Here is a 144,179-nt window from a genome sequence, read left to right as displayed (position 1 = left end):
CGGGCCCAGGGCCTGTCCCCCTGTCCATGCTGCTGATTCTGCACGTATGTGTTGGACCAATTCCCAGCTCCACTCTCTGAATCCCTCCCTCTGTGCGGCCACTACCCCCTGCAATCCTATCCATCTTGAATCAGCTCCATTTCATTGCTCTCAATGCAACTTCACTCTCCCGCCCTTCCTTTCCCATTCGCTTCCTGAGCCCACGCCGCAGCTCCCAACGTCTAATCATCGGACGCTGAAAGCAGGCTTACTCAACTGCCGGTCCCTCCCCCGCCATGCCAATGACATCTGGCTGTTGATTTCCTCCGAGGAGTGGGATATTTTATTCCTCACTGAGTCTTGGATGACTGACTCATCCTCCCCGGACATTTATTTAGCCATTCCATCTGGCTATGACATAAAATGTGTCAATCGTGCAGGGGGAAAATCGGGAGGCGGATTAGCTATTATCTTTAAATCCTATTTCCAGCTGACTATTACCAAACTCACCAACATTGGTATCATTGAAGCCCTCTACTTTTCAGTATCCGATTCCGCGGCTGTCATTCTAGCCGGCTCTCTAATCTATAACCCCCCCACGGCGGCTTCCCTTTCTCTTACCGCTCTCACCCACCAGTTAGCTGATCTAGCCTTGAAACATCATTACTTTTTGGCTCTAGGTGATTTTAACCTTCATGTCGATAATTCCCTATGCGCAAAAGCGAATAATTTACTGGAAATCATGGATAGCCTTAATCTTACTCAACTTGTTACCGGCCCTACTCATGTGGCGGGTCATACCCTGGACCTTATTTTTGCTAATTTCCCCACTATTACTGTTTCTCCCTCCCTTCCTCTTACATGGTCGGACCATTATCTTATCCCTTTTTCTCTGACCTTAGACCGCAAATCTATCCTTCCTGTGCCCAGGAAAGAGCTGGGTAGGAAGTGGCACAAAGTCACTTGCGCTTCCCTTGACCCGATATTCCATTTCCAGACGGACCATCTATCCCCGGATATCGATTCTAATATCGCCAGGCTCAACTCCGCCCTTATTAACGCTATTGACCACATTGCCCCCCAGAAACTCATTACTTCCTCTAGATCCCGTCCTTCCGCTCCCTGGTTCTCCACCTCCCTCCGCGAGGAAAAAAGTAGCTGTAAAGCACTCGAACGGAAGTGGAGGTCAAATTACGATCTTGAAGCTAAGCTTGCCTACAAGGCGGCCTTGAAAAAATTTCTCAAACATAAAAAAACAGCCATGAAAGACCACTTCTCGCTCCAAATTGCCAAGGCCAAAAATTCTTCCAAAACCCTCTTCTCCATTGTTAAAAATTTTATTACCCCTCCGGCTAGGACCACTCAGGTCTCAGCTAGCCAGAAACTCTGTGAAGGACTCTCGGACTTTTTCCTCGAAAAGATCGATAAACTCTGCGTCTCCTTCCCTAAAGAGCCAATGCCTCGGACTCCGTCTACCGATCCCCCTAACTCTCCGTCCCTTCATGCTTTCAATAAACTTGCCCAGGAGGATGCTCTCAGACTACTCATTCACTGCAAGTCAGGCGCACCCACCGACCCCGTTCCGGCCAAAACTATGGGTGAATTGGCCCCCCTGCTAGCCGACCCGTTCCTCTCCATCTGGAATGCCTCTCTGCACCATGGCTTTTTCCCTACCACCTGGAAGGAAGCCTTGGTGATCCCAATTCTAAAAAAGGCAGACGCCGATCCCACTGTATTCTCCAACTACCGCCCTATATCCCTCCTCCCCAAACCTGCTAAGGTTCTGGAAAAAGCCGTGCAGCTGCAGCTCACAGAATACCTGGAGAACAACTTACTACTGCACGACTCGCAATCTGGATTTCGGGCAGGATACAGTACGGAGACGGCTCTGCTGGAGGTCTCGGAGACCATTCGAGAGTGCGTGGACAGAGGCGAGGAGGCCATGCTGGTCCTCCTCGACCTGTCCGCGGCATTCGATACGGTATCCCACTCCATCCTCCTTGACCGACTACGGCAGATGGGCATTGGCGGCACTGCCATCAGTTGGATCGAGTCCTTCCTCTCTGGAAGAAGTCAAAGGGTGCTGTTGCGGCCCTTCAGATCGGAGAAAAAACCCTTATCTTGCGGTGTGCCACAGGGCTCGGCCCTCAGCCCTCTGTTTTTTAACATATATCTTGCCCCTCTGGCCGGCGTGGTGGAGTCCTATGGAGTCAGGGTGGTCTCTTATGCTGATGACACTCAGCTAGTGTTCTCCTTTAGGGGCCACTCTGACTCCGCGTTCTCCAACTTCCGCCGGTGTCTTAACAACATCAGTGATTGGATGTCTGAAAACCATCTACGACTCAACGCTGACAAAACAGAGGTGTTGTTTTTTAACCAGAAAAATTCTATCCCCTCCTCCTGGTGGTGGCCCACGGCGTTGGATCCCGCTCCTTCTCCGGTCCATTCGGCCCGCAACCTGGGCTTCCATTTCAATGACTCTCTATCTTGCAAGACCCAGATTCAAAAAGTGACCTCGGCTTGCTTCCTAAAGCTACGCATGATCCGGAAAATCCTTCCCTATCTCCCTTTGGATTCCCGCCGGACAGTCACCCACGCTCTCATCACGTCCCACCTGGACTATGCTAATAGTCTTTATGCCGGAGCTCCCCAATACCTGACTGACCGGCTTCAGATTGTCCAGAATGCGGCAGCGAGGCTGATTGGTAACATTTCTTATCGTCAGTCAGTTGCCGCATATCGTAGGGAACTGCACTGGCTTCCTGTGGCTAGCCGAATTCAGTTTAAGATCCTCACTCTGACTCATCGAGCCATTAATGATCGCGGACCAAACTACCTAAAAAAACGAGTTTTAATATCCCGGTCCATCAGATCTTTAAGATCCAATGACCTTTGCCTCCTGATCTCTCCCCGCTTTAGACTTTCCAGAATGGGTGGCAGAGGATTCAGCGTCATTGCTGCAAAACTTTGGAACTCCCTGCCAGTCGATCTCAGATTCTGCTCCTCTGAATCTGTCTTCCGGGCCAGACTCAAAACCTGGCTCTTTTCTAGACTCTGATCTATCATGTCATTTCCCCTGTCTGTTCCCCTTTTTCCCCTCTGAGACTCAGGTTCCAGCGCCGGGACACCCCTCCGGGGGTAGCTGTGCGCTTTACAAGCTACATAAAATAAATAAAAAAAAAATGCTAACAAACTGTCGTGGCCAAGTTGTCTGACAGTGACTTTAATGAGGGTATGTTTCCTGGTTAAAGAGTAGGGTACAAGGTAGCAGAACGCACAAGGTACGAGTCGGCGCAGATCTTGGTGATCTGGCCTCAACTATGCAGTGGGACGCGACAGCACTACGCTAAGTGCTTCCATTCGAAAACTCTGATTTCAATGTTCAGCAGGTAATGCGAGTAGTACGACGCTAAGCGCTCTCATTTGACGGTGCGATGACAATGTTTCTGATGTAATAAACTGGTACTATGATTAGCGCTCTCAAAAAATCTGATTTCAGTGTTCTTCAGGTAATACAACAGGATATGCTAGGCGCTCTTAATTGTCTGATGGCAGTGTTGCTCAGTATTGAGTTGCCCTGGTGGCATAGGGGACTAAAGTGTACACTACAGGGCCCGTGTTTGACCTCATGGTCCCTGGGTCAAATCTCGGTGGGGCGCATTCAGCTTTTATCCTTCTGAGATTGATAAATGTGTACCATTGAGTTGGGTAACAATAAACATTCTGTGACTCAGCGCCAAGATGCCCTCTGGTGTACAAGAGCTCTGCAAATGCATGTTTCTGCTGCTGAATTGGGAGTCCCTGGTTTAATCCCTGCTAACTTTGGCCCTACCTGCCTCTGCTGACCTGTAGTCCTCCCGCCGCCGCTCTTCCAACAAAGCGGCCGCCGAGAGGAGGACTACCTTTCCCAGGGAGCTGAGCGCCGCAAGCCGGCTACGTCATTCCACGCACCCGGAGGCGCCTTAAATCGCGCTCCTCATCGGGGGAGCGGTTGTTTCTGCTGCTGAATTGGGAGTCCCTGGCTTTGTCCCTGCTAACTTTGGCCCTACCTGCCTCTGCTGACCCTTAGTCCTCCCGCCGCCGCTCTTCCAACAGAGCGGCCGCCGAGAGGAGGACTACCTTTCCCAGGGGGCTGAGCACTGCAAGCCGGCTGCATCATTCCACGCGCCCGGAGGCGCCTTAAATCGCGCTCCTCATCGGGGAGCGGGTGTTCCGCTGCTGAATTGGGAGTCCCTGGCGTCGTCCCTGCTAACTTTGGCCCTACTTGCCTCTGCTGACCTGTAGTCCTCCCGCTGCCGCTCTTCCAACAAAGAGGTCGCCGAGAGGAGGACTACCTTTCCCAGGGGGCTGAGCACGGCAAGCCGGCTATGTCATTCCACGCACCCGGAGGCGCCTTAAATCACGCTCCTCATTGGGGGAGCAGGTGTTTCTGCTGCTGAATTGGGAGTCCCTGGCTTTGTCCCTGCTAACTTTGGCCCTACCTGCCTCTGCTGACCTGTAGTCCTCTCGCCGCCGCTCTTCCAACAAAGCGGCCGCCGAGAGGAGGACTACCTTTCCCATCGGGGCTGAGCACTGCAAGCCGGCTACATCATTCCACGCGCCCGGAGGCGTCTTAAATCTCGCTCCTCATCGGGGAAGCGGGTGTTCCGCTGCTGAATTGGGAGTCCCTGGCTTCGTCCCTGCTAACTTTGGCCCTACCTGTCTCTGCTGACCTGTAGTCCTCCCGCCGCCGCTCTTCCAACAAAGCGGACGCCGAGAGGAGGACTACCTTTCCCAGGGGGCTGAGCACCGCAAGCCGGCTACGTCATTCCACGCACCCGGAGGCGCCTTAAATCGCGCTCCTTACCCGCATCGGGGGAACGCACGCAGGACGTGCCGGGCTAAGCCCGGGCAAAGGGCAGGCCCTCTACAGCCCTCAGAGGCCAAAGGAGGCTGGGCTGGGCCCCCCCTCTTACATATGAGAAGTAAGGTATAGATCTTTTATATTTCGTGGACAACTGATTGGACTATTGTGCCTATCGTACATATCTTTACTATCGTTATTATGGCTAAATCCATTACTAAAGTGTGAGCTGGGGGTGGGGGTGTGGGGACGCTGGACGCTTTCCTGAAGCGAGCAGGAACTGTGGTGTCTAAAGAAATAGAACTGGTGGAAAGAAGTATATCTCAAGATCCCTCCTGTCAAAGACTTTGTCTGTTAATAACCACAGAGGCGTCTATAAACACTGTTGCTCCTTCAGCGCCTCGGAGCATACTTGGGGCCCCGAATGGGTCTGTACTGGAAGCAAGCCTATCTATTTCCTCTGATTCACCTAATATAACTAATGTTTCGCCTACCCCCTTAGTTACATGTACCAGGCAGTTACGGTCCACCTCTGTAATCAACAGTAATGTATTAACAGGGAAAAGAAAGGAAGTCGTCAACAAGCAAAACAGCCCAGGAATTACAAAAATATAAAATCTAACTTTGGCAAAGGCAGACCGGATGAAAATAGTACAAAACAAGTGGGGGGGGGAGGCCTAAGGGAGCCATATAATCTGATGACCAAAATATAGAAAACATCCTGGAGGCTAAAATGTGTGAATTTATGAGAGCCATGGAAGATCGTTTGAGGGTATTTATCACTCCAGTCATGGATAAATTGGAACAAATTGATGGTAGACTAAACACCATTGAGAAATATATCACAACCCGAGAAATACCAAAAACTGGGGTGATTCAATCGGATGGCCATTCCCTAAGTGCACTCTCAACTAGAGTTTCTGACCTGGTAGATTCAATGATGATCCCAGTACCCCAAGCCATAGCACCGGCAACCATCCATACAGGGGTAGGAGTGGGAACTAACCAAGGTCCAAAACCGGGACCAATGGGTCCAACGGGGAGACTTGGGGGCAGATGTATCAAGATACCATTTTTGCACTTCTCAAACAGCGATTGTTAAGGAATCGCTATTTGAGAAGTGCAAAATGGTATGTATGTAGAATTTCGCTATTTATTAGCGATTTCTTAAAATTCCTTAATTGCGATTAGCAAATAGCTAATCGCAATTAAGGAATAATTTCCCATTCATTTCTATGGGCCAGGAGGCCCATAGGAATGAATGTGAAATTATTCTCAATTTGCGATTAGCAATTTGCTAATCGCAAATTGAGAATAATTTCAAGGGTGCAAGGGTGTCTTAAGGACACCCTGCTACACCCCTGAATTGGACATGTGTATGCATATGGCGCACGTACATGCCCTAAGGGCATGTATGAGCGTCATGTGGCACCTTTAGAATTTAAAAAAAGTGCTTCTAGAAAAGAATTCGCCAATTACCACCAACTACAAGTTGATGGTAATTTGCGAATTCTTAGTCAAAAATCGCAACACTGAAATGCTTAATACATTTCAAATAAGTTATCGCAATTTGCCATTTCTTAAAAGCCTCGCAATATTAAGGAATCGCAAAATTTGCAATTCCTTAATATTGCGAGGCTTTTTGCTTGATACATTCCAAATCCCGTTTTTTTGTCGCAAACGCTGCTATTTTCCGAATCGCAGCATTTGCGACAAAAAATACAGATGATACATCTGCCCCAAAGTCCCCTAGTGCGGGCCTGTGCACAAGAACCATTGTTGCACCTTCCACCTGAAGCTTGCCCATATTCGATAATTTTGGCAAATGTCCTGAAACCCCAGGATGGCAGAGAGGAACACTGGACCACCCTTAAGAACAAAGCCCTCCACTTTTTGAGTGTTAAAACAGTTCTAGGTGACCACTTGTACAATATCTTTAAAATGATTAGACGGGTATCATGGGTGGGAAAAACTAGGAAGACGCTTAAGTGCAACTGTGTCGTCATAAGCTTTGGTTGCCCGTGATTAGTTGAGCACGTACCTCACCGCCACCTACTCGTAGTGGTGAAGTCTCAATGAATGCCGTCATCAGAATAGGTAGCCGCTGGGGACAACACAATACATGAGTCGTTACAGGACCTAGCAAAGTATTGATATCCTTTGGTACTGCTGATGGTAGTGTAAGACAGACGTCCAACACGCATTCTTCTCCACATAGCAGACATCGAAGCACAGGTAAGATGCAATCCTGCCAGATTGGTCTGAATGAAAGAAACCAGGTTGTACTTAGATCTCTTAGTCGGGCCAATCCGAGGACCTTAGTGATACGGTCTCGGTATCGTATTGCTAGGATCGTTTCTCCCATCGTTGCTAGAGTCTTGTCTGTGGATTGGCTTGCCATATCGGAGCAGAAGGAAAAAAAAAAAATTTCTGCCAAGAGTCCAAAGATTAAGGGTAGGCCGCCAAAAACAGAATGGACAAAATTCGGGAAGATGCCCAGAACTGTTTCAAAGGGTGCTAACAGTCCCGAAAAAACTGTCTTAAATACATGTGCAATGCCACTGGTATCAGACATATTTAAGATTTGGCTTAACATTTTTACGAAATGCAAGGGGCAATTTGTCGATAAAAGAGAATGTATCCCTGCCGATGTCCTTGCCACTTGCAGATCATACGTTTCTTTGGATGATGTTAAAGGCACAGTTGTCTGTAAAAGAATAGACTTCATTCTGCTTAAAGTATCAATTCGAATAGAAGAGATATTCAACGAAGGCCATAACGCAGCCCCCATATCTGGATTGCTGTGTGGATACAATACTTGCATACAGCAAACGACCCTGGAAGTTACGGTCACGAGATAAGTTTTCCCTGGCACCATCCCACAACAGCTGTGGTCACTTATTAAAACGTAACTCATGTTACTAAGCTGTCTAAAAAATGGCTCTATCTGTTTTGCAGGCGTGCCATGCAGGTGACATGAAAGGTTATTTGAAGACCCTTCGCAGGCTCCATGCAAGTTAATACCTTGACACAGAAGTGTACCGCTTAGTGATTTTTTACATTTGTTACCACTAAGGAATACATCCTTTTTCCCTTCACTATAACATCTGTGTGTATAGGGTAAACCCCATGTTGATTTGATGTATTTTTACCCAACCTTTCATACTGGCCTGCAGGTATATACTCTTGGCAGTATTTAAAGTGGAAAGTTGTTATCGGAATTGAAATTGTTCCGTGTATTATCCATTCAATGACAGGTCTCTCTGACTTTGTCAATGGTAATCTCTCAAGTTTTTCAATGCTCAGAATCGTATAATCTGCTCCTTTTTGTGCCAAACTGATTTGTTTATCAGTAAGGTTAAAGATACCGAATAATGATGTTGATTTTGATTAAATGCCAGAACTGTTTCAAAGGGTGCTAACAGTCCCGAAAAAACTGTCTTACATACATGTGCGATGCCACTGGTATCAGACATGTTTAAGATTTGGCTTAACATTTCTACGAAATGCACGGGGCAATTTGTCGATAAAAGAGAATGTATCTCTGCCGATGTCCTTCCCACTTGCAGATCATACGTTTCTTTGGATGACGTTAGAGGCACAGTTGTCTGTAAAAGAATAGATTTCATTCTGCTTAAAGTATCAATTTGAATAGAAGAGATATTCAACGAAGGCCATAACACAGCCCCCATATCTGGATTACTGTGTGGATACAATACTTGCATACAGCAAACGACCCTGGAAGTTACGGTCACGAGATAAGTTTTCCCTGGCACCATCCCACAACAGCTGTGGTCACTTATTAAAACGTAACTCCCGTTACTAAGCTGTCTAAAAAATGGCTCTATCTGTTTTGCAGGCGTCCCATGCAGGTGACATCAAAGGTTATTTGAAGACCCTTCGCAGGCTCCATGCTAGTTAATACCTTGACACAGAAGTGTACCGCTTAGTGATTTTTTACTTTTGTTACCACTAAGGAATACATCCTTTTTCCCTTCACTATAACATCTGTGTGTATAGGGTAAACCCCATGTTGATTTGATGTATTCTTTACCCAACCTTTCATACTGGCCTGCAGCTATATACTCTTGGCAGTATTTAAACTGGAAAGTTGTTATCGGAATTGAAATTGTTCCGTGTATTATCCATTCAATGACAGGTCTCTCTGACATTGTCAATGGTAATCTCTCAAGTTTTTCAATGCTCAGAATCGTATAATCTGCTCCTTTTTGTGCCAAACTGATTTGTTTATCAGTTAAGGCTACAGATACTGAATAATGACGTTGTGTTGATTAAATGCCATGGTACATAGCCTGAACGCAGATTTTGCAATGTCCAACCAAGCTGTACAATAGAACGTAATTGAGACTGACCATGTTGTAACATTAGTAAGTCATGCTCTATTATATTAATAGCAGATGATACAATGCTGTCCAATTAATATATTCTGGAGGACAGAGTCGTTAACCCATTGTCCACCACAGAAAGTGATTTTTTCAAATTAATACGATCAATTCCTCGTATTTTTTCTGCTGTTTCAATTTGCATTACTTTCCAAGCTTTGTTGTACGCAGCGTATATACCGGCCGCTATGAAAAGTTTTTGACGCTGTTTGCGTGGTCCCAATATGAAATCACGCAAGTCAGCACCATCTTTAAGTAAAGTCAAGTGTTGCTTAATTTCAGCCAGTGTGGATTTCTGTAGCCACTCAAGGCATAGTTTCCCTACACTGTATGTTGTAACTATCCCTGGATGTCGTCTCTGGGAGTATCTTGGGTCTGGCCTGGTCATTTTGAACCCCTGTGTTTTGTTCAGGAATCTATCTTGACAGTTATTTGTGTCTGTTGGCCAAATCAACCACTTTTTCCAATCAGGATGTGTTCTGTTTTGGTGAAAAATATGGGATATGTCTATCTCCACATCTGTAGTGCAATCACTATCAGTTATGGGTTTCGGAATAGACGGTGTATTTAAGTCTTTTATCTTAGCTAAGCCAAGACAAGTAGTTTGTTGAATTGTGTCATTCAAAAATATAATTTGTTCTGGGATCATGCAGGCCCTAAATAATGCTTCTAGGCCTTGTACTTGCCATTCTTTGGTACCCCAGGTCGTTTTTGTTTCAATGTTGTTTTTCCAAAATTCGAAACCAAATGTAGACATTTTGTCATAAAATTTTTCAGAATAAATCAATTTAGTATTTGTCAACATTGTTTTCATTCCTGTCCTAGTTAACATTTTAAAATAAAACGTTTTTGGATCACTTTTGTTAAACCCTGAGAAGTACTGGAATTTCTCATAAAATGTTTTCGAGCTACCTTTTGGAGGTGTTGGACAGTGTTCCCATTGGTTATAAGATAAAACATTTCTAGGCTGTGCAATTTTATGCAAATAGTGATCACCAAAGTGGTTATAACAGTATAACTCTTCATAATTCGATGAACCCTGTAAGTAATCATGTTCAGTAAATTTTGATGACATTACTAAATCTGACATCATATTATTAAAGTTTTCAAAGTCCCAATCATCAGATAAAGTACTTGGTGTCACAAAGTCACTTAATGAAACCTTAAACTGATGTGGATATTTCAAGAGTTCAACTGGGCCAAAAATGTCATAATCAGTTCTGTCCCATGGTACCCCACCGGGTATTGGATTGGCTGAGATGTTTACTGATGACAGTTCTCTTTTCTCAATGTGGGAGGATGTGTGAGGCTTTAGGACCAAGCTGATGTTCTGACTTGCTGTGTCCATTGTACTATATTTTCCATCAAAATTTTTTCCCAAACATGGAACCATGATGAGCCCAAGTAGGAGAGTAAGTACACCTAACACATTCCAAAATTCAATGCATGGTGAAATCAGATATGTTTCTTTTAGTTGGAGAGAAAGTTCAATTATTTTGTCTTTGAAAGTTTTTGTTGCCGGCGTTTCTTCATGCTCACTTAGGATCTTCTGAAAAGTTGTCGAAGTTGATGAAGCAGCCAGATGCAGTTCTGTCAATTGTTGGAATCATTTCCGGATTTTCATTTGCTTTTGCATTTTTCTTTATTTCATTAGAATAGTCAGAGGCTACATCATTGTAGATTGGTGTTTCTTGACGAACTGTTGCAATTTGGCTTTCAAGAGGCACACGTTCCATTGCATTATTGCAAAGTCCTTTTTTATTCGCTGTAGGTTTATCAAATGTGATTAGTCTCTCAGTATGAGCCTCTTGGATTGTAGCACATTTCGGTATTCTGCTATTTCTTGGGAGTCCCCTGGGCCTACTACTTATTATTGGCCACATGATTGTAGTTTTACCAGGTCGATGGATACAACTCGGTTCTCCTTTTTACCAGCAAGGGGCGGTAGTACTACTGATCTCGTTCTGCTGATAGCTCAGACAGGTACAGCTTTTCTGTAAGAAGGCCCAAATTCCTTCTTCACCGCGATCTTCTCTCTGACCAGATCCCCAATCTTTGGAATCCAGATAGGTCTTGCTGGGACAGGTGGTTTTTCTTCAGTGGTTGTCGGCTGTTGTTTCGACTTTATGTTACTCAGGCTTTTTCTTGTTTCATTTAAATCCGGTAAAACAGCCAAACAGTCAAGATCCTGAATGTGCATTCTATTACCGAACAATAGTTCGTATGGAGTGAGACCTTTTAGAGAATTTCTTGGCAGATTATTAAGACTACGTTGGACACTTGTTAAATGTTTGACCCACCCATCACCCGATCCTAATACCCTCGCCGTTATAGATTGCTTTATGTCCCGGTTTTTTCTTTCCACTACCGCATTTCCCTCAGGATGGAAGGGAGAAGAGTACAGCAATGCAATGCCCATGCTGTTCATGGCCTCTTTGTAAGCTCGATCGCTAAACGCAGGACCCTGATCAGAATGTAGCATGCCAATTGCGTATATGCCGATAAAGACTCGCAAATCTTTTTTTAACAGTTCTGGCGTCAGCCGAGCGCTGCTGGTCTATATTTTCTAGTTAATTTGTCTTAATAATTATTGGGACGCATTTCTCTGGTTGGATTTCTGTATAATAGATAGCCTGAAGCTTTCTAACAAGGATGTCCGGGCAATAGTCTGGTCCGGTACACAGCTGCGATCTCTGTTGCAGTCTGGACAATCCATTGCAAATTTGTAAATTTGCACGCTCATTCCTGACCACCAGTACTCTGATTGTAATTCTATTAAAGATTTCAAGATCTGTTGGTGCCTCGGGCCCAGTCCCATGTGCGCGCTTTCAATCAAGAAAACTCTCTGGTTCGTGTTTGGAATTACTCTATCCCCCACTAAAGGGATTTGAGCAAAAGAACCGGAGTTTGCATCAATTATGTATGTATTAATGAGTGGATATTTGAGAGGTAATGCTGCATAAATCACTTTTGATGAGTTTTTTACTGCCAGCATGGTTTCCCCATATATGTGTTTTTCTGAACGCTTTTCAGTGGCTACCGAAGCCGGTTGAACCGCTTCCACTGTGGCTGTGTTAGCCAATGAATTCCCTGCAACGTGAACGCCATCATGTTGACGACTCAGTGCGTGTATCACATGAGTCTTCTGTAGTTCTTTCTTTAAAAGAACTACATGTTCCCAAAGCGTTTTATGCTTTATTGTGACACCTGTGTCATCTTTGTAACCGTTTTTACTCCATGTCTGCATGTCACTGTTGTAAGACTTGACGCAGAAATGCGAATCGCACACTATTAGTGTCGGGAATTCACGATCGGCATTTTCAAGCGCCATCTTTAAAGATCTTATTTCAGCTCGCTGATCTGAACAGTTTCGGAGTGATTCCGTTCTGGTAATCATCGGTTTGAATTTACCAGAGCGCCAGCGACCTTTAACAATCGCGCACGCTGCATTGTAGGATTTTTCCTCTACATCGTAGTGTTGTGCAAATCTGTCCATGTAGATTACGCATGTGTTCGAGAGGCAGAATTTCGATTGGCAGAGGATATTCTTGTTCGTATTCTAGATCATCTAGTTTTTTCAGTTTCGGGTCAAAATAGTATTTCACGTCTTCTGTAGCAAGATAATTTTCCCATTGTACCCATTTTGGATCTAATGCCACTGTATTCAGATTGCGTGGACTTGTTAATGCCTCAAGGGCTGATTCTGCTGTATAAACAGTTATTCTCTTGCCCTGGGCCAGGGCTCTTTCTTTTGCTACAGCAGTTTGAACCGCTGTCAGAATTTTTTCTGTAGAGCTGAATTTCATTTCAGCTTGAGTGTACAAATGTGATTTGTAAGCTATAGGTACTGTTTCTCCCTCATTAGAGGTCAGGTATGTGAATCCGCATCTTCCTGGGATGACTCGGATTACAAGATTGCGTGTGTTTTCGCGTGTTTGCAATTTTGTTTTGGTTAACATGTCTGTTTGTAGTGATCTTAAAATTTCTGTGTGTTTCTGAGTCCAATTTATTGGTTTGAAATCAGGTCTTATTAATTCATAGAGAGGTTTAACTCTATCTGCATAATTTAGTATGTAGGTTCTTCCGAAATTCAGGAAATCTAGTATGGATTGTAAATTCTTCAGCGTTTTTGGTGCTTGGAGTACAGCACATTTCTCTAAGAAATTATCAGCTAGGCTCTTGCCTTCACTTGATAATTCATATCCTAAAAACAGGACAGTTAGATGGGCAATTCATGACTTTTTAAAGTTGAATTTGTAACCCTCTGAAGCGAACTCAAGTATTATGGTGTTCACTCTTTTTAAGTGAGTCTCCAGGTCGTCATCTGTCAGATAGATGTCATCGACATAGGATAATGCCTCACCCTTACCCTTGCTGAGAATAATCCTGGGCTATTCTTGAATCCCTGTGGAAGTCGACAGAAGTGTTATGTGACCCCATTATTGAGAAAACGATCAAATACCTGCTTTCAGGTGCAATGTTTTGACAAAAGAATCCATTAGAGATATCTAATGTCGTTTTATATTTTTTGCGCACAATGTTATTCATTAGTGCTGCACTGTGTGAGTTTTGTACTGCAAATGTTTTACAAAAGGAGTTAAGGTGTCTGTAGTCCAAAACTAGACGATATGAATCATCTGGCTTGGAGACAGGAAACAAAGGATTGTTCATTTGTGAGGTGCATGTTTCAATCACCCCTTGGTATTCAAGTTTATCTAAAATCTCCTTGACTTGCTTTTTAGCTTCTTGTTTAACTGGGTTCTGTCTTTGTGCAGTGGGTTGATTTTTTAACTGGATTTTGTGATGAGGCGAATCCTCATCCCATCCTATATGATTTTTATATAATGCAGGAGCTTGGACTACTGCCCATTTTCTTGCAAGTGTATATTTTTTATGAATTGGTATATGATTAGAGAAGGCAGGCATAATTATTTCTTCGCCATGAGGGCACTCCCCGACAAACTCTGGTGGCCAGTCTTTTCCAGCTAACAGGATGTCATAGCCTTTCGAAAGGTTGTCGAAAGAGAGACCCCTTACTTTCCTTGTCTTGTCCCCCTCTATATTTTATGGGGTTTGCTAATCCTGGGATCTGCAGTTTCCACCTGAAAGTATTCATTTGTGTCCACTGTCTCCAGATGATTCATCAGGATCTTGCGAGCTATGGTCACTTCTGCTGCGCTGTCTAGCATTGTCTGTGCCCACTCTCCGTTTTTCAGTTGTGTCCTCAGAATCCTCGGCATGTTTAATCTTAATACTTGCTACCTTCTTTCTGAGATATTGTGATTTATTACTTTGATGAGCAGGTTCTTTCTCTTTGGACTTGACGTGCTCTTCTCTCTGTTCTGATCGTCCTCTCCTTTCCAATCTCTGTGAGGAAAATCAAGAAAGATTGAGTGAGAGGGATCGAGAGAACCGTGTATCAATATCTTGATATCTAGCAGGTTTTCTCAATTAATCCCTATCTCTAAGGTTGTATCTTTTTTCAGAGGGCTCCCTTTGGGGAGACTTGTTTCCTCGGTCTGGAGATTTTTCTCTCCGTTGAGGAGACCTTCCTCTGGACTGGAATCGTTTTTCCCTGGGAGTGGACTTTTTATTACCCTCCCAGATCCTTTTTGGAGTATTCAGATTATTTTTAATAAAGGTTTTTTCAGGATTTTCAGTTAGTTGGGGTTTTTCTGGTTTCCCACCCAAACTATCTCTTCCTAGTTCTTTATAGGATTTTTCTATGATTCTGGCAAGTTCAAATGGTTGGTCTGCTATATCTGTCTCCTTCAATTTCTGGCGGATCTTTATATCGTCCCTTGCCAATTAAACTTATTCTCTATATGCTTTTTTAAATTCTTTTAGTTTAACTAGGAGTTCTTCGCTTGACATTGTTTCAATGTCTGGGTGTGTTGCGTAGCTGGCTAGAACCGTCTCCGTTGCTCCCGGTCTACCTAGTCGACCGTGCCTGGTGATGTGATTATTATGTTTTAGGGCGCCATTAAACCAGAGCAGGTGCTCTTGGTAATTTAGTGGGATTTCAACGTCCTCGAAAGGAGTGTATATATCCGGAGGTTCCTCTATTTTGTAATAGTGGAATTCTTTTGTTATAGCATTTGCTGCTGGAAAGTGTATCCATGAATAGAATACCTCTGTCTGCCGATATTCATGGGCCTCTACCACGAATATGACTGTACCACCACATGATGTCAGTCAATTTTTTATAAGTTTAAGAGTTGTAGTTCTCCTTACGTTGACCGGAATGAGTATAACACTCGGGTTGTTTTCTTGGATGGTTGTGTCATCCTCTATGAGTTGAGCTGCTATTCTAGCTCTCTCTGCTTCATCGTCACTTTCCACCATTTTTACTGACAGAAAGCTTTTGTTGCAGATCAAGTTTTAAGGAAACAAAGATTAGGTGCACAATATTTTGGAACACTGTATCCTTCAAAGTTGACTAAACCAAAAACTAATACATAGGACCGGCAGCCTACGCTTCCATCAGCTGTCTCCTCTTCCCAGACCACGCCCACGCCTGCAGCCTCATTACCGCTCGCGGCCCCCGCTTCGCAGGAGCCACTCGCAGCGGTTGGACTTTGGGGAAGGCTTTTGTTGCTCTGGCCATTTGGGAACGGTAGGGACTGCATGGACCGGCAGCCTACGCTTCCATCAGCTGTCTCCTCTTCCCGGACCACGCCCACAGCCTCATTACCGCTCGCGGCCCCCGCTTCGCGGGAGCCGCTCGCAGCGGTTGGACTTTGGTGAAGGCTTTTGTTGCTCTGGCCATTTGGGAACGGTAGGGACTGCGAGGACCGGCAGCCTACGCTTCTATCAGCTGTCTCCTCTTCCCGGACCACGCCCATGCCTGTTCAGGTATATAGGGGGTTTCCATACCCGCGTCGCGGGACGCGCACAGGCGCGTGCCGGGCGAAGCCCGGGCCAGGGGCGGGCCCGTTGTAGCCCGTTCGAGCCCCGGCGAGACCGGACCGGGCACCCTCCCTTGGCTCGTCACAAGCACGCCCTAGTCAGACACTGGCCGGAAGGGAAAGGACCATGTCTTCCAGAGAAACTAGGAGCAAAAGTGCTCTGGCCAGTGGAGCTCCAACGGGCACTCTGGATAATTATTTTGTTAAAGCAGGCGCCCTCCTGATCGATGAAATTACAGTATTAGAATGGCGGATATCCCAGGAAATCGAGTGGGTAAGAAGATCCTCTATGGGAACTATAGCACATGCAAGGACTCCCGAGAAAGAACCTGATTGTATCCCTCTTGCTTCAGGGGATACTGGGAAAAATGGGACAATGGCATTGTCTGATGTAGATATTTCAATCTCTTTTAATGATCTTCCTCACCCACTAACTCCACCACAGATCCTTACACAATCTGGTACCCCTCCCCCCCCCCTGCTGTCAATATTGCTAGTCCTAACCCCAGAGATAGCCGTTTAAAGCAGGGAGTTAGAGAAGGAGCAATACCGAAAAGGAAAAGAGCCACCCAAAACCTAGGCGGTCGCAAGGCAATAACCGCCAAGCTCAATCCCATATTGGAAGCCGACTCCGTGGAATCTGGTAAATCTGCACCCAAACTGTCTGAGAAAACCACACTTACATCCCGAGTAATCTCACATCTTCGGGCAAAGAGCAGGCGATTTCCAACTCTAGCCTGACGGAAGGATGCGTCATTACCATTGCTAATTTGACTGCTCTCCTGAAGTCTCTCCTTAGCCCTCTAGAAGCCCGGCTAATTAAACTTGAGGCCAGGCTTACGACCATAGAAAAATCAATGGTTCGTTTAACACATGCCCTTAAAGCTGATAACAAGGTCAATAGGGGTGGTGTTAGACCTAAGAATAAGAGGGTCACACTAGTTCCATCAGTGAAGGAGGTTAAACAGCCCATATTAACTACACAACCTGACCAGTCCACAACCCACTCCCCAATTCCCAAGCCAACTGAAGGGGCCCCCAAACTGACCCACTCAGGGCCCAACATCAAAGCTACTCAGAGAGACCCGGTCAGGACATATGTAGTTATCCTAGCTGGTATACCAGAGCTGAAATCAGAGACCATAGAATCGGCCACCTCTCTAAAGAACAAGGTGGCCAGCTGGCTTTCCATAAATCAACCTCTCCCACGAGGAAGAGTCCCCTGGGTTGGCAACTCGAGGAAATGAATCAAAGGGGACTGTGCCGTGATTAACTTCAGGGATCACAAGACTGTCACTCATATTTGTTGCTGGCCCTATCGTGATCTGGGCACTTCTATCAATCCCTACCTCTTTCCTTTTTCTACCCACTCTCGAAGTATGTACTTGATGAGGAGGGATGGGAAATAGTTTCTAGGCGAGGAGATGGCCGGGGAGCCCGGGAGGGAGGAGACTCGCTCCCGCACCTAAACAGACAGCCTGACCTCTTTAACACATATAATAGGTTTAGCTGCATGGACATGATTGACTGACATCCCCAGAAGTGGGGGCGGGTGGGCAAACAGCGAATTGGTGGGGCTGGGGGAGGAAACAATAGTCGATCTAACAGTCATGCACAGTGTATTATAGGGACAATGCCCCGTGCCGAACAGCAGTATGACCAGGAAGGCCAACCCCCCCAATTGGGGTTGTTGCCCATTCATGGGGAACCGGTAGGAAATCCAGGGGACACGGTCGAAGTCGCAATACCACCTGTGAGTAAACTTGACACGAGGATTGCCCCAAGTTCCGCTACCAACCCCAGACCGCCTCCGTTAAAGATACTCTCATGGAACTTGGCTGGTCTGGGAAATAAGCTTGATTGCCCAGAGTGGAGCACCTTTGTGGATAGTAAAGACATCTGTCTATTCCAAGAAACCTGGGCACGGGAGGGACACTACCGCTCAGGCTTTGCGGTATTCTCCACCCTTGCGAGGTGGGGGGGAAAGGGGCGGCCTTCTGGCGGCCTTGCGATTTGGGTGGCTTCACACCTAAGTTGCAATGCCACACCTCCTACCATAGTGTTGGATGACATCCAATGTGTCATCCTGGAATGGTCAAACTCCAGCAAACTGGCATTGGTAAACGTTTACTCAAGACCGGTGAACGTAACTAGGGAATCGAGTACCATCGACGAACTTTCCGCCTTCCTTAGTGATCTCCCACAGGGAATTTTATTCCTGGTAGGAGGACACTTGAACTCACACTTCGAGCCTCTCGCAGGATTATCTGATGAGATTTCACTCGAGGAAGATGTGGTGTGTCTAGTTCCCCCAACGGCGGCCCCTCCACCTAGAGCCTGGACACCGCTAGCAGTACAGACCACTAGGCGGGAAGGGAGTCAAGACTGGACTACATTTTTGTGCCACTGTCCTCCTGGTCGCACATTGAGGACTTCCAGGTGATACCCAGGGAGGATAGCGATCATAACGCGCTAGAATTAGAATATTCCCTCCCTGGTACTGGTATTTCAAACGGGGGTGGGGCAGATCCCACTGATTTGGGACTGTCCCTGGCCAGTAATAGACGAAGAGTGAGGTGGGAAAAGTTAGCTGCCAACTCAGAGAAGGTCTCACGGCTGTATGCCCGTGTCATCCCTATTTTCGAAAGGGTGAGCGCATTAATGGAGCAACCCAACACTGCTGATGCGCACACAGAACTATGGATGGTTCACGAGGACCTTATTAAGTCCATGGCAGAAGTCCTTTTCACCATGGGAGAGTCAGGGGGAGGAAGGCCACATTGTCCTACTTGGTACAATGTGGCTTGCCAAAAAGCTAAATCTGACCTATTGACTGCCCTCAAGGGAGGTTAAAACAGATCTCTTATACAGGAAAGGAGAAAGGCTTACAAGCAGCTGACTACCCACGCAAAGGCAGAATGGGATTACGAAAAATGGGAGAACCTGACTATTGCATTAGCTGTTAGGGATTCCCGTAAGTTTTGGCGAATAGTGAATGCAGGGTCTGAGGAACTATCTCCTGCAATTGAGCCTAACATCTCAGCCGAGGTTTGGCAAAATCACTTCCAGACCTTGTACACGGATGGTGATGGTGCCTCAACTGATGCACTGCCGCCTATTGACTCACTGCTAGAGGGGGACTACTTCACAGAGGCAGAGGTACGGGTGGCCATTGCAGGGCTGGCCTCAGGAAAGGCGCCTGGCCGGATGGCCTCCCGGGTGATATCTTTAAACAAGAACCGTATATCTGGGCTCCCTATCTTCAGACAATTTTTAACGCAGTTCTGAGGGGCATGGAGATGGAGGTGCCCTGTACTTGGCTGGGAGCAGAGATTGTCCCTATATTTAAGAAGGGATCGCCTCTGCTTCCAGCCAACTACAGGCCCATAAGCCTTATTGACGTGCCCCAAAAACTATTCGGCAGGCTGGTACTTGACCGCCTCCAAAATTGGATCGAGGAGTTTTCCATTCTTAGCCCCTATCAGGCAGGTTTCCGAAAGAAGATATCTACAACGGATCAGATCTTCAGACTAAATCTTCTGTTCTGGAAAACTGCAACAATCGAAGGAGGCAGCCTTTATACGGTCTTTGTAGACCTGCGCATCGCCTTCGATCTGGTTCCTAGAGCTAGACTGTGGACCGTGTTGGCGGAGATGGGCATCCCTACTGACATCCTTAACATCCTGATAAGACTGTACCATGACAACTTTGCACGGGTCAGGTGCGGTAGAAATGGGATGCTATCAGGAAGATTCCCAGTTGACAGGGGGTGAGGCAGGGTTGTGTGCTTGCACCAATCCTGTTCTGCCTCTTTGTCAATGGGGTAATCGACCACCTGAGGGGGATAGCTGACATTGATGCTCCAAAGCTCAACGGCAACAGGGTGCCCACTATTATGTTTGCGGGCGACACCCTGCTGTTGTCAAAATCCCCGATGGGAATACAACGGGTCTTAGATGGGTTTGAAACCTTTTGTGCTGAGCGAGGCCTTGAGATCAATGCCCTGAAAACTAAATACATGATTCTCAGCCCCCCTCCTTCAACACGCCCCAATCCCACCATAGGCACACTGAGACTAGAGAGGCTTCATACATTTGAGTATCTGGGGGTGACCATCAATCAAAACATGACCTGGGATACACACCGGACAAAGGCTAATATTAAATTGGCCCAGCTAACGGGTGGTATCTCCAGGATGGCAAACAGATCAACCTATAAACCACTCGGCCCAGTGCTCCAAATTTACAAAATGCAGGCCCGGGGGGAAGTTACATATGGGGGGGAGTTATGGGGGCATGCACCTGCACAAAACCTGACAATCACTGAGAACAAATTCATCAGACTGTTGGTGGCCTTACCAGCAAGCACCCCACTCTTCCCGCTCAGACTAGATCTGGGCCTAAGATCAATCGAGGAAGAGTTGGGATTAAAACCACTAACTTTCTGGCGACAAATTTGGAGTACCCCAGAGCTCTCGAGCTACCGGATGGAGCTACAGGAGATTTTATCTCTTCCAAACATAATGAATATTCCCTGGTTAAAATATATAAAAAAGATATGTGAGAGCCTAGGTAGGCCAGAACTATGGTTGGACCCTGTAAATGCTTGTAGCAAGATTTCGCGTAAATCTTTGTCAAAGGTCTTCTATGATTTTAAAATAACATCCCTACTACAGAATCCCCGAATGAGGTTTTTAACTCAACTATTCATCAAATCCAAAGACTCTTATCATCAGGAACTTGTTCTCGATGCAATCAGTCCTCCCTTGACAAGAAAATTATTTTTACAGTGGAGGTATGGCACACTCCCTTTTACAGCATTCAGCAGCACTTGGTCCCACCCCCCTACCCCAGAGCATTGTCCAGCTTGTACGTACCACCAGGAAAATGATTTGCATTTTTTATTTTTCTGCAAAGGTTATCAGAAACCTAGAAAGTACTGGCTGGTCCCCCTTCTTAAAAATCTGGGGTTCAGGCATTACTTGCCGGCTTACAAAATACTAAAGATGGACGTTTCACCTCCAATTGTGTTTGCGGTAGCCAAATTTGTAACTGCAATGTGGCATATACGTACTCGTTGTCTGCAACTTGACATTGATTCGGTATGATTTTTAAAACTATTCCTTGTCTGCTGACTTTTAATTGAAATACAGTGCATTCAATTTATGATATTTTAAATCAATTTTGTGATCCATGATATGTAAAATATGGAACTGTCTGACTTTGATTAAGTGGATGAAAGCTGTATTGTCATTTTATCTAACCATTGTAGAATGAACTTGTATCAACCAAGTGTACTTTTTTTACTTTGGATGTACTCTTTTATGATCTATTTGATCGAAATAAAGAATGAAATGAAAATACATAGGAATCTCTTCCTACTAAGTTCCCGCGGATATTAACCTTTCTCCCACTCCAGACGTCTTTTGGAGTTTTTACGGAAAAAGGGTTCTGTGTGAAAAAGCACGACTGAGTTACTCTAGTGTCTTGCGTTAGATTATCGCCTTACCAAACGTTGGGCGCCATGTAGTGTAGTTCCTATATTCCCAATGGGCTCTGCGCATTGGAATAATATAAACAGCAGTGTAGACGTAGGACTGAGGTCGACTAGGTCTCTACTGACTATATTAGACTTAATTAGTTTTGCCAGCTAGCTCAGAGGTCACTAGAAACGTTCTCGAATGTTCAGGAAAGAGTTAACTCTCCGGATAAGACAAGAAGGGATTAGCTTCTGACAACCATACAAAATGACAACTTTGCTTCCTCAGAATAGTCAGAGTCAGAGTCAAAAACACTTTATTCGATTGTTTTAAAATCATAAAAGTATGCTACAGAACCACTTTCAGTCATACAGACCTCAGAATAGAGTGTATCTCTAGAGTCGTGTGAAAACAATAGGCAGCTATTTCACTCAGTCAATCGTGCATACTTAGTTTCACCAGAGTGCAGAGAAATAGAGAGACGAGCGTTTTTCAATAAAAGGTGTTATTTTATTGAGCAGTCTTCTTTCTCATGCAAGAGAAATGAATTGCCACAATTGCAATACTTATTATGAAGTAAAGTGCGTACGGTAAAAGTAGTATTATGAAACAATACTGTAAAAGCATAGATATGGTTTCTTAGCCATATGATACTTTAAAATAGATAAAATATATATACATACATAAAACCATTGACTAACGTACTCAACTGGTGCTTCTACCTACGCCTACCCCGATGTACCTGACCTAAGCCTCATACTTGGGAGGGAGTAAGTAAGTAGCTGTTTAAGTAAAGTTGGTTAAGATTGTTTTTTGCCAAGTATCTGAATCAAGAATTCTCTTTAAGGGTTTAGTCAGCTCCGTACCTTGGTAATAGAATGTGGGAGGTCTGGTATCTCTTTCTTCAGGACTCGATCTCCCAGCAACCCGCAAGGGTGACTTGGGAACACCGGAGCTGGATTTGCTCGGCGTGAGAAAAAGTAGCTTCTCCAGCGCGTGAAAGGGGAGGGGCGGCTTCCGTGGGCTCTCGCATCCTGGGCTCTCGGGCAAGTAGATAGCCGCTCTGCTCCAAACTACTGTGTGTTTGCTTAAGGCAACTGTTGGTATTTTACACCTCAAAGGTGCCGGGTTTGACGTAAGGTTGGACATAAGACGTCACTAAGAACTAACAGTTCTTTCTGGACTCCAGGAGTTCTTGTTCAAATCAAAACAAAAACAGGGGGGAATTTCCCGGGCTGCTAGAGGCTTGGTTTGTTTAAAGAATGCATTGTGCTTTCTAGGAGCCGATGGGAGTAGCCGTGCTGTGCTTTGGACTGCATGGGCTATTACTGAATATGGATTTGATTCTTATGCCTTTATAAGGATATTATTGATTATAACCGCACGAGGGCATGAATCGGGAATATCGAATTAGGGTCCTAGATAGAAATACAACAATGTTAGTGACACTGACTTCAATTATGAATGATACTTTACGATGGTAATGGCAGGGTATAGGAAGCAAAGGGAACTGAGATCACTATCACACAATGTCTTGGCAGTGTTACTTCAGGAACAACAGAAACATGTTATGCTATACAATGACGAAATGCTCCTACATTACTTTACTGAACCCCTTTCAGTCTCACTGGGAGTGGAAATGGATCTGGGGGAGGGGGGATTGGCTGCAAGGCAAGCACTGCATCCCAATTTGCTGACGGACAGTATGGCGATGTAGGTTCACTGACAGAATATCGCAGTAAAAAATATTGGTAAATAATATAGAATGCAAATATATATATATATATATATATATATATATATATATATATATATATTACCTACTGGCGGTCGCCAGTAGGTATATATAGTTAGGATTTTTTCTCTATGGGACTTTTGAAAATTCTATGTCTAATAACTTTGGCGTTTGAGGACGGAATCGGCTGAAATTTCCAGGAAAATGGCACATTTTGTTTCTGAGCAGCCCCTGAAAATTTGGTGGGGTTTCGTCAAGGGGGGGCTGAGAAAAAAGGGGGGTCCCAAAACGCGTTTTTTGCATTGAGTTTTCCATAGGGCGGTTGGACTCACTTTTAGCTCGAACGGCTGAATGGATTTGCACGAAACTTGGCAAAATTGTAGGGACTGTTAGCCCGATGTGCCTTTGCTAGGTCTCAATATATGTGCTCCAGTAGTTTTTGAGAAATTAACGTTCAAACCAAGATATATATCTGTAACAGCGCTCTGGGCAGCGATCCGGTCCGCTTACTTTTCGCTTATCGGAACTTTGCGCGCAGAAAGCTGATTGGCTCTCCGGTGTCTGTCAACATTCTAAACAGTCCGGAGCGGCCGCCATCTTGTCTCTCGGTAGGATCGAGAGAGAAGAAGAGGTGGAAAACGAAAGGGGAATTTAATGAAAGGGGGCAAGGTATCCCCCTCTTGACCCCCTAGGAATGTTGTTGGGGTTATTAAAGGGTCCCGTGGGGAAAATAAAAAAAAAATGATTTTTCACGGTAGAAGCGCGGCCGCGAACTGGTAGCGAAATGGGAATTCGCCATTTTGTGCTTCGTTAATTAAATTACTAGTTATAAGTGGGTGCGGGAGACGTATCCTAATCCGCTATGTTTCCTGAGGGTGGCTGAGGAGGCTGATATATGTTGATACATCTCTTCCAGCGGCTGTGCGTGAGCTTTTTTTTTTTTTTTGCTGCGTGACAGTCCGGAGCGGCCGCCATCTTGTCTCTCGGTAGGATCGAGAGAGAAGAAAAGGTGAAAAACTAAGGGGGAATTTAATGAAAGGGGGCAAGGTATCCCCCTCTTGACCCCCTAGGAATGTTGTTGGGGTTATTAAAGCGTCCCGTGGGGAAAATAAAAAAAAAATGATTTTTCACGGTAGAAGCGCTTCACGGGCCGCGAACTGGGCCGCAAACTGGTAGCGAAACGGGAATTCGCCATTTTGTGCTTCGTTAATTAAAGTACTAGGTATAAGGGGGTGCGGGAGACGTATCCTAATCCCCTATGTTTCCTGAGGGTGGCTGAGGAGGCTGATATATGTTGATACATCTCTTCCAGCGGCTGCGCCATCTTGCCTTTTTTCGAATGCCACAATTTTGTCGTGCACGGCAGCCATTTTAGATGCCAGGCTGGTCCCAGGCTATCACCTAACCCTGCGGATGTAGTTTATGGCCCCAGCTGTAGAGAATTCAGACATGCCAATCCTCCTGATTCAGGCGTGTGAGTACTGATTTCAGTGCTAGTCTCCCGCCTCCCGATTTCTGCAAGCAAAAACCCGGGGGCATATTACGAACAACTAGCGATAATTTTTGTCTCTAACTTCTTTAGAGACAAAAATTATCGCCGCACATCGGCGATTTTTATCGCAGATAAACCTTGCTATTATCGCTGAAAAGTCAGCGATATTCATGTATTATCGACCTAATGCTCTTAGCCATGTTATCCACCTCCCATTGGATAACATGGCTAAGAACTGCTCAGGGCAGGTGTTAGATTTTGGAGATATTCGCGCTTAGCGCGAATATCTCCAAAAGTTGGTAATAGAAGGTAGCGATGTTTCCAGTCGCTAACATCTTGGCACGCCACTTTGCATGTCATTAGTGATAAGTATCACTGACATGCAAAGCGGGGCCCAAGATGGTCGCTATCTCCTTTTAGCTGTCACTAACTAATTTTATCTCCGCTTTCATGGCTTTTAAAGCCAAAAAAGCGGAGATAAACCCCCTTGATAATATGCCCCACGATTCCTTGGGGTTTCAGCTGACAGGGCTTGGTATTGTGTTACATGGTAATTTTTCCATGAAACGTCAGAGGGTCGATGCAGGGGTTCTAGAAGAGGTGATAAACCATTTAAGCCTCATGAACAAGCGCATGGTCTTTTAAAGATTTGTGAAGTACTCGGGGCGGCGGTGTGTGTGTGCCCTCTTTCAGGAGCGGGCGGGGGGGCACTGCCAGCAACTTGCCAGGTCAGGTAGTGTTCAACACGTGCATCACCCTTTCTCTGCCTGCTATTGCGCTCCATGCTTCGGAAAGGTAAGAAAAAGAACGTGCATTTGAGTTTGAAATGTCCGATCCTGCAGCAGCACACTTCCAAAGCCCACACATGACAATAACCCGATTCAAGGCCCCATTCACCCGTTTTTAAAAAAATAGATAACACTCCAACAAAGTAAGGTTATAAAACTTTATTAACTACTAACTTTAACAAACGGAACAAAAACTAAAAACATTTAAACATTTCTCAACACAAAAAGCAACAATGGTTAGAAGCTGTCTTTTGTGCGAATAGTCCCAAGGCAGCACAACGTGCAGAGTTCTGGACGGCACCCAGGTGATGTCGCCTGGGTGCTGCACTGGTTTAGGGATCCTACAATGCTGCTCCGAAAATTGGCGTGGGGCGTCCCGGGTGGGGCGGGGGGAGGCCTCGTCAGTAGCGGTCTGTTGTGCGAATAGTCCCAAGGCAGCACAACGTGCAGAGTTCTGGACGGCACCCAGGTGATGTCGCCTGGGTGCCGCACTGGTTTAGGGATCCTACAATGCAGCACAGAAAAACAGCGTGGGGCGTCCCGGGTGGTGCGGGGGGAGGCCTCGTCAGTAGCGGTCTGTGTCCAGTGTCACATGGCTGACACAACATGTACGACAGGCACCCAGGTGATGTCCAGTAAACTGCCGCACTGGTTTTGGTATCCTACAATGCTGCTCCGAAAATTGGCGTGCGGCGGCCCGGGGGGGGGCGTGGGGGAGCCGGCGTGAACGGGCCTCCCCAGGTGGCGGCCATCTAGCTGAGTTGCGCTCGCTCTTGCGGCCACAGCGTCTCGCTCACCATGTTGTTGAGTTGCTCCCACTCTTGCAGTGCAGCGATAGGCGGCTGCCACATGGCTCTTAAAATGGCGGACAGCTCCTCGGTTTTAGGCCTGGTCCACTGAAATGGCCCTGGGACACTTTGGAACTCGGACGCTTGCCTGCTAGGGCTTGGGCTCCATTCTCGAAAAGCGTCCCCTCAGCCGTGAAGATTGTATAAAAATCTTGGGGGCCCCCGACTCCCGCAGGCTTCCGGTGGGGAGCGGCTGCCATGATTGCTCGCGGAATGACCACGACGGAGCCACGAGATGGTGGTGCTCTCATGCTGACGCCAGCTTCAGTCTGAATGATCCAGAAACAAGGTGGGGCTTTCATCGTTTGGGAAAAAAAAATGTTCTAAACCAATGAAAAGTGTTATTTTTAGGTCATATGACCAAGCCTTCCATCTTTAGGAAACCAAAAGTAAAATGAACCAATGAAAAGTTTTATAAACAAGTCACATGACCTGTTATGCGGCATAGGGCTACAAAAAGCGTAGAAAATCCGTTGGCACGTGAGGCGGCGTCAGTAGCGGACCGATGTGCGAATAGGCCGAAGGCAGCACAACGGGCCGAGATCCGGATGGTACCGAGGTGGTGTCCAGCAAATTGCCGCACTGGTGTGGCCATCCTACAATGCTGCGCCGAAAGACGGCGTGTCCAGCTGAATTGCGGTCACTGTTGCGGTACAGTGACTCGAACGCGCCGAGATCCGGATGGCACCGAGGTGGTGTCCAGCAAATTGCCGCACTGGTGTGGCCATCCTACAATGCTGCGCCGAAAGACGGCGTGTCCAGCTGAATTGCGGTCACTGTTGCGGTACAGTGACTCGAACGCGCCGAGATCCGGATGGCGCCGAGGTGGTGTCCAGCAAATTGCCGTACTGGTGTGGCCATCCTACAATGCTGCGCCGAAAGACGGCGTGTTCAGCTGAGTTCCGGTCACTCTTCCGGCACAGTGACTCGAACGCGCTGAGATCCGGATGGCACCGAGGTGGTGTCCAGCAAGTGGCTGCACTGGTGTGGCCATCCTACAATACTGCGCCGAAAGTCGGCGTGGGGTGCCCCGTTGGCTTATGAGGTGATGTCAGTAGTGGACTGATGTGTGAATAGGTCGGAACCAGCACAAGGCGCCAAGATCCGAATGGCAAGTCCTGGATGTTGAGTGCCTCAGTTGAGATTTCTGAGCAGTGCTTGTAGGACTGTCTGAAGCTTATTTGCACCTGCTGCAGCTTCACTATTGCCCTGGTGTGGCCAAAGGTGGCACATGACATAGGCGGCCGGCTCCCGAGGTCCGGCGGAACTTTTTTCCTTTTCCTTTCTGCTTCTTTTCCTACAATGCGTTTCATCTGAAGACACGACCAGGTCCCTGAATGTGTGCAGGGGGACGCTATTGATTGAATGAAAATGGCTGCTTGACACAAAGCTGACTCAAGCGTTACTGTTGGTGCTATACAGACAAAAATTGGTTTTCAGTTTGTACATTCTTCAGGTTTTTTTTTTCCATCCAAGTCTGATTGAGAGTTTGTAGAAAAATGGCTTCAGATTTTCCACATACTACTCTTCAACATTCTTCCTAAATGTAACAATGTGAAACTCACTAGGAGAACGGCTGTTTCTGTTTCCTTTCAAAATGCTGCCACCAATATTTTCTGAATGGAAGACACCATCTTGTAGCATAAAGGGCTGAAAGGGGTTCTGGTCTGGCCGATGGTTGGTGGAGACATTTTGACTATATCTTGGACCTGCCCGGCCTCGCCCAAAATGGCGCCGGTATAAATGGGTCTCGTAACTCTTTGCCCGCAAATGTATATCTAGAAAATGTTATTGTAAGTGGCCCTGTCGTATTTTAATTACAAAATGTACGTCCACCGATTCCGCAACTGTTAGACACCTTTGTTCTTGTCACCTAATGGCCCGCTCGTTACGTTCTTCTACAGTGTAAATGTCTCCTCATCATATACGATTTCAGTTTGCTCCGTGGCCGGCCCACGTGGTTATAGGCCCGTATTTGTATACTGACATTTTCACAATAAAGGTTTTTAAAACAAAACACGGTAGTAGTATTTTCATTTGTAAAGTTTTTACTTTTAGTGACTGTTTTCGAATCAGTAAAAGGCAAGTGAAATAAAGCAGTCCAATTACATGACGGATAAAAGGTATAATATGTAGGAACGCAGTAAAGATAAATGGTCAAGGGCAGTTGTGTTTTTCATGTCTGCAACATAAAGTGATCGATAAGAATCTGATAATCAGGCGTATCGGCGACTAAGACAGCAGGCCGAATCTCTTTTACTCAACGGCTCCGTCATGGAAGGAAGAAACGCCCTTTTTCTCGAAAAAGGAATATATTTTACTTGCAAGACAGTTGTAAATTTTCCGGGAAAGTACATTAGCCTGGAATATTATAACATATGTTTGAAAAAAAAATATTGTTCGAAAATAATAAAAAGCGTAATTTTTAGGTCATATGACCAAGCTTTTCATCATTAAATTAACAAAAGTAAAATGAACCAATGAAAAGTTTTATTAACAAGTCACATGACCTGTTATGCTTACGTTACGCGCTGCGCGCCGCGCCTCGGATCACTTCCGGGTGCGCTAACGCGGCGTGTCATAAAACGCATTACGCGACAACGTAGGTCAAGAATATAGTCTAAATGTCTCCACCAACCAGCGTTCAGAACACAACCCCTTTCAGCAGTCCAAAAAGTTCTGTTAAATGACAACAGAGGGGACAGGCAACAAGAACCATCAGTCAAAGAGGGGAGGGCAAGTTCTTCTCTTCCGGGTCATGTTGGGGCGCTACCGGAACTGATCGAATTGGTAGTCTACAGTGTTTCTGGATGTTTCAGACTAAAGCTGGCGTCAGCATGAGACCACTACCATCTCGTAGCTCCGTTCTGGCCATTCCACGAGCAATCATGGCAGCCGCTCCCCACCAGAAGCCTGCGGGAGTCGGAGGCCCCCAAGACTTTTGTAGAATCTTCACGGCTGAGGGGACGCTTTTCGAGAATGGGACCCAAGCCCTAGCAGACAAGCGTCCGAGTTCCAAGGTGTCCCAGGGCCATTTTAGTGGACCAGGCCCAAAACCGAAGAGCCGGCCGCCATTTTGAGAGTCCTGTGGCAGCCGCCTATCGGTGCACCGCAAGAGCGGGCGCATCTCAACTACATGGTGAGCGAGACGCTGTAGTCGCAAGAGCGGGCGGTAAACAGCTGAATGGCGGAAGAGGCACAGTGTAGCAAAAGCGGGCGGAATGGCAACTAAAACGATAAAGGGGCGCCCCACTACAGCTTGTCTTCAGGTCAAACGGATTGTGGGACAAGGTCCAGAATTGAAGAGTCATCAAAAGGCAAAAAGTTCCGCCGGACCCCGGGAGCCGGCCGCCTATGTCGGGGGCGATCTCAGGCTACACCAGTGCTATAAGACTTGGGGAGGGTGTCGGAGCCAAGCGTCTTTTCCGAGTCCATGGCCATCACACCGCTCCTCAGGGGCCTCCGTCAAGCTGTTTAGGAAGGTAACATATCACATTGTTTTCTAATGCAGTCAGGTCCACAAACGACACTCACTTACTTTGAGAATAGTGAAGCTGCAGTAGGTGGAAATAAGCTTCAGACAGTGTTACAAGCACTGCTCAGAACTCTTAACTATGGCACCCAACATCCAGAACTTATGCTATTTGAGAATGGTAGTGACATCGAAGCATCTCAGGGACCAAAACCATTAACGTACTTTCACGTATGAAAATCTTACTTGGGGAGGGGGCAGGAGCGAAGCGCCCCCTCCCAGTCAGCGCCACCACACCGTATGTTGAAAATCTGAAGCCATCGTTCTACAAAGTCAACCAAACTTGGATTGAAAAATCTAGAAAAATGTACAAACTGAAAACCAGTTTTGGTCTGCATAGCATCAGTAACAACGCTTGAGTCAGCTTTGTGTCAAGCCGCCATTTTGATTCAACAAAGCACAGGCATTGAAAAAGGCTGAAATTCAGAACTCTAAACTATGGCACCCAACATCCAGGAGCTTGCTATCCGGATCTTGGAGCTTTGTGCTGTTTTCGATCTATTCACACATCGGTCCACTACTGACATCATCTTATAAACCAACGTTATGTAAATAGTTTTTTAATAAAATGTTTTACTTCTATCATTCATGACATGGTCAGTGACATCACTGATGACATCACTGATGACATCTCAAATGACATCACTGATGACAACTCAAATGACATCACTGATGACATCTCAAATGACATCACTGATGACATCACTGATGACAACTCAAATGACATCACTGATGACATCTCATTTGTCATCACTGATCACATCACTCATGTGATAATACAATGAACCTCTTCAGACTCTAATATAACCTTACATACACTCAGTATAAACAGACACTCACAGACTGTCACTCATCCATGGAGTTACTCACACACCTAGTCAGTCATGCAAAGAATCAATCACACCTCCATTTCCTCAACTATACAGTTATACACATCTTACTTATTCAAACATATAATAACACATATTTACTCTCTTATATAATCCCTGATACAAGCTCACAGTGATCGATACAGCCACTCACACATTCACTGGCTCTTATGTTCAGTTATTTATATATCTCAACTCTCACATGTATTGTGTTTTACATACGTACTTACTTGCACATGTAGCAATGAGAAATCCATTCACTCACCAACACACCCATGCACAGTCAACCGCCCATATAGCTGTTTCCACATGCACTCTTGAACTCATACTCCTAGTGAATCAACTGCTTACACATCTATGCAAAGAGTCACGCACCTCCCAGCCACCCACACACACACTCAGCCTCCCATTCAAATACTTGGGCAACCAATCAATAACCCATATGGCCACTCTTATAGCTACTGATCAACACATGCAGCAGCTTACACAACAACAAACATACTGATGCACAAATTAAGACAGTTTAGTCACTAACCCATGCACTCAGTGAGACACATTTAATCACTCACTCATACAGTCAGTCATGCACCTACTAAATTCTTCATCCAGACACTTATACATCCACTCATTCTTCAATATGTGAAACATATTTAAACTTTACAGACACATACAATCACTGGATGTTGTGATCAGTGATGTCATCAGTGATGTCATTTGAGATGTCATCAGTGATGTCATCAGTGATGTCACTGACCATGTCATGAATGATGTAATATGTGACATCATCAGCAGTGGATTGCGGGTGCGCGATATATAGTTAGCGCTTCTAACTATATATGGAATTTCAATGGTTTTATGCGAGTAAAATAAGGTTTTGTAAATGCTAATTCCTAACTATATATAGCCTATAACCTATGGTTTTTTCATTGAATTTTCAAGGTTTTGTAAATGCAAATTCCTAACTATATATCCACTATAACCTATGGTTTTTTCTGTGAATATATATATATATATGATTCAAAGTCCTGCTCCGTTCTTTACACGAGGAAAAGCATTCCTATAAACAACGAAAACCACAGGTACAGACCACTCCACAGCGCTAAGTTTTGCAATTCAAAGGTGGTTTATTACCTCGTAGTTGCCAGCATGACGCGTTTCGGCTACGACACGGTAGCCTTGTACACACAACATATATATATAGTTAGATAATAAATATGATAAATAATAAAATTAATATAAAAAATAAAGTAAATTTAATGTAATAAAGACACATACATAATATATATATATTTACAATTAAAACACTGTTAATTTTAATTTATTTTATAATTTTAAAATCATAAAAAGAATTACAAATATAATATATACGAGGCATGATGGGACATTTCTGACATTATAATCTGTAAAGCACAAACATTTTAAAGCACACATGTTAAGTCGCCTTGTGAAAATGTAATGTATGGGGCTTACTATGTTGCGCTGTTTCTTTGCAATGTTTTTTATCTTGTGCAAGAAATATTGTTGGTGTTCCCTCGAGTATGTGAAATACCAGAGGCGTAATAGTGAAGTGCATCTTCTATTTTTAAACCTGTGAAAGCTTTTAAAAGAAGCTCTTAGTTTGATGCATTTTAGGTCGAGAAAGGCAGCGTGACTGCCGAAACGCGTCCCTCTTGTGATCCACCATGAACATATATATATATATATATATATATATATATATATATATATATATATATATATATATATATATATATATATATATATATCTGGAAACACTCGAACCACTTCCTGAATTCACCAGCGGCAAACAGGCGAGGAAAGAGACGCAGACCTCCGGAGCTTCAAGTGGGCAATATTTATTTCAGTGACCCAACACAACGCGTTTCAAGCCCGTAAGCCCTTGATCACGTATATATATATCCAACAAAAGTTCTGCCCAATGTGAGAAGGCTCACTCTGCCAGCAAAAGCAACTCACGCGGTGGAGATTGCAGCCCCAAAATGCTTCTTTTCCGTGCTTGAAGCCTAACAAGTTTCGGAATTGCTTCCTTGTTCACAGGCCACGCATGCAGTAAGACAAACGGCAACTAGGGAATTGCAACTGCTTTTATTAGACTTGAAAGCCCTGGTGGGCGTGTCCTTAAAGCCCCAGTGGGCAATGGTATTCGCAGTCCATACAATAGCTGTGATGTTGGCAGGCATTTGAGAAAGCCACTTATGACGAAACGCATCATGCCGAAGCTGTTTGAGGAATAAATCACCTACCTGGCTCCCCACTGTGTCCCTCCGATTCTTCCTTCGGCTTGAATCCTGTGTGGCATAATTTGCGCGCCGGCCCGAGACGCGCTGGAGGGTCCCGCCTCATGAAGTGGAAAGAGTGAACAAGGGCACTTTGTGGCAGTTACTTTTCCAGGGTACTGGAGCACTCTAACCCACCGCACCCGCATCTGAACGGTGCCGTTGCAGTTGCAGTCTGTGAACTTTCACGGAGGAACCAAGGGCCATTGTTTCTGAGGTTTCAGACCTGCCCACATGTGGACAATTGCGGTTGAGGCGTCCTGGGGACCCAGCGGGTGATTTCGACTCTGCAACGCAGCTGGCCAGAACACAGCACCACGTTCTTGAAATTTCCCTGGATCCCAAAGATGGACACTGTGACACGAGAGGAGCGCCTCATCCAGCATGCAGTGAGAGGTGCATGCTGGGATCTGTAGTGTGCCGACGCGGCTACAGTATTCTGTGAGACTCTAATCCTGCCCCCAGGGACAACCACCAATGGTAGAACAAGTGGGTGTTTATTAGCTGTGTACTGGCGCGAAGCTGTGATGTTGGCAGGCTTTTGAGAAAGTCACTTGTGACGAAACGCGTCATGCCGAAGCTGTTTGAGGAATAAATCACCTACCTGGCTCCCCGCTGTGTCCCTCCGATTCTTCCTTCGGCTTGAATCCTGTGTGGCATAATTTGCGCGCCGGCCCGAGACGCGCTGGAGGGTCCCGCCTCATGAAGTGGAAAGAGTGAACAAGGGCACTTTGTGGCAGTTACTTTTCCAGGGTACTGGAGCACTCTAACCCACCGCACCCGCATCTGAACAGTGCCGCTGCAGTTGCAGTCTGTGAACTTTCACGGAGGAACCAAGGGCCACTGTTTCTGAGGTTTCAGACCTGCCCAAATGTGGACAATTGCGGTTGAGGCGTCCTGGGGACCCAGCGGGTGATTTTGACTCTACAACGCAGCTGGCCAGAATACAGCACCACGTTCTTGAAATTTCCCTGGATCCCAAAGATGGACACTGTGACACGAGAGGAGCGCCTTATCCAGCATACAGTGAGAGGTGCATGCTGGGATCTGTAGTCTGCCGACGTGGCTACAGTATTTTGTGAGACTCTAATCCTGCCCCCAGGGACAACCACCAATGGTAGAACAAGTGGGTGTTTATTAGCTGTGTACTGGTGCGAAGCTGTGATGTTGGCAGGCATTTGAGAAAGTCACTTATGACGAAACGTGTCATGCCGAAGCTGTTTGAGGAATAAATCACCTACCTGGCTCCCCGCTGTGTCCCTCCGATTCGTCCTTCAGCTTGAATCCTGTGTGGCATAATTTGCGCGCCGGCCCGAGACGCGCTGGAGGGTCCGGCCTCATGAAGTGGAAAGAGTGAACAAGGGCACTTTGTGGCAGTTACTTTTCCAGGGTACTGGAGCACTCTAACCCACAGCAACCCCATCTGAACAGTGCCGCTGCAGTTGCAGTCTGTGAACTTTCACGGAGGAACCAAGGGCCACTGTTTCTGAGGTTTCAGACCTGCCCACATGTGGACAATTGCGGTTGAGGCGTCCTGGGGATCCAGCGGGTGATTTCGACTCTGCAACGCAGCTGGCCAGAACACAGCACCACGTTCTTGAAATTTCCCTGGATCCCAAAGATGGACACTGTGACACGAGAGGAGTGCCTCATCCAGCATGCAGTGAGAGGTGCATGCTGGGGTCTGTAGTCTGCCGACGCGGCTACAGTATTCTGTGAGACTCTAATCCTGCCCCCAGGGACAACCACCAATTGTAGAACAAGTGGGTGTTTATTAGCTGTGTACTGGCGCGAAGCTGTGATGTTGGCAGGCATTTGAGAAAGTCACTTATGACGAAACGCGTCATGCCGAAGCTGTTTGAGGAATAAATCACCTACCTGGCTTCGCGCTGTGTCCCTCCGATTCTTCCTTCGGCTTGAATCCTGTGTGGCATAATTATCGTGCCGGCCCGAGACGCGCTGGAGGGTCCCGCCTCATGAAGTGGAAAAAGTGAACAAGGGCACTTTGTGGCAGTTACTTTTCCAGGGTACTGGAGCACTCTAACCCACCGCACCCGCATCTGAACAGTGCCGCTACAGTTGCAGTCTGTGAACTTTCACGGAGGAACCAAGGGCCACTGTTTCTGAGGTTTCAGACCTGCCCACATGTGGACAATTGCGGTTGAGGCGTCCTGTGGACCCAGCGGGTGATTTCGACTCTGCAACGTAGCTGGCCAGAACACAGCACCACGTTCTTGAAATTTCCCTGGATCCCAAAGATGGACACTGTGACACGAGAGGAGCGCCTCATCCAGCATGCAGTGAGAGGTGCATGCTGGGATCTGTAGTCTGCCGACGCGGCTACAGTATTCTGTGAGACTCTAATCCTGCCCCCAGGGACAACCACCAATGGTAGAACAAGTGGGTGTTTATTAGCTGTGTACTGGCGCGAAGCTGTGATGTTGGCAGGCATTTGAGAAAGTCACTTATGACGAAACGCGTCATGCCGAAGCTGTTTGAGGAATATATCACCTACCTGGCTCCCAGCTGTGTCCCTCTGATTCTTCCTTCGGCTTGAATCCTGTGTGGCATAATTTGCGCGCCGGCCCGAGACGGGCTGCAGGGTCCCGCCTCATGAAGTGGAAAGAGTGAACAAGGGCACTTTGTGGCAGTTACTTTTCCAGGGTACTGGAGCACTCTAACCCACCGCACCCGCATCTGAACAGTGCCGCTGCAGTTGCAGTCTGTGAACTTTCACGGAGGTGCCAAGGGCCACTGTTTCTGAGGTTTCAGACCTGCCCACATGTGGACAATTGCGGTTGAGGCGTCCTGGGGACCCAGCGGGTGATTTTGACTCTGCAACGCAGCTGGCCAGAACACAGCACCACGTTCTTGAAACTTCCCTGGATCCTAAAGATGGACACTGTGACACGAGAGGAGCGCCTCATCCAGCATGCAGTGAGAGGTGCATGCTGGGATCTGTAGTCTGCCGACGCGGCTACAGTATTCTGTGAGACTCTAATCCTGCCCCCAGGGACAACCACCAATGGTAGAACAAGTGGGTGTTTATTAGCTGTGTACTGGCGCAAAGCAGTGATGTTGGCAGGCATTTGAGAAAGTCACTTATGACGAAACGTGTCATGTCGAAGCTGTTTGAGGAATAAATCACCTACCTGGCTCCCCGCTGTGTCCCTCCGATTCTTCCTTCGGCTTGAATCCTGTGTGGCATAATTTGCGCGCCGGCCCGAGACGCGCTGGAGGGTCCCGCCTCATGAAGTGGAAAGAGTGAACAAGGGCACTTTGTGGCAGTTACTTTTCCAGGGTACTGGAGCACTCTAACCCACCGCAACCCCATCTGAACAGTGCCGCTGCAGTTGCAGTCTGTGAACTTTCACGGAGGAACCAAGGGCCACTGTTTCTGAAGTTTCAGACCTGCCCACATGTGGACAATTGAGGTTGAGGCGTCCTGGGAACCCAGCGGGTGATTTTGACTCTGCAACGCAGCTAGCCAGAACACAGCACCACGTTCTTGAAATTTCCCTGGATCCCAAAGATGGACACTGTGACACGAGAGGAGTGCCTCATCCAGCATGCAGTGAGAGGTTCATGCTGGGGTCTGTAGTCTGCCGACGCGGCTACAGTATTCTGTGAGACTCTAATCCTGCCGCCAGGGACAACCACCAATGGTAGAACAAGTGGGTGTTTATTAGCTGTGTACTGGCGCGAAGCTGTGATGTTGGCAGGCATTTGAGAAAGTCACTTATGACGAAACGCGTCATGCCGAAGCTGTTTGAGATATAAATCACCTACCTGGCTCCCCGCTGTGTCCCTCCGATTCTTCCTTCGGCTTGAATCCTGTGTGGCATAATTTGCGCGCCGGCCCGAGACGCGCTGGAGGGTCCCGCCTCATGAAGTGGAAAGAGTGAACAAGGGCACTTTGTGGCAGTTACTTTTCCAGGGTACTGGAGCACTCTAACCCACCGCACCCGCATCTGAACAGTGCCGCTGCAGTTGCAGTCTGTGAACTTTCACGGAGGAACCAAGGGCCACTGTTTCTGAGGTTTCAGACCTGCCCACATGTGGACAATTGCGGTTGAGGCATCCTGGGGACCCAGCGGGTGATTTCGACTCTGCAACGCAGCTGGCCGGAACACAGCACCACGTTCTTAAAATTTCCCTGGATCCCAAAGATGGACACTGTGACACGAGAGGAGCACCTCATCCAGCATGCAGTGAGAGGTGAATGCTGGGATCTGTAGTCTGCCGACGCGGCTACAGTATTCTGTGAGACTCTAATCCTGCCCCAGGGACAACCACCAATGGTAGAACAAGTGGGTGTTTATTAGCTGTGTACTGGCACGAAGCTGTGATATTGGCAGGCATTTGAGAAAGTCACTTATGACGAAACGCGTCATTCCGAAGCTGTTTGAGGAATAAATCACCTACCTGGCTCCCCGCTGTGTCCCTCCGATTCTTCCTCCGGCTTGAATCCTGTGTGGCATAATTTGTGCGCCGGCCCGAGATGCGCTGGAGGGTCCCGCCTCATGAAGTGGAAAGAGTGAACAAGGGCACTTTGTGGCAGTTACTTTTCCAGGGTACTGGAGCACTCTAACCCACCGCACACGCATCTGAACAGTGCCGCTGCAGTTGCAGTCTGTGAACTTTCACGGAGGTACCAAGGGCCACTGTTTCTGAGGTTTCAGACCTGCCCACATGTGGACAATTGCGGTTGAGGCGCCCTGGGGACCCAGCGGGTGATTTCGACTCTGCAACGCAGCTGGCCAGAACACAGCACCACGTTCTTGAAATTTCCCTGGATCCCAAAGATGGACACTGTGACACGAGAGGAGTGCCTTATCCAGCATGCAGCGAGAGGTGCATGCTGGGATCTGTAGTCTGCCGACGCGGCTACAGTATTCTGTGAGACTCTAATCCTGCCCCCAGGGACAACCACCAATGGTAGAACTAGTGGGTGTTTATTGGCTGTGTACTGGCGCGAAGTTGTGATGTTGGCAGGCATTTGAGAAAGTCACTTATGACGAAACGCGTCATGCCGAAGCTGTTCGAGAAATAAATCACCTACCTGGCTCCCCGCTGTGTCCCTCCGATTCTTCCTTCGGCTTGAATCCTGTGTGGCATAATTTGCGCGCCGGCCCGAGACGCGCTGGAGGGTCCCGCCTCCTGAAGTGGAAAGAGTGAACAAGGGCACTTTGTGGCAGTTAATTTTCCAGGGTACTGGAGCACTCTAACCCACCGCACCCGCATCTGAACAGTGCCGCTGCAGTTGCAGTCTGTGAACTTTCACGGAGGTACCAAGGGCCACTGTTTCTGAGGTTTCAGACCTGCCCACATGTGGACAATTGCGGTTGAGGCGCCCTGGGGACCCAGCGGGTGATTTCGACTCTGCAACGCAGATGGCCAGAATACAGCACCACGTTCTTGAAATTTCCCTGGATCCCAAAGATGGACACTGTGACACGAGAGGAGTGCCTCATCCAGCATGCAGTGAGAGCTGCATGCTGGGGTCTGTAGTCTGCCGACGCGGCTACAGTATTCTGTGAGACTCTAATCCTGCCCCCAGGGACAACCACCAATGGTAGAACAAGTGGGTGTTTATTAGCTGTGTACTGGCGCGAAGCTGTGATGTTGGCAGGCATTTGAGAAAGTCACTTATGACGAAACGCGTCATGCCGAAGCTGTTTGAGGAATAAATCACCTACCTGGCTCCCCGCTGTGTCGCTCCGACTTTTCCTTCGGCTTGAATCCTGTGTGGCATAATTTGCGCGCCGGCCCGAGACGCGCTGGAGGGTCCCGCCTCATGAAGTGGAAAGAGTGAACAAGGGCACTTTGTGGCAGTTACTTTTCCAGGGTACTGGAGCACTCTAACCCACCGCACCCGCATCTGAACAGTGCCGCTGCAGTTGCAGTCTGTGAACTTTCACGGAGGAACCAAGGGCCACTGTTTCTGAGGTTTCAGACCTGCCCACATGTGGACAATTGCGGTTGAGGCGTCCTGGGGACCCAGCGGGTGATTTCGACTCTGCAACGCAGCTGGCCAGAACACAGCACCACGTTCTTGAAATTTCCCTGGATCCCAAAGATGGACACTGTGACACGAGAGGAGTGCCTTATCCAGCATGCAGTGAGAGGTGCATGCTGGGATCTGTAGTCTGCCGACGTGGCTACAGTATTCTGTGAGACTCTAATCCTGCCCCTAGGGACAACCACCAATGGTAGAACAAGTGGGTGTTTATTAGCTGTGTACTGGCGCGAAGCTGTGATGTTGGCAGGCATTTGAGAAAGTCACTTATGATGAAACGCGTCATGCCGAAGCTGTTTGAGGAATAAATCACCTACCTGGCTCCCCGCTGTGTCCCTCTGATTCTTCCTCCGGCTTGAATCCTGTGTGGCATAATTTGCGCGCCGGCCCGAGATGCGCTGGAGGGTCCCGCCTCATGAAGTGGAAAGAGTGAACAAGGGCACTTTGTGGCAGTTACTTTTCCAGGGTACTGGAGCACTCTAACCCACCGCACACGCATCTGAACAGTGGCGCTGCAGTTGCAGTCTGTGAACTTTCACGGAGGAACCAAGGGCCACTGTTTCTGAGGTTTCAGACCTGCCCACATGTGGACAATTGGGGTTGAGGCGTCCTGTGGACCCAGCGGGTGATTTCGACTCTGCAACGTAGGTGGCCAGAACACAGCACCACGTTCTTGAAATTTCCCTGGATCCCAAAGATGGACACTATGACACGAGAGGAGCGCCTCATCCAGCATGCAGTGAGAGGTGCATGCTGGGATCTGTAGTCTGCCGACACGGCTACAGTATTCTGTGAGACTCTAATCCTGCCCCCAGGGACAACCACCAATGGTAGAACTAGTGGGTGTTTATTGGCTGTGTACTGGCGCGAAGTTGTGATGTTGGCAGGCATTTGAGAAAGTCACTTATGACGAAACGCGTCATGCCGAAGCTGTTCGAGAAAAAAATCACCTACCTGGCTCCCCGCTGTGTCCCTCCGATTCTTCCTTCGGCTTGAATCCTGTGTGGCATAATTTGCACGCCGGCCCGAGACGCGCTGGAGGGTCCCGCCTCCTGAAGTGGAAAGAGTGAACAAGGGCACTTTGTGGCAGTTACTTTTCCAGGGTACTGGAGCACTCTAACCCACCGCACCCGCATCTGAACAGTGCCGCTGCAGTTGCAGTCTGTGAACTTTCACGGAGGTACCAAGGGCCACTGTTTCTGAGGTTTCAGACCTGCCCACATGTGGACAATTGCGGTTGAGGCGTCCTGCGGACCCAGCGGGTGATTTCGACTCTGCAACGCAGCTGGCCAGAACACAGCACCACGTTCTTGAAATTTCCCTGGATCCCAAAGATGGACACTGTGACACGAGAGGAGTGCCTTATCCAGCATGCAGTGAGAGGTGCATGCTGGGGTCTGTAGTCTGCCGACGCGGCTACAGTATTCTGTGAGACTCTAATCCTGCCGCCAGGGACAACCACCAATGGTAGAACAAGTGGGTGTTTATTAGCTGTGTACTGGCGCGAAGCTGTGATGTTGGCAGGCATTTGAGAAAGTCACTTATGACGAAACGCGTCATGCCGAAGCTGTTTGAGATATAAATCACCTACCTGGCTCCCCGCTGTGTCCCTCCGATTCTTCCTTCGGCTTGAATCCTGTGTGGCATAATTTGCGCGCCGGCCCGAGACGCGCTGGAGGGTCCCGCCTCATGAAGTGGAAAGAGTGAACAAGGGCACTTTGTGGCAGTTACTTTTCCAGGGTACTGGAGCACTCTAACCCACCGCACCCGCATCTGAACAGTGCCGCTGCAGTTGCAGTCTGTGAACTTTCACGGAGGAACCAAGGGCCACTGTTTCTGAGGTTTCAGACCTGCCCACATGTGGACAATTGCGGTTGAGGCATCCTGGGGACCCAGCGGGTGATTTCGACTCTGCAACGCAGCTGGCCGGAACACAGCACCACGTTCTTGAAATTTCCCTGGATCCCAAAGATGGACACTGTGACACGAGAGGAGCGCCTCATCCAGCATGCAGTGAGAGGTGAATGCTGGGATCTGTAGTCTGCCGACGCGGCTACAGTATTCTGTGAGACTCTAATCCTGCCCCAGGGACAACCACCAATGGTAGAACAAGTGGGTGTTTATTAGCTGTGTACTGGCACGAAGCTGTGATATTGGCAGGCATTTGAGAAAGTCACTTATGACGAAACGCGTCATGCCGAAGCTGTTTGAGGAATAAATCACCTACCTGGCTCCCCGCTGTGTCCCTCCGATTCTTCCTCCGGCTTGAATCCTGTGTGGCATAATTTGCGCGCCGGCCCGAGATGCGCTGGAGGGTCCCGCCTCATGAAGTGGAAAGAGTGAACAAGGGCACTTTGTGGCAGTTACTTTTCCAGGGTACTGGAGCACTCTAACCCACCGCACACGCATCTGAACAGTGCCGCTGCAGTTGCAGTCTGTGAACTTTCACGGAGGTACCAAGGGCCACTGTTTCTGAGGTTTCAGACCTGCCCACATGTGGACAATTGCGGTTGAGGCGCCCTGGGGACCCAGCGGGTGATTTCGACTCTGCAACGCAGCTGGCCAGAACACAGCACCACGTTCTTGAAATTTCCCTGGATCCCAAAGATGGACACTGTGACACGAGAGGAGTGCCTTATCCAGCATGCAGCGAGAGGTGCATGCTGGGATCTGTAGTCTGCCGACGCGGCTACAGTATTCTGTGAGACTCTAATCCTGCCCCCAGGGACAACCACCAATGGTAGAACTAGTGGGTGTTTATTGGCTGTGTACTGGCGCGAAGTTGTGATGTTGGCAGGCATTTGAGAAAGTCACTTATGACGAAACGCGTCATGCCAAAGCTGTTCGAGAAATAAATCACCTACCTGGCTCCCCGCTGTGTCCCTCCGATTCTTCCTTCGGCTTGAATCCTGTGTGGCATAATTTGCGCGCCGGCCCGAGACGCGCTGGAGGGTCCCTCCTCCAGAAGTGGACAGAGTGAAGAAGGTCACTTTGTGGCAGTTAATTTTCCAGGGTACTGGAGCACTCTAACCCACCGCACCCGCATCTGAACAGTGCCGCTGCAGTTGCAGTCTGTGAACTTTCACGGAGGTACCAAGGGCCACTGTTTCTGAGGTTTCAGACCTGCCCACATGTGGACAATTGCGGTTGAGGCGCCCTGGGGACCCAGCGGGTGATTTCGACTCTGCAACGCAGCTGGCCAGAATACAGCACCACGTTCTTGAAATTTCCCTGGATCCCAAAGATGGACACTGTGACACGAGAGGAGTGCCTCATCCAGCATGCAGTGAGAGCTGCATGCTGGGGTCTGTAGTCTGCCGACGCGGCTACAGTATTCTGTGAGACTCTAATCCTGCCCCCAGGGACAACCACCAATGGTAGAACAAGTGGGTGTTTATTAGCTGTGTACTGGCGCGAAGTTGTGATGTTGGCAGGCATTTGAGAAAGTCACTTATGACGAAACGCGTCATGCCGAAGCTGTTTGAGGAATAAATCACCTACCTGGCTCCCCGCTGTGTCCCTCCGATTCTTCCTCCGGCTTGAATCCTGTGTGGCATAATTTGCACGCCGGCCCGAGATGCGCTGGAGGGTCCCGCCTCATGAAGTGGAAAGAGTGAACAAGGGCACTTTGTGGCAGTTACTTTTCCAGGGTACTGGAGCACTCTAACCCACTGCACACGCATCTGAACAGTGGCGCTGCAGTTGCAGTCTATGAACTTTCACGGAGGAACCAAGGGCCACTGTTTCTGAGGTTTCAGACCTGCCCACATGTGGACAATTGGGGTTGAGGCGTCCTGTGGACCCAGCGGGTGATTTCGACTCTGCAACGTAGCTGGCCAGAACACAGCACCACGTTCTTGAAATTTCCCTGGATCCCAAAGATGGACACTGTGACACGAGAGGAGCGCCTCATCCAGCATGCAGTGAGAGGTGCATGCTTGGATCTGTAGTCTGCCGACACGTCTACAGTATTCTGTGAGACTCTAATCCTGCCCCCAGGGACAACCACCAATGGTAGAACTAGTGGGTGTTTATTGGCTGTGTACTGGCGCGAAGTTGTGATGTTGGCAGGCATTTGAGAAAGTCACTTATGACGAAACGCGTCATGCCGAAGCTGTTCGAGAAAAAAATCACCTACCTGGCTCCCCGCTGTGTCCCTCCGATTCTTCCTTCGGCTTGAATCCTGTGTGGCATAATTTGCGCGCCGGCCCGAGACGCGCTGGAGGGTCCCGCCTCCTGAAGTGGAAAGAGTGAACAAGGGCACTTTGTGGCAGTTACTTTTCCAGGGTACTGGAGCACTCTAACCCACCGCACCCGCATCTGAACAGTGCCGCTGCAGTTGCAGTCTGTGAACTTTCACGGAGGTACCAAGGGCCACTGTTTCTGAGGTTTCAGACCTGCCCACATGTGGACAATTGCGGTTGAGGCGTCCTGGGGACCCAGCGGGTGATTTCGACTCTGCAACGCAGCTGGCCAGAACACAGCACCACGTTCTTGAAATTTCCCTGGATCCCAAAGATGGACACTGTGACACGAGAGGAGTGCCTTATCCAGCATGCAGTGAGAGGTGCATGCTGGGGTCTGTAGTCTGCCGACGCGGCTACAGTATTCTGTGAGACTCTAATCCTGCCGCCAGGGACAACCACCAATGGTAGAACAAGTGGGTGTTTATTAGCTGTGTACTGGCGCGAAGCTGTGATGTTGGCAGGCATTTGAGAAAGTCACTTATGACGAAACGCGTCATGCCGAAGCTGTTTGAGATATAAATCACCTACCTGGCTCCCCGCTGTGTCCCTCCGATTCTTCCTTCGGCTTGAATCCTGTGTGGCATAATTTGCGCGCCGGCCCGAGACGCGCTGGAGGGTCCCGCCTCATGAAGTGGAAAGAGTGAACAAGGGCACTTTGTGGCAGTTACTTTTCCAGGGTACTGGAGCACTCTAACCCACCGCACCCGCATCTGAACAGTGCCGCTGCAGTTGCAGTCTGTGAACTTTCACGGAGGAACCAAGGGCCACTGTTTCTGAGGTTTCAGACCTGCCCACATGTGGACAATTGCGGTTGAGGCATCCTGGGGACCCAGCGGGTGATTTCGACTCTGCAACGCAGCTGGCCGGAACACAGCACCACGTTCTTGAAATTTCCCTGGATCCCAAAGATGGACACTGTGACACGAGAGGAGTGCCTCATCCAGCATGCAGTGAGAGGTGAATGCTGGGATCTGTAGTCTGCCGACGCGGCTACAGTATTCTGTGAGACTCTAATCCTCCCCCAGGGACAACCACCAATGGTAGAACAAGTGGGTGTTTATTAGCTGTGTACTGGCACGAACCTGTGATATTGGCAGGCATTTGAGAAAGTCACTTATGACGAAACGCGTCATGCCGAAGCTGTTTGAGGAATAAATCACCTACCTGGCTCCCCGCTGTGTCCCTCCGATTCTTCCTCCGGCTTGAATCCTGTGTGGCATAATTTGCGCGCCGGCCCGAGATGCGCTGGAGGGTCCCGCCTCATGAAGTGGAAAGAGTGAACAAGGGCACTTTGTGGCAGTTACTTTTCCAGGGTACTGGAGCACTCTAACCCACCGCACACGCATCTGAACAGTGCCGCTGCAGTTGCAGTCTGTGAACTTTCACGGAGGTACCAAGGGCCACTGTTTCTGAGGTTTCAGACCTGCCCACATGTGGACAATTGCGGTTGAGGCGCCCTGGGGACCCAGCGGGTGATTTCGACTCTGCAACGCAGCTGGCCAGAACACAGCACCACGTTCTTGAAATTTCCCTGGATCCCAAAGTTGGACACTGTGACACGAGAGGAGTGCCTTATCCAGCATGCAGCGAGAGGTGCATGCTGGGATCTGTAGTCTGCCGACGCGGCTACAGTATTCTGTGAGACTCTAATCCTGCCCCCAGGGACAACCACCAATGGTAGAACTAGTGGGTGTTTATTGGCTGTGTACTGGCGTGAAGTTGTGATGTTGGCAGGCATTTGAGAAAGTCACTTATGACGAAACGCGTCATGCCAAAGCTGTTCGAGAAATAAATCACCTACCTGGCTCCCCGCTGTGTCCCTCCGATTCTTCCTTCGGCTTGAATCCTGTGTGGCATAATTTGCGCGCCGGCCCGAGACGCGCTGGAGGGTCCCGCCTCCAGAAGTGGAAAGAGTGAACAAGGGCACTTTGTGGCAGTTAATTTTCCAGGGTACTGGAGCACTCTAACCCACCGCACCCGCATCTGAACAGTGCCGCTGCAGTTGCAGTCTGTGAACTTTCACGGAGGTACCAAGGGCCACTGTTTCTGAGGTTTCAGACCTGCCCACATGTGGACAATTGCGGTTGAGGCGCCCTGGGGACCCAGCGGGTGATTTCGACTCTGCAACGCAGCTGGCCAGAACACAGCACCACGTTCTTGAAATTTCCCTGGATCCCAAAGATGGACACTGTGACACGAGAGGAGTGCCTCATCCAGCATGCAGTGAGAGCTGCATGCTGGGGTCTGTAGTCTGCCGACGCGGCTACAGTATTCTGTGAGACTCTAATCCTGCCCCCAGGGACAACCACCAATGGTAGAACAAGTGGGTGTTTATTAGCTGTGTACTGGCGCGAAGCTGTGATGTTGGCAGGCATTTGAGAAAGTCACTTATGACGAAACGTGTCATGCCAAAGCTGTTTGAGGAATAAATCACCTACCTGGCTCCCCGCTGTGTCGCTCCGACTTTTCCTTCGGTTTGAATCCTGTGTGGCATAATTTGCGCGCCGGCCCGAGACGCGCTGGAGGGTCCCGCCTCATGAAGTGGAAAGAGTGAACAAGGGCACTTTGTGGCAGTTACTTTTCCAGGGTACTGGAGCACTCTAACCCACTGCACCCGCATCTGAACAGTGCCGCTGCAGTTGCAGTCTGTGAACTTTCACGGAGGAACCAAGGGCCACTGTTTCTGAGGTTTCAGACCTGCCCACATGTGGACAATTGCGGTTGAGGCGTCCTGGGGACCCAGCGGGTGATTTCGAATCTGCAACGCAGCTGGCCAGAACACAGCACCACGTTCTTGAAATTTCCCTGGATCCCAAAGATGGACACTGTGACACGAGAGGAGTGCCTTATCCAGCATGCAGTGAGAGGTGCATGCTGGGATCTGTAGTCTGCCGACGTGGCTACAGTATTCTGTGAGACTCTAATCCTGCCCCCAGGGACAACCACCAATGGTAGAACAAGTGGGTGTTTATTAGCTGTGTACTGGCGCGAAGCTGTGATGTTGGCAGGCATTTGAGAAAGTCACTTATGATGAAACGCTTCATGCCGAAGCTGTTTGGGGAATAAATCACCTACCTGGCTCCCCGCTGTGTCCCTCCGATTCTTCCTCCGGCTTGAATCCTGTGTGGCATAATTTGCGCGCCGGCCCGAGATGCGCTGGAGGGTCCCGCCTCATGAAGTGGAAAGAGTGAACAAGGGCACTTTGTGGCAGTTACTTTTCCAGGGTACTGGAGCACTCTAACCCACCGCACCCGCATCTGAACAGTGCCGCTGCAGTTGCAGTCTGTGAACTTTCACGGAGGAACCAAGGGCCACTGTTTCTGAGGTTTCAGACCTGCCCACATGTGGACAATTGCGGTTGAGGCGTCCTGGGGACCCAGCGGGTGATTTCGACTCTGCAACGCAGCTGGCCAGAACACAGCACCACGTTCTTGAAATTTCCCTGGATCCCAAAGATGGACACTGTGACACGAGAGGAGCGCCTCATCCAGCATGCAGTGAGAGGTGCATGCTGGGATCTGTAGTCTGCCGACACGGCTACAGTATTCTGTGAGACTCTAATCCTGCCCCCAGGGACAACCACCAATGGTAGAACTAGTGGGTGTTTATTGGCTGTGTACTGGCGCGAAGTTGTGATGTTGGCAGGCATTTGAGAAAGTCACTTATGACGAAACGCGTCATGCCGAAGCTGTTCGAGAAAAAAATCTCCTACCTGGCTCCCCGCTGTGTCCCTCCGATTCTTCCTTCGGCTTGAATCCTGTGTGGCATAATTTGCGCGCCGGCCCGAGACGCGCTGGAGGGTCCCGCCTCCTGAAGTGGAAAGAGTGAACAAGGGCACTTTGTGGCAGTTACTTTTCCAGGGTACTGGAGCACTCTAACCCACCGCACCCGCATCTGAACAGTGCCGCTGCAGTTGCAGTCTGTGAACTTTCACGGAGGTACCAAGGGCCACTGTTTCTGAGGTTTCAGACCTGCCCACATGTGGACAATTGCGGTTGAGGCGTCCTGGGGACCCAGCGGGTGATTTCGACTCTGCAACGCAGCTGGCCAGAACACAGCACCACGTTCTTGAAATTTCCCTGGATCCCAAAGATGGACACTGTGACACGAGAGGAGTGCCTTATCCAGCATGCAGTGAGAGGTGCATGCTGGGGTCTGTAGTCTGCCGACGCGGCTACAGTATTCTGTGAGACTCTAATCCTGCCGCCAGGGACAACCACCAATGGTAGAACAAGTGGGTGTTTATTAGCTGTGTACTGGCGCGAAGCTGTGATGTTGGCAGGCATTTGAGAAAGTCACTTATGACGAAACGCGTCATGCCGAAGCTGTTTGAGGAATAAATCACCTACCTGGCTCCCCGCTGTGTCCCTCCGATTCTTCCTTCGGCTTGAATCCTGTGTGGCATAATTTGCGCGCCGGCCCGAGACGCGCTGGAGGGTCCCGCCTCATGAAGTGGAAAGAGTGAACAAGGGCACTTTGTGGCAGTTACTTTTCCAGGGTACTGGAGCACTCTAACCCACCGCACCCGCATCTGAACAGTGCCGCTGCAGTTGCAGTCTGTGAACTTTCACGGAGGAACCAAGGGCCACTGTTTCTGAGGTTTCAGACCTGCCCACATGTGGACAATTGCGGTTGAGGCATCCTGGGGACCCAGCGGGTGATTTCGACTCTGCAACGCAGCTGGCCGGAACACAGCACCACGTTCTTGAAATTTCCCTGGATCCCAAAGATGGACACTGTGACACGAGAGGAGCGCCTCATCCAGCATGCAGTGAGAGGTGCATGCTGGGATCTGTAGTCTGCCGACGCGGCTACAGTATTCTGTGAGACTCTAATCCTGCCCCAGGGACAACCACCAATGGTAGAACAAGTGGGTGTTTATTAGCTGTGTACTGGCGCGAAGCTGTGATATTGGCAGGCATTTGAGAAAGTCACTTATGACGAAACGCGTCATGCCGAAGCTGTTTGAGGAATAAATCACCTACCTGGCTCCCCGCTGTGTCCCTCCGATTCTTCCTCCGGCTTGAATCCTGTGTGGCATAATTTGCGCGCCGGCCCGAGATGCGCTGGAGGGTCCCGCCTCATGAAGTGGAAAGAGTGAACAAGGGCACTTTGTGGCAGTTACTTTTCCAGGGTACTGGAGCACTCTAACCCACCGCACACGCATCTGAACAGTGCCGCTGCAGTTGCAGTCTGTGAACTTTCACGGAGGTACCAAGGGCCACTGTTTCTGAGGTTTCAGACCTGCCCACATGTGGACAATTGCGGTTGAGGCGCCCTGGGGACCCAGCGGGTGATTTCGACTCTGCAACGCAGCTGGCCAGAACACAGCACCACGTTCTTGAAATTTCCCTGGATCCCAAAGATGGACACTGTGACTCGAGAGGAGTGCCTTATCCAGCATGCAGCGAGAGGTGCATGCTGGGATCTGTAGTCTGCCGACGCGGCTACAGTATTCTGTGAGACTCTAATCCTGCCCCCAGGGACAACCACCAATGGTAGAACTAGTGGGTGTTTATTAGCTGTGTACTGGCGCGAAGCTGTGATGTTGGCAGGCATTTGAGAAAGTCACTTATGACGAAACGCGTCATGCCGAAGCTGTTTGAGGAATAAATCACCTACCTGGCTCCCCGCTGTGTCGCTCCGACTTTTCCTTCGGCTTGAATCCTGTGTGGCATAAGTTGCGCGCCGGCCCGAGACGCGCTGGAGGGTCCCGCCTCATGAAGTGGAAAGAGTGAACAAGGGCACTTTGTGGCAGTTACTTTTCCAGGGTACTGGAGCACTCTAACCCACCGCACCCGCTTCTGAACAGTGCCGCTGCAGTTGCAGTCTGTGAACTTTCACGGAGGAACCAAGGGCCACTGTTTCTGAGGTTTCAGACCTGCCCACATGTGGACAATTGCGGTTGAGGCGTCCTGGGGACCCAGCGGGTGATTTCGACTCTGCAACGCAGCTGGCCAGAACACAGCACCACATTCTTGAAATTTCCCTGGATCCCAAAGATGGACACTGTGACACGAGAGGAGTGCCTTATCCAGCATGCAGTGAGAGGTGCATGCTGGGATCTGTAGTCTGCCGATGTGGCTACAGTATTCTGTGAGACTCTAATCCTGCCCCCAGGGACAACCACCAATGGTAGAACAAGTGGGTGTTTATTAGCTGTGTACTGGCGCGAAGCTGTGATGTTGGCAGGCATGTGAGAAAGTCACTTATGATGAAACGCGTCATGCCGAAGCTGTTTGAGGAATAAATCACCTACCTGGCTCCCCGCTGTGTCCCTCCGATTCTTCCTCCGGCTTGAATCCTGTGTGGCATAATTTGCGCGCCGGCCCGAGATGCGCTGGAGGGTCCCGCCTCATGAAGTGGAAAGAGTGAACAAGGGCACTTTGTGGCAGTTACTTTTCCAGGGTACTGGAGCACTCTAACCCACCGCACACGCATCTGAACAGTGGCGCTGCAGTTGCAGTCTGTGAACTTTCACGGAGGAACCAAGGGCCACTGTTTCTGAGGTTTCAGACCTGCCCACATGTGGACAATTGGGGTTGAGGCGTCCTGTGGACCCAGCGGGTGATTTCGACTCTGCAACGTAGCTGGCCAGAACACAGCACCACGTTCTTGAAATTTCCCTGGATCCCAAAGATGGACACTGTGACACGAGAGGAGCGCCTCATCCAGCATGCAGTGAGAGGTGCATGCTGGGATCTGTAGTCTGCCGACACGGCTACAGTATTCTGTGAGACTCTAATCCTGCCCCCAGGGACAACCACCAATGGTAGAACTAGTGGGTGTTTATTGGCTGTGTACTGGCGCGAAGTTGTGATGTTGGCAGGCATTTGAGAAAGTCACTTATGACGAAACGCGTCATGCCGAAGCTGTTCGAGAAAAAAATCACCTACCTGGCTCCCCGCTGTGTCCCTCCGATTCTTCCTTCGGCTTGAATCCTGTGTGGCATAATTTGCGCGCCGGCCCGAGACGCGCTGGAGGGTCCCGCCTCCTGAAGTGGAAAGAGTGAACAAGGGCACTTTGTGGCAGTTACTTTTCCAGGGTACTGGAGCACTCTAACCCACCGCACCCGCATCTGAACAGTGCCGCTGCAGTTGCAGTCTGTGAACTTTCACGGAGGTACCAAGGGCCACTGTTTCTGAGGTTTCAGACCTGCCCACATGTGGACAATTGCGGTTGAGGCGTCCTGGGGACCCAGCGGGTGATTTCGACTCTGCAACGCAGCTGGCCAGAACACAGCACCACGTTCTTGAAATTTCCCTGGATCCCAAAGATGGACACTGTGACACGAGAGGAGTGCCTTATCCAGCATGCAGTGAGAGGTGCATGCTGGGATCTGTAGTCTGCCGACGTGGCTATAGTATTCTGTGAGACTCTAATCCTGCCCCCAGGGACAACCACCAATGGTAGAACAAGTGGGTGTTTATTAGCTGTGTACTGGCGCAAAGCTGTGATGTTGGCAGGCATTTGAGAAAGTCACTTATGATGAAACGCGTCATGCCGAAGCTGTTTGAGAAATAAATCACCTACCTGGCTCCCCGCTGTGTCCCTCAGATTCTTCCTCCGGCTTGAATCCTGTGTGGCATAATTTGCGCGCCGGCCCGAGATGCGCTGGAGGGTCCCTCCTCATGAAGTGGAAAGAGTGAACAAGGGCACTTTGTGGCAGTTACTTTTCCAGGGTACTGGAGCACTCTAACCCAACGCACATGCATCTGAACAGTGCCGCTGCAGTTGAAGTCTGTGAACTTTCACGGAGGAACCAAGGGCCACTGTTTCTGAGGTTTCAGACCTGCCCACATGTGGACAATTGCGGTTGAGGCGTCCTGTGGACCCAGCGGGTGATTTCGACTCTGCAACGTAGCTGGCCAGAACACAGCACCACGTTCTTGAAATTTCCCTGGATCCCAAAGATGGACACTGTGACACGAGAGGAGCGCCTCATCCAGCATGCAGTGAGAAGTGCATGCTGGGATCTGTAGTCTGCCAACGCGGCTACAGTATTCTGTGAGACTCTAATCCTGCCCCCAGGGATAACCACCAATGGTAGAACAAGTGGGTGTTTATTAGCTGTGTACTGGCTCGAAGCTGTGATGTTGGCAGGCATTTGAGAAAGTCACTTATGACGAAACGCGTCATGCCGAAGCTGTTTGAGGAATAAATCACCTACCTGGCTCCCCGCTGTGTCCCTCCGATTCTTCCTTCGGCTTGAATCCTGTGTGGCATAATTTGCGCGCCGGCCCGAGACGCGCTGGAGGGTCCCGCCTCATGAAGTGGAAAGAGTGAACAAGGGCACTTTGTGGCAGTTACTTTTCCAGGGTACTGGAGCACTCTAACCCACCACACCCGCATCTGAACAGTGCCGCTGCAGTTGCAGTCTGTGAACTTTCACGGAGGAACCAAGGGCCACTGTTTCTGAGGTTTCAGACCTGCCCACATGTGGACAATTGCGGTTGAGGCGTCCTGGGGACCCAGCGGGTGATTTTGACTCTGCAACGCAGCTGACCAGAACACAGCACCACGTTCTTGAAATTATCCTGGATCCCAAGGATGGACACTGTGACACGAGAGGAGCGCCTCATCCAGCATGCAGTGAGAGGTGCATGCTGGGATCTGTAGTCTGCCGACGCGGCTACAGTATTCTGTGAGACTCTAATCCTGCCCCCAGGGACAACCACCAATGGTAGAACTAGTGGGTGTTTATTAGCTGTGTACTGGCGCGAAGCTGTGATGTTGGCAGGCATTTGAGAAAGTCACTTATAACGAAACGCGTCATGCCGAAGCTGTTTGAGGAATAAATCACCTACCTGGCTCCCCGCTGTGTCCCTCCGATTCTTCCTTCGGCTTGAATCCTGTGTGGCATAATTTGCACGCCGGCCCGAGACGTGCTGGAGGGTCCCGCCTCATGAAGTGGAAAGAGTGAACAAGGGCACTTTGTGGCAGGTACTTTTCCAGGGTACTGGAGCACTCTAACCCACCGCACCCGCATCTGAACAGTGCCGCTGCAGTTGCAGTCTGTGAACTTTCACGGAGGTGCCAAGGGCCACTGTTTCTGAGGTTTCAGACCTGCCCACATGTGGACAACTGTGGTTGAGGCGTCCTGGGGACCCAGCGGGTGATTTCGACTCTGCAACACAGCTGGCCAGAACACAGCACCACGTTCTTGAAATTTCCCTGGATCCCAAAGATGGACACTGTGACACGAGAGGAGTGCCTCTTCCGGCATGCAGTGAGAGGTGCATGCTGGGATCTGTAGTCTGCCGACGCGGCTACAGTATTCTGTGAGACTCTAATCCTGCCCCCAGGGACTACCACCAATGGTAGAACATGTGGGTGTTTATTAGCTGTGTACTGGCGCGAAGCTGTGATGTTGGCAGGCATTTGAGAAAGTCACTTATGATGAAACGCGTCATGCCGAAGCTGTTTGAAGAATAAATCACCTACCTGGCTCCCCCCTGTGTCCCTCCGATTCTTCCTACAGCTTGAATCCTGTGTGGCATAATTTGCGCGCCGGCCCGAGACGCGCTGGAGGGTCCCGCCTCATGAAGTGGAAAGAGTGAACAAGGGCACTTTGTGGCAGTTACTTTTCCAGGGTACTGGAGCACTCTAACCCACCGCACCCGCATCTGAACAGTGCCGCTGCAGTTGCAGTCTGTGAACTTTCACGGAGGAACCAAGGGCCACTGTTTCTGAGGTTTCAGACCTACCCACATGTGGACAATTGCGGTTGAGGCGTCCTGGGGACCCAGCGGGTGATTTCAACTCTGCAACGCAGCTGGCCAGAACACAGCACCACGTTCTTGAAATTTCCCTGGATCCCAAAGATGGACACAGTGACACGAGAGGAGCGTCTCATCCAGCATGCAGTGAGAGGTGCATGCGGGGATCTGTAGTCTGCCGACGCGGCTACAGTATTCTGTGAGACTCTAATCCTGCCCTCAGGGACAACCACCAATGGTAGAACAAGTGGGTGTTTATTAGCTGTTACTTGTGCGAAGCTGTGATGTTGGCAGGCATTTGAGAAAGTCACTTATGACGAAACGCGTCATGCCGAAGCTGTTTGAGGAATAAATCACCTACCTGGCTCCCCGTTGTGTCCCTCCGATTCTTCCTTCGGCTTGAATCCTGTGTGGCATAATTTGCGCGCCGGCCCGAGACGTGCTGGAGGGTCCCGCCTCATGAAGTGGAAAGAGTGAACAAGGGCACTTTGTGGCAGTTACTTTTCCAGGGTACTGGAGCACTCTAAACCACCGCACCCGCATCTGAACAGTGCCGCTGCAGTTGCAGTCTGTGAACTTTCACGGAGGAACCAAGGGCCACTGTTTCTGAGGTTTCAGACCTGCCCACATGTGGACAATTGCGGTTGAGGCATCCTGGGGACCCAGCAGGTGATTTCGACTCTGCAACGCAGCTGGCCAGAACACAGCACCACGTTCTTGAAATTTCCCTGGATCCCAAAGATGGACACTGTGACACGAGAGGAGCGCCTCATCCAGCATGCAGTGAGAGGTACATGCTGGTATCTGTAGTCTGCCGACGCGGCTACAGTATTCTGTGAGACTCTAATCCTGCCCCAGGGACAACCACCAATGGTAGAACAAATGGGTGTTTATTAGCTGTGTACTGGCGCGAAGCTGTGATATTGGCAGGCATTTGAGAAAGTCACTTATGACGAAACGCGTCATGCCGAAGCTGTTTGAGGAATAAATCACCTACCTGGCTCCCCGCTGTGTCCCTCCGATTCTTCCTCCGGCTTGAATCCTGTGTGGCATACTTTGCGCGCCGGCCCGAGATGCGCTGGAGGGTCCCGCCTCATGAAGTGGAAAGAGTGAACAAAGGCACTTTGTGGCAGTTACTTTTCCAGGGTACTGGAGCACTCTAACCCACCCCACACGCATCTGAACAGTGCCGCTGCAGTTGCAGTCTGTGAACTTTCACGGAGGAACCAAGGGCCACTGTTTCTGAGGTTTCAGACCTGCCCACATGTGGACAATTGCGGTTGAGGCGTCCTGGGGACCCAGCGGGTGATTTTAACTCTGCAACGCAGCTGGCCAGAACACAGCACCACGTTCTTGAAATTTCCCTGGATCCCAAAGATGGACACTGTGACACAAGAGGAGCGCCTTATCCAGCATGCAGTGAGAGGTGCATGCTGGGATCTGTAGTCTGCTGACGCGGCTACAGTATTCTGTGAGACTCTAATCCTGCCCCCAGGGACAACCACCAATGGTAGAACTAGTGGGTGTTTATTAGCTGTGTGCTGGCGCGAAGCTGTGATGTTGGCAGGCATTTGAGAAAGTCACTTATGACGAAACGCGTCATGCCGAAGCTGTTTGAGGAATAAATCACCTACCTGGCTCCCCGCTGTGTCCCTCCGATTCTTCCTTCAGCTTGAATCCTGTGTGGCATAATTTGCGCGCCGCCCCGAGACGCGCTGGAGGGTCCCGCCTCATGAAGTGGAAAGAGTGAACAAGGGCACTTTGTGGCAGTTACTTTTCCAGGGTACTGGAGCACTCTAACCCACCGCACCCGCATCTGAGCAGTGCGGCTGCAGTTGCAGTCTGTGAACTTTCACGGAGGAACCAAGGGCCACTGTTTCTGAGGTTTCAGACCTGCCCACATGTGAACAATTGCGGTTGAGGCGTCCTGGGGACCCAGCGGGTGATTTCGACTCTGCAACGCAGCTGGCCAGAACACAGCACCACGTTCTTGAAATTTCCCTGGATCCCAAAGATGGACACTGTGACACGAGAGGAGTGCCTTATCCAGCATGCAGTGAGAGGTGCATGCTGGGATCTGTAGTCTGCCGACGTGGCTACAGTATTCTGTGAGACTCTAATCCTGCCCCCAGGGACAACCACCAATGGTAGAACAAGTGGGTGTTTATTAGCTGTGTACTGGCGCGAAGCTGTGATGTTGGCAGGCATTTGAGAAAGTCACTTATGACGAAACGCGTCATGCCGAAGCTGTTTGAGGAATAAATCACCTACCTGGCTCCCTGCTGTGTCCCTCCGATTCTTCCTCCGGCTTGAATCCTGTGTGGCATAATTTGCGCGCCGGCCCGAGATGCGCTGGAGGGTCCCGCCTCATGAAGTGGAAAGAGTGAACAAGGGCACTTTGTGGCAGTTACTTTTCCAGGGTACTGGAGCACTCTAACCCACTGCACACACATCTGAACAGTGCCGCTGCAGTTGCAGTCTGTGAACTTTCACATATTACATCATTCATGACATGGTCAGTGACATCACTGATGACATCACTGATGACAACTCAAATGACATCACTGACAACATCACTGATGACGTCATTCATGTGATAATACGTCTGTGTAGAGCGCCTGCAAAAATAAAATCTGCATGGTAGTATGTAACAGGTAATATGTCACATATTACATCATTCATTACATCATTCATGACATGGTCAGTGACATCACTGATGACATCACTGATGACAACTCAAATGACATCACTGACAACATCACTGATGACGTCATTCATGTGATAATACGATGAATCTGTTCAGACTCTAATATAACCTTAGATACACTCAGTGTAAACAGACACTCACAGATTGTCACTTATCCATAGAGTTACTCATACACCTAGTCAGTCATGCAAAGAATCAATCACACCTCCATTTCCTCAACTATACAATTATACACATCTTACTTATTTAAACTTATTCTAACACATATTTACTCTCTTATACAATCACTGATACAAGTTTTCAATGATCCATGCAGCCACTCACACATTCACTAGCTATTATACACAGTAATTTATATATCTCAACTCTCACATGCACTGTGTTTTACATATGTACTTACTTTGACATATAGCACTGAGATATCCATTTACTCACCAATACACTCATGCACACAGTCAACCACCCATACAGCTGTTTCCACATGCAGTTTTGAACCCATACATTTAGTGAATCAACTGTTCACTGCTCTATGCACAGAGTCACACACCTCCCAGCCACCCACACACACACACTCACTCTCCCATACAAATACTTGGGCAACCAATCAATTACCCATATAGTTACTCATATAGCTACTGATCAACACATGCAGCAGTTTACAGAACAACAGACATAATGATGCACAAATTAAGACAGTTTAGTCACTAACCCATGCACTCAGTGAGACACATTTAAACACTCTCTCATACAGTCTGTCATGCATCTACTAAATCCTTCATCCAGACACTTATACATCCATTCATTCTTCAATATGTAAGACATATTTTAACTTTACAGAAACATACAGTCACTGGATGATGTCATCAGTGATGTCATTTTATTTGTCATTAGGGATGTTGTCAGTGATGTCATTTGAGTTGTCATCAGTGATGTCATCAGTGATGTCACTGACCATGTCATGAATGATGTAATATGTGACATCATCAGCAGTGGATTGCGGGTGCACGATATATAATTAGTGCAACTAACTATATATGCGAATTTCAATGGTTTTGTGCGAGTAAAATAAGGTTTTGTAAATGCTAATCCCTAACTATATATGGTCTATAACCTATGGTTTTTTCAGTGAATTTTTAAGGTTTTGTAAATGCTAATTCCTAACTATATATGGTCTATAACCTATGGTTTTTTCAGTGAATTTCAATGGTTTTTTAATAGCAAATATCAAAAGCTGTAAAATGTATTCTTTTTTTTATTCTCCAAAGTACGTTTCCCGGTTCGCTTACTGGTGCGCGTACCGGGCGCTCCCCCCGCGAAATTAAAAAAAAAAAAAAATCTTTATTTTTGCATGTATCAGCATCCTAATCCTCCCTCCGAAAACCTAGAGGGTCACAAAGTGTCTACCGTGCCCCCTTCTACCCATTCTGAACATTGTTTGTCCTCCATTTTGTGTCTCAATTCTACCAATACTCAAAATGGAGGACTCCCGTAACGCTGCCGGTTCGCGTACCGGGGAGCGCACCGGTAAGCGCTCGATAAAAAAAGGTGGGAAAGTAATTTACAGAAAAACCACTACAGACACTTTCATCAAATATAGAATAGCCCCTACTACATAGCAGTCCCTACCATTTCCCCAAATTTGATGGAATTTCATTGTGAAAATTATGCTGTAAGCCTGATTAAATATCCTGAGGTAAATTACCTAACCAAAACACTTATGAAGTGTTAGAATTGACAACCAATCAAAATGCTACTTTCAATATCTTCTATTATTTCATGGCATTTGATTGGTTATGTACCTGAATATATATAAAGAAAGAGAGAGAAACACAGACATTTTGACTACTACTTCTTGAAGTACATATCAAGTACATTTCAACTGATAACTTAAAGTTCTATTTGAAAGGTAAGATGTTATTTTAAAAACTGAAGTATGTTCTGTACTGTAAGTTAATTAGGTAAACATTTTCTGATAGTTATATACTATCCCTCTGTAATACTTATAGAATAAAATAGACTTCTCTGTTTTAGTTATGGATGGAGTTAGACTTGTCTTGTATAATTAAGAATTGACTTAGAGTTTATTTCATAATTTTTTTGATATTTCTACTTCCAGTTTGATACCATACACTGCCCAACGAAAAAATCACTGTTTAAAGAACCAAACTACCTGTCTGTACTTAAACCCAACAGTGCCCTATCTGTACTGATATATTTTTTTAAAATTCATTTTACAGCATACAAAATGGAAGGAGAGCAGAAAAATAACATGGAAATTGTTGCAGAATGCAACCAAGACACAGCAAATGATTCAGAATTCTTTGATGAATCAATGGACATAGAACTTCTGCAATGTGTTGAAGCTGTGGATTTCTTAATTGAAAATGAGTCAAAATCTGACCAAGAATTATTAGAAGTTCTTTTTAATTTTGAAAATAAATCAGAATATTAAATTTATATATAATAATTCAAAAATTGTTTGAGACAATATTCATTTTTATATGTATTTTTTAAACTAGTAGCAAATTGATTTTAATGTAAAATCAGACTTTAAATATACTGTGCAACTTTAAGTTTGCTCATAGTTACTTCCTTTCTTCCACTATATCATCTCCAATGTGTATTTAACATCTCTTTATCATCTCCTGCCTCCATGGTGTTTCTGCTTTCCTGACAGACTACGCTATGAATTCCATATACCTCAATAACTTCTGAAACAACCTGCAAGATATCTACAAAGGAAACAATGTATTTTTATTTTTAGACTCTGCATTGGTACCTACATGTTGGTACTTAAATAAAATAAATTAAAAAAAACAAAAATAACAATCAATAAACATACAATATTTGAACATTCTTTCATCCTATTTTCCCAATATTACGCTTTCCGGACCGCTTCCCGGTGCGCGTACCGAGCGCTCCCCCCGCAAAAAAAACAATATAAAAATTATTATTTTTTAACCCCGCGAGGCCCTTTTAAAGACCCCTCATCAAACCTAGGGGGTCAGGGAGGATGTACTCTGCCCCCTTATGCTCATTTCCCATTTTGTTTTTCCCACTTCTTGTGTCTCGATCCTACCGAGACACAAGATGGCGGCCACTCTTGACTGTTTAGAATGTTTACAGACACCGGAAAGCCAATCAGCTTCGCTTCGCAAAGTTCCGTTACACGTCAGGTACGCGAACCGGAGCGCTAACCGGAGCGCTGTCACAGATATATCTGTTTTTTAAAACGTTAATTTCTCAAAATTCACTGGAGCACATATATTGAGACATAGCAAAGGCACGTCGGGCAAACCATATCTACAATTTTGCCAAGTTTCGTGTAAATCCATTCAGCCGTTCGAGGTAAAAGTGAGTCCAACCGCCCTATGGAAAACTCAATGTTAAAAACGCGTTTTGGGACCCCCCTTTTTTCTCGCCCCCCCCTTGACGAAACCCCCCCAAATTTTTGAGGGCTGCTCAGAAACAAAATGTGCCATTTTCCTGAAAATTTCAGCCAATTCCGTCCACAAACGCCAAAGTTATTCGACATAGAATTTTCAAAAATCCCATAGGAAAAAAATCCTAACTATATATACCTACTGGCGACCTCCAGTAGGTAATATATATATATATATATATATATCGAACAAAAGTTCTGCCCAATGTGAGATGGCTCACTCTGCCAGCAAAAGCACCTCTCAGGATGGAGACTGCAGCCCCAAAATGCTTCTTTTCTGTGCTTGCAGCCTAACATGTTTTGGAATTGCTTCCTTGTTCACAGGCCACGCATGCAGTAAGACAAACGGCAACTAGTGAATTGCAACTGCTTTTATTAGTCTTGAAAGCCCTGGTGGGCGTGTTCATAAAGCTCCAGTGGACGATGGTATTCGCAGTCCATACAATAGTTACCAAGTGGGTGTCGCCGCCAGCCTTACCTCTTAATTGTCCTTTGTAGGTGAAAAGGGGGCATACTTGAGTGCGCTGCCTTTAATTTCTCTCACCCTTGGTGCGCTGGCAGCCCTGAATTACGTGGCGCATGACACCACCGGGCCGCACACGAGCGGCGGTTCCTTCTCGCGACCCAGGCATGGCCGCTATAAATCCAACAAAAGTTCTGCCAATGTGAGAAGGCTCACTCTGCCAGCAAAAGCACCTCTCGTGGTGGAGACTGCAGCCTCAAAATGCTTCTTTTCCGTGCTTGAAGCCTAACATGTTTCTGAATTGCTTCCTTGTTCACAGGCCACGCATGCAGTAAGACAAACGGCAACTAGCAAATTGCAACTGCTTTTATTAGACTTGAAAGCCCTGGTGTACACAAACAAATGAGTTGCCCCTCATTGTCATTGGAGTGGCGCACCCATGTAGGCTGCTGCAGACAAACTTTTCCACTGTTTATGCTGATCCGACGCATTTTGGGCATCGCCCTTCTTCATGGACTGCCTTCAAAGAACCACAGCAAGTAGAGCCAAACACCAGTATTTTCCCTCTTTTTATTTCAATTAGCACGCCCATGTGAGCACTACTAATGCATTATGGGACTGGTAGTAAACACTGTCACCCCCCCTGTGTGTCACTGATGTGAAACTAATAAGAAAGTTCCTGGGAAACCAAAAAAAGTCTGATGTAGTCGCAATTCGCCATTAAAACAAGGCACCTTCTGTTCAACCCATCACTGTTCAAATAAACAGAGGCGGACTGTGGTGTCCTGAATATTCCTCTGCATCACATTCTTTGTACTGGAATGTGGGGTGTGTTGCCAGGCACTAGGCTGGAACTGCTTGTGTGGCAGTTAAGCTGGTTCCTTACCTGGATGGGGTCTCTGCAACTTTGAGTCCTAAATAAAGCTTCCTTCAACTCTACTTTGGTGTCTCCTGCTGTACTAAAAAGATCTACTTCTACATTTTAGTGACAACCTACCCACGCTGCTCATTTGACATCAACTAAGAAGCTGACATGATTAATCTTTAGAACTTTTTCCATCCTTCTACTTTCACAAGGACATAAAAAAAAGAAGTGATGCGCTGCGAGTCTAAATTTGTCGTCTTACTCACCCTTCATTCATTGAAAGCCTGTTGTCTTTCAACTGCTTCAAATATCTGCACAAGTAAGTAGGAGTGGTGGTTGGGACTCTCCGCATTTCTCTCCCCGTCCTGTGTTCATTTGGCCCTATTTTTAACTCAATTCAAAGGTTCTCCGGGCACTAAAGGGTCACTGCAGACGAGAAGAGTCACGCGCACTAAACCCTAGCGCGAGGCCTTTAACGTTTGCCTCAGCACGAGGGCGGCTGCGAGAACTTCAATGTGCATCTGTCTGACTCACCGTCTGACTTTCCAGCTTGCGGAGAAATGCTTGTGCATTACCTGCCTCGTCTACCTGACGCCGCTCCTATGCTACGTTGCCACGTACCGTTCGGCCATTTTGAAAAGAGTTTCTGGCCGTTTCCTAGCAACCGGACCAGGTTTGAAAGGCATCGATGTTTATGACCATCTTCACTTGCGCACAGCTGATTTACTGATCGCTGATGCGCACAGCTTTCAACGAATATTCCAGCCACTTTTATAACAACCTGGACCGGTTTTAACCCCAACTATGGCTGTTTTCACTTGCGCACAGATAATTAATTATTCACTGATGTACACAGCTTTTCAAAGGTTTCTGGTGGTTACGTGGTATTTGTCCATAACTCGCTGATGCACTCAACTTATTCTTCTATCCGTGATTTAGTGTGTGTCTTTTGCAATTTTCCTACACGCTGACAACGGAGTACAATTCAAAATTTTCAAACATTCGTGACAAGAATTTTCAATTCTATAAAGAACGAGGAGGCGAGGATTATGCTAGTCTCATTTCTTTATTTAGAAATGCCCAGCAGCCATGTAAAACTACAATACCCAGAAACACTTGGGTAACAACCATAGAGTCTGTAATATAAATAGCCATGAAGACAATCCCACTTCCTCTTTCTTTGGTGAGAAGTTATTCCAGGATACCAGAAAATAGTACATTAAAGTCAATGTAAAAACAGCAAACCCCAGTCCAGGGCAACGAAGGAAAGTTCAGCACTGCAACGGCCGAAGGAAAAAACAGGAAACACAATCCTCAAAGAGGAAGGCAGGAACATCCATGCCGCACTGTAGAGACGTCATTTGGGATCAGATACTGAAAAGAGACACAGAGCCGTAATACACATCCAGTATACACAGGAATATGTCAAAGAAGGGTGGGTAGAAAAACAAATCAATGGTAACATTTGAACATGAATCAATTCCTGAACATTTATCAGTAAGAATAATGTACATACAATGGGTGGGATAATCCTCGCCTCCTCGTCCTTAATAGAATTGAAAATTCTTGTCACGAATGTTTGCAAATTTTGAATTCTATTGCAGGACAGGAGGCTCCGATTATGCTTGTTTAAAGCTTATTCACCACCACAGAAGCAACATTATCAATAGGCTTAAAGTAAAAAGACTTGAAAACAGAATCAGATGACCAGTCAGCGGCCTTCATAATATCAAACAATGTAACTCCCAAGGAGAAGGCTTTAGAGGCCATGGCACCTCGTGCAGAATGAGCCCCAAACATAGACACATCAATGCCAGCTTCCGCCATGAGCCACCGTACCCATCTAGCCAACGTAGCCGGGGTAACGAGGCGAAAGGGCTTCTGCATAGCAATCAATATTTGACCTTGCATATCAGAGCGAAAGAGAGATGTACTTACCTCATAATATTTAAAGCACTGAACAACACAAATTTTGGATGCGCAGGAAAAGACGGGTACGAAATAACCGTGGTATTAGTTTTGGTACGCCTGGAGAGACGAAACGTGACGCCCTCAGGGGTAAAACTACGCCCGGCTAGATCCAAAGCCTGGACATCTGACACCCATTTGCATGAAACCAAACGCAACAACATAGTAAGCTTGGCCGACAGTTGTTTTTGGGATAATAAAGAATTGAGCGGCCAAGCCTCCAAAAACCACAAAACAATAGACATGTTCCACAATGAAACATATTGGGACCTGGCGGAGTTGCAAGGCGAATTCCCTTGAGTACCTTAGCCACTAAAGGATGCTCCCCGACCGGTTTACCGTCCACCGGAAGGTGACCCGCAGAAATAGCGGAACGGAAATTGTTCACCGTGCGATACGCCAAACCAGAATAAAGACAAAGATGCCAAAAAATTGACCATTAAAGAGACATCAGCTGATGTTGGATCAACTTGCCGTTGAATACACAAATCACTCCAACGTTTCCAAGAGCCTCTGTAACGTTTGCAAGTACCAGGGGCCCAGGCTATGCTGATGAATTTGGCAGCGTCTGCAGAAAGGCCTGGGACCGCCCAGCGTTCCTCGAAATCTGCCACGCCAGAAGAAGGAGAGTGCCTGACTGAATCAGGGGGTGCGGATTCTGAAGCGGATCTAGCAGGAGATTCCACTTCTGAGGAAGAATGAATGGAATTGCACAAGACATTTCCAGGAGAACTGGGAACCACGGCTGAGCCCTCCACAGAGGAGCAATCAGAATCAACTCCGTCTGGTAGCATTTTGTGTAAGCCAGAACCCTGGGGATCATCATGAACGGAGGAAACGCATAACACAGGGACCTCGGCCACGGATGAAGCAAAGCATCCGTGGCTAGAGCCTCCGGATCCGGCCTCCAACTGAAGAACTGCCGGAGTTGGGTGTTGAGGCGGGACGCAAAGAGGTCGATCTGACAAGAGCCCCAAGCCCGAATGAGTTGGTGGAACACACGAGGATGGAGCCTCCAGTCGCTGAAGTCCTTCAGGTACCTCGAGTTCCAATCCGCAACTAGATTGTGGCATCAAGGAAGGTACTCCGCAATAACCGTGATCCTGTGTTGCAGACAATAATGCCAAAACTCTTTGGCAATCTCCGCCAGTAATTTCGACCGAGTCCCCCCCAGTTTGTTGATGTACCGAACTGCTGATACATTGTCCATTAGGAGAAGTATGCAGCAGTTGTACTGAAGAGGTGAAAGGCACCGGATCGCGAAGGAACCCGCCAGCAGCTCCAAACAGTTGATGTGGAGCGAGAGTTCCTGGGGAGACCAACGGCCTCCCATGGAGATCGGACTGCAGCGGGTCCCCCAGCCCCAACGACTGGCATCCGATTCGATCACTACTTCCGGCGTGGATCCGAAGAGAGCTTGTCCGTTCCAAGCCTCCATATGATCCAACCACCATTGCATCTCCGATCTCACTTCCTCCAAGAGAGGAACCTGATCCGAATCACGGAGACCGTTTTGAAGATGACGAATCTTCGGACGCTGCAACGCTCTGTAATGCAGCGGAGCCGGGAAGATCGCCTGCAAAGAAGAAGCTAAGAGACCGACAACTCGTGCTAACGATCTCAATGACACAGTCTGACTCGAGATAACGGAAGTCAATTCCCGTTTGATGTACCGAATCTTCTGATTGGGCAAAAGAAGTTGACATGTGAGGGAGTTGACCCTGAACCCCAAGAAATCGATCACCTGATTGGGATGTAGCACAGATTTGGGAGCATTCACTAGAAATCCGAGGGACTGGAGAAGCTCGATGGTCCACTCCAGGTGAGACATCAGCTTGACTGGACAATCCGCCAGAAGAAGGATGTCGTCCAAATAAATGATCAAGCGAACCCCCGACTGCGAAACAACTCCACAACCGGCCTCAACAGTTTCGTGAAGCACCAAGGTGCTGACGAAAGACCAAAGGGCAGAACCTGATACTGGTACCAAGTCCCCAGCCACTGAAACTGAAGGAACCGGCGATACGGACTGAAAATTGGAACAGACAGGTAAGCATCTTTGAGATCCAGACGAACCATCCAATCCCGTTCCCGTAGAAGATCCCTCAACAGATGGATTTCCTCCATCTTGAAGTGGCAATAGACCACTTCCTCGTTGAACTCCTTCAAATTGAGTACTAACCTTGATCCTCCTCCCTTCTTTTCCACAAGGAAGACTGTGCTGACAAACCCCTTTGGATGACGTACGGTCGGCACAATCGCCCCTTTCAAGACAAGTGATTTGAGTTCCTCTGTGATGAACTCTTGATTTCGTTTTGAAAAACAAAGGGGAAAGGGAGGATGGGACTGACTTTGGGGTTGATAAAACTCGATTTTGTACCCCTGAACCGTCTCCAGCACCCATGCATCGCTGGAGATCAAGCGCCAATTGTCTAGGAAATGGCATATCCTGCCCCTCAGAACAACACTGCATGCAGGAATTAAGCTCACCTGAAGTGGCTGAATCTTGATATCTGCCGGAGGTGCCCCGGGAGCGTCCTTTCTTGTATTGGCCATAGCCCTTTCTGGAAGGATAGAAATTGGAGCGCTGGGCGTAGCCGGAATCCTGCTGACCTCCTCTATGGGACTGATACCCTCTCTGGTTGGGTGGTTGTTGACCACGGCCGGACGAGCGTCCCATGTTTCGTTCGCCCTGTTGAAAACCGGGCGCATGGCCCATTTCAGTGAGGCCTGGGCTTTATCAATGTTACTAAAAGTACTCACAAATTGCGTCAGCTCCTTCAAAAAAGGCTGACCGAAAAGTAAGCCCTGCGCTGCAGCCCCCGACTCAGATGCGGAAAGCTCTGCTAGTTTAGGGTCCAGCTTGAGGAGGATGGACCTCCGTCCCTTACTAGAGAGGGCACAGTTGGCGTTTCCTAATTGGCAAATCGTCCGCTGTGCCCATTCAATTAACTCATTGGGGTCTACCATGGTAGAGGATTCCTTGGCCACAAAGCCGAGATCTAAAATTTTGGTAAGTGGTCCAAGGAGATCCAAAACCTTGTCCTGGCAAGCACGCCAGAACCGATCCAAACCCTTCTTAGGGTCCTTTGCGAATTTTTTCAAATATGTCACCATGCTGGGATCCACCTCTGGTGTGTCCGCTAACTTATCTGCCAAATCAGGTCTCGGACACTCTGACCGCAGACGTGCACGAACCTCCTTTTCAAATGGTTGACGGATATGCTGTTGCACATACTCCGCCACAGCAGGGGAAGGGAGCCACGCAGTGGAATGCGGATGGACAATATCAGCCGGCTCAAAAGTTAGCACAGGAGGATGAGTAAGGGCATCCACGAAATGCTCCTTGCATTCTCTCTTCTTTGGCGGAGGAGGAATAACCTCCGAGGATGAAGAAGAGTGTTGGTCATCACTGTCGGCCTCATCTGCGAAAGATTTGGATTTTGAAGAGGATAAGGTTTGAGCTAACCTGTGAAAGTCAGAGGCATGTGGATTGCCTGGAGAAGTCTAGATTTTTTTGACGCAGGCACCCAACCTTGTTGTTGCCCATATTTGTTTAAATGGCGTTTAAGGGGGGGTAATGGCGCGAACAAGCGCTTTATTCCTTGAATGCTGAACCCCTTTGTCTAGAGCTTCCACCAAGTCCTGCTCCAGGATTTCTGACCCTTCCTCCTCATAGTCACCTTCCTCATCGTAATAATATGACTCACTCATGGTACACAGGTAGTGTAGATAGTAATGCCCACTTGGTGACTGAAAAGATCTAGTTTGCCAGTGGCAAAAGTCTGGGGCAAGCAATACAAAGCAGTCAAACTGCACCAAAAACAATGTTAGAGGGTGGAGGGAGGGCTTGCTGGCAACAAAAAACCTCACTCTAGGCAAAGCCTATGCTCAAATAACAACCGGGGCCTTTTCCTCAAGCTCCGGCGTCAATAGGGTACAGCTGTGAGGCCGTGGGCGTTGTTGTCTCAAAGACGAACAGTCAGCCGGCTCCGTCCCCTGAGGAATGCGAGGAACGATAGAAATGCTCACCGGGCATGCGCGGTAACCGGCGTGCCCCACAGACAATGAGCAGCTCGCGCTGGACGCGCGCGAGGCTGCTCTACCCCTCAGCTCCTCTCCACAAGCAGCGGGAACACAGGCAACACGCGCCCAGACCCGGGAGGTGACACACGCTCCCTGCCGCGAGCGCCGCAAACCCGGAAATGAATCAGCAATAAAATGTAAAAAGCGCCGAAGCGAAACAAAAGCGCGAACCAAGCGCTAACCCAACGCGGCAGCAAGCGCGAGCACAGGGCTAATGAAAACAGCGTAAATACAGTCAAATAGTAATGACAATAAGAAGGAAAGCACTTATCTGGCTGCGGAGCAGCAAAGAAAGAGGAAGTGGGATTGTCTTCATGGCTATTTATATTACAGACTCTATGGTTGTTACCCAAGTGTTTCTGGGTATTGCAGTTTTACATGGCTGCTGGGCATTTCTAAATAAAGAAATGAGGCGAGCATAGTCGGAGCCTCCTGTCCTGCAATAGAATTTACATCAAAGGTCATGGAAAAATGCTCGAGTACCACTGTGGTGCTGCTCCGAATATCGAATTCAGGGTAAGAAATATCTTAAAACAAAATATAGAAATCATTATTATCGTTTGCAAAAATATAGTTGTTGAAAATATCGATTTTTTTATTTAGTGTTATGTATTTTTTTATATTTTAAATGTATGTAATTTATGTTTTTTGAATAAGAATTGTTCATGTTTTTTGATAACTGTGTTACATTTTTAGCAGTTATCAATTTTAGTTTAAGTAAAGTATTTCTAAACATCTCCATCAGCCTTAGTTTGTCGACCCAATGGCCCCTCCATAAACTCATGAGGTGGAGAAACTGAAACCTCCTCCTACTCCTCACCCCATGGCAGAATAAAAAATTGGCTAACATTCGTGCCAAGAATTTTCAATTCTATTAAGGACAGGAGTCGAGGATTATGTTTTCTCTATTTCTTTACTGAAAAACACAGCAGCCAATCAGCACACAGTAAAGAAAACGAAAAACTATGTTACCCATGAACCCTGGGTAACCATAGAGTACATAAACAGTATATATAGAGTCATAGAGGTCACAACTTCCTCTTTCTTTGTCCATAACCATCAAGGAAAAGTTCAAAATGGCAAACTCCAACAATCTACTAAGGACGTCCCACGGAGAGGTCATCATCAGGCTGAAGAGACGATGGAACCACCCAGATCCACAGGAACAACAAAAGACCAACCAACAGGAGAAATTCGAAGCACACTTGATTTAAGGTCAGAGCCTGGAAGAAGTAAAACAGAGCCGTAAAATCCATCCCAAAAAGAAATAAACACAGAATCCATGACATGGCGGGAAACATTTCATAGAACAATCAACATAATGGCACAGCAGTAATGCGTAAAATCAATACAATCAATCATAAATAATGAAAATAAGGGTGGGAGAATCCTCGCCTCCTGTCCTTAATAGAATTGAAAATTCTTGGCACGAATGTTAGCAAATTTTTAATTCTATGTCAAGACGGAGGCTCTGATTATGCTTGTTCAAAGCTCATCCACCACTACTGAAGCAAAACTTATAATAGGCTTAAAATACAACTTTTTAAACACAGAGTCAGAAGACCAATGAGCGACCTTCATGATGTCATGAAGACTGACACCCATGGAAAAAGCCTTGGAAGCCATAGCTCCCCGTGCCGAATGGGCACCAAAGAGGGAAACATCAATGCCTGCTTCCAGCATGAGCCATCTTAACGAACGTGCCAACCTAGCAGGAGTAACAGGCCTAAAAGGTTTCTGCAAAGCAATCAGTAATTGACCTTGTAAATCAGAACGAACAGGTGCAGTGCTTTCCTCGTAATCTTTGATACATTGGACCACACACAGCTGAGGGTTGTGAGGAAAAGAAGGATACGTAACTGAAGACGTATTACATTTAGTTTGTCTCGATTGAGTAAAAGTAACACCCTCCGGAGAGAAAGTACGACCTGCCAGGTCCAAAGCTCGAACATCAGAAACCCGCTTGCAGGAGAGCAAACACAACAACATAGTCAACTTAGCTGAGAGTTGCTTATGGTTCAATAAAGAATTAGAAGGCCAAGACTCTAAGAAACGCAAAACAACAGAGACATCCCATAAGGCAACATATTTAGGGCAAGGAGGTTTTACCATCCGGATGCCTCTAAGTAATTTAGATATCAAGGGATGTTCCCCAGCGGGTTTGCCATCAATAGAAACATGACCCGCAGAAATCGCAGAACGAAAATTGTTAACAGTTCTGTAAGCCAACCCAGAAGAAGCCATGGAGGCCAGAAAATTGATGATCAAAGCAAGATCTGCTGTAACGGGATCCACCGACCGTTGTGCGCACCAATCACACCAGTGTTTCCAACTTGACGCATAACGCTTGCGTGTGTTGGGGGCCCAAGCTTCACTGATAAATCGGGAAGCGTCTCCAGATAAACCTGGGATTTTCCAGCGTCTCCCGAGATCCTCCATGCCACCAGATGGAGTTGACCCGACAGAACAAGAGAATGCGGTGCATGAAGAGGGCCCAGCAACAGGTTCCATTTGGGAGGAAGAAGGAGCGGCGATGAGCAGCTCATCTCCAGAAGAACTGGAGACCAAGCTTGAGCCTGCCAAAGAGGAGTGATGAGAATGAGCTCCGATTTGAACTGTCTCGCATGGGCCAGAACCCGTGGAATCATCATGAACGGTGGAGAAACGCATCCGTGGGCAAGGCCTCCGGATCCGGACGCCAACTGTAGAACCGGGGAACCTGAGCGTTGAGGCGAGAGGCAAACAGGTTGAGGTGACAATGTCCCCAAATCCTGGACAACATGCGAAAGATGCAAGGATGAAGCCTCCAATCGCTGTAATCCCTCAGATGACGAGGGTTCCAGTCCGCAATCCGATTGTCGCGGCCCGGCAAGTACTCTGCAATAACTATGATCTGTCGTTGTAGACAAAGATGCCAGAAGTCTTTCTCAATCTCCGCCAGAAGTCTGGACTTGGTACCCCCCAGTTTGTTGATATAACGCACCGCTGAAACGTTGTCCATTCTGAGAAGAATGCAACAATTCGTCTTGTGAGGGGACAGACACCGAATCGCGAAAGAGCCCGCTAGAAGCTCCAGGCAATTGATGTGAAGTGACAACTCTTCCTGAGGCCATCGACCTCCGGTCGCCACCAGACCGCATCGGGCTCCCCAACCCCAAAGGCTGGCATCGGATTCGATCACCACATCCGGGGGTCCTCCCAAACAGCACCCGGCCGTTCCAAGACTCCATGTGGTCCAACAACATCTCTGCCCAGGCATCCGCCGAAAGAGGAACGTGATCCGAATACTGAAGACCCCTCTGCAGGTGCTTGATCTTCAGACGCTGCAGAGCGCGATAATGCAATGTACCCGGAAAGATCGCTTGAATCGAAGAGGACAGAAGACCTACTATTCGAGCCACCGATCTCAAAGAAACAGTCTGTTGAGTCAGGATCAATCTCAAGTCCCTCTTGATGGACCTGATCTTTTGACCGGGAAGGAGGAGTTGACAGGACACCGAATCTATCCGAAAGCCCAGGAAATCCATCGATTGAGATGGAACAAAGTCGGACTTTAGAGGATTCACCAGGAAACCCAGAGATTGTAATAGATCGATAGACCACTGTAAATGAGACTGAAGAAGAACAGGGCACTGCGCCAAGAGAAGGACATCGTGCAGGTAGACAATCAAGCGAACCCCGCGCGATCGCATAGACTCCATCACTGGACGAAGAAGCTTCGTGAAGCACCACAGAGCTGAAGAGAGGCCGAATGGAAGGACCGCATACTCGTACCAGTTACCGAGCCACTGAAACTCTAGGTAACGATGATGAGGAGCATAAATCGGAACCAATAGATATGCATCCTTCAGATCCAGGCGAACCATCCAGTTGCCCTCCTGAAGCATGTCCCGCAGAAGATGGATGCCCTTCATCTTGAAATGACGGTACACTACTCTGCCATTGAACTCCTTTAAGTTGAGGACCAAACGAGACCCTCCCCCTTTTTTCTCGACGAGAAAAACATTGCTGACGAATCCTTGGGGATGAGGAATTGTGGAGACGATGGCTCCTTTGGTCAGAAGAGAAGCAATCTCCGTGGAGATGACTTCCTGATCGTGTTGGGAAAAAACAAGAGGCTGAGGCCGATGATGTTGGTGAGGTGAGCGTAAAACTCTATTTTGTACCTCTGCACCTTCTCCAAAACACAGGCATCGTTCGAGATCAATCGCCAATTGAGGAGAAAATATTGCAACCTGCCCCCCAAAACCACATCGGAAGCAAGAATTAAGCTCACCTGAGGTGGAAGAATCCTGACGTCCTCCTTGGTTACCGTTGTAACCTCCTTTGCCATACTGTCCTCTGCCCTTTTTGGAAGGATAGAAATTGGATTTACAGGAGGATTAACCTTGACCACCTCTTTGGGACTTGTTTCCTCGTTGAGAGTTGGAATCTGATCCACAGCCGAACGAACGTCCCCTTCGTCCGGCCCTGCCAAAAACTGGGCGAAATGCCCGGCAAAGATTAGATTGGGCTTTATCCAAACCAGTGAATGTGGACACAAATTTTGTAAGCTCTTTAAGGAAAGGGGAACTAAACAGTAAACCCTGGGCTAGAGGCCTCGACTCGGAAGAAGCCAAGTCTGTGAGCTTAGGATCCAGCTTCATCAAGATAGAGCGACGACGCTCCGAAGACTTGGCACAGTTGGCATTGCCCAAAATACAAACAGCTCGCTGGGACCACCCCGCCAAATCATCTGGATCAATAAGGGCACCAGTCTCTTTGGCCCGATAGCCCAAGTCAAACATTTTGGTTAGAGGACCAAGCAAATCCAATCATTTGTTTTGACAGGACCGCCAGGAGCGATCTAATCCCTTCTTCGGATCTTTGGAATATTTTATCATATAAGTGACCATAGTAGGGTCTACTTCAGGGTTGTCGGCAAGTTTGTCAGCGAGGTCCGGGCGAGGCGCAAACGCGCAAACGCGCTCGCACATCTTTCTCAAAAGGATGGCATATGTGGGACTGGACATACTCCGCCACCTCTGGGGAGGGCAACCAGGATGAGGAATTTGGGTGAATAATGTCTGAAGGGTCAAAAGTAAGCAATTGGGGCATAGGGGAGGCAGCCACAAAATGTTCCTTACGTGCCTTCTTAGAAGGAGGAGGCTTAGCAGGTTACGAGGACGAAGTAGAAGAAGAAGAGCCATCATCAGAATCAGAAGGAGGAGAAGAACGGCCAGGCGCAGCACGTTTTTTAACTGAAGGCGCAGAAGACAAAGTCTTCGCCAATTTAACAAAATCAGAATGATGGGGCGTCTTGGGAGACTTTTTGCTGCGACCAGAAGAGGGAGGCAACCATCCCTGTTGCGCAGCGTACTCAGAAAGATGTCTCTTCAAAGGAGCAATGGCCTGGAACAGTGCCTGACCCATGAAATTTTCAACAGAACCAGAAGGCTCCCCTTCATCGGAGTAATACCCTTCCTCTTCATAAAAATCTCCCATGGTGACAGAAATCCGCCAATGAATGCCCACAGGAAGGAGAATAAAATTGTACAGCCAAGGCCAATTCAGGGGGAGTGGAACCCAAAGTGCAAGCCAAATATGCAGGTAAAAACCTGTCAAAAGTAAATAAATAGTGGAGGGAGGGCTTGCACAGCAACAAAAGAATATGCCACTCTAGGCAGAGCCTATGCAAATTTTACAACCCTCTAATTATATTATCAAAGGGCGTGAATGGAGACAAACGACAGGCAAAAGGGCACGCTTTCTGAAAAGCAGTCTAAAGTTTCTTTCCGAGGCAAGCGCCAGTAGAGGAACACAAGCCTGACAGAGCTCGCGTTGATAACGCTGCCGTGCATGCGCGAACAGCCGCCTGTCGAAATGGGAGACGCGCGAGACACACGCGCATCTCCGGTGCTCCTATCTCCCGCTCCACTGAAAAGAAAAAACAGACGCTGACAACACCCGTCTGCACCGGGAGGTGCCACACGCTCCCAAACGTCACCGGCAAGACCCGGGAACACTGCTCAGACGCGTCGAAGCCGAAGCGCGGAACGATCACAACTAACGCACAAAGCGGCCGAAGGCAAACACAGTAAGTGCAGAAAGCGGCAGAAGTAGCAATAGAAGCAGCGCACAAAGCGGCAAAATACCAATAGAATTAGCGCACAAAGCAGCAGAAAAGTCAATACAAATAGCGTAAAACACTAATGTTAAAGAAAAGAAATGTGCACTTAACTGGCTGCGAAGCAGCAAAGAAAGAGGAAGTTGTGACCTCTATGACTCTATATATACTGTTTATGTACTCTATGGTTACCCAGGGTTCATGGGTAACGTAGTTTTTCGTTTTCTTTGCTGTGTGCTGATTGGCTGCTGTGTTTTTCAGTAAAGAAATAGAGAAAGCATAATCGGAGCCTCCGTCCTGACATAGAATTAAAGGAAGTCAGATCAGCTCTCATCACTCGCTGAAAAAACGAATGAAGTGCTGTTGATCCATGACCCTCACAGGTGGTGGAGGGGAGTAAGGCTTTTAGATTGTGGGGGCAGGGAAACCTACATGATGCTGCTGATCAGAGACAGAAAGTTGAAGAAGGGCGCGGGAATATGAATTACGTTTCTGTTTATCAGCCTTTTGTTTCCCAGACACCCCTCACAGGGTGAAGAGCATGTCAATCAAGGGTTCATGGCTTATGGGTATAACAGTGGGTGGGCTCTGAATTTTTTACTTCCTCTATGAGGCAGATTGCAGAAAGTTTGCCAAACTTTACGCTCCAAGCGTAGCGGCGTTTCATAGCTCAGGCCTAGTCAGAAGCCTGTTTGGCAGAAAGGGATTATTGGGTTTGTTGTTGCCCATGACTCAAGATCTTTTAAAATAGCAGAGGCGTATATATGGCCCTCTATGTCCAATAAGCCGATCAGGCGATAATTGGCGGGACTCAGTCTGTCACCCTTTTTGAAAATTGCAGTATAGAAGCTTTCCAGCTATCAGGGACTTGGCAGAGATTGAAGCATGGGAATCCTCAACCAGGGGTGACTTACGCTTACCAGTGCTTCACATTTTGGTGATATGTTCTGTTAGTTCTACTTTGCTTGTTCCCATGTACATTTGACATGGTCACAAGATCATAGAATGACAATTGGATTTCTAATTTCAGACCCCTAAGTTTGTTGTTTATCAGAGATTGAAGCATGAACAGAACAGTGGGGAGGATATTGCTGCCCACAGTACTTGGTCATCTTTGAACAGTTACGCTGGCAGCCTGTTTGGGTCAGGCACACCTGATGCTCTCGTTTTGGGTACAGCTTTTTTGATGTTGTTAATCATAAACTTTGAGACACCTTCTTTTGGGTCATCCATGGGGTTTAAAGTTTCTGGTTAGGGAGAACTCATTAGTTCAGTTGCATGTAATTTTTTTATGTGCAGGGTCCTTGTGGCTTCATCAATGGTGTTGGATTTAATAGCATCCTGGCGTGTTATGTTTCTGATATGCCTCCATAAGTCGGCCTGATTGTGCTTACTCATAAGTGAGTACACGTATTGCCACTCCTTTTTCCTCAGCTGATTTTTTACCAACTATACCAATTGCTTGTGTTTTTTTCTTGCACACCTCAGTTCTTGTTGTGAAGTCGCTTTGGTATGTTGATTATGGATCTTGTGGCTTGCTTTCATCAGCTTGCGGATTTGCCGTGAACTGATCAGAACAGATTGGTTATTGTTGGAGATTTTTTGCAAAGAGCGCCTGTGACTTGGAGGATAGACTAGTGATTTATGGATGGCCCTAATTATGTATTCCCAGGGGGTAAGTAGATGTTTGCCACTTTGAGCCTGGAGGGACTGACCTGTAGTAGCTTTCCATACTTTTGTTTCCTGCAGACAAACAGGCCCACAATGTATTCTCCAGATTAGAAATGTAGCTTTGTTGTGGAGAGAGTTGCGCAGGGTCTTATGGCCTTCACTTTTGGCTAAGCTGAGGTTGGAGGTTGTAAGAAGTGGAAGGTGGTCATTTCCATGTGAGGAAAGTACTTCAAAGCTCTCAAGGTGTTCCATAAATTTTTCAGACATAAAGACATAATCAATAGTTTGTTAGTAGTAGTAGTTAGTAGGGAGCGAGGTGAGGCAACCGAGTCATTTGTGCCGCCAGAGCTGAACGCTGTCAGAAAAGCACCCCCCACTCATTTTTTACAACTGTATGTAACTTTTAAATACAAAAGCGTCACTTTTAAATCCCCCTCTAACCCCCTACCTGCGTATTTGCACAGCTTCTGTTCCTCAGGATTTTGCCCTCAGCCCCGGTCCACCGCGGCAGGAGCCGTTTGAGTGGAGGGCGGGGCCAAACTCTCACAGCTGACACGACAGGGGCGGGGAAGGGGCAGAAGCACTTTGGACTTCCCTACATTAGTGCCGGGGCTCTGGGACCACAGCGGAGCGAGGTGAGGCAACCGAGTCATTTCTGCCGCCAGAGCTGAACGCTGTCAGCAGAGCACCCCCACTCCTTTTTTACAACTGCATGTAACTTTTATAAACAAAAGCGTCACTTTTAAATCCCCCTCTAACCCCCTACCTGCGTATTTGCACAGCTTCTGTTCCTCGGGACTTTGCCCTCAGCCCCGGTCCACCGTGGCAGGAGCCGTTTGAGTGGAGGGCAGGGCCAAACTCTCACAGCTGACACAACAGGGGCGGGGAAGGGGCGGAAGCACTTTGGACTTCCCTTCATTAGTGCCGGGGCTCTGGGACCACAGCGGAGCGAGGTGAGGCAACCGAGTCATTTCTACCACCAGAGCTGAACGCTGTCAGAAGAGCACCTCCCACTCCTTTTTTACAACTGTATGTAACTTTTGAAAACAAAAGCGTCACTTTTAAATCCCCCTCTAACCCCTTACCTGCGTATTTGCACAGCTTCTGTTCCTCAGGACTTTGCCCTCAGCCCCGGTCCATCGCGGCAGAAGCCGTTTGAGTGGAGGGCAGGGCCAAACTCTCACAGCTGACACGACAGGGGCGGGGAAGGGGCAGAATCACTTTGGACTCCCCTACATTAAACCCATAGGCCACTGGACCTGCAGCGGACGCGCTCAGCGGGCGCGCCGCTGGCGCGCCGCTGGCACGCCGAAGGAGCGCCAAAGGAAAGCCCGTCTGCGCCCGTCCGTGACCTTCTGGGACCAGGGGCCAGGATCCCTGCCCTTAATTTCATATCCCCGAGAAGAGTCCTCACCTACACTAAATCAGAACTTCTAAAACTAAAGGACATTGCACTCCCGCAGTGCCAGCACCTGTTAAATATAGAACAAGCCCTGCATTGCCCGGTATGTAAGTTCCCAGGAGATACGAGGAACAACCATAGGCTCGACATAGAGGTCAAATGGAAAATAGCTAAGATGGGACTCATTAACTGCAGATCCCTACCCAAGCACGCGCTAGAAAGTAATTTATTACTGGAAGAAGAGCACTTAGAGGCTCTCTTCATCACTGAAAGCTGGCTTAGAGACAGCTCAGCCCCAGATATTGCAAAAGCACTTCCCCCTGGCTACAAAATTGCCCGCCTTGATAGGGAAGGAGCAATAGGAGGAGGATTGGCTATTATACACCAGGCACAACGGGAGTGCATAATAGCCTCTCTGCACATCAATAACGCCGAAGCTTGTGGCTTCAGATTATCCTTCTCCGCAACCAACTCCTTTGCGGGGGGACTAATCTATAAGCCCCCAGGACCGCCACCGGGTTCCTGGACTCAGCCCCAGACCCACTCGCAAATATGCTTATAGTGAAAAACGCATAACAGTGCTAGGCGACTTTAATCTCCGTCTGGATGATTCCCAGGACCCCTGTGCTAAGAGGTGCCTAACCGACATGGAAGCCCTACAACTCGCACAACTAGTCTCCTCCGGCACACATGAGAAAGGACATATTTTATACCCCATCTTTTCCAACGATCAAAGACTAAAAGTATCAGACCCAATCTGGATGCCTCGGACAGATCATGCCTTCATTCCATTTGAGCTCCAGATCCCCATTACCGCGCCTAACAAAACCAACACGGTCATAGGACGGAAATGGCCCAAAATTGTGCCAGAGGCCTGGATCCTTGATCTGAAATCCACCACACCCCCTGAAACTAAAGATTTGCACGAGGCGCATAGCAACTGGCATACATGAATAAGCAGCTCCATCAATAGGAACTTTAGGAAGCCAGGCCCCTTATTACACAAAAATACCAACCGATCCTCCAGGTTCTACCCCACGCTAGTACAGGAGAAAAAGGACTGCAAAAGACCGGAAAGAGAGTGGAGGAAGTCGTATGACCCCGAACTAAAAACAACATATAGAGCGCCATCCGGCACTATCAAAGTAGCATCCGGAAAGCACAGGCCATCTTCCATGAAGAAAGAGTTGCCAAATCCTCCAACTCCCGAGGGAACTATTTAAGATTGTAAAAGCCCTCACTAGTCCAGCCCAAGAGCCCAACAGCCCAGAACACTCCAAAGAAAGGTGCAATGGGTTGGCAACCTTCTTCAAAAATAAAATCGAAATTATCAATAATTCCTTCCAGCCCAAACCCCCAGAGTCGCCGGTAAACCTTCTTCCCACATCACCCGAATCCCAAAGCCCTCCTCTGCCGGATGTAACAGTCCTCATGACTATCCCCCCCCATGGAATTAGAGCAGACAGTAGCATTATTAAAAAAAATCAAATCAGGCTCTCCCTCAGACCCGGCACCTCCTAACATTCTTGCCCAAGGTGGGGAAGCTGTTGCCACTCAACTGAGGAACCTCATCAATCTCTCGTTTGAGCAGGGCAAGGTTCCAAAAGAATGGAAACATGCCGTTATCAAACCTCTGCTAAAGAAGCCACACTTAGATCAAACTGAACTTTCCAATTACTGACCAATATCCCTTCTGCCAATAGTAGGCAACATGGCAGAGAAACACGTTAATTCTGTAATTTCCACCTTCCTTGAAAATAATAATATAATCCACCAAACACAAATGGGGCTTCGACCCAAGCATAGTACTGAGCCAGCACTGCTGGTGGTCACTGAAAAACTCAAATCCATCCTATATCAAGGAAAAATGGCAGCTGTGGTGCTCTTAGATCTTAGCGTCGCATTTGATATGGTTGACCACGCAATGCTAACACAAAGAATGGAAGAAGTGGGCATAAAAGCTTCAGCAAAAGAATGGGTGGCCTCCTTTTTAAGGGACAGATCCTTCCAATGTGTGGAAGGTGGGTTCAAGTCTGATCCCTTCCCTGCTCCCTGGGGAGTACCTCAGGGCTCATCCCTGAGCCCTACCCTTTTTAATATTTATCTCATCCCCCTAGCACTGATCATGCAAGAATTTGGTATCTCTGTTGTGTCTTACGTGGATGATACGCAAATAGTCTTTTCAATTTCAGACACCCTGAACTATGACCTCCGAGAGCTCATCCTATGTTGGATCCTGGATGCTAGACTGCAAACTTAAGCTGAACAGAGACAAAACTGAGCTTATGATTCTGGGCAACAACCTGAATCCCCACGTGAATATCCCATGGCCTGTTAGCTGGGGACCATCCCTGTCACACAAACCGGCCATAAAAAATCTGGGCATGTGGTTAGATAAAAAATCTCACAATGGAGACACAGGCTAAGAAGCTCTCCAGCACCTGCTTCGGGACACTACGCCTGCTCAGAAAGATTATGCCCCTACACCCCGAAGATGGTAAAAAACGGTGGTCCAGGCCTTAGTGGTCTCAAGGCTGGACTACGGCAATTCTCTCTTCATAGGCTCCCCAAAATATGTAGTTAATCGTCTGAAAGTCGTTCAAAATGCAGCAGCTCGGCTACTACTAAACATACCCAGATGTCAGTAAATTACACCCAGACTGAAGGAACTTCACTGGCTCCCTGTTCAGGTAAGAATCAAATTTAAAGCACTCAATCTGGCTCATCGTGCCATGCACGGGAGGGGCCCTGTATTCATCCAAAAACTGGTTACCCACTACATTCCCCAAGGACAACTAAGATCCAGCTCATAATTCCTCATGAAGAACACTATTGCCAAAAAAGCCAGATGGGGGGGTAGATCCTTTTCCCATCTAATACCCAAACTCTGGAACAGCCTGGATCCCGAAATCCGATCCATCCAAAATGAAACCCAGTTCAGGAAAAAAATCAAGACCTGGCTTTTTCCACAAGGCTAGTCTCTCCCTCCTGCTATACTGCATCATAGCGCTGAGATGCCCAAGGGTAGTCACACGCTTTACAAATCCCATAAACATAAACATAAACATAAACATAAACATAAACATAAACATAAATAGTACCTACTCCTCTGTAGGTTTTCCAAAAATGGAGTGATGGCTCTGAGTTTTCAATTATAGTCTGAGTCTTTTAATTGAGTCGTTTCAGTGCAAGCACTTGAAACATCTCATCTTGATTTGGAATTTCTGTTACTGTTAGTTTTAGGCTGAGGTTGACATAAGTTGACAGATCCCACGATGGCCTCTAAAGAAATTAATATTTCTTCCTACTTGATGCATCCCTTGGAAGCCGGTCATAGTTAGTGGGGTTAGTGGCCATGTTTCTAGTAAGCAAAGTATGTCGATTGTCATTAGCAGTGATTTAGCAGATTAAGATTTTACTAGTCTTGATAGCCCAGCGGCATTCCATGTCAGGAGCATTATGGGTTGCTGTGTCTTTGCTGAGCGCATCTTAATTTTAGGAGCGGTTCCCTGCCTTTCTGGACTGGGTGAGTGGAACCCAGCTCCAGTCAGCTGTATGTTCTCCCCCAATTTTGACTGTAGCAAATGTCCTGGTGGCACTCCTTGTTGGTGAATAGGAGCACACTATATAGATGTTTCCTGACTGAGCATTGAGTTACAACTGCCCAGTGCCCCTGAAGATGCAATAGGGGCAAGCTTTTAAGTTGGGTGGGTAATTTGACTTTTTTAACTGCGCAGGGTATATGGACGCTGACATATTATAAAATTCCAATGCACCCTTCCCCAAGGATAGGCTTGTGTTCCAGTATAGTTGCCGCCAGTTATTGTTTTTTGTTTTTAGGGTTTAGACTGTGGCTTCTCCCCTGTTTCTACACTCCGGTTTAGTTTAGAACTCTACACTTAGAATGTCTTCAGACATAATATTTAACTGGCTGGGGATGGCATGAAACAGCCTCCATAGGTTGGAACAGTTCAAGACATCGCAGCTCCCCTCTGAGCGGTAACGTGGAATGACTACCAGCTTTGTTGGTTGGTCCTCACTTGAGTATTTGCCAGCTTGGCCTTCATTGCAAGCTTGGACAAGGCTGAAATGGTTGAAGGAGGTTGATCTAAACCTGTCAGGAGGCTTCGGTGCTGCTTGTAGGTCATCATTTTTATTTGCGGAGGAGTTAACTTCTTGCAGAGCTATTGTCGGTGACTGACCAGATGGTTTCAGCACCTTCTGGGTGTAGCTGCTCTGTGCTGTAACTGAAATTAGGGAGCTTTGGCTTGTGGAGAAGCCTTTGTTTTGTGTCCCTGGAGAGAGTGCTATTATCTCGGTACCAAGGGATAGGGGGCCTGTCAATTGAGCTGGTTCTGGATCTTTCTTCTCGTTTTCTTTATTTCTGGAAGAGCTTCCCCTTGTCCTGAATGCGTTGTTGCTGCATCCCCTGTAGATGGGTTGCAAAGCTTTTTTCAATGCTAGCGCCAGTATTGAACTAAAGTGAGGTAGATGCTAAGGGGCTTATAACGATGGCGGGTGGGCAAAGTCTGACGGCCATTGCAGCTGCAAAAGGGACCGCCCGCCACAGGTGCGGTGGTCCCGCTATACGAATTAGGATGCGCCCGCCACACTGGCATGCGCATCCTGTATTTTCACATGGGGGCAGGCGGTGCTGCTAGCAGCACCCGCCACAAGGTAAAAATACATGTTGTGCATTTGAATATACAACGTGACAGGCACCGTGTGGTGCCTGCCACCTTGTACATGCAAATGCAGGGGGTACTATAGGTACCCCCCACGTGCAGCCCCCTCGGGGGTCCCCAATGGGTTCCCGAAGCATTCTGCGCCTGTCTATTTGCAGTAGGATCTCCGCTGAAAAAGACAGGCATTGTAATGCCCACGGCGGTGCCTGCATGGCACCGCAAAAATGCCCCCATTGTACCGAGTCCCACAAGGTGGATGGGAAAGGACCGCCTTGCGGGACCACAGCGGACAGTCTTTCCATCCACAGCAGTACCATTCACATTCCCGCCGCCATTCTAATTTGGCGGTGGGAATTTTAGGGTTGATAGCGGGCGGATCACCACCGCCAGGCTGGTGGTCCTCACCGCCGGGCCGGCGGTGGCAATCCACCCGCCATCGTAATCGGCCCCTAAGGTCGGAATTGCATGGGGTGGAGATGCAGTCGTTTACGCTGGTTTTAGTTTGGTCTTCCCTTTCCCTGTCTTTGAACATTGAGTAAACACTAGGCAGATTTTTGTCTGATGCCTTTTGATTGGGCAGTAACAAATTTGAGAGTCATTCTTTTTCAGCTTTGCTTGTGGCCTTCTTTCGTCTTTTTTTTTTTATTATTACGCTATGGACCATTGGTTTTCTCTAAGAGTTGTTCTATACTTGAGATGACAATGGGGGTTTTTGTCCTTCTCTTCTAAGTCTGGTTCCTACTCTAAGGGAGGTTGGGGGCCCCCTTTTTGATGTTTCTCAGTAGGGTGGGCAGAGAAAAGTTTGGGGAGCCTTTCGTTGGTGGTGATGTGCCCTGCAATGGAGATGCTAATGTGTTTATCTTGCTTACAGGCTCCAGTGTAAAGGCCGCTTTTTGCTCAGTTCGCCCAGATCCCATAACTGTTAGTTTTATTGTCAGGCCTTATAGGGAAGCGTTCTACTTGTAGTTTTAAGGCCTGGTTTATGTATGTTATTATTAGATTTAGGGCCTCTGGCAGGGCGCACAGTTTTTACCCATCTAATGGCAGTTACATGAAGCAGTGTTATGTACTGTGGATGTTTTTGTATATTAACTATTCAAGTATCTCCGACTTACTTGAGCAAGACGATTTTCACTGGCATTCTATTCTATGGCACTGCCCTCATTTTTCCTGTCCCTGGCTTCCGCTGCCAGAACATGTAACTTGAGCTGTGGCCAGTTCTCAAATGGTAAAAAGACACACACACATACACTTTACATGAAAATTACCTACTGGTGGTCGCCAGTAGGTAGTTATAGTTAGGACCGATTTTCCATAGGAAATCCGCAACATTCTATTTGGAATAACTTTGGCGCCTGTTGACGAATCTTCGAAAAAAATTCAAAACCAATGGCCAGCACCGGTTCGCCCCTATCCTGAAAGTCTCGGGGTGATTCTTAAACTTAAAGTGGGGGCAGAGAAAAAAGGGGGACCCAAAACGTGTTTTACCCATGCAATTTTCCATAGGATCCTTTAGCCTCAGCTACAGCCCGAACTGCTGAACAGAATTACAACAAATTTGGCAAAGAGGTAGTCCTTGGTTCACACTTGTGCCTTTTGGGTAAATGGTGTAAATCTGTTTATTCGTTTTTTAGATATTAAAGGGAAAAAGTACATATATATCGGGCGGAGCCTAACGATACATCTCATCGTGAGATCTGATTGGCTGTTAGCACTTCATGCAAGAAGTGTTGGCAGCCATCTTGGGACCAATATACATGAGAGCACCTCATTAAAAAGCATTGCAGTTAATAGAAGATTTTAAGACTTTAGCTACATTATAAATCATTTGTTGATTGTACCATACTCATTTTAGGAATTGTGGTGTGTTCTAAGGTAATTTAACCATGTGAAAGGGCTTCTGCTGGGATATCATGAATCATGTTTGAGAGAAAACTATTTTCTCATGCTTTTCCCACAGAGGTTTGGAAGGTGATCTATAAGCCAAACTGAGAGCATATTTTCTATAAATTCACATTATCTTTCTCAGTCATGTGAGAATGAAGTCTGACATTCTCAGTAAAGGGCAGAGACTGTCAGTTGATTCCTTTGTGTTCTACTGCAGCTTCCCAGAGTGTTCTAATGAACAACTAAAGCACTAACAGCCTTACTTATGACACAAGTATAGCACACCTGAAGCCATCTTGATTGGAATAAAGTGGTAACTCTTAAAACATTTAATTTAAAAAGGAACACAATGAGGGGGTTAATTTTGCCATAGAAAGTATGATTAGTGCTGCAGAAAGAAACATTAGGGCACATTTTGAGTGACTTCTCAAATCCTCTTCTATTTCATTAAAAAAAATTCTGACATGCAGACACTGAAACGTACTTTCAATACCAGCAGCAGACTTCCCTGGTAAGCAGTAGCTTTACTACAGTGATCTAATGAGCAACTTGAGTGTAAAACACTGAAAGTATTTCCTACTGAGGAGACTGTGGGAAATGATATTCAGAAACTTCATAACAAATAAGTCTCCCAAGATGTCCGCCAGAGACAAAGGAGCCCAAATGTAGCACAAATAACACCCAGATGTAGCCCAAGTATAGCCCAATGACAGATTGTCCCAGAGTGTTCTAAACAACAACTAGAACGCTGACAGTCTTACTTTTGGCAAAAGTATGGAACACCTGACCCCATCTTGATTGGAATAAAGTGGTAACACTTAAAACATTTAATTTGCAAAGGAACAAAATGAGGGGCTTCATGGTGCCATAGAAATTATGATTAGAGCTGCAGAAATAAAAATTAGGGCACTTTTTGACTTCTCAAATCCTCTTCTGTTTCAAAAATTCAAAAATTCTAACATGCAGACTGAAACAAGCACTTTGAATACCAGCAGCAGACTTCCCTGGTGAGCAGTAGCTTTACTACAGTGATCAAATGATCAACAAGAGTGCTAACATTCAGAATTTATGGCAAATGTGTGACACATCTGAATGCACTCTTGATGGAACCAAAGTAAACAAGCATTGAAAATGCAATAGGTCTAGCCCTCGTTTAAGTTAAGTTAAATTACCTTTGTAATTAGGTGGCCTTTTAGCTTTGCTTTTATTAGTGTTTTTCAAACTTTCATGTACATAATATGCATGTATGCATATATGTATATGTATGCATGCATTTATATTTGTATTTATATAGATGTGCAGATAATATATATGTTTGTATATGTATGTATATATATACACACACATACATATATATAAATGCATATATATATATATATATATCTGCATATGTGTGCGTGTAGAGAGAGGTAGAGAGGCTAGAGGTGTAGCGGCAGAGAGGTAGAGGTAGAGAGGTAGAGCGTGAGTAATAGAGACTAAACAGTGAGTAGTAGAGAGTAGTAGAGAGAGTAGCAGAGGGTGAGTAGTAGAGAGTAGTAGAGAGAGTAGTAGAGAGTGAGAAGTAGAGAGTGAGTAGTAGTGAGTAGAAGAGAGTAAGTAGTATAGAGTGAATATCAGAGAGAGATTAGTAGAGAGTAGTAGAGAGTGAGTAGTAGAGTGAGTAGTAAAGAGTAGTAGAGAGAGAGTAGTAGAGAGTGAGTAGTAGAGAGTACTAGATAGTGAGTGGTAGAGAGTTAGTAGTAGAGTCAGTAGTAGAGAGTGAGAAGTAGAGTAGTAGAGAGTGAGTAGTAGAGAGTAATAGAGAGTGAGTAGTAGAGTAAGGAGTAGTGAGTAATAGAGAGTAGTAGAGAGAGTAGTAGAGAGTGAGTAGTAGAATATAAGTAGTAGAAAGTAGTATAGAGTGAGTAGTAGAGAGTGAGTGGTAGAGAGAGAGTAGTAGAGAGTAGTAGTGTAGTAGAGAGTGAGTAGTAGAGAGTAGTGGAGTAGTAGAGATTGAGTAGTAGAGAGTAGTAGAGAGGGAGTAGTAGAGTGAGTAGTATAAAGTAGCAGAGAGTGAGTGATAGAGAGTAGTAGAGTGAGTAGTAGAGAGATTAGTAGGGAGTATTAGAGAAGTAGAGAGTGAGTAGTAGAGAGTGAGTAGTAGAATGAGTAGAGAGTGAGTAGTAGAGAGTAGTAGAGAATGAGTAGTAGAGAGAGAAGTAGAGAGTGAGTAATAGATGGAGTAGTAGAGTAGTAGAGAGTGAGTATTATAGTTAGTAGAGAGTAGAAGAGAGCGAGTAGTAGAGAGTGAGTAGTAGAGAGAGAGTAGTAGAGAGAGAGTAGTAGAGAGTAGTCAAGAGTATGTAGTTGAGTAGTAGAGAGTGAGTGGTAGAGAGTAGTAGAGAGTGAGTAGTAGAGAGAGAGTAGTAGAGAGTGAGTAGTAGAGAGTGAGTAGTAGAGAGTGAGTAGTAGAGTGAATAGTAGAGAGTGAGTAGGAGAGAGAGTATAGTAGAGTGAGTAGTAGAGAGTGTAGGAAGGTAGATATCTGACTATGGTTACCCCCAAACCTTTTGCTTGGTGTTTAGCTGGTTTTTGACATAGTTGGCCTGGGATCCTGCTATTCAGGGCCCCAGGCTGATTGCTCTCTCCTTAAAATGGACTCCATGTACCTTAGGTGCATACACAATTGGAACTGGTTCACCTTATAGGCCCCTGTAACCGTGTACCATAGGTACCCAGGGCATAGGTGTAGCCAAGGCCTACCAGAGGCTGCAGCATGTATTGTGCCACCCCTGGCCTGGCCTCCATATTTGACACAACTGGCTGATCACTCAGCTGGGGTAAGTTGGTGTAATCACCTCTTGCTTAGATATAGTATCCCTATATCTAACCTTAACTGGACACACGTTAACCTATAAGCCATTCCTATGGAAGGCCCCTGCAATCCTGGGGGCAGAGTGCGTGGTTACATGTGAGATGGTGCTCTAGCATGAGCTGAGCCTGTCTGCAGCTGTCGGGAACAACTCCCTCAGCTGTTCCGGGATATTGCCATACGATATACTCTTAAGTGCATTATAATCCTCGCGGTTATATGCTAACTTTGGTTTGGCTTTATCAAAACATGTCGAGTAAGGTGTCATACGATTTGGAATACTATCCCCTGGACAGTTCTGTCGACGGGGATAGCATTCCACCCTTCTAGAGGGACACGACATGTACATAGCCTTAACCCCGGTTAAAGTTAACCAGAGCCTCAGCATCACAAAATGGATGCTGCCACCACAGACACAAGTCTGACCTCCTGCTGCTGGGAGTCCTCCCAGCGAGGGAGGCTTGGACAAAGGGTTTCGTGCCTTGGGAGGTGCGAGCACCACCCCAGACAGGATTTTGTGTATTGGGTAGGACAGGGCTGAATAGAAACAGACATGCCCGGGGCACACAAGGTGTCCTCGTGCATTAGCCAGTCCAAACCGGTCCTGGGACTTTCCAGACCCAGGCCTGGTGAGGAGCTGGACAAAGGAAAGGGGGTGTAACCGCCCCCCTTCCTGGTCCCACCCAGAGGAGGGACCTAGCAGGTGATCTACCCCTCAGATTGGGAATAAGAGTGGGAGCAGTGCCATAGCACCTCAGATCATCCTGAATCAACTTGAAACTAAGAAGACGACTGTACTTCGACATTCTGCTGCACAGAAGACTGAAGAGTATCTCCCTTGTGGCCTAGGTGTGGCCACCCTGTGAACACAGGTACCAACCAGCAACTCGACATCTGCTTTGCCGCTGCCTCCCGCCAGAGCCGGAGCCCAGAGCCTGACAAGACCCAGACTCCCAGACTTTGCACAGCCCGACCCACAGTCCCTGCAAAGAAGGGACCCGTGGAGGCACTGAGAGACGTGGGACCGGACCTCTTGGAAGACCTCCGAAAAGCTGACTGCGCAGCATCCAAGGCACCCTCGACTTTGTGCTTTGGGGACCAAAAAGCCCTACCACCGAGCAGCCCTTGGACCGAAGATCAGCCCCCCAGCATCTCCACGATCTGCGTGAGGCCCTTTTGCACTGTGCCACTCGACACGCCATCCCGGCCACTTGCCACGTGGTCAGCGGCCATCTTGGCGACGAAACCTACAAACTACACTGCGGGTCTGGTTGCTCCAGACTTGCCCTCGCTCCTGTAAAAGGGAGCACCGGCTCTGACCTTGCTGGTCCGAGTGATAAGCCTTTTTTGATTCCTGCGTGGCTTGCATTAGCCAAGGCCTGTTTGCTCCAATCAAGTTGCTGACACCGCCAACAGCGAGAAGCCTGCGTGGGACAGCTCGTGATTGACTCCTGGACGTCCTCGACCTCTTCGTGTCCACGTGGCTGCAGAGAGAAGCTACACCTCATCGCCTGTTTGCACCCGACATCACCTGGTTCAAATCTGGTTCCACAGTAGTCATTGGCTATTGACTTTGAACATTGTCCCCTCTGCTTTCAGGTCTTCACAACATCAGATCCACCCTTGGATCCACCGGAACTCTTCACATCGAGCCGCCTGCAGCATCTTCAGCTCCAAGCACCATCGACCAGCGTGACGAAACCCGACACTACTTCGACCCTATGCACCCGCGTCCTGTGGGTGAGGTAACTCAGCAACGCCGGTGTTCCCACACTGGTACACACCTCTAGTGTCTGTGTCTCAAGTTTCACTCCTCTAGGTCACTCAGAAGGTTCCTAACTAACTAACTTAATAACTTTTATGCACCATAGACATTGCATTGGTGAGTGTGTGCACTTTAAACACTGCACCCGAGTCCCGCGGGCCTTTCCCGACTTAGTCACTGCTAGTTCCGATCAGCTCCAGCGATTCCCAAGGCCCTAGGCCTATTTACTTTTCGATTGGTAACTCTTATACCACTTTCTTAGTATATGGTTTAGGTGGCCCCTAGGGCTCATCCATATTGTGCAACTTTTGTGTATTTCAACTGTGTTTTGTTTTAATGCTTGTGCTTCTCTGCTCATAAAGAGTCCAGGGGATATTTGTAGTTAATAAATATAGATATATTCAATATATATCTGTGTGGTGTCCTTTCATTTGGTATTCAAGGGGGTTGTCTATGGTAAAACAGCTTGCTTCACATGCCTTTCAGAGTTTAGCCTAAGACTGCTTTGTCCACGCTACCACTAGGATAGCTGGTCTATAAGGTTGACTTACACCCAATCATCGTAAGGGTTGCTTGGCATGGTACAGGGTGATCACTAGAACTAGTGAGCATCATATACCAGGCCAACTTCTCACATTGGTGAGCAGCGGATTGGGATCTAAGCTTGCTGTTTGTTTTACCATTGCAATCTTTGAGATTATCATTTGAAAGATCATACAGGTACCTGTTAGGTACATATAAAACAAGACTATTATACTTAAGTTTTACTGAACTTAGTTGTTGTAGAGGATAGGGAGTAGCACACCCTGACTACATCTACTAGATAGGTTTAGTAGGTAAACACCAGTGTAGGTAGATTGCAAGATATCCACCCAAACTAGAGCAATGTCTGGAGCAGAGGGTTCCACTGGGAATGTCTCTGTTGAGAGTGACCCTCCAAAGGCACCATCCAGATTTGCTATATTTTCCTTTAAGGAACTAAGGCAGCTTTGTGCCTTAAGAGGTCTGAAGACAGGGCCATCCCCTACTACAGACCACCTTAGAGAGCTCTTAGACCAGTCTGAGGCTCTAAAGACCTCTAAAGCAGACCCCACAGGGAATGCTGATGAAGGCTCTCCCACTGAAGATGACAATACTGATACCCCTGTCCCCATAGTCCAGGTAGATGAGGGTGAGCAAGTCACTGGAGATCCTCGGGTAGATGAGGAGGAGGAAGAAGAAGAGGAGACAGAAGGGGGGAGCAGTGATTCTGATGATGGCAGAAATAGTCAGGTGTTAGTCAGCAGGCTTAACCAGGCTAACTTAAGTGTATTTGGGACTGAAGCAAGGCTGACCTTGCCCAGGCACCCAGGTGGACTTAACCAGGAGCATAGGAGGAGGAGGAATCACTCAGGTGAATCCAATACCTCCCAGGCTTCTAGGGGTTCTCATGGTCACTCCAGAAGGGAGATGACTAGCCCTCAGAGAAGGGAACATGAGGCCAAAATGAGAGAGGCTGCACTTAGGATCCAGAGACAAGAATTAGAAGTTGCCCTGGCCCAAGAGAAACTTGCTAGAGCAAGACAGCCTAGAGAGAGTGGGGTAATAGAACCCACTGGTGGCAGCATTATCCACAAGGATAAAGACAGGTCTTTTGATAACAGAAACCTGAGTAAGATTGTACCCCCCTACAAAGCTGGGGATGATATCCACAACTGGATGAATGCACTTGAGAGAGCCTGCAAAGTACAGCAGATCCCTCAGGAGCAGTGGGCAGCAATCTTGTGGCTCTCCTTTGAGGGTAGAGGCTGAGACAGACTCCTCACAGTTAGTGATGGGGATTCTAGAAACTACCAGGTCCTGAAGAGTGCTCTGATTGATGGGTTGGGCTTAACCACTGAACAGTACAGGTTAATGTTCAGAGACACCCAGAAGACACGGACTCAGGACTGGTCTGAATTTGTTGAATGTGCCACTAAGGCTCTGGAGGGCAGGTTGCTGGGAAGTAAGGTTTCTGACTATACAGGATTGTATAATTTAATTATGAGAGAGCAAATCTTAAGTAATTGTCAAAATCAGCTTCTACATCAGCACCTGGTCGACTCTGATCTGACCTCCCCACGAGAATTGGGTAGGAGGGCAGACAAATGGGTCAGAACCAGGATCAGGCCTAAGAACCAGGGTGGTGACCAAAAGAAAGAGACTACCAAGCCTCAAGAGAAAGGTAGGGATAAATCCAAAGAGAAGACTTCCCCAGGGCCCCAAAACTCCAATGGAAAGGGTGGGTCCCCCAACACTTCCTCTACAGAGAAAAAGCCTTACTGCCATGCCTGAAAACAGGTTGGACATTGGAAATCAGACAGCTGTTGTCCCAAGAATGGTAATAAGGAAAATATACCTCCAAATAATGCTCCAACACCTCCTGTCACTGGTAGCAGTGGTCGCCCAGGTGGTGGGAGCACCCCCAATGATTTGGGTGGGTTTACCTTTGTAGGACAGGTGGACTCTGGCCTATCCGGGTCCCCTAACTCAGATTCTCTTGTCTATGAGACTGGCATGGGGTTTGCCAATTTCACTGCTTGCCCTAACACTTTGAGCAAGTATAGACAGGAGCCCCTCATCAATGGTTTGAAAGTTGAGGCCTTCAGAGACACAGGGGCTAGCATCACCATGGTGGCTGAATGTCTAGTCCCCTCAAGGCAACTTTTACCTGATGCCACATATCAGGTGACAAACATTGATGGCATAGAAACCAATCATCCCATGGCAGTAGTCAATCTTAGCTGGGGAGGTGTCACTGGCCCAAAGAGAGTGGCAGTGTCAGCAAACTTGCCTGTAGATTGCCTACTTGGTAATGATTTGGAAATCTCAGCCTGGGCTGAGGATGAACAGCAAACCCATTCTAGAATGGTAAATCTCCATAGAAAGGTTAGTGGGGCTGTGATGGCTACAGCCCCAATCCAAGATGTCCTTCCTGAAAAGGTTGGTAGGGCTGAGCAAACCTCAGCCCCATCTTTAGCTAACTTCCCTCCTGAAAAGAGTAGCAGGGCTGTGATGGTAACCGCCCATACCCAAACTGAGTCTCCTCCTGAAAAGGTTGGTGGGGCTGTGATGGCCACAGCCCAAACTCAAACTGATACATGGGTAGTGAAGCCTGAAATGATGGATCACTCCACCCAAACTGAGAGCATTGAGGAGGAAGAGAAATCTCCCTCCCACCAGACTTTAGGAAAGGATCAGCCTCCTCAGGGAACTGATCTTACCCCAGATGAAGGAACTGTCTCAGAGGTTGTTAGGCCTGGCCTGACAGAGCCTCTGATGGCAGTGGACCCTTCTCAGGTGGGACCCAGTCTGGAGCAGGTAACCTGCCCCTCTCTACCTTGCCTTAGTCAGCCCAGGGCTGCAGAGGACAAGAAGGATAATGAGCCCCAAAGGGCCCCCTGTCAAATAAAGCACCCCCATCAACAGATTAGGGCACCAAAACTAGTAATACTAGTAGCCCTAGTGAGGTGAAAACTTTAAAAACTCCTGAGGGATCCCCCTTAAAACTAGCTAGGGACCTCCCCAGATGGATATTGTTGGGCACAGCCAGACCTGGGACCCTAAGGGCCCAAACCTGAACTGTCCCTCCAGTAAGCCAAACAGAGGGACTCGGCCTCCAGCTTTAGGTAGCCAGAGGTTGACCCTGAGAGCACAGTGCAACTCAGTCAAAGAAAGAAAGGCACATATGGTGGAGAGTGATTGGAGGAAGCTGAGACCTACAGAGGAATCTCACTTCAGTACTCGATCTCAACACCAGCCTTTGACTTTGCAAAGACACACCACAGGTAGAGATTCCCAATGGTGGAGACCCTCAGACACCCTTAGGGTGAGGGATTGCTTAGTGGACCATGCGACAGGAGGTAACCAAGCCAGTGCTGGTACTTCCTTATATGGCCACTTAGGCAATATAGGCTTACCTGGACAAGGATAGCCTTATCTCCTTTCGTTCGGGGGGGGGGGGGGGGGTTATGTAGGAAGGTGGATATCTGACTATGGTTACCCCCAAACTTTTTGCCTGGTGTTTAGCTGGTTTTTGACATAGTTGGCCTGGGATCCTGCTATTCAGGGCCCCAGGCTGATTGCTCTCTCTTTAAAATGGACTCCATGTACCTTTGGTGCATACACAATTGGAACTGGTTCACCTTACAGGCCCCTGTAACCGTGTACCATAGGTACCCAGGGCATAGGTGTAGCCAAGGCCTACCAGGGGCTGCAGCATGTATTGCGCCACCCCTGGCCTGGCCTCCATATTTGACACAACTGGCTGATCACTCAGCTGGGGTAAGTTGGTGTAATCACCTCTTGCTTAGATATAGTATCCCTATATCTAACCTTAACTGGACATACGTTAACCTATAAGCCATTCCTATGGAAGGCCCCTGCAATCCTGGGGGCAGAGTGCGTGGTTACATGTGAGATGGTGCTCTAGCATGAGCTGAGCCTGTCTGCAGCTGTCGGGAACAACTCCCTTAGCTGTTCCGGGATATTGCCATACCATATACTCTTAAGTGCATTATAATCCTCGCGGTTATATGCTAACTTTGGTTTGGCTTTATCAAAACATGTCGAGTAAGGTGTCATACGATTTGGAATACTATCCCCTGGACAGTTCTGTCGACGGGGATAGCATTCCACCCTTCTAGAGGGACATGACATGTACATAGCCTTAACCCCGGATAAAGTTAACCAGAGCCTCAGCATCACAAAATGGATGCTGCCACCACAGACACAAGTCTGACCTCCTGCTGCTGGGAGTCCTCCCAGCGAGGGAGGCTTGGACAAAGGGTTTCCTGCCTTGGGAGGTGCGAGCACCACCCCAGACAGGATTTTGTGTATTGGGTAGGACAGGGCTGAATAGAAACAGACATGCCCGGGGCACACAAGGTGTCCTCGTGCATAAGCCAGTCCAAACCGGTCCTGGGACTTTCCAGACCCAGGCCTGGCGAACAGCTGGACAAAGGAAAGGGGGTGTAACCGCCCCCCTTCCTGGTCCCACCAAGAGGAGGGACCTAGCAGGTGATCCACCCCTCAGATTGGGAATAAGAGTGGGAGCAGTGCCATAGCACCTCAGATCATCCTGAATCAACTTGAAACTAAGAAGACGACTGGACTTCGACATTCTGCTGCACAGAAGACTGAAGAGTATCTCCCTTGTGGCCTAGGAGTGGCCACCCTGTGAACACAGGTACCAACCAGCAACTCGAAGTCTGCTTTGCCGCCGCCTCCCGCCAGAGCCTGAGCCCAGAGCCTGACAAGACCCAGACTCCCAGACATCTCACAGCCCGATCCACAGTCCCTGCAAAGAAGGGACCCGTGGAGGCACCGAGAGACGTGGGACCGGACCTCTTGGAAGACCCCCAAAAAGCTGACTGCGCAGCATCCGAGGCACCCTCAACGTTGTGCTTTGGGGACCGAGAAGCCCCACCACCGAGCAGTCGTTGCACTGACGATCAGCCCCCAGCCTCTCCACAATCTGCGTGGGGCCCTTTTGCACTGTGCCACTCGACACGCCATCCCGGCCACTTGCCACGTGGTCAGCGGCCATCTTGGCGATGAAACCTACAAACTACACTGCGGGTCTGGATGCTCCAGACTTGCCCTCACTCCTGTAAAAGGGAGCACCCGCTCTGACCTTGCTGGTCTGAGTGATAAGCCTTTTTTGATTCCTGCGTGGCTTGCATTAGCCAAGGCCTGTTTGCTCCAATCAAGTTGCTGACACCGCCAACAGCGAGAAGCCTGCGTGGGACAGCTCGTGATCGACTCCTGGACGTCCTCGACCTCTTCGTGTCCACGTGGCTGCAGAGAGAAGCTACACCTCATCGCCTGTTTGCACCCGACATCACCTGGTTCAAATCTGGTTCCACGGTAGTCACTGGCTATTGACTTTGAACATTGTCCCTCTGCTTTCAGGTCTTCACAACATCAGATCCACCCTTGGATCAACCGGAACTCTTCACATCGAGCCACCTGCAGCATCTTCAGCTCCAAGCACCATCGACCAGCGTGACGAAACCCGACACTACTTCGACCCTATGCACCCGCGTCCTGTGGGTGAGGTAACTCAGCAACACCGGTGTTCCCACACTGGTACACACCTCTAGTGTCTGTGTCTCAAGTTTCACTCCTCTAGGTCACTCGAAAGGTTCCTAACTAACTAACTTTATAACTTTTACGCACCATAGACATTGCATTGGTGAGTGCGTGCACTTTAAACACTGCACCCGAGTCCCGCGGGCCTTTCCCGACTTAGTCACTGCTAGTCCCGATCAGCTCCAGCGATTCCCAAGGCCCTAGGCCTATTTCCTTTTCGATTGGTATCTCCTATACCACTTTCTTAGTATATGGTTTAGGTGGCCCCTAGGGCTCATCCATATTGTGCAACTTGTGTGTATTTCAACTGTGTTTTGTTTTAACGCTTGTGCTTCTGTGCTCATAAAGAGTCCAGGGGATATTTGTAGTTAATAAATATATATATATTTTCAATATATATCTGTGTGGTGTCCTTTCATTTGGTATTCAAGGGGGTTGTATATGGTAAAACAGCTTGCTTCACATGCCTTTCAGAGTTTAGCCTAAGACTGCTTTGTCCACGCTGCCACTAGGATAGCTGGTCTATAAGGTTGACTTACAACCAATCATCATAAGGGTTGCTTGGCATGGTACAGGGTGATCACTAGAACTAGTGAGCATCATATACCAGGCCAACTTCTCACAGAGAGTAGTAGAGTGAGTAGCAGAGAGTGAGTAGTACAGAGAGAGAGTAGTAGAGATAGAGTAGTAGAGAGTGAGTAGTAGAGTGTGAGTAGTAGAATGAGTGGTAGAGAGTGAGCAGTAGAGAGTAGGTAGTAGAGAGTAGTAGAGAGAGAGTAGTAGAGAGTGAGTAGTAGTGAGTGAGTAGTAGAGAGTAGTAGAGAGTGAGTAGTAGAGAGATAATAGTAGAGAATGAGTAGTAGAGAGTAGTAGAAAGTAAGTAGTAGAGAGTAGTAGAGAGTGAGTTGTAGAGAGTAGTAGAGAGTGAGTAGTAGACAGTGAGTAGTAGAGTGAGTAGTAGAGACTGATTAGTAGAGTAGTAGAAAGAGAGTAGTAGAGAGTGAGTAGTAGAGAGTGAGTAGTAGAGTGAGTAGTAGAGAGTGATTAGTAGAGTAGTAGAAAGAGAGTAGTAGAGAGTGAGTAGTAGAGTGAGTAGTAGAGCGTGAGTAGTAGAAAGTAGTAGAGAGTGAGTAGTAGAGAGAGAATAGTAGAGAATGAGTAGTAGAGAGTAGTTGAAAGAAAATAGTAGGGAGTGAGTAGTAGACAGTGAGTAGTAAAGAGAGTAGTAGCGAGTAGTAGAGAAGTAGAGAATGAGTAGTACAAAGTGAGTATTAGACAGTGAGTAGTAGAGAGAAGTGGAGATCGAGTAGTGGAGAGTGAGTAGTAGAGAGTAGTACAGAGCGAGTAGTAGAGAGTGAGTAGTAGAGAGTGAGTAGTAGAGAGTGAATAGTAGAGAGTGAGAAGTAAAGAGAGAGTAGTAGAGAGTAGTAGAGAGTGAGTAGTTGAGTAGTAGAGAGTGAGTGGTAGAGAGTAGTAGAGAGTGAGTAGTAGAGAGAGAGTAGTAGAGAGCGAGTAGTAGAGAGTGAGTAGTAGAGTGAATAGTAGAGAGTGAGTAGCAGAGAGAGAGTAGTAGATAGTGAGTAGTAGAGTAGTAGAGAGTGAGTGGTAGAGAGTAGTAGAGAGTAGTAGAGTGAGTAGTAGAGAGTAGTAGAGAGAGTAGTAGAGAGTGAGTAGTAGTGAGTGAGTGGTAGAATGAGTAGTAGAGAGTTAGTAGTAGAGAGTAGTAGAGAATAGTAGGGAGTGAGTAGTAAAGAGTAGTAGAGAGAAAAGTAGAGAGTAAGTAGTAGAGAGTAATAGAAAGTAAGTAGTAGAGAGTGAGTAGTAGAGAGTGAGTAGTAGAGAGTAGTAGAAATTAAGTAGTAGAGAGTAGTAGAGAGTGAGTAGTAGAGAGTAGTAGAGAGCGAATAGTAGGGAGTGAGTAGTAGAGAGTAGTAGAGAGTGAGTAGTAGAGAGTAGTAGGGAGTGAGTAGTAGAGAGTAGTAGAAAGTAAGTAGTAGAGAGTAGTAGAGCGTGAGTAGCAGAGAGTGAGCAGTAGAGAGAGAGTAGTAGAAAGTAGTAGAGAGTAGCAGAGAGTGGTTAGTAGAGAGTGAATAGTAGAGAGTATTAGAGTAGTAGAGAGTAAGTAGTAGAGAGTAGTGGAGTAGTAGAGAGTGAGTAGTAGTGAGTAGTAGAGAGTGAGTAGTAGAGAGTAGTAGAAAGTGAGTAGTAAAGTGGGTAGTAGGGAGTAGTAGAGAGCAGGTTCTGGAGAGCAAATAGTAGAGAGTGTGTAGTAGAGAGAGAGAGTAGTAGAGTGTGAGCAGTAGAGAGCGTAGTAGAGAGTGAGTAGTAGAGCGAGTAGTAGAGCGTGAGTAGTAGAGTGAGTAGTAGAGAGTAGTAGAGTGAGTAGTGGAGAGTGAGCAGTAGAGAGTAGTAGAGAGCGAGTAGTAGAGAGTGAATAGTAGAAAGTAGTAGAGAGTGAGTAGTAGTGAGAGAGTAGTAGAGAATGTCGAGTAGAGAGTAGTAGAGTGAGTAGTAGAGTAGTAGAGAGTGAGTAGCAGAGAGAGTAGTAGAGAAGAAGAGAGTGAGTAGTACAGAGCAAGTAGTAAAGAGTGAGTAGTAGAGAGTAGTAGAGTAGAGCTAGTAGTGGAGAGTGAGTAGTAGAGAGTCAGTAATAGAGAGTAGTAGAAATTAAGTAGTAGAGAGTGAGTAGTAGAGAGTGAGTAGTAGAGAGTAGTAGAAATTAAGTAGTAGAGAGTAGTAGAGAGTGAGTAGTAGAGAGTAGTAGAGAGTGAGTAGTAGTAGAGTGAGTAGTAGAGAGTAGTAGAGAGTAGTAGAGAGTGAGTAGTAGAGAGTAGTAGGGAGTGAGTAGTAGAGAGTAGTAGAAAGTAAGTAGTAGAGAGTAGTAGAGCGTGGGTAGCAGAGTGAGCAGTAGAGAGAGAGTAGTAGAAAGTAGTAGAGAGTAGCAGAGAGTGATTAGTAGAGAGTGAATTGTAGAGAGTATTAGAGTAGTAGAGAGTAAGTAGTAGAGAGTAGTGGAGTAGTAGAGAGTGAGTAGTAGTGAATAGTAAAGATTGAGTAGTAGAGAGTAGTAGAGAGTGAGTAGTAGAGTGGGTAGTAGGGAGTAGTAGAGAGCAGGTAGTGGAGAGCAAATAGTAGAGAGTGTGTAGGAGAGAGAGAGAGTAGTAGAGTGTGAGCAGTAGAGAGAGTAGTAGAGAGTGAGTAGTAGAGTGAGTAGTAGAGAGTGAGTTGTAGAGTGAGTAGCAGAGAGTAGTAGAGTGAGTAGTGGAGAGTGAGCAGTAGAGAGTAGTAGAGAGCGAGTAGTAGAGAGTGAATAGTAGAAAGTAGTAGAGAGTGAGTAGTAGTGAGAGAGTAGTAGAGAATGTCTGGTAGAGAGTAGTAGAGTGAGTAGTAGAGAGTAGTAGAGAGTGAGTAGCAGAGAGAGTAGTAGAGAGTAGTAGAGAAGAAGAGAGTGAGTAGTACAGAGCAAGTAGTAAAGAGTGAGTAGTAGAGAGTAGTAGAGAGTGAGCAGTGGAGAGCGAGCAGTGGAGAGTGAGTAGTAGAGAATAGCAGAAAGCGAGTAGTAGAGAGTGAGTAGTAGAGAGTGAGTAGTAGAGAGTAAATAGTAGAGAGTGAGTAGTAGAGAGTAGTAGACAGTGAGTAGTAGATAGTAGTAGAGTGAGTAGTAGAGAGTGAGTAGTGGAGAGTGAGTAGTAGAGAGAGAGTAGTAGAGAGTGAGTAGTTGAGTAGTAGAGTGAGTGGTAGAGAGTAGTAGAGAGTGAGTAGTAGAATGAGTAGTAGAGAGTAGTAATAAAGAGAGTAGTAGAGAGTGAGTAGTAGATACTGAGTAGTAGAGTAGTAGCGCATGAGTAGTAGAGTGTGAGTAGTAGAGAGCGAGTAGTAGAGAGCGACTAGTAGAGAGTGAGTAGTAGAGAGTGAATAGTAGAGAGTTATTAGTAGAAAGAGAGTAGTAGAGAGTGAGTAGTAGAGAGTAGTAGAGTAAGTAGTAGAGTAGTAGAGAGTGAGTGGTAGAGAGTAGTAGAGTGAGTAGTAGAGAGTAGCAGAGAGTGAGTAGTGGAGAGCAAGCAGTGGAGAGTGAGTAGTAGAGAATAGCAGAAAGCGAGTAGTAGAGAGTGAGTAGTAGAGAGTGAGTAGTAGAGAGTAAATAGTAGAGAGTGAGTAGTACAGAGTAGTAGACAGTGAGTAGTAGATAGTAGTAGAGTGAGTAGTAGAGAGTGAGTAGTGGAGAGTGAGTAGTAGAGAGAGTAGTAGAGAGTGAGTAGTTGAGTAGTAGAGTGAGTGGTAGAGAGTAGTAGAGAGTTAGTAGTAGAATGAGTAGTAGAGAGTAGTAATAAAGAGAGTAGTAGGGAGTGAGTAGTAAAGAGTAGTAGAGAGAAAAGTAGAGAGTAAGTAGTAGAGAGTAATAGAAAGTAAGTAGTAGAGAGTGAGTAGTAGAGAGTGAGTAGTAGAGAGTAGTAGAAATTAAGTAGTAGAGAGTAGTAGAGAGTGGGTAGTAGAGAGTAGTAGAGAGCGAATAGTAGGGAGTGAGTAGTAGAGAGTAGTAGAGAGTGAGTAGTAGAGAGTAGTAGGGAGTGAGTAGTAGAGAGTAGTAGAAAGTAAGTAGTAGAGAGTAGTAGAGCGTGAGTAGCAGAGAGTGAGCAGTAGAGAGAGAGTAGTAGAAAGTAGTAGAGAGTAGCAGAGAGTGATTAGTAGAGAGTGAATAGTAGAGAGTATTAGAGTAGTAGAGAGTAAGTAGTAGAGAGTAGTGGAGTAGTAGAGAGTGAGTAGTAGTGAGTAGTAGAGAGTGAGTAGTAGAGAGTAGTAGAGAGTGAGTAGTAAAGTGGGTAGTAGGGAGTAGTAGAGAGCAGGTTCTGGAGAGCAAATAGTAGAGAGTGTGTAGTAGAGAGAGAGAGTAGTAGAGTGTGAGCAGTAGAGAGAGTAGTAGAGAGTGAGTAGTAGAGCGAGTAGTAGAGCGTGAGTAGTAGAGTGAGTAGTAGAGAGTAGTAGAGTGAGTAGTGGAGAGTGAGCAGTAGAGAGTAGTAGAGAGCGAGTAGTAGAGAGTGAATAGTAGAAAGTAGTAGAGAGTGAGTAGTAGTGAGAGAGTAGTAGAGAATGTCGAGTAGAGAGTAGTAGAGTGAGTAGTAGAGTAGTAGAGAGTGAGTAGCAGAGAGAGTAGTAGAGAGTAGTAGAGAAGAAGAGAGTGAGTAGTACAGAGCAAGTAGTAAAGAGTGAGTAGTAGAGAGTAGTAGAGTAGAGCTAGTAGTGGAGAGTGAGTAGTAGAGAGTCAGTAATAGAGAGTAGTAGAAATTAAGTAGTAGAGAGTGAGTAGTAGAGAGTGAGTAGTAGAGAGTAGTAGAAATTAAGTAGTAGAGAGTAGTAGAGAGTGAGTAGTAGAGAGTAGTAGAGAGTGAGTAGTAGTAGAGTGAGTAGTAGAGAGTAGTAGAGAGTAGTAGAGAGTGAGTAGTAGAGAGTAGTAGGGAGTGAGTAGTAGAGAGTAGTAGAAAGTAAGTAGTAGAGAGTAGTAGAGCGTGGGTAGCAGAGTGAGCAGTAGAGAGAGAGTAGTAGAAAGTAGTAGAGAGTAGCAGAGAGTGATTAGTAGAGAGTGAATTGTAGAGAGTATTAGAGTAGTAGAGAGTAAGTAGTAGAGAGTAGTGGAGTAGTAGAGAGTGAGTAGTAGTGAATAGTAAAGATTGAGTAGTAGAGAGTAGTAGAGAGTGAGTAGTAGAGTGGGTAGTAGGGAGTAGTAGAGAGCAGGTAGTGGAGAGCAAATAGTAGAGAGTGTGTAGGAGAGAGAGAGAGTAGTAGAGTGTGAGCAGTAGAGAGAGTAGTAGAGAGTGAGTAGTAGAGTGAGTAGTAGAGAGTGAGTTGTAGAGTGAGTAGCAGAGAGTAGTAGAGTGAGTAGTGGAGAGTGAGCAGTAGAGAGTAGTAGAGAGCGAGTAGTAGAGAGTGAATAGTAGAAAGTAGTAGAGAGTGAGTAGTAGTGAGAGAGTAGTAGAGAATGTCTGGTAGAGAGTAGTAGAGTGAGTAGTAGAGAGTAGTAGAGAGTGAGTAGCAGAGAGAGTAGTAGAGAGTAGTAGAGAAGAAGAGAGTGAGTAGTACAGAGCAAGTAGTAAAGAGTGAGTAGTAGAGAGTAGTAGAGCGTGAGCAGTGGAGAGCGAGCAGTGGAGAGTGAGTAGTAGAGAATAGCAGAAAGCGAGTAGTAGAGAGTGAGTAGTAGAGAGTAAATAGTAGAGAGTGAGTAGTAGAGAGTAGTAGACAGTGAGTAGTAGATAGTAGTAGAGTGAGTAGTAGAGAGTGAGTAGTGGAGAGTGAGTAGTAGAGAGAGAGTAGTAGAGAGTGAGTAGTTGAGTAGTAGAGTGAGTGGTAGAGAGTAGTAGAGAGTGAGTAGTAGAATGAGTAGTAGAGAGTAGTAATAAAGAGAGTAGTAGAGAGTGAGTAGTAGATACTGAGTAGTAGAGTAGTAGCGCATGAGTAGTAGAGTGTGAGTAGTAGAGAGCGAGTAGTAGAGAGCGACTAGTAGAGAGTGAGTAGTAGAGAGTGAATAGTAGAGAGTTATTAGTAGAAAGAGAGTAGTAGAGAGTGAGTAGTAGAGAGTAGTAGAGTAAGTAGTAGAGTAGTAGAGAGTGAGTGGTAGAGAGTAGTAGAGTGAGTAGTAGAGAGTAGCAGAGAGTGAGTAGTGGAGAGCAAGCAGTGGAGAGTGAGTAGTAGAGAATAGCAGAAAGCGAGTAGTAGAGAGTGAGTAGTAGAGAGTGAGTAGTAGAGAGTAAATAGTAGAGAGTGAGTAGTACAGAGTAGTAGACAGTGAGTAGTAGATAGTAGTAGAGTGAGTAGTAGAGAGTGAGTAGTGGAGAGTGAGTAGTAGAGAGAGTAGTAGAGAGTGAGTAGTTGAGTAGTAGAGTGAGTGGTAGAGAGTAGTAGAGAGTGAGTAGTAGAATGAGTAGTAGAGAGTAGTAATAAAGAGAGTAGTAGAGAGTGAGTAGTAGATACTGAGTAGTAGAGTAGTAGCGCATGAGTAGTAGAGTGTGAGTAGTAGAGAGCGAGTAGTAGAGAGCGACTAGTAGAGAGTGAGTAGTAGAGAGTGAATAGTAGAGAGTTATTAGTAGAAAGAGAGTAGTAGAGAGTGAGTAGTAGAGAGTAGTAGAGTAAGTAGTAGAGTAGTAGAGAGTGAGTGGTAGAGAGTAGTAGATGAGTAGTACAGAGTAGTACAGAGTGAGTAGTAGAGAGTGAGTAGTAGAGAGTAGTAGTAAAGAGTAGTAGAGAGTGAGTAGTAGAAAGAGAGTATTAGAGAGTGAGTAGTAGAGTAGTAGAGTGAGTAGTAGAGTAGTAGAGAGTGAGTGGTAGAGAGTAGTAGAGTGAGTAGTAGAGAGCAGTACAGAGTGAGTAGTAGAAAGTGAGTAGTAGAGAGTAGTAGTAAAGAGTAGTAGAGAGTGAGTAGTAGAAAGAAAGTAGTAGAGAGTGAGTAGTAGAGAGTAGTAGAGTGAGATGTAGAGTAGTAGAGAGTGAGTAGTAGAGAGTAGTAGAGTAAGTAGTAGAGAGTAGTACAGAGTGAGTAGTAAAGAGTGAGTAGTAGTAAAGAGTAGTAGAGAGTGAGTAGAGAGAAGTAGCGAGTGAGTAGTAGAGAGTGAGTAGTAGAGAGAGTAGTACAGAGTGAGTAGTAGAGAGTGAATTGTAGAGAGTAGTAGAGAGTGAGTAGCAGAGATAGTAGTAGAGAGTGAGTAGTAAGGAGTAGTAGAGAAAGTAGAGCATGAGTAGTAGAGAGTGAGTAGTAGAGAGTAAGTAGTAGAGAGAGAGTAGTAGAGAGTGAGTAGTAGAGAGTAGTCAGTTAGTGTCAGTCAGTGTCAGTAAATGAGTGTCAGTGAGTGTCAGTCAGTCAGTCAATCAGTGTCAGTCACTGTCAGCTAGAGCAGCTCTGCTGACCTGGTTCTCTGGCTCTAAAGCAGCTCTGGTGACCTGGTTCTCTCCCTCTAAAGCAGCTCTGCCAAACTGGTTTCTCTGGCTCTACAGCAGGTCTGCTGACCTGGTTCTCTGGCTCTACAACTGCTCTGCTGACCTCGTTCTCTGGCTCTAAAGCAGCTATGCTGACCTGGTTCCCTCTAAAGCAGCTCTGCTGACCTGGTTTCTCTGGCTCTACAGCAGGTCTGCTGACCTGGTTCTCTGGCTCTAGAGCAGATCTGATGACCTAGTTCTTAGGCTATAGAGAAGCTCTGCTGATCTGGTGCTCTGGCTCTACAACAGTTCTACTGGCCTGGTTCTCTGGTTCTAAAGCAGCTCTGCTGAACCGATTCTATGGCTCTTAAGCAGTTCTGCTGACATGGTTCTCTGGCTCTAGAGCAGCTCTGCTGACCTGGTTCTCTCCCTCTAGAGCAGCTCTGCTGACCTGGTTCTCTCCCTCTAAAGCAGCTCTACTGACCTGGTTTCTCTGGCTCTACAGCAGCTCTGCTGACCTGGTTCTCTGGCTATAGAGCAGCTCTGCTGAACTGGTTCTTAGGCTCTAGAGCAGCTCTGCTGGCCTGGTTCTCTGGCTCAAAAGCAGCTCTGCTGACCTGGTTCTATGGCTCTAAAGCAGCTCTTGTGACCTGGTTCTCTGGCTCTAAAGCAGCTCTGCTGACCTGGTTCTCTGGCTCTAAAGCAGCTCTGCTGACCCAGTTCTCTCCCTCCCTCTAAAGCAACTCTGCTGATTTGGTTTCTCTGGCTCTACAGCAGCTCAGCTGGCCTGCTTGTCTGGCTCTAGAGCAGCTTTGCGGACCTAGTTCCTAGGCTCTAGAGCAGGTCTGGTGACCTGGTCCCTTGTCTCTACAGCAGCTCTGCTGACCTGGTTCTCTCCCTCTAAAGCATCTCTGCTTACCCGGTTCTCACCCTCTAAAGCAGTCCTGCTGACCTGGTTTCCCTGGCTCTACAGCAGCTCTGCTGACCTGGTTCTCTGGCTCTAGAGCAGCTTTGCTGACCTGGTTCATAGGCTCTAGAGCAGCTATGCTGACCTGGTTCTCTGACTCTATAGCACCTCAGCTGACCTCATTTCTCTGGCTCTACAGCAGCTCTGCTGACCTGGTTCTCGGCCTCTAGAGCAGTTCTGCTGACCTGGGTCTCTGGCTCTAGAGCAGCTCTGCTGACCTGGGTCTCTGGTTCTAGAGGAGCTCTGCTGACCTGTTTCTTAGGCTCTAGAGCAGCTCTGCTGACCTGGTTGTCTGGCTCTACAACAGCTCTACTGGCCTGTTTCTCTGGCTCAAAAGCAGCTCTGCTGAAATGATTTCTCTGGCTTTATAGCAGCTCCGCTGACCTGGTTCTATGGCTCTAAAGCAGCTCTGCTGACCTGGTTCTTTGGTTCTACAGCAGCTCTGCTGACCTGGGTCTCTGGCTCTACAACAGCTCTGTTGACCTGGTTCTCTGGCTCTAAAGCAGCTCTGCTGACCTGTTCTATGGCTCTAAAGCATCCTGACGGAAGCATGTACTTATCTAATCACTCTGCTTAAACATAAGTGCTTATAAACATATCCAGCTGTCAACTACTAGCACTCTAGGAACCCAGTCACTGTCTATGCACTTGCAGAATGACTGAGGCATTGAGACAAGCACTGGTACAGTCAAATGTGCACAATATATGCGGTCTCTTAACCCCTTGCAGACTACTGAGTCAGTCTTGCAAAAGTACAGGTAATAGTCATGCTTGTCTGGAATCACACTGTGAGTCTGTGTCACTCCTACAATCATCAAGACAGAAGCATGTCCTTATCTAATCACTCTGCTGAAACATAAGCGCTTATAAACGTATCCTGCTGTCAACTACTAGCACTCTAGGAACCCAGTCACTGTCTATGCATTTGCAGAATGACTCAAGCATTGAAACTAGCAGTGGTACAATCAAACATGCATAATGCATGCAGTCCCTTAACCCCTTGCAGACTACTGAGTCAGTCCTGCTGAAGTCAAGGTAATAGTCATGCTTGTCTGGAATCACACTGTGAGTCTGTGTCCACTCCTACAATCATCCTGACAGAAGCATGTTCTTATCTAATCACTCTGCTGAAACATAAGTGCTTAGAAACGTATCCTGCTGTCAACTACTAACACTCTAGGAACCCAGTCAATGTCTATGCACTTGCAGAATGACTCAGGCATTGAGACAATACCTAAGCACTTATAAATTAACTGAGCACTCTGTTTGCAGCACTGTCGTCATTCTAGTTACTAGTGATGTTCTTATAGAATGACCTAGGCACCAACACAAGTACACGTACAATATTCTGTGCACAATCCCTACAAACCTCTAAGTAGATATATACTATTGGTACACTACACTAAATACTGAAGTAGTACTCATGCAGCTTAGGATACCTCCTGTCAGTCTCATGCAGTTCGTCAATCAGCCATCCAGCACTATGTTCTTATTGCATCACTCTGGAAATACCTAAGCACTTATGGGGACGATTTACAAGCCCCCTGCGCCACCATTAAGTCACTTTTTGTAACGTAGTGATGGCGCTGGGGACTCCTCCATAATTACAAGGAGAGGAAAAGCCACCCTGTGTGGCTTTTCCTCTGTATATGGGGGTGATGCGGTTAGGGGACCCAAGGAGGCATGGACTTTCACGCAGGTTTTGCGGATATTGAGGGTTTTAAAATGCGTGGTGAAAATCCTACCCAGCAAATACACTCTTCCCAAATATTGCATTCTGGGACATGCAGGCAGGCAACATCAAGCCGCATACAGACTCACCTGTGGGGCGGAGCGAGTAATCAGCAAGCAGGTTGTGGCAGGATAATCAAATCCATTATATGTGCCGGCTTCCTGCAAAACACCTTAGGCACTGAAGAAGGCTGTGACAAGAAGCCGAAATGCATTTGCCAAGCTGTTAACCACGGAAATAAATGCCTCCAAGCTTCCCCGGTTGTGGTCTCTTCTTCTTCTAAGGGAGGAGTGTTTGGGACAATGTGAAGCGTGATTGCCAGCATCAGGCACAAGAGACCCCCGCATCTTCAAGGAGTCCAAGGAGCAGCTGCTTTTCTGTCTCGGCGGATTTTCCTTGTATCCAGAGTACTGGATTTACCGTGGCCCCCCCTGGTCTTTGGGAGTAGTTAGGGCGGTGTTGCTGCTATCGGGCTGCACGTTGGGGGAGGTGGAGCTCTACCTTGCCCCTGCCGTGAGGATCCCGCAGGATTGGGGGTGATGTGGTTAGGGGACCCAAGGAGGCATGGACTTTAACAGAGGTTTTGTGGACATTGAGGGTTTTAAAATGCGTGGTGAAAATCCTCCTCAGCAAATACACTCTTCCCAAATATTGCATTCTGGGACATGCAGGCAGGCAACATCAAGCCGCATACTGACTCACCTGTGGGGCGGAGCGAGTAATCAGCAAGCAGGTTGTGGCGGGATAATCAAATCCATTATATGTGCCGGCTTCCTGCAAAACACCTCAGGCACTGAAGAAGGCTGTGACAAGAAGCCGAAATGCATTTGCCAAGCTGTGAACCACAGAAATAAAAGCCTCCAAGCTTCCCCAGTTGTGGTCTCTTCTTCTTCTAAGGGAGGAGTGTTTGGGACAATGTGAAGCGTGATTGCCAGCATCACGCACAAGAGACCCCCGCATCTTCAAGGAGGCCACGGAGCAGCTGCTTTTCTGTCTCTGCGGATTTTCCTTGTATCCAGGGTACTGGATTTACCGTGCCCCCCAGTCTTTAGGAGTAGTTAGGGTGGTGTTGCTGCTATCGAGCTGCACGTTGGGTGAGGTGGAGCTCTACCTTGCCCCTGCCGTGAGGATCCCGCAGGATTGGGGGTGATGTGGTTAGGGGACCCAAGGAGGCATGGACTTTAACAGAGGTTTTGTGGACATTGAGGGTTTTAAAATGCGTGGTGAAAATCCTCCCCAGCAAATACACTCTTCCCAAATATTGCATTCTGGGACATGCAGGCAGGCAACATCAAGCCGCATACAGACTCACCTGTGGGGCGGAGCGAGTAATCAGCAAGCAGGTTGTGGCGGGATAATCAAATCCATTATATGTGCCGGCTTCCTGCAAATCACCTCAGGCACTGAAGAAGGCTGTGACAAGAAGCCGAAATGCATTTGCCAAGCTGTGAACCACGGAAATAAATGCCTCCAAGCTTCCCCAGTTGTGGTCTCTTCTTCTTATAAGGGAGGAGTGTTTGGGACAATGTGAAGCGTGATTGCCAGCATCACGCACAAGAGACCCCCGCATTTTCAAGGAGGCCACGGAGCAGCCGGTTTTCTGTCTCAGCGGACTTTCCTTGTATCCAGGGTACTGGATTTACCGTGGCCCCCACCAGTCTTTGGGAGTAGTTAGGGTGGTGTTGCTGCTATCGGGCTGCACGTTGGGTGAGGTGGAGCTCTACCTTGCCCCTGCCGTGAGGATCCCTGTGTGGCTTTTCCTCTGTATATGGGGGTGATGCGGTTAGGGGACCCAAGGAGGCATGGACTTTCACGCAGGTTTTGCGGATATTGAGGGTTTTAAAATGCGTGGTGAAAATCCTCCCCAGCAAATACACTCTTCCCAAATATTGCATTCTGGGACATGCAGGCAGGCAACATCAAGCCGCATACAGACTCACCTGTGGGACGGAGCGAGTAATCAGCAAGCAGGTTGTGGAGGGATAATCAAATCCATTATATGTCCCGACTTCCTGCAAAACACCTCAGGCACTGAAGAAGGCTGTGACAAGAAGCCGAAATGCATTTGCCAAGCTGTGAACCACGGAAATAAATGCCTCCAAGCTAATCGGTTGTGGTCTCTTCTTCTTATAAGGGAGGAGTGTTTGGGACAATGTGAAGCGTTATTGCCAGCATCACGCACAAGAGACCCCCACATCTTAAAGGAGTCCACGGAGCAGCTGCTTTTCTGTCTCTGCGGATTTTCCTTGTATCCAGGGTACTCGATTTACCGTGCCCCCCCCTGGTCTTTGGGAGTAGTAAGGGCGGTGTTGCTGCTATCGGGCTGATTGTTGGGTGAGGTGGAGCTCTACCTTGCCCCCGCCGTAAGGATCCCGCAGGATTGGGGGTGATGCGGTTAGGGGACCCCAGGAGGCATGGACTTTCATGGAGGTTTTGCGGACATTGAGGGTTTTAAAATGCGCGGTGAAAATCCTCCCCAGCAAATACACTCTTCTCAAATATTGCACTCTGGGACATGCAGGCAGGCAACATCAAGCCGCATACAGACTCACCTGTGTGGCGGAGCGAGTAATCAGCAAGCAGGTTGTGGCGGGATAATCAAATCCATTATATGTGCCGGCTTCCTGCAAAACAACTCAGGCACTGAAGAAGGCTGTGACAAGAAGCCGAAATGCATTTACCAAGCTGTGAATCACAGAAATAAAAGCCTCCAAGCTTCCCCGGTTGTGGTCTCTTCTTCTTCTAAGGGAGGAGTGTTTGGGACAATGTGAAGCGTGATTGCCAGCATCACGCACAAGAGACCCCCGCATCTTACAGGAGTCCACGGAGCAGCTGCTTTTCTGTCTCTGCTGATTTTCCTTGTATCCAGGGTACTGGATTTACCGTGGCCCCCCCTGGTCTTTGGGAGCAGTTAGGGCGGTGTTGCTGCTATCGGGCTGATTGTTGGGTGAGGTGGAGCTCTACCTTGCCCCCGCCGTAAGGATCCCGCAGGATTGGGGGTGATGCGGTTAGGGGACCCCAGGAGGCATGGACTTTCATGGAGGTTTTGGGGACATTGAGGGTTTTAAAATGCGCGGTGAAAATCCTCCCCAGCAAATACACTGATATCCAAATATTGCATTCTGGGACATGCAGGCAGGCAGCATCAAGCCGCATACAGACTCACCTGTGGGGCGGAGCGAGTAATCAGCAAGCAGGTTGTGGCGGGATAATCAAATCCATTATATGTGCTGGCTTCCTGCAAAACACCTTAGGCACTGAAGAAGGCTGTGACAAGAAGCCGAAATGCATTTGCCAAGCTGTGAACCACAGAAATAAAAGCCTCCAAGCTTCCCCGGTTGTGGTCTCTTCTTCTTATAAGGGAGGAGTGTTTGGGACAATGTGAAGCGTTATTGCCAGCATCACGCACAAGAGACCCCCACATCTTAAAGGAGTCCACGGAGCAGCTGGTTTTCTGTCTCTGCGGATTTTCCTTGTATCCAGAGTACTGGATTTACCGTGGCCCCCCTGGTCTTTGGATGTAGTTAGGGCGGTGTTGCTGCTATCAGGCTGCACGTTGGGTGAGGTGGATCTCTACCTTGCCCCCGTCGTGAGGATCCCGCAGGATTGGGGGTGATGCGGTTAGGGGACCCAAGGTGGCATGGACTTTCACAGAGGTTTTGCGGACATTGAGGGTTTTAAAATGCGCGGTGAAAATCCTCCCCAGCAAATACACTGATATCCAAATATTGCATTCTGGGACATGCAGGCAGGCAGCATCAAGCCGCATACAGACTCACCTGTGGGGCGGAGCGAGTAATCAGCAAGCAGGTTGTGGCGGGATAATCAAATCCATTATATGTGCTGGCTTCCTGCAAAACACCTTAGGCACTGAAGAAGGCTGTGACAAGAAGCCGAAATGCATTTGCCAAGCTGTGAACCACAGAAATAAAAGCCTCCAAGCTTCCCCGGTTGTGGTCTCTTCTTCTTATAAGGGAGGATTGTTTGGGACAATGTGAAGCGTGATTGCCAGCATCACGCACAAGAGACCCCCGCATCTTCGAGGAGTCCACGGAGCAGCTGCTTTTCTGTCTCTGCGGATTTTCCTTGTATCCAGGGTACTGGATTTACAGTGGCCCCCCCTCGTCTTTGGGAGTAGTTAGGGCGGTGTTGCTGCTATCGGGCTGATTGTTGGGTGAGGTGGAGCTCTACCTTGCCCCCGCCGTAAGGATCCAGCAGAATTGGGGGTGATGCGGTTAGGGGACCCCAGGAGGCATGGACTTTCATGGAGGTTTTGCGGACATTGAGGGTTTTAAAATGCGCGGTGAAAATCCTCCCCAGCAAATACACTCTTCCCAAATATTGCACTCTGGGACATGCAGGCAGGCAACATCAAGCCGCATACAGACTCACCTGTGTGGCGGAGCGAGTAATCAGCAAGCAGGTTGTGGCGGGATAATCAAATCCATTATATGTGCCGGCTTCCTGCAAAACACCTCAGGCACTGAAGAAGGCTGTGACAAGAAGCCGAAATGCATTTGCCAAGCTGTGAATCACAGAAATAAAAGCCTCCAAGCTTCCCCGGTTGTGGTCTCTTCTTCTTCTAAGGGAGGAGTGTTTGGGACAATGTGAAGCGTGATTGCCAGCATCACGCACAAGAAACCCCCGCATCTTCAAGGAGGCCACGGAGCAGCTGCTTTTCTGTCTCTGCGGATTTTCCTTGTATCCAGGGTACTGGATTTACCGTGCCCCCCAGTCTTTAGGAGTAGTTAGGGTGGTGTTGCTGCTATCGAGCTGCACGTTGGGTGAGGTGGAGCGCTACCTTGCCCCCGCCGTGAGGATCCCGCAGGATTGGGGGTGATGAGGTTAGGGGACCCAAGGAGGCATGGACTTTCACAGAGGATTTGTGGACATTGAGGGTTTTAAAATGCGTGGTGAAAATCCTCCCCAGCAAATACACTCTTCCCAAATATTGCATTCTGGGACATGCAGGCAGGCAACATCAAGCCGCATACAGACTCACCTGTGGGGCGGAGCGAGTAATCAGCAAGCAGGTTGTGGCGGGATAATCAAATCCATTATATGTGCCGGCTTCCTGCAAATCACCTCAGGCACTGAAGAAGGCTGTGACAAGAAGCCGAAATGCATTTGCCAAGCTGTGAACCACAGAAATAAATGCCTCCAAGCTTCCCCAGTTGTGGTCTCTTCTTCTTATAAGGGAGGAGTGTTTGGGACAATGTGAAGCGTGATTGCCAGCATCACGCACAAGAGACCCCCGCATTTTCAAGGAGGCCACGGAGCAGCCGGTTTTCTGTCTCAGCGGACTTTCCTTGTATCCAGGGTACTGGATTTACCGTGGCCCCCACCGGTCTTTGGGAGTAGTTAGGGCGGTGTTGCTGCTATCGGGCTGCAAGTTGGGTGAGGTGGAGCTCTACCTTGCCCCTGCCGTGAGGATCCCTGTGTGGCTTTTCCTCTGTATATGGGGGTGATGCGGTTAGGGGACCCAAGGAGGCATGGACTTTCACGCAGGTTTTGCGGATATTGAGGGTTTTAAGATGCGTGGTGAAAATCCTCCCCAGCAAATACACTCTTCCCAAATATTGCATTCTGGGACATGCAGGCAGGCAACATCAAGCCGCATACAGACTCACCTGTGGGACGGAGCGAGTAATCAGCAAGCAGGTTGTGGAGGGATAATCAAATCCATTATATGTCTCGACTTCCTGCAAAACACCTCAGGCACTGAAGAAGGCTGTGACAAGAAGCCGAAATGCATTTGCCAAGCTGTGAACCACGGAAATAAATGCCTCCAAGCTAATCGGTTGTGGTCTCTTCTTCTTATAAGGGAGGAGTGTTTGGGACAATGTGAAGCGTTATTGCCAGCATCACGCACAAGAGACCCCCACATCTTAAAGGAGTCCACGGAGCAGCTGCTTTTCTGTCTCTGCGGATTTTCCTTGTATCCAGGGTACTCGATTTACCGTGCCCCCCCCCCCGGTCTTTGGGAGTAGTAAGGGCGGTGTTGCTGCTATCGGGCTGATTGTTGGGTGAGGTGGAGCTCTACCTTGCCCCCGCCGTAAGGATCCTGCAGGATTGGGGGTGATGCGGTTAGGGGACCCCAGGAGGCATGGACTTTCATGGAGGTTTTGCGGACATTGAGGGTTTTAAAATGCGCGGTGAAAATCCTCCCCAGCAAATACACTCTTCTCAAATATTGCACTCTGGGACATGCAGGCAGGCAACATCAAGCCGCATACAGACTCACCTGTGTGGCGGAGCGAGTAATCAGCAAGCAGGTTGTGGCGGGATAATCAAATCCATTATATGTGCCGGCTTCCTGCAAAACACCTCAGGCACTGAAGAAGGCTGTGACAAGAAGCCGAAATGCATTTGCCAAGCTGTGAATCACAGAAATAAAAGCCTCCAAGCTTCCCCGGTTGTGTTCTCTTCTTCTTCTAAGGGAGGAGTGTTTGGGACAATGTGAAGCGTGATTGCCAGCATCACGCACAAGAGACCCCCGCATCTTAAAGTAGTCCACGGAGCAGCTGCTTTTCTGTCTCTGCTGATTTTCCTTGTATCCAGGGTACTGGATTTACCGTGGCCCCCCCTGGTCTTTGGGAGCAGTTAGGGCGGTGTTGCTGCTATCGGGCTGATTGTTGGGTGAGGTGGAGCTCTACCTTGCCCCCGCCGTAAGGATCCCGCAGGATTGGGGGTGATGCGGTTAGGGGACCCCAGGAGGCATGGACTTTCATGGAGGTTTTGGGGACATTGAGGGTTTTATAATGCGCGGTGAAAATCCTCCCCAGCAAATACACTCTTCTCAAATATTGCACTCTGGGACATGCAGGCAGGCAACATCAAGCCGCATACAGACTCACCTGTGTGGCGGAGCGAGTAACCAGCAAGCAGGTTGTGGCGGGATAATCAAATCCATTATATGTGCCGGCTTCCTGCAAAACACCTCAGGCACTGAAGAAGGCTGTGACAAGAAGCCAAAATGCATTTGCCAAGCTGTGAATCACAGAAATAAAAGCCTCCAAGCTTCCCCGGTTGTGGTCTCTTCTTCTTCTAAGGGAGGAGTGTTTGGGACAATGGGAAGCGTGATTGCCAGCATCACGCACAAGAGACCCCCGCATCTTCAAGGAGTCCACGGAGCAGCTGGTTTTCTGTCTCTGCGGATTTTCCTTGTATCCAGAGTACTGGATTTACCGTGGCCCCCCTGGTCTTTGGATGTAGTTAGGGCGGTGTTGCTGCTATCAGGCTGCACGTTGGGTGAGGTGGATCTCTACCTTGCCCCCGCCGTGAGGATCCCGCAGGATTGGGGGTGATGCGGTTAGGGGACCCAAGGTGGCATGGACTTTCACGGAGGTTTTGCGGACATTGAGGGTTTTAAAATGCGCGGTGAAAATCCTCCCCAGCAAATACACTGATATCCAAATATTGCATTCTGGGACATGCAGGCAGGCAGCATCAAGCCGCATACAGACTCACCTGTGGGGCGGAGCGAGTAATCAGCAAGCAGGTTGTGGCGGGATAATCAAATCCATTATATGTGCTGGCTTCCTGCAAAACACCTTAGGCACTGAAGAAGGCTGTGACAAGAAGCCGAAATGCATTTGCCAAGCTGTGAACCACAGAAATAAAAGCCTCCAAGCTTCCCCGGTTGTGGTCTCTTCTTCTTATAAGGGAGAATTATTTGGGACAATGTGAAGCGTGATTGCCAGCATCACGCACAAGAGACCCCCGCATCTTCAAGGAGTCCACGGAGCAGCTGCTTTTCTGTCTCTGCGGATTTTCCTTGTATCCAGGGTACTGGATTTACAGTGGCCCCCCCTCGTCTTTGGGAGTAGTTAGGGCGGTGTTGCTGCTATCGGGCTGATTGTTGGGTGAGGTGGAGCTCTACCTTGCCCCCGCCGTAAGGATCCCGCAGAATTGGGGGTGATGCGGTTAGGGGACCCCAGGAGGCATGGACTTTCATGGAGGTTTTGCGGACATTGAGGGTTTTAAAATGCGTGGTGAAAATCCTCCCCAGCAAATACACTCTTCCCGAATATTGCATTCTGGGACATGCAGGCAGGCAACATCAAGCCGCATACAGACTCACCTGTGGGGCGGAGCGAGTAATCAGCAAGCAGGTTGTGGCGGGATAATCAAATCCATTATATGTGCCGGCTTCCTGCAAATCACCTCAGGCACTGAAGAAGGCTGTGACAAGAAGCCGAAATGCATTTGCCAAGCTGTGAACCACGGAAATAAATGCCTCCAAGCTTCCCCAGTTGTGGTCTCTTCTTCTTATGAGGGAGGAGTGTTTGGGACAATGTGAAGCGTGATTGCCAGCATCACGCACAAGAGACCCCCGCATTTTCAAGGAGGCCACGGAGCAGCCGGTTTTCTGTCTCAGCGGATTTTCCTTGTATCCAGAGTACTGGATTTACCGTGGCCCCCCCTGGTCTTTGGGAGTAGTTAGGGCGGTGTTGCTGCTATCGGGCTGCACGTTGGGGGAGGTGGAGCTCTACCTTGCCCCTGCCGTGAGGATCCCGCAGGATTGGGGGGGATGTGGTTAGGGGACCCAAGGAGGCATGGACTTTAACAGAGGTTTTGCGGACATTGAGGGTTTTAAAATGCGTGGTGAAAATCCTCCTCAGCAAATACACTCTTCCCAAATATTGCATTCTGGGACATGCAGGCAGGCAACATCAAGCCGCATACTGACTCACCTGTGGGGCGGAGCGAGTAATCAGCAAGCAGGTTGTGGCGGGATAATCAAATCCATTATATGTGCCGGCTTCCTGCAAAACACCTCAGGCACTGAAGAAGGCTGTGACAAGAAGCCGAAATGCATTTGCCAAGCTGTGAACCACAGAAATAAAAGCCTCCAAGCTTCCCCGGTTGTGGTCTCTTCTTCTTCTAAGGGAGGAGTGTTTGGGACAATGTGAAGCGTGATTGCCAGCATCACGCACAAGAGACCCCCGCTTCTTCAAGGAGGCCACGAAGCAGCTGCTTTTCTGTCTCTGCGGATTTTCCTTGTATCCAGGGTACTGGATTTACCGTGCCCCCCAGTCTTTAGGAGTAGTTAGGGTGGTGTTGCTGCTATCGAGCTGCACGTTGGGTGAGGTGGAGCGCTACCTTGCCCCCGCCGTGAGGATCCCGCAGGATTGGGGGTGATGAGGTTAGGGGACCTAAGGAGGCATGGACTTTCACAGAGGATTTGTGGACATTGAGGGTTTTAAAATGCGTGGTGAAAATCCTCCCCAGCAAATACACTCTTCCCGAATATTGCATTCTGGGACATGCAGGCAGGCAACATCAAGCCGCATACAGACTCACCTGTGGGGCGGAGCGAGTAATCAGCAAGCAGGTTGTGGCGGGATAATCAAATCCATTATATGTGCCGGCTTCCTGCAAATCACCTCAGGCACTGAAGAAGGCTGTGACAAGAAGCCGAAATGCATTTGCCAAGCTGTGAACCACGGAAATAAATGCCTCCAAGCTTCCCCAGTTGTGGTCTCTTCTTCTTATAAGGGAGGAGTGTTTGGGACAATGTGAAGCGTGATTGCCAGCATCACGCACAAGAGACCCCCGCATTTTCAAGGAGGCCACGGAGCAGCCGGTTTTCTGTCTCAGCGGATTTTCCTTGTATCCAGGGTACTGGATTTACCGTGGCCCCCACCGGTCTTTGGGAGTAGTTAGGGCGGTGTTGCTGTTATCGGGCTGCACGTTGGGTGAGGTGGAGCTCTACCTTGCCCCTGCCATGAGGATCCCTGTGTGGCTTTTCCTCTGTATATGGGGGTGATGCGGTTAGGGGACCCAAGGAGGCATGGACTTTCACGCAGGTTTTGCGGATATTGAGGGTTTTAAAATGCGTGGTGAAAATCCTCCCCAGCAAATACACTCTTCCCAAATATTGCATTCTGGGACATGCAGGCAGGCAACATCAAGCCGCATACAGACTCACCTGTGGGACGGAGCGAGTAATCAGCAAGCAGGTTGTGGAGGGATAATCAAATCCATTATATGTCCCGACTACCTGCAAAACACCTCAGGCACTGAAGAAGGCTGTGACAAGAAGCCGAAATGCATTTGCCAAGCTGTGAACCACGGAAATAAATGCCTCCAAGCTAATCGGTTGTGGTCTCTTCTTCTTATAAGGGAGGAGTGTTTGGGACAATGTGAAGCGTTATTGCCAGCATCACGCATAAGAGACCCCCACATCTTAAAGGAGTCCACGGAGCAGCTGCTTTTCTGTCTCTGCGGATTTTCCTTGTATCCAGGGTACTGGATTTACCGTGGCCCCCCCTGGTCTTTGGGAGTAGTAAGGGCGGTGTTGCTGCTATCGGGCTGATTGTTGGGTGAGGTGGATCTCTACCTTGCCCCGGCCGTAAGGATCCCGCAGGATTGGGGGTGATGCGGTTAGGGGACCCCAGGAGGCATGGACTTTCATGGAGGTTTTGCGGACATTGAGGGTTTTAAAATGCGTGGTGAAAATCCTCCCCAGCAAATACACTCTTCTCAAATATTGCACTCTGGGACATGCAGGCAGGCAACATCAAGCCGCATACAGACTCACCTGTGTGGCGGAGCGAGTAATCAGCAAGCAGGTTGTGGCGGGATAATCAAATCTATTATATGTGCCGGCTTCCTGCAAAACACCTCAGGCACTGAAGAAGGCTGTGACAAGAAGCCGAAATGCATTTTCCAAGCTGTGAATCACAGAAATAAAAGCCTCCAAGCTTCCCCGGTTGTGGTCTCTTCTTCTTCTAAGGGAGGAGTGTTTGGGACAATGTGAAGCGTGATTGCCAGCATCATGCTCAAGAGACCCCCGCATCTTAAAGGAGTCCACGGAGCAGCTGCTTTTCTGTCTCTGCGGATTTTCCTTGTATCCAGGGTACTGGATTTACCGTGGCCCCCCTGGTCTTTGGGAGTAGTTAGGGCGGTGTTGCTGCTATCGGGCTGATTGTTGGGTGAGGTGGAGCTCTACCTTACCCCCGCCGTAAGGATCCCGCAGAATTGGGGGTGATGCGGTTAGGGGACAGGAGGCATGGACTTTCATGGAGGTTTTGCGGACATTGAGGGTTTTAAAATGCGCGGTGAAAATCCTCACCAGCAAATACACTCTTCCCAAATATTGCACTCTGGGACATGCAGGCAGGCAACATCAAGCCGCATACAGACTCACCTGTGGGGCGGAGCGAGTAATCAGCAAGCAGGTTGTGGCGGGATAATCAAATCCATTATATGTGCCGGCTTCCTGCAAAACACCTTAGGCACTGAAGAAGGCTGTGACAAGAAGCCGAAATGCATTTGCCAAGCTGTTAACCACGGAAATAAATGCCTCAAAGCTTCCCCAGTTGTGGTCTCTTCTTCTTCTAAGGGAGGAGTGTTTGGGACAATGTGAAGCGTGATTGCCAGCATCAGGCACAAGAGACCCCCGCATCTTCAAGGAGTCCAAGGAGCAGCTGCTTTTCTGTCTCGGCGGATTTTCCTTGTATCCAGAGTACTGGATTTACCGTGGCCCCCCCTGGTCTTTGGGAGTAGTTAGGGCGGTGTTGCTGCTATCGGGCTGCACGTTGGGGGAGGTGGAGCTCTACCTTGCCACTGCCGTGAGGATCCCGCAGGATTGGGGGTGATGTGGTTAGGGGACCCAAGGAGGCATGGACTTTAACAGAGGTTTTGCGGACATTGAGGGTTTTAAAATGCGTGGTGAAAATCCTCCTCAGCAAATACACTCTTCCCAAATATTGCATTCTGGGACATGCAGGCAGGCAACATCAAGCCGCATACTGACTCACCTGTGGGGCGGAGCGAGTAATCAGCAAGCAGGTTGTGGCGGGATAATCAAATCCATTATATGTGTCGGCTTCCTGCAAAACACCTCAGGCACTGAAGAAGGCTGTGACAAGAAGCCGAAATGCATTTGCCAAGCTGTGAACCACAGAAATAAAAGCCTCCAAGCTTCCCCGGTTGTGGTCTCTTCTTCTTCTAAGGGAGGAGTGTTTGGGACAATGTGAAGCGTGATTGCCAGCATCACGCACAAGAGACCCCCGCTTCTTCAAGGAGGCCACGAAGCAGCTGCTTTTCTGTCTCTGCGGATTTTCCTTGTATCCAGGGTACTGGATTTACCGTGCCCCCCAGTCTTTAGGAGTAGTTAGGGTGGTGTTGCTGCTATCGAGCTGCACGTTGGGTGAGGTGGAGCGCTACTTTGCCCCCGCCGTGAGGATCCCGCAGGATTGGGGGTGATGAGGTTAGGGGACCTAAGGAGGCATGGACTTTCACAGAGAATTTGTGGACATTGAGGGTTTTAAAATGCGTGGTGAAAATCCTCCCCAGCAAATACACTCTTCCCGAATATTGCATTCTGGGACATGCAGGCAGGCAACATCAAGCCGCATACAGACTCACCTGTGGGGCGGAGCGAGTAATCAGCAAGCAGGTTGTGGCGGGATAATCAAATCCATTATATGTGCCGGCTTCCTGCAAATCACCTCAGGTACTGAAGAAGGCTGTGACAAGAAGCCGAAATGCATTTGCCAAGCTGTGAACCACGGAAATAAATGCCTCCAAGCTTCCCCAGTTGTGGTCTCTTCTTCTTATAAGGGAGGAGTGTTTGGGACAATGTGAAGCGTGATTGCCAGCATCACGCACAAGAGACCCCCGCATTTTCAAGGAGGCCACGGAGCAGCCGGTTTTCTGTCTCAGCGGATTTTCCTTGTATCCAGGGTACTGGATTTACCGTGGCCCCCACCGGTCTTTGGGAGTAGTTAGGGCGGTGTTGCTGCTATCGGGCTGCACGTTGGGTGAGGTGGAGCTCTACCTTGCCCCTGCCATGAGGATCCCTGTGTGGCTTTTCCTCTGTATATGGGGGTGATGCGGTTAGGGGACCCAAGGAGGCATGGACTTTCACGCAGGTTTTGCGGATATTGAGGGTTTTAAAATGCGTGGTGAAAATCCTCCCCAGCAAATACACTCTTCCCAAATATTGCATTCTGGGACATGCAGGCAGGCAACATCAAGCCGCATACAGACTCACCTGTGGGACGGAGCGAGTAATCAGCAAGCAGGTTGTGGAGGGATAATCAAATCCATTATATGTCCCAAATTCCTGCAAAACACCTCAGGCACTGAAGAAGGCTGTGACAAGAAGCCGAAATGCATTTGCCAAGCTGTGAACCACGGAAATAAATGCCTCCAAGCTAATCGGTTGTGGTCTCTTCTTCTTATAAGGGAGGAGTGTTTGGGACAATGTGAAGCGTTATTGCCAGCATCACGCACAAGAGACCCCCACATCTTAAAGGAGTCCACGGAGCAGCTGCTTTTCTGTCTCTGCGGATTTTCCTTGTATCCAGGGTACTGGATTTACCGTGGCCCCCCCTGGTCTTTGGGAGTAGTAAGGGCGGTGTTGCTGCTATCGGGCTGATTGTTGGGTGAGGTGGATCTCTACCTTGCCCCCGCCGTAAGGATCCCGCAGGATTGGGGGTGATGCGGTTAGGGGACCACAGGAGGCATGGACTTTCATGGAGGTTTTGCGGACATTGAGGGTTTTAAAATGCGCGGTGAAAATCCTCCCCAGCAAATACACTCTTCTCAAATATTGCACTCTGGGACATGCAGGCAGGCAACATCAAGCCGCATACAGACTCACCTGTGTGGCGGAGCGAGTAATCAGCAAGCAGGTTGTGGCGTGATAATCAAATCTATTATATGTGCTGGCTTCCTGCAAAACACCTCAGGCACTGAAGAAGGCTGTGACAAGAAGCCGAAATGCATTTGCCAAGCTGTGAATCACAGAAATAAAAGCCTCCAAGCTTCCCCGGTTGTGGTCTCTTCTTCTTCTAAGGGAGGAGTGTTTGGGACAATGTGAAGTGTGATTGCCAGCATCATGCTCAAGAGACCCCCGCATCTTAAAGGAGTCCACGGAGCAGCTGCTTTTCTGTCTCTGCGGATTTTCCTTGTATCCAGGGTACTGGATTTACCGTGGCCCCCCTGGTCTTTGGGAGTAGTTAGGGCGGTGTTGCTGCTATCGGGCTGATTGTTGGGTGAGGTGGAGCTCTACCTTGCCCCCGCCGTAAGGATCCCGCAGAATTGGGGGTGATGCGGTTAGGGGACCCCAGGAGGCATGGACTTTCATGGAGGTTTTGCGGACATTGAGGGTTTTAAAATGCGCGGTGAAAATCCTCCCCAGCAAATACACTCTTCTCAAATATTGCACTCTGGGACATGCAGGCAGGCAACATCAAGCCGCATACAGACTCTCCTGTGTGGCGGAGCGAGTAACCAGCAAGCAGGTTGTGGCGGGATAATCAAATCCATTATATGTGCCGGCTTCCTGCAAAACACCTCAGGCACTGAAGAAGGCTGTGACAAGAAGCCGAAATGCATTTGCCAAGCTGTGAATCACAGAAATAAAAGCCTCCAAGCTTCCCCGGTTGTGGTCTCTTCTTCTTCTAAGGGAGGAGTGTTTGGGACAATGTGAAGCGTGATTGCCAGCATCACGCACAAGAGACCCCCGCATCTTCAAGGAGTCCAAGGAGCAACTGGTTTTCTCTCTCGTGGATTTACCTTGTATCCAGAGTACTGGATTTACCGTGCCCCCCAGTCTTTAGGAGTAGTTAGGGCGGTGTTGCTATCGAGCTGCACGTTGGGTGAGGTGGAGCTCTACCTTGCCCCCGCCGTGAGGATCCCGCAGGATTGGGGGTGATGAGGTTAGGGGACCCAAGGAGGCATGGACTTTCAAGGAGGATTTGCGGACATTGAGGGTTTTAAAATGCGTGGTGAAAATCCTCCCCAGCAAATACACTCTTTCCAAATATTGCATTCTGGGACATGGAGGCAGGCAACATCAAGCCGCATACAGACTCACCTGTGGGGCGGAGCGAGTATTCAGCAAGCAGGTTGTGGCGGGATAATCAAATCCATTATATGTGCCGGCTTCCTGCAAAACACCTCAGGCACTGAAGAAGGCTGTGACAAGAAGCCGAAATGCATTTGCCAAGCTGTGAACCACAGAAATTAATGCCTCCAAGCTTCCCCGGTTGTGGTCTCTTCTTCTTCTAAGGGAGGAGTGTTTGGGACAATGTGAAGCGTGATTGCCAGCATCACGCACAAGAGACCCCGCATCTTCAAGGAGTCCACGGAGCAGCTGGTTTTCTGTCTCTGCGGATTTTCCTTGTATCCAGAGTACTGGATTTACCGTGGCCCCCCTGGTCTTTGGATGTAGTTAGGGCGGTGTTGCTGCTATCAGGCTGCACGTTGGGTGAGGTGGATCTCTACCTTGCCCCCGCCGTGAGGATCCAGCAGGATTGGGGGTGATGCGGTTAGGGGACCCAAGGTGGCATGGACTTTCACGGAGGTTTTGCGGACATTGAGGGTTTTAAAATGCGCAGTGAAAATCCTCCCCTGCAAATACACTGATACCCAAATATTGCATTCTGGGACATGCAGGCAGGCAGCATCAAGCCGCATACAGACTCACCTGTGGGGCGGAGCGAGTAATCAGCAAGCAGGTTGTGGCGGGATAATCAAATCCATTATATGTGCCGGCTTCCTGCAAAACACCTTAGGCACTGAAGAAGGCTGTGACAAGAAGCCGAAATGCATTTGCCAAGCTGTTAACCACGGAAATAAATGCCTCCAAGCTTCCCCGGTTGTGGTCTCTTCTTCTTCTAAGGGAGGAGTGTTTGGGACAATGTGAAGCGTGATTGCCAGCATCAGGCACAAGAGACCCCCGCATCTTCAAGGAGTCCACGGAGCAGCTGTTTTTCTGTCTCTGCGGATTTTCCTTGTATCCAGGGTACTGGATTTACCGTGGCCCCCCCTGGTCTTTGGGAGTAGTAAGGGCGGTGTTGCTGCTATCGGGCTGATTGTTGGGTGAGGTGGATCTCTACCTTGCCCCCGCCGTAAGGATCCCGCAGGATTGGGGGTGATGCGGTTAGGGGACCCCAGGAGGCATGGACTTTCATGGAGGTTTTGCGGACATTGAGGGTTTTAAAATGCGCGGTGAAAATCCTCCCCAGCAAATACACTCTTCCCAAATATTGCACTCTGGGACATGCAGGCAGGCAACATCAAGCCGCATACAGACTCACCTGTGTGGCGGAGCGAGTAATCAGCAAGCAGGTTGTGGCGGGATAATCAAATCCATTGTATGTGCCGGCTTCCTGCAAAACACCTCAGGCACTGAAGAAGGCTGTGGCAAGAAGCCGAAATGCATTTGCCAAGCTGTGAATCACAGAAATAAAAGCCTGCAAGCTTCCCCAGTTGTGGTCTCTTCTTCTTCTAAGGGAGGAGTGTTTGGGACAATGTGAAGCGTGATTGCCCGCATCACGCACAAGAGACCCCCCTATCTTCAAGGAGGCCACGGAGCAACTGGTTTTCTCTCTCGTGGATTTTCCTTGTATCCCGAGTACTGGATTTACCGTGCCCCCCCAGTCTTTAGGAGTAGTTAGGGCGGTGTTGCTGCTATCGAGCTGCACGTTGGGTGAGGTGGAGCTCTACCTTGCCCCCGCCGTGAGGATCCCGCAGGATTGGGGGTGATGAGGTTAGGGGACCCAAGGAGGCATGGACTTTCACGGAGGATTTGCGGACATTGAGGGTTTTAAAATGGGTGGTGAAAATCCTCCCCAGCAAATACACTCTTCCCAAATATTGCATTCTGGGACATGCAGGCAGGCAACATCAAGCCGCATACAGACTCACCTGTGGGGCGGAGCGAATAATCAGCAAGCAGGTTGTGGCGGGATAATCAAATGCATTATATGTGCCGGCTTCCTGCAAAACACCTTAGGCACTGAAGAAGGCTGTGACAAGAAGCCGAAATGCATTTGCCAAGCTGTTAACCACGGAAATAAATGCCTCCAAGCTTCCCCGGTTGTGGTCTCTTCTTCTTCTAAGGGAGGAGTGTTTGGGACAATGTGAAGCGTGATTGCCAGCATCAGGCACAAGAGACCCCCGCATCTTCAAGGAGTCCACGGAGCAGCTGCTTTTCTGTCTCGGCGGATTTTCCTTGTATCCAGAGTACTGGATTTACCGTGGCCCCCCCTGGTCTTGGGGAGTAGTTAGGGCGGTGTTGCTGCTATCGGGCTGCACGTTGGGTGAGGTGGAGCTCTACCTTGCCCCCGCCGTAAGGATCCCACAGGATTGGGGGTGATGCGGTTAGGGGACCCAAGGAGGCATGGACTTTCACTGAGGTTTTGCGGACATTGAGGGTTTTAAAATGCGCGGTGAACATCCTCTTCAGCAAATACACTCTTCCCAAATATTGCATTCTGGGACATGCAGGCAGACAACATCAAGCCGCATACAGTCTCACCTCTGTGGCGGAGCGAGTAATCAGCAAGCAGGTTGTGGCGGGATAATCAAATCCATTATATGTGCCGGCTTCCTGCAAAACACCTCAGGCACTGAAGAAGGCTGTGACAAAAAGCCGAAATGCATTTGCCAAGCTGTGAGCCACAGAAATAAAAGCCTCCAAGCTTCCCCGGTTGTGGTCTCTTCTTCTTCTAAGGGAAGAGTGTTTGGGACAATGTGAAGCGTGATTGCCAGCATCACGCACAAGAGACCCCCGCATCTTCAAGGAGGCCACGGAGCAGCTGCTTTTCTGTCTCGGCGGATTTTCCTTGTATCCAGAGTACTGGATTTACCGTGGCCCCCCCTGGTCTTGGGGAGTAGTTAGGGCGGTGTTGCTGCTATCGGGCTGCACGTTGGGTGAGGTGGAGCTCTACCTTGCCCCCGCCGTAAGGATCCCACAGGATTGGGGGTGATGCGGTTAGGGGACCCAAGGAGGCATGGACTTTCACTGAGGTTTTGCGGACATTGAGGGTTTTAAAATGCGCGGTGAACATCCTCTTCAGCAAATACACTCTTCCCAAATATTGCATTCTGGGACATGCAGGCAGACAACATCAAGCCGCATACAGTCTCACCTCTGTGGCGGAGCGAGTAATCAGCAAGCAGGTTGTGGCGGGATAATCAAATCCATTATATGTGCCGGCTTCCTGCAAAACACCTCAGGCACTGAAGAAGGCTGTGACAAAAAGCCGAAATGCATTTGCCAAGCTGTGAGCCACAGAAATAAAAGCCTCCAAGCTTCCCCGGTTGTGGTCTCTTCTTCTTCTAAGGGAAGAGTGTTTGGGACAATGTGAAGCGTGATTGCCAGCATCACGCACAAGAGACCCCCGCATCTTCAAGGAGGCCACGGAGCAACTGGTTTTCTGTCTCGGCGGATTTTCCTTGTATCCAGAGTGCTGGATTTACCGTGCCTCCCCCCCCCAGTCTTTAGGAGTAGTTAGGGCGGTGTTGCTGCTATCGGGCTGCACGTTAGGTGAGGTGGAGCTCTACCTTGCCACCGCCGTGAGGATCCCGCAGGATTGGGGGTGATGCGGTTAGGGGACCCAAGGAGGCATGGACTTTCACTGAGGTTTTGCGGACATTGAGGGTTTTAAAATGCGCGGTGAACATCCTCTTCAGCAAATACACTCTTCCCAAATATTGCATTGTGGGACATGCAGGCAGACAACATCAAGCCGCATACAGTCTCACCTCTGTGGCGGAGCGAGTAATCAGCAAGCAGGTTGTGGCGGGATAATCAAATCCATTATATGTGCCGGCTTCCTGCAAAACACCTCAGGCACTGAAGAAGGCTGTGACAAAAAGCCGAAATGCATTTGCCAAGCTGTGAGCCACAGAAATAAAAGCCTCCAAGCTTCCCCGGTTGTGGTCTCTTCTTCTTCTAAGGGAAGAGTGTTTGGGACAATGTGAAGCGTGATTGCCAGCATCACGCACAAGAGACCCCCGCATCTTCAAGGAGGCCACGGAGCAACTGGTTTTCTGTCTCGGCGGATTTTCCTTGTATCCAGAGTGCTGGATTTACCGTGCCTCCCCCCCCCCCCCAGTCTTTAGGAGTAGTTAGGGCGGTGTTGCTGCTATCGGGCTGCACGTTAGGTGAGGTGGAGCTCTACCTTGCCACCGCCGTGAGGATCCCGCAGGATTGGGGGTGATGCGGTTAGGGGACCCAAGGAAGCATGGACTTTCAAAGAGGATTTGCGGACATTGAGGTTTTTAAAATGCGTGGTGAAAATCCTCCCCAGCAAATACACTCTTCCCAAATATTGCATTCTGGGACATGCAGGCAGGCAACATCAAGCCGCATACAGACTCACCTGTGGGGCGGAGCGAGTAATCAGCAAGCAGGTTGTGGCAGGATAATCAAATCCATTATATGTGCTGGCTTCCTGCAAAACACCTCAGGCACTGAAGAAGGCTGTGACAAGAAGCCGAAATGCATTTGCCAAGCTGTGAACCACAGAAATAAATGCCTCCAAGCTTCTCCGGTTGTGGTCTCTTCTTCTTCTAAGGGAGGAGTGTTTGGGACAATGTGAAGCGTGATTGCCAGCATCACGCACAAGAGACCCCCGCATCTTTAAGGAGTCCACGGAGCAGCTGCTTTTCTGTCTCTGCGGATTTTCCTTGTACCCAGGGTACTGGATTTACCGTGGCCCCTCCTGGTCTTTGGGAGTAGTTAGGGCGGTGCTGCTGCTATCGGGCTGCACGTTGGGTGAGGTGGAGCTCTACCTTGCCCCCGCCGTAAGGATCCCGCAGGATTGGGGGTGATGCGGTTAGGGGACCCAAGGAGCCATTGACTTTCACAGAGGTTTTGCGGACATTGAGGGTTTTAAAATGCGCGTTGAACATCCTCCCCAGCAAATACACTCTTCCCAAATATTGCATTCTGGGACATGCAGGCAGGCAACATCAAGCCGCATACAGACTCACCTGTGTGGCAGAGCGAGTAATCAGCAAGCAGGTTGTGGCGGGATAATCAAATCCATTATATGTGCCGGCTTCCTGCAAAACACCTCAGGCACTGAAGAAGGCTGTGACAAAAAGCCGAAATGCATTTGCCAAGCTGTGAGCCACAGAAATAAAAGCCTCCAAGCTTCCCCGGTTGTGGTCTCTTCTTCTTCTAAGGGAAGAGTGTTTGGGACAATGTGAAGCGTGATTGCCAGCATCACGCACAAGAGACCCCCGCATCTTCAAGGAGGCCACGGAGCAACTGGTTTTCTGTCTCGGCGGATTTTCCTTGTATCCAGAGTGCTGGATTTACCGTGCCCCCCCCAGTCTTTAGGAGTAGTTAGGGCGGTGTTGCTGCTATCTGGCTGCACGTTGGGTGAGGTGGAGCTCTACCTTGCCACCGCCGTGAGGATCCCGCAGGATTGGGGGTGATGCGGTTAGGGGACCCAAGGAAGCATGGACTTTCAAAGAGGATTTGTGGACATTGAGGGTTTTAAAATGCGTGGTGAAAATCCTCCCCAGCAAATACACTCTTCACAAATATTCCATTCTGGGACATGCCGGAAGGCAACATCAAGCCGCATACAGACTCACCTCTGTGGCGGAGCGAGTAATCAGCAAGCAGGTTGTGGCGGGATAATCAAATCCATTATATGTGCCGGCTTCCTGCAAAACACCTCAGGCACTGAAGAAGGCTGTGACAAAAAGCCGAAATGCTTTTGCCAAGCTGTGAGCCACAGAAATAAAAGCCTCCAAGCTTCCCCGGTTGTGGTCTCTTCTTCTTCTAAGGGAAGAGTGTTTGGGACAATGTGAAGCGTGATTGCCAGCATCACGCACAAGAGACCCCCGCATCTTCAAGGAGGCCACGGAGCAACTGGTTTTCTGTCTCGGCGGATTTTCCTTGTATCCAGAGTGCTGGATTTACCGTGCCTCCCCCCCCCCCCCAGTCTTTAGGAGTAGTTAGGGCGGTGTTGCTGCTATCGGGCTGCACGTTAGGTGAGGTGGAGCTCTACCTTGCCACCGCCGTGAGGATCCCGCAGGATTGGGGGTTATGCGGTTAGGGGACCCAAGGAAGCATGGACTTTCAAAGAGGATTTGCGGACATTGAGGTTTTTAAAATGCGTGGTGAAAATCCTCCCCAGCAAATACACTCTTCCCAAATATTGCATTCTGGGACATGCAGGCAGGCAACATCAAGCCGCATACAGACTCACCTGTGGGGCGGAGCGAGTAATCAGCAAGCAGGTTGTGGCAGGATAATCAAATCCATTATATGTGCTGGCTTCCTGCAAAACACCTCAGGCACTGAAGAAGGCTGTGACAAGAAGCCGAAATGCATTTGCCAAGCTGTGAACCACAGAAATAAATGCCTCCAAGCTTCTCCGGTTGTGATCTCTTCTTCTTCTAAGGGAGGAGTGTTTGGGACAATGTGAAGCGTGATTGCCAGCATCACGCACAAGAGACCCCCGCATCTTTAAGGAGTCCACGGAGCAGCTGCTTTTCTGTCTCTGCGGATTTTCCTTGTACCCAGGGTACTGGATTTACCGTGGCCCCTCCTGGTCTTTGGGAGTAGTTAGGGCGGTGCTGCTGCTATCGGGCTGCACGTTGGGGGAGGTGGAGCTCTACCTTGCCCCCGCCGTAAGGATCCCGCAGGATTGGGGGTGATGCGGTTAGGGGACCCAAGGAGGCATTGACTTTCACAGAGGTTTTGCGGACATTGAGGGTTTTAAAATGCGCGTTGAACATCCTCCCCAGCAAATACACTCTTCCCAAATATTGCATTCTGGGACATGCAGGCAGGCAACATCAAGCCGCATACAGACTCACCTGTGTGGCAGAGCGAGTAATCAGCAAGCAGGTTGTGGCGGGATAATCAAATCCATTATATGTGCCGGCTTCCTGCAAAACACCTCAGGCACTGAAGAAGGCTGTGACAAAAAGCCGAAATGCATTTGCCAAGCTGTGAGCCACAGAAATAAAAGCCTCCAAGCTTCCCCGGTTGTGGTCTCTTCTTCTTCTAAGGGAAGAGTGTTTGGGACAATGTGAAGCGTGATTGCCAGCATCACGCACAAGAGACCCCCGCATCTTCAAGGAGGCCACGGAGCAACTGGTTTTCTGTCTCGGCGGATTTTCCTTGTATCCAGAGTGCTGGATTTACCGTGCCCCCCCCCAGTCTTTAGGAGTAGTTAGGGCGGTGTTGCTGCTATCTGGCTGCACGTTGGGTGAGGTGGAGCTCTACCTTGCCACCGCCGTGAGAATCCCGCAGGATTGGGGGTGATGCGGTTAGGGGACCCAAGGAAGCATGGACTTTCAAAGAGGATTTGTGGACATTGAGGGTTTTAAAATGCGTGGTGAAAATCCTCCCCAGCAAATACACTCTTCACAAATATTCCATTCTGGGACATGCCGGAAGGCAACATCAAGCCGCATACAGACTCACCTGTGGGGCGGAGCGAGTAATCAGCAAGCAGGTTGTGGCAGGATAATCAAATCCATTATATGTGCTGGCTTCCTGCAAAACACCTCAGGCACTGAAGAAGGCTGTGACAACAAGCCGAAATGCATTTGCCAAGCTGTGAACCACAGAAATAAATGCCTCCAAGCTTCCCCGGTTGTGGTCTCTTCTTCTTCTAAGGGAGGAGTGTTTGGGACAATGTGAAGCGTGATTGCCAGCATCACGCACAAGAGACCCCCGCATCTTCAAGGAGTCCACGGAGCAGCTGCTTTTCTGTCTCTGCGGATTTTCCTTGTACCCAGGGTACTGGATTTACCGTGGCCCCCCCTGGTCTTTGGGAGTAGTTAGGGCGGTGCTGCTGCTATCGGGCTGCACGTTGGTTGAGGTGGAGCTCTACCTTGCCCCCGCCGTGAGGATCCTGCAGGATTGGGGGTGATGCGGTTAGGGGTCTCAAGGAGGCATGGACTTTCACGGAGGTTTTGCGGACATTGAGGGTTTTAAAAGGCGCTGTGAAAATACTCCCCAGCAAATACACTCTTCCCAAAAACTGCATTCTGGGACATGCAGGCAGGCAACATCAAGCCGCATACAGACTCACCTGTGGGGCGGAGCGAGTAATCAGCAAGAAGGTTGTGGCGGGATAATCAAATCCAATATATGTGCCGGCTTCCTGCAAAACACCTCAGGCACTGAAGAAGGCTGTGACAAGAAGCCGAAATGCATTTGCCAAGCTGTGAACCACGGAAATAAATGCCTCCAAGCTTCCCCGGTTGTGGTCTCTTCTTCTTCTAAGGGAGGAGTGTTTGGGACAATGTGAGGCGTGATTGCCAGCATCACACACAAGAGACCCCCACATCTTCAAGGAGGCCACGGAGCAGCTGGTTTTCTGTCTCAGTGGATTTTCCTTGTATCCAGGGTACTGGATTTACCGTGGCCCCCCGGTCTTTAGGAGTAGATAAGGCGGTGTTGCTGCTATCAGGCTGCCCGTTGGGTGAGGTGGAGCTCTACCTTGCCCCCGCCGTGAGGATCCTGCAGGATTGGGGGTGATGCGGTTAGGGAACCAAGGAGGAATGGACTTTCACGGAGGTTTTGCGGACATTGAGGGTTTTAAAATGCGCGGTGAAAATCCTCCCCAGCAAATACACACTTCCCTAATATTGCAATCTGGGACATGCAGGCAGGCAACATCAAGCCGCATACAGACTCACCTCTAGGGCGGAGCGAGTAATCAGCAAGCAGGTTGTTGCGGGATAATCAAATCCATTACATGTGCCGGCTTCCTGCAAAACACCTCAGGCACTGAAGAAGGCTGTGACAAGAAGCCGAAATGCATTTGCCAAGCTGTGAACCACAGAAATAAAAGCCTCCAAGCTTCCCCGGTTGTGGTCTCTTCTTCTTCTAAGGGAGGAGTGTTTGGGACAATGTGAAGCGTGATTGCCAGCATCACGCACAAGAGACCCCCGCATCTTCAAGGAGGCCACGGAGCAACTGGTTTTCTCTTTCGGCGGATATTCCTTGTATCCAGAGTATTGGATTTACAGTGCCCCCCCCTCCAGTCTTTAGGAGTAGTTAGGGCGGTGTTGCTGCTATCGGGCTGCACGTTGGGTGAGGTGGAGCTCTACCTTGCCCCCGCCGTGAGGATCCTGCAGGATTGGGGGTGATGAGGTTAGGGGACCCAAGGAGGCATGGACTTTCACAGAGGTTTTGCGGACATTGAGGGTTTTAAAATGCGTGGTGAAAATCCTCCCCAGCACATACACTCTTCCCAAATATTGCATTCTGGGACATGCAGGCAGGCAACATCAAGCCACATACAGACTCACCTCTGGGGCGGAGCGAGTAATCAGCAAGCAGGTTGTTGCGGGATAATCAAATCCATTATATGTGCCGGCTTCCTGCAAAACACCTCAGGCACTGAAGAAGGCTGTGACAAGAAGCCAAAATGCATTTGCCAAGCTGTGAACCACAGAAATAAATGCCTCCAAGCTTCCCCGGTTGTGGTCTCTTCTTCTTCTAAGGGAGGAGTGTTTGGGACAATGTGAAGCGTGATTGCCAGCATCACGCACAAGAGACCCCAACTTCTTCAAGGAGACCACAGAGCAGCTGGCTTTCTGTCTCGGTGGATTTTCCTTGTATCCAGGGTACTGGATTTACCGTGGCCCCCCCGGTCTTTAGGAGTAGTTAGGGCGTTGTTGCTGCTATCGGGCTGCACGTTGGGTGAGGTGGAGCTCTACCTTGTCCCCGCTGTGAGGATCCCGCAGGATTGGGGGTGATGAGGTTAGGGGACCCAAGGAGGCATGGACTTTCATGGAGGTTTTGCGGACATTGAGGGTTTTAAAATGCGTTGGTGAAAATCCTCCCCAGCAAATACACTCTTCCCAAATATTGCATTCTGGGACATGCAGGCAGGCAACTTCAAGCCACATACAGACTCACCTCTGGGGCGGAGCGAGTAATCAGCAAGCAGGTTGTTGCGGGATAATCAAATCCATTATATGTGCCGGCTTCCTGCAAAACACCTCAGGCACTGAAGAAGGCTGTGACAAGAAGCCGAAATGCATTTGCCAAGATGTGAACCACCGAAATATATGCCTCCAAGCTTCCCCGGTTGTGGTCTCTTCTTCTTCTAAGGGAGGAGTGTTTGGGACAATGTGAAGCGTGATTGCCAGCATCACGCACAAGAGACACCCGCATCTTCAAGGAGGCCACGGAGCAGCTGGTTTTCTGTCTCGGCGGATTTTTCTTGTATCCAGAGTACTGGATTTACCGTGGCCCCCCCCCCCCGGTCTTTAGGAGTAGTTAGGGTGGTGTTGCTGCTATCGTTCTGCACATTGGATGAGGTGGAGCTCTACCTTACCCCCGCTGTGAGGATCCCGCAGGATTGGGGGTGATGCGGTTAGGGGACCCAAGGAGGCATGGACTTTCACTGAGGTTCTGAGGACATTGAGGGTTTTAAAATGCGTGGTGAAAATCCTCCCCAGCAAATACACTCTTCCCAAATATTGCATTCTGGGACATGCAGGCAGGCAACATCAAGCAGCATACAGACTCACCTGTGGGGCGGAGCGAGTAATCAGCAAGCAGGTTGTGGCGGGATAATCAAATCCATTATATGAGGCGGCCTCCTGCAAAACACCTCAGGCACTGAAGAAGGCTGTGACAAGAAGCCGAAATACATTTGCCAAGCTGTGAACCACGGAAATAAATGCCTCCAAGCTTCCCCGGTAGTGGTCTCTTCTTCTTCTAAGGGAGGAGTTTTTGGGACAATATATATATTCACTGAAAAAACCATAGGTTTTACACATGTTATAGTTAGGATGTAGCATTTACAAAACCTATGAAATTCACTGAAAAAACCATGGGTTTGACACATGTTATAGTTAACTAGACATTTTACTCATATAAAACCAATGAAATTCCCCCGTTATAGTTACTTCAGCTAACTATAACTCGCGCGCCCGCAATGCACTGCTGATGATGTCACACATCACATCACTCATGACATCATCTATTAAATTGGTTAGTTTTTAAAATTACATATATTTTAAATATGTAGATCTGAAAGTTGGTTGAACAAAAATGTAGTATATAAGTGTATAAACGGTTGTTTTTTTGGTGAAAAATAGATTCTATAACTGACTGATTAAATATATCTTAATGAGTACATGGGTTACTGAGTAATATTTAAATATATACATATCTGTGTCTGTCTATCAGTTTCTATTTTAGTGGCTGAATGTGTTGATGAGTAGCTATATCACTGATACATTATATCTATATAGGTTATTGTTTTTTTATTATTACCAAGAGTGTCTCAGTGTCTAAGTGTTAATATGCTACATTAGGAGATTTTACATATTGCATACATGCAAGAATCAGTGACATAGTATTCCTATATGTTGTAGGCAGCATATGTGATATGTTAGATGTTATCAGTGATGTCAAGAGTGATGTCACTAACCATGTGATGAGTGATGTAATATGTAACATCATCAGCAGTGCATTGCGGGCGCGCAAGTTATAGTTAGCTGAAGTAACTATAACGGGGGAATTTCATTGGTTTTATATGAGTAAAATGTCTAGTTAACTATAACATGTGTCAAAGCTATGGTTTTTTAGTGAATTTCATAGATTTTGTAAATGCTACATCCTAACTATAACGTGTGTAAAACCTATGGTTTTTTCAGTGAATTTCATAGGTTTTTTGAATGCTACTTCCTAACTATAACAGGTTTAAAACCTATGGTTTTTTCAGTAAATTTCATAGGTTTTTTAAATGCTAATTTTGAACTATATCGTGAATGCAAGCTATAGTTTTGTCAATGAATTTCTGCAAATATTTTTTTCGGAAAGAAACAGTTTTCTTGACTGTCAGAGTTGTATAGAGACTCCTTGTAAAGCGGTACTTGATTAGAAAGTCTCTACCTTGCCTTATTTTGAATGTATTGAAATTTGTCAGTAAATGGAGATCGCCTTTGTAAACTTTTGTGCGCGATCCGGTGCGCGCACCCTCTGCACCTTGCCTTATTTTGAACGTATTGAAATTTGTCAGTAAATGGACATCGCCTTTCTAAACGTTCGTGCGAGACCGGGTGCGCTCACCCTCCTATATATTTCGAGAAAACATTGCAATTCCAACTCATTGAGTTTCATCATAGACCCCTCAAAGAACTTATAGTATGTCAAAGAGACTGTACCTAGCCTTCTTTTTTATTGTTATGAAACTTTTCAGTAAATGGAGCCGAATGTCTTTTTAAACATTCGTGCGTGACCGGATGCACACACCCCGGTATTTTTTCAAAAACATAAAAGGTTTTATACTTTAACAATTGTATGCTTGAATCCCCCTCAGAAGATGTAAAAAATCAGGATGTGTTTAGGTTTACTCCTTTTCACGTTTTGAAACTTCACTGAATTAGACCGCTACTTCCAAATGACGTACGTGACCAGATACTGTCACCGCGTACACGTCCTGATACGCGCATGTGAAGTCATGTGACTTGAAAACAACATTTCCAATTGCTTCCTAGTAGTTTCGGTTCTGGAATTTTCACAGATTCCATCCACCTCCCTCCCTCAGCATGTACACGTCCTAATGCGCGTATGTGAAGTCATGTGACTCGAAAACAACACTTCCAATTGGTTCTTAGTAGTTTCTATTCTGGAATTTTCACGGACCACTCCACCCACTTCCCTCACTATCTTTTGTACTCTCAAGGGAGAACAACGTCTTACATCTTTCTGAAGACTATGATGAAATGGCTGCCGCTCCGAATTCATCTTCCGAATCTGAACGAAATGATCGACTACCTTTAAGAAAAAAGAAAGAATCTTTCATCTGGCAATTTTTCACTTATCCTAAGGATAAAAAAAAAAGCGAATGCGCCAAAAGTAACTTGCACAATATGTGACACAGTTCTTTCAAGAGGAAATCCATCCAAAAAGTATTCCTTTTCCATACATACCATGATGAGGCATGTGAAACAAGTGCACCCTGTGCAATTTGCACAAGCATCGACAAGAGCTCTGGCCACGCAACTTCCATCAGAGGTGGCCAGCACATCTTCTGGTCGACGACCTGTATCTCCATCCAGTGCAGAGATAGACTTGAGACCATATTTGGCAAAGATGCATATGAAATGCAACGAGTGTGGAGAAATTCTGCTGTACGGAGAGCAGAGCCTCAATCTTATTAAAATAAAAATTGAGACTCATCAATGCTCCGACAAAAGATACTTTTTTTCATTTCATTTTGATCCTGTGTCACAGTTTTACAGTTGAAAATGTCGGTGCAAGTTTTAAAAATCAAAAACAATATAACACTTGTTAAAATTTTTTTTTAAAAAAAAGTACTTTTCAGAACTTACTCATTGTACCAAAAAGAGCTCTATTCACAAGCTGAAGTATCAACGCTTTTTTTCAGGACAATTATGCAAAAAAGTGACGATACTTCGGAAATATTATGAAGGAGACGTAATACATTATCGTCGGTTTCATCGACAGGACACTGCCGATAAAACGACGAAAATAGCCTTCATAATATGATCTATGAATTGCAACCGAAACCTACGTTACTTGTCTTTACATCTAACATTAGATTCGATTGCAATTCATAGAGCATATTATCAACGCCCTTATCACCGCTATATCTGCAGTTTTCTGCCGATAAAAGCGGCGTTAATGTTTTACCTATCCTTGAAAATATTCTGCTACACCTTCTTGAAAACGGCATTACATCGTCTGCCGTAAGACCACTTTGCATATATTGCGTACAGTAAGTTACTGACATGCAAACTGGGCATACGTCAAAGCACATGCAAAATGTGGTTGGAGGGCAACACACCCTATCACAAAAAGAGGCGTTGCGAGAAAAAGAGGTGCAATAAACTAGTTTATCGCAGAACTGTTAAAGCCTGCTCTAATCAAACATTCGACATCGTTAACATAAGAGTGTAGAAAATAAAACTAAATCCACCCCGTCCCCTAATTACAAGGCACACATTACTGTGTGAAAACAACGTTTGTTTTCACGCGATAATGTTAAGTACCGCGGCTGTTACAGCATTTACTATCACATATGTGTTCTATTGATATTAAAGCACTAACACCGTGGAAAATTCCGCCCATACCGTCGATATTTACAACGCAGAGCAGCGGCGATTTTTATCGCTTAGGGGCCTTGCTATTATGAAGGTTTATCTCCTAAGTCTCTGATTCTCAAACTGTGCAACGCGGCTCCCCTGTGCGCCGTAATGAGGTGCCAGGGGCGCCGCGCACATTCTAGACTGACTAACCGTCCGTAAATTCCACGGACATCCCTACCCTGTTATCTGTAATTGTGGCCATCAAAAGGAGCTGCGCTGCTCCCCTCTGAGAGGCCTCACTCCCACTCCTGCAGCGGCCTCGCAGTCCTCCAGGAGCACAGGAGCAGCCCCTCCCGCCCATTGAAGTTCTGTGTCGGTCTCATTACCACTTAGTAAATGAAAATAAGCACTGAAGAATATTCAAGTATGTAGTACTCCTCCTGCTACAGCATACAGAATGGATTGTGTTAGGTATAAAAAAGTGAAACACCCTCGCTACAATCATATAGAACACTTCCTTTAAAGAAGCCTGTGAATAAGTTTAAAAGATCAGGTTAACCTTCTTTTACTCTCTCATCATTCTTGAACATAAGTATTTACAATAATATATTGAACAATGCCATGGTTGCTGCCTTTTTATTTTAAGAATCTTGCAATCATTCGCAAAGCCAATAGTCATGGCTTCTTTTTCCTGACAAAAAACTTGCAATATTACATATCTACATAGAATGACAGAAAAAACAAACATAACACTACAAAGGCCCAACACTCTACTAAACGCAGATTTTTAACCTATGGGGCAGATTTATGTTAACTGGTTCATCCCCAGGGATGCACCAGTTAATGTGCGCCACAGTATGCCACTGCTCCACCACCCATGGTGCGCCACATTTATAATGTGGCGCACCATGGTGCAAAAACAGCACAGATGCGTAACGCATCTGTGCCGGAAAGGTGATACATTGCTAGAGTTGCGTCGCAAGTGTGACGCAGCTCCAGCAAGGCTCAGGAGTGCCCCATATTCACAATGCTGCGTCAAGACGTACGCCTGCTTGAAGCACATGCAGAGTTTTGAAGCAGCATGGGCCTGAAAGTGACTGAGTGAAATCTCATAGATTTCACTCAGCGACTTTCAGGAGGCGTTCCTGCACAGGAACGCCCCCCATTCACAGGAACACTTCCTTATGGTGCAGGGCTTTACAATGTGACATATCTCCTAGATGCATCACGTTGTAAATATGGCACATTATTTGCACCGTCATTGCATCAAATAAAGTGACGAAATTGTGGCGCAAAGAGACGCAAGGTCATCATAAATCTGCCCCTATGTGTTTTAAAGTGCCCTCTAAATTACAACCAACACTCTCTTTGAAGAGACCCCCCAATTTTTTTAACACCTCTTAACTCCTCCCATGCTCATGACAGAGCCGCTCCGTCATGAGCATCGCCTGAGCTGTCCTCATGATGGAGCGGTTTTGTCATGGCCTTGCCGCTGCGCTTGCGTAGCACTGATTTTGCGCCTGCGCGGCGCGTTCTATTGACTGAGCGGGGCCATGACGGAACCGCTCTGTCATGAGCACAGCTCAACCGTGGCTCGTGAAGGAGTGGCTCCATCATGAGCATGCGAGCGCCACTCAGCCCCCGCCCCCCTAACGCTGAGGCGGAATTGCCACTGCAGCAAAGGAACACCATTTCACATTTAATATCATTTACCACCAATGTTTTCATATATCAGTGTTGCTGAACTCACTCAGTGAAATGTCGCTGATTTCATTAAATCACTTTTAAGGCACTCCTTATGACAATGCACCCAATCCTGTGTGGAAGTGCTTATATTAAACATGACACTGGTATAACCAGGATAGACAAAGAAATGACACAGTGATGGAAAAGTTTCTTTATTTTTTATACTTACCTAAGAAATAGTAACAAAGTAAAAGTAAATTTCTTTTAAAAACATAGTATCTGTGGCAGAAAAGTAAAAATAAGATAATGTACATTTAATAAAATAAAAAAAAGTAGGAGTGAATGAAACAGAAAGTAAAAGAAAAAAAGACCAAGGGAGAGAGAAAGAGACAGAGACAGAATGTCTAGTATATAAATCAATAAGTAACATAATTAATTGAAAGAGATAATAGCACTGAAGGAATGAGTGTCTAAACGAAAGTAATGTAAGAGAGAAAATAAAAGTATGATCAGTGATAGTACACGAAGTAAACAGTCTCTTAAAGAAACACAGTACAGAGTACAGGAATATCTTAAGGAGATAAATAAAATAAAGGAAAAACAGTAAGAGAAACAGAGTGAAAAAGGGTGAGTAACAGAAAGTAAACGGAGTACAAATAGACAAGCACTGCAAGACACATATAAATAGAAATAAAATAGGGTAAGAGAAATAAAGTATGGGCCTTATTTATGAAGGCCTTGCGCCGCCCATGCGTCACTTTTAACATGGCAAAAATTGGTGCATCGGTGGCACAAGGCTTTCATAAGTGCCCTTTACATTTAAGTGTAAGAATTGAGCATAATTAATGAAAGCAAAGTAAGGGAACAAATATTAGATACAGTAAGACAAACAAATTAAGATTCTAGAAACAAAGGTGATGCAAGGTCAATAAAGGTGAGTCACCATGAGACAACAGTAGAAACAAACTGAAGAGATAGATAGACTGAATAAGATAGTGACAGAAAAGATGTTACAGAAACAGGGAAAAAATTAAACAACACAAAATGTGAATGAGTTAAACGGAATAAGTGTGACTAAACAGTACTGAGAAAGGAAGGAGATCAAAACAATAAGAATAAGAGAGAGGCAGACAAAATTCTCTGATGTTATTAGTTGTACTTACCTTATAAATGTAATATCTGTGGAAGACAGTAAAAAAATTTGTTATAATACATATTTCTAAATTCAATGTAGCAAAATAACTTAAACAACATATTACATGGTTTATTTTTGCTGGCGGAGCAGGAGGTTAGCCTCAACATCACGACCGAAAGAACCCCCGCCGGCCCGCCGGCCCACCGTGCCCCTGCAACGCGACCAGCAGGCAGTCCAAGTAGCGGTACCAACCCGCCCCCGCAGCGGTTACCAACACTGAGACCAAGTAGTCGGGTCTCAAGCACACGAAGCAGAGAGGAGCGGAGCAGGAGCGGACCAGGAGGCTCGTAGGCAACTCCGCGTGCGAAAGTAACCCTGCCTGTCCGCCACCCGCTGGGCACCCGCCGCGCGACCTGGAGCGCAGCCGGCAACCCAAGCGAAGGTAACAACTCGCAATCTGCCAATAACTGCCAAAGCGAGACCGAGCATTCGGGTCTCAACAGTGTGAAACGCAGAGCGGCGGCGGCCCTAGCGGAGAATACGGCCTGACTTAAAGGCCTGCCGTCGACATGCGGAGCGGAGGAGATCGGGGAACAGACCGAGGCAGACCGGAGTGGGAGGAGAGGACCAGAGACGCCAGCAGAGCACCAGCATTGGAGTGGCTTGAGGTGTCGGTGAGGAGCCCCGGGAACCAGTGGACTCTGAGGAAGGAGACGGCCAGCTCGAGTGGAGGCCTCCGGCAGTGGTACGGTGAGAGGGGCGCCTGGGTTTCGGGGAAGGGGGTGGTGGTGATTTGAGCGGTCAGCACTGCCATTCCCCGCCCCAGTGACCCCCCCAAAGCGCTCTGCGCCTCCGAAAGAGAGTCTACTCAGCCATTCGACTTGCGCCTAAAGGGACTTTGGCGCATCCTCACAGCCCACATTTCGCCAGGTAACACGTGGGGTAGCCCAAGATATCTACAACCCCGGGAAGGGGGAACAATCTACCGCCCCAGGATAAGGATATGACTTTCAAGAAACTGAGGTCGCAAACCATTTTTATGAAGCGAATGGGAACTGAAGAGGCAATCAGGAAGTCCTCCAATAAAGCGGTGAAAAGTGTACGGATAACAAGGACTCCTGCAATAACTAATTACTTTTCCACATTTACCACCAAAGACCAAATAGAATGTCAACCGCAAAACGAAGGAATAAAACCTGAGTTGAAGGAGGGTGGAAAAGATATATCGGGAGTTTTACAGGACCAATCAGGTGAACAAAACCTAACAAACCCTGAATTTGACCCTGAACAAAATACCAGTCCATCAGTTATAGAGGAATCCCCCCTGGAATGAGACTTATCCGGTCTAATTACCCCAAGTCTATTAAACATCCAACGCAGTACTGATTGTAACAACTTATGTCCAGAAACAATTGATAAGGAGGACGATGAGAAGCTCGAATCGCAAATAAGGCCAGAGGAGATACTTACTAGTACATTACAAAAGTCCCCGGATCAAGAAGTCGACCTCGAATACTCACCAGACCTTTACATGTTTAAATCTTCCAGCTTAACTAATCACAACACTCCTGTGTCCAAATCACTTCTTACCTTGCAAGAAATTTTAGAGTCTGTCCTCTCATTCTCAGGCCATATTCTGGAGAACTCAGACCAAACTCTTGATGTCCAAATAGGAATACTAAAATTCCTAGTAGAAGAAAAAAGAATTAAAGACCACACCGAGTCAGCAATAATACAAGAAACGCCAGTAAACTCTCAAGAAGCAACAAGTAATAACAACATTATCAACACGCTGCAAGTCCAGGGAAAAAGCGACATTGGTACTCAAACGAAAGGAAGATCAAATAAGGGAACTCAGAATAACCACCAGGAACCAACTATATATTCTCTAAAGAAACTCTTCAGAGAAGATTCAATTAACGCCCACAACCAATATCCTATTTTTACAAACACCAAAAATAAATCAACAACGTCCAATTCGGTGACTGATCAAGGAAAGAAGGCTACCATCATCCTCGGCGGCGAACAAGTGAGGGACACACAAAAAATCAAGAAGAACCAAGAAGGAGCTGGGAAAAAAAGAGGAAAGCCGCAACGAAGAATCAAAAAGAAGAAAGCGCGTAGGCTCAAATTCCAGAAAGCAATAATCCCCTCTGCATCCCAGCATGAGCAGGAAGAAAGTACTAAAACACCGACTCCCACAAAGGGAATAAATCGAAACGTGGCAGTAAACGTAGACAATAACATTTTTCGACAAAGCACCACTTTAAACCCAAGAGCCGAAGAATTTCACCTCAACCCAACAACTACAAGGTCAAGGGAGCGCTTCAAAGGGCCAGAAGACCATGACAAAAAAGCCCCACCCGGGGATGAAACATCGTCAAAACACTTACAAATAACAGAGCTTTTTCCCACAGATAGTGCCCCACTAAATCGAGGAAGAATAGTCAACCTTCTCCAACGCATAACTCCGTTACAAACCTTAACAAGAAAAGAGATCGATTTAGTATTATTCCCAAATAAAGAAAATACCAAAACAGTGGTGGTAGTATTTCAGTCACCGGTGTTACCAGGGATCATCCTAAGAGAACTGGAGACCTTACATAAATGTGGCTACGATTTGGTCCCAACGCAGGAAACCACAGTCAACCATCTGAATAAATTGTTCAAAGGACCCTTATGGGAAACCCCCCAAATTCAAAACAAAACTACCTACAGCACAGGAGGCTCAGTAACAAATTCAAATTCAATTCAAAATCTAAGGATCTCAGTAAAGAACGGAGAAAGAGAAGTTTGGAGCCATGACGCAGAAGCAAAGGAAGCAGCAAAAATGCTCCAGTCATGGTCATGGATTTCAGAGTCACTGAACGGTAGGAAAAATGCGAAGTATCCGACTCAATCCGTTTAGCAATGGCCTTTCGATAACATCTTGGAACATGGCAGGGAAAACCACAGATAAAATGACGGAAGCCAGAAAAAATCGACCGGACATATTGGCATTACAGGAAACCTGGTCAATAAAAACTTTTAACCAGGACGGATATTTTGTTTATGATACCCCCGCGCAGGAAGCTAAACGGGGACACGCTAAGGGAGGGATAGCTATCCTATTAAGGGAAGAGTATCGCTGGGCCCAAGAGATTGTTGACACCAATTCTAAACCATTCCAGTGTATAAAGATCAGGTTGGAGACTCCCTCCTCAGACCCCCAAAAAGGTCTATTACTCTTCAATGTATATGTCCCTCCAGGACCAAAGACCGATGTCCAATTTGAGGAAACCTTTGAGGCCATTCAGCAAATAATTGAAGCACAATCTTATCCGCCATACCTGATCATGGGTGATTTCAACGGTAAAATATCAAACACCGAAATCTCCAACTGGGCGAACTGGTACAAAGATGAAGCTCTACAAATCCCGGTGCCGACATTCCAGACTAGAAGTAGGGCTGATAAAAGGGGGAAAATGCTATTAGCGTCACTTCCAATACTAAATGGAATTATATTGAACGGGAACGTGGAAGGTGACATCCCTGCATCCCACACTAGATGGGAAAATAGTACCCTTTCAATCCTAGATTACATGATCTGCAGCATGGAGTCGTTTGAGTCCGTTTCACATCTTCGCACCTACTTCACTGAAGAGAGTGACCACGCAATCCTGCTATTACATACGCAATGGAAAATAAGCGCCTGCTCCCCTAGCCAAATCATGTACAAATATAGCACAGTAGAGGCTAAAACAAACCAAAGGCGGATCTATTTGAACTCAACTATGTTAGATAAAATAACTACCTTAATCGACACAAATCATCTTCTATCCATAGAATACTCTGCTGACCTAATAACAAATTTTGAATCCATTATCGAGAATCTAAAGCAAGTCTTCCAAAACAAATTGCAACAAGTCGCACCAGTAATGAATAAAAACAAAAATAAAACCTCGAATTCAGCAACTGCAAAAAGACTAAACAAACTTATTAGAGTACAATATGTAGACCGTTCAATCTCAAGACAGGCAGAAATGAACAAACTGAAAAATCAACTCAAGCGAGAAAAGCGTTGTTTAAAAAGAATAACGCAGGACAAAAACTGGGTCGACCTACAAATTGCGGCAAAACAGCGCAACCAACGATCATACTGGTCACTAATCGCAAAGGAAAGCGGAACAAAAAAGGCCCTGCACCCCATCCCAGTCCCGCCTCAAGAATGGGAAATCTACCTGACAGCTTTGTACAGAGCAAACACGAGTAATGAAGAGGCTGAAAACACTGGGAATAATAGCAAAGGAAACAACGTTCCGATCGGAACCGCCTCCCCGTTCTCAATAGAAATGCACACCCGAAAGGCGAGATCCACAGGAGCCTCCGGCCCAGACCAAATACCAATCAAGGTCCTACAGGCAGACCCTAAGGGTTGGAGTAAGATGCTCTCTCCCCTTTTTAATTTCATCTTCAAAACAGGATCAGTGCCAAAATCCTGGAAGGGGAGTATCATAATACCGATTTTCAAAAAAGGATCAAGACATCAGGCTGGTAACTATCGCCAAATAGCATTACTAGATGCCACGGGGAAAATCTTTGCTGCTGAAGTGTTGGACCAACTTAAAAATTGGGCTTTTTCTCAAGATCTAATCCCCTTATATCAGGCCGGCTTCAGGCCAAAGCACTCGGTTATTGATAACATCGCGATATTACAAACAATCCTCGACAAATACGTTGTAGGAAAATCCCAACCGGTATACGCAGCATTCATCGATTTTTCTACCGCATTTGACCGAGTAGACAGACCATCTCTCCGGAAAAAAACTGAGGAAGCTAAGAATCCCTGAACAATTATTACAAGTCATAATTACACTGCATTCGCACATGTGGTGTCAAGTGCAAATGGGGTGTGAAAAGGGCCTGACCAACATAATTCCAACAGCAAACGGACTCAAGCATGGGTGTCTCCTAGCCCCTTTGTTATTCTCACTATATCTTAGTGATTTGCCTCACCACCTGCAACAAGTGCCAAGTCTGCCTCCAAAGATCGCAGCCCAAAACGTTCACGTCCTCTTATACGCAGACGATATCGTAGTGTTAGATCTTATGCCCTTTGGCCTGCAAAGACTTTTAGACACTTTGAACAAATACACTCAGGAAAACTTCTTAATCCCGAATCTCACTAAGACAAAAATAGTTTCCTTCTCAGGAAGAGAAAGAAGTACCAAATTCTGTTGGAGACTCGGAGCAGGAACAATAGAAGAGACTGCGGAATACACCTACCTGGGCAGGATTTTCACTGAGATACTAAAAAACAATTTACAGTTTAATAACCTGACTAGGAAATCCGAGGTGCATGCCGGAGCCCTTTAAAGACTATACGCGGCTTCAGGTAACAGACAATTTTCATCCCTCCTCAAAGTATATAGTACAAAGATACCTCCAGTTTTATCATTTGCTTTGGAATATATTCCAATAAAACAGTGGTCATTCCTGGACCAAAAAGAAGGGAAGATACTGAGGAAAATGCTGAAGGTATCACAATCCACTCCGGTGCAAGCTCTTTGCCTCGAATTCTCTATCACGAGTTCCTATTCAAGAGCTATCGCAAACGTCATCAGGTGGGCATATAACCTGCTGCACGCAAAGGATGGAACTCTTCGTTCACTACTTAAAACCGAGACCTTCGACTGTGATGCTTCGAAACAAGTATTCTTCAGCAACATGTCCACTGCATTTAAACTAGCTGAGATCAATGTTAACCTGTTGCGCACGTGGACTCCATCACAACTGAAACTCTTTTTTAAAATGTTTTACCCCCAGACTCAGTTATGATCTTGATTTTTCACACTGCGCCAAATTGACTCTGTATAAAAGCTTCGCGGAAACAATTGCACCCAAGCAAGTGCAACAATACATAGACTTTAATCTTTCGCACGGCGCTAGGAGAACAATCATCCTGTTACGGCTTGGCATTTTACCAGTGCTAACCATAACATCAAGATGGCACCCAAATGGATCTTCATTATGTAACCTCTGCTACGGAGGGGAGCAGGATGTAGAACATCTTTTATTCACATGCCCTAACCCAAAAGTAGTGGCAGCTAGGGCAAAACATCTGTATCCTATATACATTAACTGCCGTATCACCACCGTAAAGGACTTGATCACAGTATGTAAATTTCCCCCTAATGAATTAGTTTGTTATAACTTTTATACATTTTTAAAACCTTTTTTAGCTTTGTATTATTATGAAATTCTAAAAGTATTTGTAACTGATTTTTACCGTACAAAATTTGTGGTCCTCAGTAGAGTACCAAAACAAATAAAATAAAACTTGAAACTTGAAACTTGAGTAAGCACACTACATCTTCCACAGTTACAAACTAATTAAACTATACCACCTATTTTTAAATATATCTCAACAAAGCCCCGTGCAAGTATCTTCTTTAAAAATATATCTTAAGTACACATTTTCATCTCTCATACCTTTCTGCGTGGCCAAATTGTATAAGTTAACTCGTTATCTTTTAAATACCTCTCCAAAAACTTGTGTCCATATATGTTCTAAAATAATTATCTGAAGTACTCATTTTCTTGTCTCATATTTTTCCGCGTGGCCAAATACTATGAGTTAAGTAGTTATTTTCTGAAATTTCTTAATCTTAGTTTTATCTATTCTTTTCTGCATCTTTCCAGTTAAAAATTGTAACGTCTTCTGTACCATCAAACATTAAATAAACTTGTACCTGATGCTATCACTATGCCAAATACAAATTTCATTTCTAGATTTGCACACCCTCAGTCACATAATATTTCTAAACAACAGAGTTTCATATCTTTACAGTATTAATCTTCCTACACCAAGTCATTTCACTGAAATTTGGGTTGCATAAATAGCAGATAAGAGTTAGTTAAGTCAAAAGGCAAACGTTTCTTAAAAGTCAATTGACTATCATTGCAAAGCGTCCAGCCTGTTGGACACTTCAAATAAGCTGTGTAATGTCCTGATGATGTTGAAGGCCCTTCATGAAAAATAATGACTACAGTTACAAATGTTCTTCTAGAAATAGATACTTGAGAAGCCACAACATTTTTAATTAAAGTTGACAATTTACTCCCATCAGCTCTGCATCGTTGAAACATTAAAATTACATATTGTCCATATCTGTGGATAAATAAAGTTGATAACATTTCAGACTTACATTGAGAACAGACCATGTTCTGATGCGCATCTTTAACTAGTTTATTAAAAGACACTTCTTTACAGTCTGGTAATGTTAAATATATAAATCTTTCACTGTGTATATCAGTAATACTTGAAAATGAGCAATTATCACACTTATGTTCCCATTTATAAGAAAGGCCAAAAAGACTATCAATATCTACACCTTCATCTTCCAAAACTGTAAACATATACATAATAAATTCCTGACAATCTTGCTGAATATTCTGAGAAAATTGATTTAGTCCAGCACATATGTCTAAAACATTCCTTAGTTCTGAAACACTTGCTACTTCACTATCACCACTGCTACATTTTTCAAATACAGAATTTAATGAACAACAAAATGTTTGCTCCCGATTTTGTACAATCTGTTGCTTAACATTTTTTAGAAAAAAAACAACATTAACTACTACATTTGCATAGCAGTTGACACCAGACCTGTTTTCAAACTTAAATCCAACAATCTCTTCAATACTAACCTTTGTCTTACGCCTACCAATGACAGCTACATCTATTTTTCTTCGTTTCTCGACTACTTCGGCACATTTTTCCTCATTTCTCCTTTTCTGACCAACCATACGCCTTTCAATTAAAGGATATTGAGGTAAACTTGGAGCATATTCTCTTCTTAACCTATTATACTCCTTCACACAATTTAAATCTGCACTAATCTTTGTCTCATCATAATCAATTAGATAAAGTCCACATAAAGTTCTAACTCGAGATAAAGAAACATACGCCATACCCTCTTTGAATACAGTGCTTCCAATATTTACCAAAGCACAATCTACACTTAAACCTTGAGATTAGTGAATAGTCACTGCATATGCCAAATAAATTGGAAATTGCTTCCGACGGACATATAAGTCTTTCACAAGCAAAAAACGAGTTGAACAGCGACTAACTTGTTGAACTTCCTCAATTCCATCAAATTTTATTCTTAAAAATTCAATCTCATCTCTATTTGTGTAATTGACAAAACCAACAACATTACCCATTGCTCCATTTACCAATCCTCTTTCTACATGTAAATTTCTCCGTAAAATTATCCGACAATTTAAACATACATAAAGATTTTTCTCTAAGCCAGCAGTTTTAGATGTAGATTTCTAAAGAGAATCCAATTTTAACTTCAACTTTTCAGACAAAACAATAGTACTACCTTCATGCTCTATTCTATCTTTAGCTTCCAGTTTCTTAATTTCTTGATTTTCTAAATTCAATATTTTCTCATTAAAAACTGAACATTCTTTGAGAGTTGGCATCAAGCATATGACTGACTTATCTGCTACCTCTTTACTATATATTTTCTCAGGTACATTATCTTCATTAGGAAACAGCTTGGAAAGTAATCGTGTTCATAGAGTGTCATTCGCATCTTCAGTTAGTTTTCCAACCCTTATATCTTGAAGAATATTTCCATATTTAGTATCCTTTGCCTGTCGCATATTTTGAATCAGTTCAGTATATTTGAAATGTGACCATATATTAACATTTCCAATACTGTCCAGGCACTTTCTGGTCTCTTCATGCATAACAGTTTCAAATACAGGTTGTCCTTTCACAGGAGTTAGCTG

The sequence above is a fragment of the Lissotriton vulgaris genome, chromosome 2_1 (genome assembly GCF_964263255.1).
Source record: "Lissotriton vulgaris chromosome 2_1, aLisVul1.2, whole genome shotgun sequence".
Classification (NCBI taxonomy): Eukaryota; Metazoa; Chordata; class Amphibia; order Caudata; family Salamandridae; genus Lissotriton; species Lissotriton vulgaris.
The sequence above is the reverse complement of the archived record's forward strand: the minus strand, read 5'-3'. Positions refer to the sequence as shown.